At 43.1% G+C, this 144,179-nt stretch overlaps 1 protein-coding gene and 1 long non-coding RNA gene across 5 annotated transcripts; both read right to left on the reverse strand.

Annotated features, from left to right (window-relative positions):
• Nucleotides 1–2,686: 2,686 nt before the first annotated feature.
• On the reverse strand, nucleotides 2,687–93,923 carry LOC139175813 (SUN domain-containing protein 3-like). 4 transcript variants are annotated; one of them, XM_070767110.1, is made up of 13 exons: nucleotides 93,753–93,923; nucleotides 87,779–87,838; nucleotides 75,219–75,316; nucleotides 73,039–73,129; nucleotides 54,751–54,806; nucleotides 52,325–52,407; nucleotides 40,375–40,403; nucleotides 39,594–39,765; nucleotides 29,208–29,292; nucleotides 15,517–15,632; nucleotides 13,920–14,087; nucleotides 5,905–5,997; nucleotides 2,687–3,559 (listed from the first exon to the last, which is right to left on the reverse strand). In XM_070767110.1, exons 2-13 carry the CDS (start codon nucleotides 87,820–87,822, stop codon nucleotides 3,443–3,445), a joined length of 1,152 nt encoding a protein of 383 aa, XP_070623211.1. In that variant the 5' UTR covers nucleotides 87,823–87,838; nucleotides 93,753–93,923; the 3' UTR covers nucleotides 2,687–3,442. The 4 variants fall into 4 exon arrangements, with proteins under 4 accessions (XP_070623211.1, XP_070623212.1, XP_070623210.1 ...); XM_070767111.1 differs by having other exon boundaries at nucleotides 54,751–54,803; nucleotides 93,712–93,923; XM_070767109.1 differs by having other exon boundaries at nucleotides 93,712–93,923.
• Nucleotides 93,924–118,118: 24,195 nt separating this feature from the next.
• Nucleotides 118,119–119,104, reverse strand: LOC139154618 (uncharacterized). The gene is made up of 3 exons (XR_011556945.1): nucleotides 118,928–119,104; nucleotides 118,473–118,544; nucleotides 118,119–118,186 (listed from the first exon to the last, which is right to left on the reverse strand). It is a non-coding gene; the product is annotated as an uncharacterized lncRNA (long non-coding RNA).
• Nucleotides 119,105–144,179: the final 25,075 nt, after the last annotated feature.

The raw sequence follows: 144,179 nt of genomic DNA on the forward strand, positions 1-144,179 counted from the left end.
AGACCTGGTGGCCCTGTCGGTGTCTCCCCCGTGGAGGATTCCGGAACCCGAGGTAGTGTTGATTCAGGGGTCAGTTTGCCATCCGAACCCTCAGTGGTTCAAACTGACCGCCTGGCGCTTGAAAGGGCGGGTCTGAAAAATCAATTTTTACCAGACAACGTTATAGTTACCATACAGGCAGCTCGCCGCCCTTCAACGGCGAGATTGTACCAGGCCACATGGGTGACCTTTTGTGGGTTTTGTTCAAGCCACAACCTTGATCCGGGGGAGGCTTCAGTAGTTTCTATCTTGCAATTCCTACAGTCCGGGGTTGAAAAAGGGTTAGCCCCAAATACTTTGAAAAGACATTTAGCCGCTTTAGCAACCATCATCCGTTTGCCTCACGCTCGTTCTCTGACACAACATCCTTGGATCAGGGATTTCATTAAAGGCGCAGTTAACACCCATGCGCCTCCGGTACACAGATTTCAGACATGGGACCTTTCCCTGGTACTCAAGGCGCTTACAGCACCGCCTTTCGAGCCGATGAGGACCATTCCTATAAGATTTCTCTCCTTAAAAACAGCCTTTTTAGTGGCAATTACCTCGGCACGCCGAGTGTCGGAGCTGTCGGCCCTGTCTACGCGTGCGGATTTGTGTATATTCCACCCGGATAGGGTTGTATTAAGATTAGACCCATCATTTATTCCCAAGGTTAACTCTGGGTTCCATAGGTCACAAGAATTAGTGTTGCCAGACTTTTGCACACATGGACAGCACCCTCTGGAGTTGAGGTGGCACAAGGTAGATGTTAGGAGGGCTTTGAAGATCTACATCAGACGGACTGGACATTTCAGGAAATCTGAAAGGTTGTTTGTGTCCTTTGGTCAGCGATCGATGGGTCTTCCAGTTTCTTCCAGATCCATCAGTCGCTGGCTTAGGGATTGTATTGGGGAAGCCTACAAAGCTCGGTCTCAATTACCACCGACCGGGGTGACAGCACATTCCACTCGAAGCGCGGCCACTTCGGCTGCTTGGAGGACTCAGGCATCCATTGAGGACATTTGCAAGGCGGCTACGTGGGCGTCTCCTACTACCTTCATACGCCATTACAAACTGGACTCTGTAGCTTCGGCGGAAGCGTCCTTTGGGAGACGGGTTTTGCAGCAAGTGTGTTCAACTCCTGCGACCGTAGCTCAGCCTTTTCCCTCCCATGGGCAGTAATCTTTGGTATATCCCATGTTGGACTCTCCTTCCAGATGCAGTGGAGAAGAACCGTTGTACATACCTGAACGGTCTTCTCGATGCACTGGAAGGAGAGTCCAAACCCACCCGGCATGGTTGTTTCGCCAGGTCGCCGGAGTCTTGGGGGTTACATGTTGAATAGTTATGAGGTTTTATGGTTATTGTTCAATAAACAGGTTATCCTTAAACTGGCTTCGTTTTTAAAACTGAGGTATTGGGGGCTGCTAAGGGGCGGTGACTACCATATTTAAATATTTAAATTAACTCAGTCTCTACCAATAAGATTGGTAAATTACCCATGTTGGACTCTCCTTCCAGTGCATCGAGAAGACCGTTCAGGTATGTACAACGGTTCTTTCCACGTTCCCAACGGGTGTTGGGAGCAGATCTTGCCTTCCTCCCACTGCACCTCCTCCCGGCCCGGCTCTTCCTCCTCCTCCCCACGTTACCAAGTCACGCTGTCCCCAAGCTTTTTACACACCAGAGCTTTTCAAGTCATATTTCGCCTTTGGGTGGCTCCCGTGTGGGGAGCCAACCCCCTTCCTCCCGCAAGCTAAAGTTCAGGTTGGGGCATTGGAGGGATCGTGAGAGGTGGAAAAAAATCCTCTGGGCAAGTTGCGCCGGGAGAGAGCGTGTGTGCTGGGCAGGGATCCTCCAAAGTTACCAAAGCCTTGAACGGCAGATCTAGAGGAGGCTAGTGAGGGGAACCCTCCTGGACGCAGTGGCTCCTAGACGGCCTCGGTGCAGCTCTTGGAGAGGGTGGGACAGGCGCTGTTGGCGGAGGGAGGGAGGGCAATCGGCAGGGCGGGCGGGTGGGCTCTCTGGTCCATCCAGGGGGTGAAAGTTTCACTTTTCTCCACATCCAGCTTTGGCTCTTTGCGGGCTTCTGGCAGGAGGGGGCTGTGGCCGATGGATGGCTGAGTCTCCCATGGACACATTTTGACAGCGGGATGGGGGAAATCCCCTCGCCCGATGCTTCCTCGTCTCACTTCCAAGCGGAGGAAGCGAACGGCAAGAGGGGAAAGTGGCAGCCAGATGGGGCGGCTGCGGAGAGCTCCTCTGACACGCGGTTCTCTCTCCCCTCCAACACCTTTGACGTCACGGAGACCTCCTTCCTGGAGTCCATGTTTTGGCTGGCCAGGAAGGATGTCTCTGTGACGTCAAAGCTCCGCCCCTGGAATTCCCTATTGGGATTCCCCACCTCAGTTGGAGCCTCCCGACGTGCTGAGAGAGCCGCAGATCACAAAAATTGATCGGCGGCGGCGGGTTCGTAAGGCGAAAAAAGTTCGTAAGAAGAGGCAAAAATTTTCTGAACCCCGGGTTCGTATCTCGGGTTGTTCATAAGACGAGGGGTTCGTATCATGAGGTACCACTGTATTAGCTTCCTAGAATGCATTTCTTCATTTTGTTTAGAATGAGAAGCTTGGAAAAATTACAATAATTTGTAACAAGAAAGGTTGTAAAATAAGACAACATTTAATGAACATCTTGCTAGCATTAGAAAATATAAGATCAAGGACTACCTATATTTCATAACAGAAACAGAAATACTATTACAAAACACTGCACATAATATGCTAAACAGTGTATGCTATACTATAATGTACTAAAATAATAGATTAGCTTCCTAGAATGCATTTCTTCATTTTGTTTCGAATGAGAAGCTTGGAAAAATTACAATAATTTGTAACAAGAAAGGTTGTAAAATAAGATAACATTTAACGAACATCTTGCTAGCAATAGAAAATATAAGATCAAGGACTACCTAAATTTCATAACAGAAACAGAAATACTATTACAAAACACTGTACATAATATGCTAAACAGTGTATGCTATACTATAATGTACTAAAATAATAGATTAGCTTCCTAGAATGCATTTCTTCATTTTGTTTCGAATGAGAAGCTTGGAAAAATTACAATAATTTGTAACAAGAAAGGTTGTAAAATAAGACAACATTTAACGAACATCTTGCTAGCAATAGAAAATATAAGATCAAGGACTACCTAAATTTCATAACAGAAACAGAAATACTATTACAAAACACTGTACATAATATGCTAAACAGTGTGTGCTATACTATAATGTACTAAAATAATAGATTAGCTTCCTAGAATGCATTTCTTCATTTTGTTTAGGATGAGAAGCTTGGAAAAATTATAATAATTTGTCACTGGGCTGCTATCACTTCATCCTTTATTAGCATGCTACAGAATTCTAAGTTGCACTTGGATTTCCATGCACTCTAAGCCGATATATGCACGTATACTTAGGATGGCCCCAGCTGCTTATCACTTTCAGCTTTATATATTTTATCAATTCAGGAGACTCATTCTGAAAAAGAGAGAGATTTTTTAAATTGTTTAATTATTGTGATTAAAAGTAATTACAAGTAATATATTTTTCTTTAAATATGTCTACTGTACGCTGAACCACTAACTTAAAAATAGGATATGTGTACATTAATGATTGTCCTGCATTCACAACTTGCCTCAAGCACTCCCCTCCTCATTCTCCTTCCATATATTTGGAAGAAATACGAGTCATGACTTTATTTTAAAAGATTCTTGTTTTAATGTAGCTGATTTAATAAACTATAAAAAATCACCAGAATAAGCAAAATGCACACAGCACATAAAAGCTAAGATTCTTTCTTTTATTTATTTTACAGATTCTAATTTTAAATTAACAGTTCATGCTCTGAATTAAAACAATATTTATTTATTTGAATTATTTCTATATCATTGTAATCTATATACATTCCTATGTATATAGCCCTCAACATAAAACTGATCGCTTTGCAATCATTCAAAATTAAGGTATTTATGACCCAGTCCTGGAGTTCCAACAGCTGACATCCCATGATCATCTGACAGCATTTTGGGAACTGAGAAATTGGCCTGCATTTATAGCTGTTGCAGCTTCCTGCTATCATTTTACATTTTTACAAAAAACTGGCATTTACATCTGGTTTCTGGCAAAAACTGTAGCTAACAATGGGTTCACCTAACCATGGTGTTTAATAAACATGGTATTTGCTTAACGGCTGCTGCAAAAAAGGTTGTAAAATTGAGTCTTTTCTGTGATAAAATAAGACATTAGACCAAAACAATAATAATAAATCCAGAGAATGTGCACTCGTCCCCTGCATTGTCTTTCAGTTTAGAAAATCTTTGTTTAGATTAATTTTCAAAAGAATGTGAGTGTGGCTACTGTTCTGACTTTAAGATACAGCTGTTCTGTAATCCAGGGACTACAACAAAACGTGTCTGCAAATCCTTGCCCCTAATCTCTCCAAATGCAGGTTTTTTAAAAACAAATGGGGGATACTAATGATGACATGCACTAAATGAGTTGATTCCATGAGAAGGATGATCTTGAAGCTAAGAACCAAGTCATAAATCATTTGCCAATAAATAAAAATCTGCCAAAGTAAAGTTCTAATAATTCCTTCTGTCCAGGCAGAAGAGGAAAATGCAAAAAACTGGCATTTTCACATAGATATCTTACTGTTCATTCGTTTAGCACTAGATTGGAATTTAATGTCAAAAGGAATTAACCCGAGATCCTATCCTTTTCCTTTTTGTCTTACGGAAAATCATGATGATTATATACTTACTGTATTTTTCGGAGTATAAGACACACCTTAGTTTTTGAGGAGGAAAATAATGGAAAAAAAATCTGCCTACCAGATATTCATCTGGCTAGCATCCTTAGTCTGGTCGGCTTCAGCACATTATTTTATCCCCTGGTTAGAGCTTTTAAAAAAAAACTTATTCAGAGAGAGTAACAATGAAAGTGCTTGCAAGCCGGTAAGAGCTGGGAATATTGTAAGCACCTGATTAGGGCTGGAAAGAAACATTCAGAGCAGGTATAGCAGGGGTAAGCAAAATTGGCTTTTCTATGACTTGTGCACTTCAACTCCCAGAATTGATGTTAGCTCAGGAATTCTGGGAGTTGAAGTTCCACATGTCATAGAAGAGCCAACTTTGCCTACCCCAGAATGGAATGGTGTGGAATGGAATGGAATAGAATAGCATAGAATAGAATAGAATTCTTTATTGGTCAAGTGTAATTGCACACAAGAGGAATTTGTCTTTGATGCATATGCTCTCAGTGTACATAAAAGAAAAGATACATTTGTCAAGAATCATGAGGTACAACACAATGATTGTCATAGGGGTCAAATAATGAAGAAACAATCAATATTAATAAAAATCTTAAGGATACAAGCAACAAGAAGTAGAGCAATTTAAAAAAGTCTTTGCAGACAGGGCTTAGAAAACATTCTTCACAGAGAGTAACATTGAAAGAGCTTGCAAACTGGTAAGAGATGGAAACATTGTTAGCACCTGGTTAGGACTGGAAAGAAATATGGAGCAAGTAGAGCAATGAAAAAAGCCTGCAAAGACCTAGGGCTTGGAAAATATTCTTCGCAGAGAGTAACAATGGAAGAGCCTGCAAGAGCTGGGGAGCACCTAATTAGGGCTGAAAAAAAGCTTTGAGAATAAGAGTATAAGACTCACTCACATTTTCAGCCTCTTTTAGGGAAGAATAGGGTGCGTCTTATACTCTGAAAAATATGCTACGTTAACTATATGGATTCCTATAACTGTTCCCTTTGTCAACAGCAATGTTTATTAAAATTATGTGGAAGTTTTCCAGCATCTTTTACATACTTTCAGTTGGAATGTTTGAATTAAGAATCCTTCCACATCATATGTAAACTGACCCAAGAAAGTTCCTTGTTTCTCTTCTTCTGCTTTTAGTCCCTTTGGAAAGAAAGGATTAATTACCAACAATTCATTTATTCATTTATTTAATTTAACTTCTATGCCGCCCAATCCCAAAGAACTCAAACAATCATGACATCATACAGCATTCCATAATAGAAGACAAAGATTTTATGTATTTTGGAATCAAATCTTAAATAAGTCTTTTCACTTGTTGTGAGCCGCCCCGAGTTTTCGGAGAGGGGCGGCATACAAATCCAAATAATAAATAAATAAATAAATAAATAATAAGTAGGTAATCAAATTATGGACAAGTATTTTTAAGTTACTAATATGAGACAGTTCATTGTTTACTGGCTATTAATGGCCCACTGATATCTTAATTAAAAAAACAATTATTTACCTGTACATTTATCATCAACAATACTCAGAAATGTGAATATGTACATTTATCATCAACAATACTCAGAAATATGAAGCAAAAATTTATTATTTTTAGTTTACATATTTCAACAACATACATCGTTCTTTCATCCTGAAAAATGCCAGTATAGGCTGAGCAATTATATGGTGCCTTTGAAAGACCAATTTGGTCTGAAATGCACTGGAGTACAGTTTATGTATTTATGTTTCTATACATACAGAGACATATGCACACTTACAAAGTGTTTCTTCAGTGACCAATGGACTATTTCATTATATTTTGTGCCATTCACCCATGAATATAAGATCCAAGCCAAGAATCTAGGAAGACACCCAAATTGAATAGAATAGAATTTTATTGGCCAAGTGTGATTGGACACACAATGAATTTGTCTTGGTGCATATGCTCTCAGCGTACATAAAAGAAAAAGATACATTTGTCAAGAATCATGTGGTACAACACTTAATGATTCCCCCCCCCCCCCAGAACCAAGGATGGACAGTTGGTGTGGTCCTTCGGGGGCAGTACCCACAGCTACTCTGTCTTGTCAGGATTAAGTTTGAGCCTGTTAACTCCTATCCAGACTCTCACAGCTTCCAGGCACCGGCACATCACATCCACTGCTTCATTGAACTGTCATAGAGATGTATAGCTGGGTATCATCAGCATATTGCTAGTACCTCATCCCATGCCAACAAATGATCTCACCCAGTGGTTTTATGTAGATGTTAAATAGGACAGGAGAAAGAACTGAATCCTGCGGTATCCCGCAAAGGAGGAGCCTGGGGGTCAACCTCTGTCCTCCCACCAACACTGACTCCGACCGACCGGGGAGATACCGTGTTTCCCCGAAAGTAAGGCAGTGTCTTACTTTCTTTTTATCCCCAAAAGCCCCCATATGTCTTACTTTCGGGGTATGTGTTATATTGTCCTGGGCACCGGGGCCGGCTCGTCTTCGGGCTGCTCCTGATCGGCAACCCGGACCCGTCGCCTTCTTCCAAGCTCTCCAGCGTCGCCGAGGACAAGTCCAGCTTCAAGCCTTACGGAGGGAGCTCGGGCGGTGGCAAGAAGACGGGATTCCGGGTGCTGAGCGCCACCCGCCCGCCGTTCACGCCAAGGACAGGCAGCCCCAGTTCCAGCGCCTCGGCCTGCTCGCCCGGCCTCTTGCCCGGCGGGGAGAGCAAAGGCGGCGGCGGGAGTAGCGGAGGCGAGGCGGAGGAGAAAGAAGCGGCGGATAGCTGACGACGCTCCGGCTAACGAGCCCGGGTAGCTCATGCTGGCCGCCGGCGGTAGCGGGAAAATGGTCTGGCCCGGCTTGTAAGGGGAGACGTGCGCCACCAAGCCGGCAGAGCCCCGCCTTGGAGCCCTCGTGGCTTTGGCTCAGGTCAGCGGAGAGGCCGCTGGAAGAAGCCAAGCGGGACGCGCCGTCGGATGTGCCCTTGCCGCTTGGCTTCTTCCAGCGGCCTCTCCACCGAGCTGAGCCAAAGCCACGAGGGCTCCAAGGCGGGGCTCTGCCGGCTTGGTGGCGCCCGTCTCCCCTTACAAGCCGGGCCAGACCGTTTTCCCGTGGCCGCCGCCGGCCAGCATGAGCTACCCGGGCTCGTTAGCCGGAGCGTACGCCGGCTACCCCCCGCAGTTCCTGCCGCCGGGCGTGGCGCTCGACCTCAGCAAAGCCGGCGGCGGGAGCGGCGGGGTCCAGCCCTCTAGCCGGTGCCTCGCCAGCTATCCGCCGCTTCTTTCTTCTCCGCCTCGCCTCCGCTACTCCCGCTGCCGCCTTTGCTCTCCCCGCCGGGCAAGAGGCCGGGCGAGCAGGCCGAGGCGCTGGAACTGGGGCTGCCTGTCCTTGGCGTGAACGGCGGGCGGGTGGCGGTCAGCACCCGGAATCCCGTCTTCTCGCCACCGCCCGAGCTCCCTCCGTAAGGCTTGAAGCTGGACTTGTCCTCGGCGCCGATGCTTCCACTTGTGCCGCAGCCAGAGCCGCGCCGCTTCGGCCAGGGCCGCCTCCTCGCCCGCCAGGTGGCCCAAGCTCTGGGCGCAGCGCGCCACCGCCAGCTGGCACCAGGCTGCGAAAGGGAGACTCTCCTGGGCGCGCAGCTCCCTCGCTTTTAGTACCGTGTTTCCCCGAAAGTAAGACATATGTCTTACTTTCGGGGTATGGCTTATATTAGCCAACCCCCATGAAACCCCCCATATGTCTTACAATCGGGGGGGTCTTACTATCGGGGAAACACGGTAGGAGGAGAATCACTGTAAAATAGTGCCTCCCACTCCCAACTCCCCTAGTTGCCACAGAAGAATACCATGGTCAATGGTATTGAAAGCTTCTGAGCGGTCAGGAAGCATGAAGACAGAGAAATTACTTCTATTCCAGGCTCACCAGATATCATCCATCAGCATGACCAAATATAAGGATGAAGGAACACAAGCTTTTAAAGGATTATACTTCAGCAAGAGGGAATCTATGTATATTTCATAATACCTGTTGTGAGCGCTCCTTGTACACCTCTGGTAATGGCAGATTCTGAGGAGGATGAGCCAGGCCCCTCTGGATACTCTGGGCCAGCTTATGCAGAGAGTGAGAGTGAGGGAGAAATAGACCTGGATGAACCCGAGGAATTACCAGGGCTGGCAGATATCTCAATGGGGGATTGGTCCCAGTCAGAGGATGAAGAAGATATTAGAGTGGATGAACCACTCTTAAATGCTAGATTCAGGAGGTTACAAAGCAGACAGCAAAACTATATGGCAAAAGGAAGTAATTGGTAGCTTTAACTCTATGGAGTTTGCTGGCCACTCTCAGCAGATATACAAGATAAGGATTTTGGAAAATTCTGTGCAGAAATTCTGAGTGTCAACATTGCTGTCATGGATACTGTGTTAGATCTGGAGCTCTAGAGAAAGCCCCCTTAAAAACCTGATCCCTGCTTTGCAAAAGTTCTTTGCTAGAAGCTGCATGCCTGTCAAAATGTGGTGAGCTGATTTTTATTACTCTATTAAACATAATCTTTCTTATCTTGCTGGAATGTCGGAGGCTCTGAAACTGGCATCTTTCTCTGCAGCTTATATGATAACTTTGCAGCAAGGGACAATATTCCCAGAACTTTTAAGACTGAATTCTGCTCCTATTGTTGCTTTTTCAAATAAAGAGTGTAATTCAAACCTTAAATGGTGGGTTTGAGCTGTTTGTGTTAATCTAAAAAGTCCGGGATAGAACAGTCCCTGAGGATTGGACAAGAAGCAATGGATGGAAACTCATTAGAGGGAGATTCAACCTGGAATCTTCCAGCCCTATGCTTGTGTCTATGGTTGTGAAGAAAATTACTGCAAAATGTGCTTTTGTATTTGCTGGTTTAGTCTGTGAATCATAATGTGGGTTTGCCACTGCCATTTGTAAAATATGAGCTATAGTTTAGTATCTTGTATGAATCCAATAATCACAAGCAAACAACCTCTGTAATTATAACAAAATATTCAGAAATTTTTCAGCTAATCACAGTACAGTAATCCCCAGGTTATGATAGGTAACTTATTAACCATTCAAAGTTACAACCTCTCCTCAGTATTTATAACCCACTCCCAAAGTTTTATTTATTAGATTTGTATGCCGCCCCTGTCCATAGACTCAGGGCGTTACAAGTTACAAATGTTTCAACACCATGCTGTCATTCACACTTATGAACAATGGCAGAGATGCTGCAGCATTCACCCTGCCTATCCCCCATCTCAAGCCATGGTCTTCATAGGCATTCTGGCTGTGGAGATTCACTTACCTTGCAAATATCTCCTCTCTGCCATGGTTTCTTTGTCTGCTTCATTGTTTCAGGTCTTGGGTGCATTTGCAGAGAACAGAGGCATAAAGTACTGTGAGATCATGTAAGATCAGTAGCGTGAAATCTCATGCTACTGATCGTGTGAAATCTCACACTAGTTTAGGCTGTTGTTCTCTGCAAATTGAGGCTGGACAAGATATGCAGCAAAAGGCTTTGCAAATGGAGGGAACAGGGAAGGCTTCGGTCCTTCAAGCCTTCCCTCTGTTTTCCATTTCCTTGCCAAAGCCTGCAGGATGACTGCATCCTTTGTAAGCTTCAGCAATCCTCTGAAAAAAGCATTTGCCAGTAGAGTGGAGCTGGAGAAAGAAAGGCTGGAAAAGAAACAACTTGCTAGATCTTTACAAGGTAAGTGACCCGGCATGGAGGCGGGAAGCAATTGTGGGGAGCAATGTTCCCTCTAATTTTTTTTCGGTGTGGGCAGAAAAGTGTAGTGTCTAAGCGGCAGTCCCTTTGGGACTGGGCGGCATAGAAGTATAGATAGATAGATAGATAGATAGATAGATAGATAGATAGATAGATAGATAGATAGATAGATAGATAGATAAATAAATAAATAAATAATTTCCCTTTTTTAATTAAAAGAAATTAATAAAACAAAACCAAAATCTATTATTATTACTATCTTCTCCTCTTTTTCCATCCCTGTCTCCTCCCCCTTTGTGTGTGTGTGTCTCTCTGTGTGTGTGTCTGTGTGTATGTGTGAACTCTTGAATATTTCCAATAACAGGTGAGCTATTGGAAATGGTTCAAGAGTTCACACACACACACATACAAGGATGGGGTTTTTTTCTATGTTATTATTTGTGTGCTTTTTACCATATGCTTTAAATCAAGAGTCATTTCTCTCTCTTTCTCTCTCCCCCTCTTGCTCTCTCTCTCTTTTTCTCACTTTCTCTCTTCCTCTCTTTCTCTCTTTCCCCCTCTTTCTCTCTCTCTCTGTTGTTTTCTTTCTCTCTCTATTGCTTTCTTTCTCTCACTCTTTCTATTTCTCTTGCTTTCTTTCTCTTCTCTCTCTTGCTAACTCTCTCTCCCCCCTTTCTCTCTCTCTCTCTTTCTCACTTACTTTCTCTCTCCCCCCATCTCTCTCTGTCAGCGAGGGGGCTGCGAGAGCGCTTTCTCCGAGCGCTTCGGGAATGCCTACCCTGCCTCTACTGCAGCCCCCTTGCTGAAAGCTCTGGACAAAAGTTCTCCCAGCGAGGGGGCTGTGAGAGGGGTGGGGCGGGCATTCCTGAAGCGTGCAGAGAAAACCCTCTCACAGCCCCTTTGTTGGGAGCACTTTTGCCGAGCCAGCCCCATTGCAGCTGCCCCTCTGTTCCAGCCCCGCCCTCCCAAAGAGTGGGGCTGCCCCATCCTGGCCAATTGCATCCCTCTTGCCAGGAGCGCGGATGAGGACGAGGAGAAGAAGCTGCATGTCTTGTCCAAGGCAGGAGGCGGAGGAGGAGCAGAGGGGGCGGATCGGGCAACAGGGCCGAGAGGCCAGGAGCGCGAGGGGGCCAGAGGCACCATGGAGAGGCAGGGGCAGCCGTGGCTCCCTTCTACTGGCCACGCCTCCCCCCCTGGCAGTGGGATGGGGAGTGCGCGCCTGAGGAAAAGGGTCTGCAGGGGATATTTTGGAGCATGTGAGTGCTCACACGCACAGCTTACGGGGAACGGTGGTGGGGAGCATGAGGTATTTCAGTGGGTCGGGGAATCCTTGGGTGGTTTTAAGCAGTTGGCCTGTTTCATTACTATCCACCCCCCATGGCCTCCCCTACCATGAAATAAATGTGCAGTTAATGACCCGCGTATTCGATTATCGAATGCATGGATGAAAGTAGGAAGTGACCATGGCCAACTTACGCGATTCACACCTACAAATCCTCAGGTTATGAATATAATTGACATAGTATTACTAATGTAATACTAATTACATTAGTAATTCGAGGACTACCTTTTTGGTGAAATCAGGATGGTTAATTTGAAAAATAGCATATTTAGCCCTAAAATCATGTTTGTTGGTTTGTTCATAGTCTAATGACATAATAAAGTGTAAAATAAAATAAGTGTGCCATATTCCCAATTGTATATCAAATGGTATATCAAATATATTGGGATACATTTAAAAACATACAGTGGAACCCCGACATACGAGTTGCTCTACTTACGAGCTACTCGAGATAAGAGCTGGGAGGGGAGAGACATTTTTGTTCGTCTCCCGAGCTCAAATCCGGGATACGAGCTGAGAAGAACTGGGCTGGTTTGCTTTCCTTCCTTCCCGCGCTGATGCAGAGCAAAGCGTCACGCCCCCCTGACGCTTTTGGCGGCTTCCGAAGCGACGCTGGGCTCTTTTGCCACCAAAAGCGTCAGGGGGGCGTGACGCTTTGCTCTGCATCAGCGCGGGAAGGAAGGAAAGCAAACCAGCCCGGCTCTTCTCAGCTCGTATCCCGGCACTTGGTGAGTGGAGAGGCGGTCGCCTCCCCTGCCGCCCCACTCTGCGGGTCCTTGGCTTCTGCTGGGGGTGGGGGGGATCTGAACGCTTTCCCGAAACGGACGGAGAAAGCCCTCTCTCGCAGCGAAAGCGCTCCCAGCCAGGGGGCTGCGAGAGAGGGCTTCCTCCGTCCCTTTTGGGAAAGCGCGCCGCGCCCCTCTCACAGCTCGGAACTGACAGGGCGCTGCTCTCTCTCTCTCTCTCCCGTGAGGTGGGAAAAAAAAAAGCAAAAAACCCCTTCTTGGGGGCTGCGAGAGGGGCGCGGCGCGCTTTCCCGAAAGGGACGGAGAAAGCCCTCTCTCGCAGCGAAAGCGCTCCCAGCCAGGGGGCTGCGAGAGAGGGCTTTCTCCATCCCTTTCGGGAAAGCGCGCCGCGCCCCTCTCACAGCTCGGAACTGACAGGGCGCTGCTCTCTCTCTCTCTCTCCCGTGAGGCGGGGGGGGGGGGAAAGCAAAAAACCCCTTCTTTTAAAACAGGCGCGCCGCTTCTCCGCTGACTCCTGGCGAACTTCCCCGCTTTAGGAGTCAGCGGAGAAGCGGCGCGCCTGTTTTAAAAGATCGCAGCCGGTCTGGGGGGGCTTTCCAGCAACCCCCGAACCCGGGTTGGGGGCTCGGGGGTTGCTGGAAAGCCCCCCCAGGCCGGCTGCGATCTTTTAAAACAGGTGCGCCGCTTCTCCGCTGACTCCTGGCGAACTTCCCCGCTTTAGGAGTCAGCGGAGAAGCGGCGCGCCTGTTTTAAAAGATCGCAGCCGGTCTGGGGGGGCTTTCCAGCAACCCCCGAACCCGGGTTGGGGGCTCGGGGGTTGCTGGAAAGCCCCCCTAGGCTGGCTGCGATCTTTTAAAACAGGCGCGCCGCTTCTCCGCTGACTCCTGGCGAACTTCCAGCTCCTCCTCCTCCTCGCCGGGAAGCACCGGGCACCTCTCAGCCGACGTCTTTTCCCCTCAGCCCTCGGGCTTGCACGCATTAATCGCTTTTCCATTGTTTCCTATGGGAAACAATGTTTCAACATACGAGCTTTTCGACGTACGAGCCTCCTTCCGGAACCAATTAATTTCGTATGTCGGGGTTCCACTGTATTTGGATGTAAAATAAAATTTAATGAAATGATCGAATACAATCATCTTATTAGTTGATACCAATCTGATCTATATAGCAGTCCTAAACTATAACAATCATAAGAATTCAAGTTGCAAGTTACTTTTTACTTAAATTTAGTAAATAAATTAGAACATGATGCTTACATAAATAGCAAACTCTTTAGGAGCACTAGAGATCTCATCCGTGGGGGAGATTTTCTTGGATATGTGTTGGATTGTAACAGCTGTTGGAATAATTTCCTTAGCTAGTCTTATAAGAGTTTCACCTTGATTTCCAGGAAAAGACCAGCAGTTTCCAGGGTGGTAACTGGGCTTAAAGAAAATACAGAGAAAATTCTGAATAATTTAAGCATTCTACTGTCTAAATGCTATAACTCAATTAAAAATAATAATAATTAATAATAATTTATTAGATTTGTATGTCACCCCTCTCCGAGGATTTAATTGTTCAGTTTGGTTTCTATAGTTTGAGATTCTGTTTCATTAATGATATTTATTCTGTGTGATATAATATATTTTTTGAATGTTACTTGGAACATTTTGAAAAACTTCTACTAAAGAAAGAAACTAACAAATGTTCAGGCAAATCAGAAACTTCCAAGAATCCAATCAAGACTCAGCTGTTCAAACTACTGTAATCAACTAGAATGCATACCACATGCTATAAAAATAAAGTAGCCGAGCATAAACGAAGAATCAAGAATTTGCACTACAAAGATGGCAATCAAGATGGGACACAAAGAACCAATCAGAAAGCAGCATGACTAAAAGCTAATCTGAAATCAAGACAAGTGGCTATAATAATAAACACGACCTTACAGACAAACCTCACTCCATAAAAGATCTTGGAATATTCATCTCAAATGATTTAAGTGCCAAAGCCCACTGTAGCAACATCGCCAAAAAAGCTTGAAGGGTTGTTAATTTAATCCTATGTAACTTTTGCTCTTGTAACTTCACACTACTAGAGCATACAAAACTTTTGCCAGACCCATCCTTGAATACAGCTCATCTGTCTGGAACCCACACCACATTTTGGACATAAACATTCTAGAAAATGTCCAGAGATACTTTACTGGAAGAGCCCTCTACTCCTCCACTCGCAACAGAATACCCTACGCAACTAGACTTACAATCCTAGGTTTAGAAAGCTTAGAACTATGTCACCTTAAATATGACCTAAGCATAGCCCATAAAATCATCTGCTACAACATCCTTCCTGTGAACAACTACTTCAGCTTCAATCACAACACACAAGCACACAACAGATACAAACTTAAAGTAAACCGTTCTAAACTCGACTGCAGGAAATATGACTTTAATAACCAGGTAGTTGATGCATGGAACTCACTACCAGACTCTGTAGTATCATCACTTAAACCCCAGTCTATCCTTAGACTATCCACTGTTGACCTCTCCCGATTCCTAAGAGGTCAGCAGGGGGCGTGCATAAGTGCACCAGTGTGCCTTCTGTCCCCTGTCCAAATGTTTCCCTCTTACTAGTATCATGTATACAAATATATATTGTTATATCTTTGTAAACCACTAATACATACTTAACAAAACAAATAAATTTAAAAAATAAAATAAAGACTTGACCCCAAGCAATTAACTTTGGTTTGCATAATGTATCACTTTGCCTCTGAAGATTCTAGCCACAATTGCTAGAAAAATCTCAAGGAATCTATTCTCCATCTTACAGCCCAATACTGCTCCCCAAATACTTTATATTTATTTATACCTGAAGAATTATATCTGGCGATTTCACAAAAGGGAATATAATGAATGACTTCCAGGAATAGGTCCAGCCAAGATAGTGGTAGCTTCTAGTGGTTCTGGACTGAACAATACTGGCACCTAAAACAATGTATTACAATTAAATATCTCATCATTTATTTATTTTAAAGAATATTATATAAACAAATTCAGGCATACAAGACTAATGCCATTTAAGAGCAAATAGAATCCAGAAAATATAATATCTATTACAGTTTATGTACAACAAACAATTAGCAAACACCATATTTTTCAGTGTATAAGACACACCTTTTTACCTCAAAAAAGTGTGTCAAAAACTGGGTGCATCTTATACACCAAACGTTTCATGGGCATTGGGCGATGGTGGCAATGGCGACAATGGGTGGAATTAGAGAGCTGATTCTGCCTGAGAAAGAGCTGCCACCACCAATCCTTCTTGTAGTAGTCAGCAGCGTAGTCCGTGACGGCAGTGGCGTTACAGCTTCTCACGTGGCTTGATGGCAGCGGCGGTGGCTAGCTTCCACTGCAGTCACCAAAACATGGGAAAGCTGCTGCAGCCACGGCACCAAAAGAAAGCCACTGCCACCGCTGCTGGCAACTTCTGCATCCTGCAGCCTCCGATGGCGCCAGCTGCTGTATCACCCCCAGCTACTGCTCCCGCATCTCAAGCCATTGCCTGGCCCATTTGCCGGGACTCCTATGAACTGCAAGAAGTGATAGGTCAGTTGGTACATAATGGAATGATTTCTACCTCTTTGGGGGAAGGAAAGAAAGATGGCTGAAGATGGCTGACTCAGTGGAGTGGGGGGAGAGAGAGGAGCAAATGCTTAATCAGCTGGCTTTGGGGCTTGCCAGCATTTTTCTCCTGTTACCAAAGCCTGGCAGCTGCAGCTGCAAACTTGATTTCCTCCTCGCCTTGCCCCTTCCTCTGTTGCAAACGTTCCATCTGTTTGGGAGGGGAGCGTTCTAGAATGCTTGGGGCTGGCTCTCTGCCCGGATGGGAGTGCGAGGCAGCAGTGTCTGGGTGGCATCCGAGCTTCTCTCCCCCCCTCCCAATATTACACAACAAAATTGTGCCTTCCTGCTTTTGCAAGTAGATGTACCAGTGTTTCGGGTGTTTTTTAAAAAAAAACATTGTGCCGTGAGCACCACACACATCCATACGTTCTTTTCCATTGTATGTTTTGACAGTAAACATTGCAATGAATTAAAAATTGAAAAGCAAACCAGAAGAGATTACTTAAAGGAGAGAAAAAGAGAGACAAGGCGGTTGGGGAGTGGGATTGAATCTAAAACAGTTGATCCTTGGAATTTCGTGAAATGCCGAGCTCCTTTTAAATATCTGTATTTTTTCTTGGAAGTTTCCGTGTTGTTTGGAGGTTGGGGACAGGAAGTTGAAGCTCCTTTTTTCCATAAATAGATGAGATGCAAGAAGCGATGCAGGGTGAAGAAAAGAGTTGGGGGTGAAATAGTAGCAAAGATGTATACAACCATCATGCAATGGAGGAGGGAAGGGAAAGGAAGTCATTTTATTTTTATTTTTATTTATTTATTTATTTAGATTAGATTAGATTTATTGGATTTATATGCCGCCCCTCTCCATAAACTCAGGGCGGCTTACAACAATGGTAAAAAAAACATAGTAACAAATCTAATATTTCACAATCTAAATTACAGTTTTAAGTTAAAAAATCCAAAAGAGCCCCAATATATTAAAAAGAAGCACACAATCGAATCATACACAAAAACTACATGGGCAAGGGGGAGATGTTTCAATTCCCCGATGCCTGACGACAGAAGTGGGTTTTAAGGAGTTTCCAAAAGGCAAGGAGGGTGGGGGCAATCCTAATCTCTGGGGGGAGCTGGTTGCAGAGGGTCAGAGCCACCACAGAGAAGGCTCTTCCCCTGGGTCCCGCCAGACGACATTGTTTAGTCGACGGGACCCGGAGAAGGCCAAATCTGTGGGACCTAACCGGTCGCTGGGATTCGTGCGGCAGAAGGCGATCCCGGAGATATTCTGGCCCGATGCTATGAAGGGCTTTATAGGTCATAACCAACACTTTGAATTGTGACCGGAAATTGATCGGCAACCAATGCAGACTGCGGAGTTTTGGAGTAACATGGGCATATTTAGAGAAGCCCATGATTGCTCTTGCAGCTGCATTCTGCACGATCTGAAGTTTCCGAACATTCTTCAAAGGTAGCCCCATGTAGAGAGCATTACAGTAGTCGAGCCTCGAGGTGATGAGGGCATGAGTGACTGTGAGCAGTGACTCCCGATCCAGATAGGGCCACAACTGGTGCACCAGGCAAACCTGGGTAAGTGCCCCCCCTCATCACAGCTGAAAGATGTTTCTCTAATGTGAGCTTTGGATCGAGGAGGATGCCCCAGTTGTGGACCCTCTCTGAGGGGGGTCAATACTTCCCTCCCCCCCAGGGTAATGGAAGGACAGATGGAGTTGTCCTTGGGAGGCAAAACCCACAGCCACTCCATCTTATCCGGGTTGCCATCTGTAAAACATCTTAATTTGGTTTTCTTTATAAGAAATTGATTTTGTTATTTTCCAATTATGTATCCATACCTTTTCCCATGTTTCCAAATTTATTTCTTTTCCAAAATTTTTGCACCAACTAATCATATTATCTTTCAATATCCAGCCTATTGTTTTGTAATTTATTAAATATTTATATAGCTTCCCAATTAATTTCCCTTGATTTTGAATCAATAATTTCCCAAATATATTGTTATCTTTTTTAAAGATAAAAGTTCTAACGTCCTTTTGATATCTAGAATTAATCTGTACATACTGACACCAATCTATATCAACACCTATCTCTTGCAGTTCTTGTTTAGTTCTTAATTTTAATTGATTATCCCATAAATTTCCATATTTCCATATCTTACCATCTTTTAAAAGATTTGGGTGTGAAATGGCTTCAATTGGTGAAATCCACTCTGGCATTACTAAGAAATGATTTTTCCTTATTTCATTCCAAGCATCTATTAATGCTTTTCTAATAATATTACTTTTAAAATATGAGTGGGTTTTAAAATTTTCATACCATATAAAGGCATGCCAGCCTAACATTAAATCATGGCCTTCTAGATTAAGTAATCTTCGAGTTTCAAGAGTTAACCATTCTTTTATCCATGTTAGAGCGGTGGCTTGATAATATAACTTCCAATTGGGGAGGCCAAGGCCTCCTCTTTCTTTACGGTCTTCTAATGAATTTTGTTTTATTCTTGGTTTCTTACCTTGCCATATGAATTTTTTTGTGATTCTATTTAATTATTTAAAAAAAATTGGCCCAGGATTGATTGGAATAACTTGGAAAATAAATAATACTTTAGGGAGGATATTCATTTTAATTGTGGAGATTCTTCCAATTAGGGATAACTGGAAATTATTCCATATTTCCAAATCCTTTTTAATCTGTCCTAACAATTTTATATAATTATCATTTTTTAAAGATATAGCTTTGGAGGTAATCAATATGCCCAGGTATTTCACCTTTTTTGTAACTTTCATGTTTGTTAAATTTTCAAGATATTTTGTCTGTAGCTCTGTCATATTTTTTGTTAGTATCTGTGTCTTTTCCTAGTTAATTTTCAGACCTGCAACTTTCCCGTATTCTTCTATAAAATCTATTAACTTTAGAATTGATGCTAAAGAATCCTCTATTATAAAGACTACATCATCCGCGAAGGCTTGGACTTTATATATTTCTTTTTTAATCTTTTATTTCTTTTTCTGCTCTTATTTTTATTAATAACACTTCTAGTGTTAAAATAAATAATAATGGTGATATTGGACATCCTTGCCTCACTCCTCTTTGTATTTCTAATTTTCATGTTTGTTCATTGTTTTTTATAATTCTAGCTGATTGGTTAGAATATATAGCGTCGATTATGTTTTAAAAATTGGTTCCTACATTCATCTTATTTAATTGTATTTTCATAAAGTTCCAGTCTACCTTATCAAATTCTTTTTTAGCATCTAAAAATATAAGTGAAATTTGTTTTTCAGGATGTTGTTCATAATATTCTAAGGTATTTATTATTGTTCTTAAGTTATTTTTAATTTTTCTACCTGGTAAAAACCCGTTCTGGTCTTCATGTATTATTCCATTTATAATGTTTTAAAACCTAGTAGCAAATATTGATATAAACATTTTATAATCTACATTTAATAATGATATTGGTCTGTAATTTTCATTTTTTTCCCTTCTCAGTTCCCACTTTGTGTATTAATTAAAGTTTCTGTCCATGTTTTTGGTATTTTACCATCTGCTATTATTTGATTAAATATTTCTCACATGTTTTTTAAAAGTATTTCAATGTCTAACTTATAAAATTCTGTTGGTATCGCATCTGGACCAGTAGCTTTATTATTTTTCTGATTTTTAATAGATTGTTGTAATTCTATTTCTGTAATAGGTTTGTTTAGTTTTTGTTGTTGAACTTCCATTAATGCCGGTAAATCTATAGCACTTAAATAATCAAAAATTAAATCTTCTTTTATTTCTTCTTTTCCATAGTTTCCTGTAAAATTCTAATGCTATTTCCTTTTTATTCATCTGTTCTATGTCTTATTACACCTTTACTATCTATTAATTTTTTAATAATTTTGTTTTCTCTCTCTTTCCTAAGGTTATGTGCCAACCATCTTCCTGGTTTATTTGCATGTTCAAAGTATTCTTGTTTTGCTCTTTTTATTTGTTCCACCATTGATTCTTGTTCTATCAACCTTACTTTGTGTTTTAGTACATCTCTCTGATTTTTAACTTTATCATCATGTTCATCTTTTTGCATTTCTACTTCTAGTTTTTCAATTCATCTTCTAACTCTTAATACTGCAACTTCTTCTCTTTATTCTTTTTCGCCATATAAGAGATTGTTAGCCCACGTATATATGCCTTTGTTGTATACCAAATATTTTGTCGGGTAGTGTCATTATTTTTATTTATTTTAAAAAAAGGCCTCCAATTATTTCTCTATCCATTCTTTGTATTCAGGATTAGGTAATATGTTTCTATTCATTGACCAGTTATTTACTTTTCTCTTACCTTTCCAATATATAACTAACGGATTATGGTCTGCCCAACTATTAGTTTCAATCTCGATATCTCTAATCTTTTCCATTGTGTGTGCTGGTGCCCAGGCCATATCAATCCTAGACCAAGTTTTATGAGGGTTAGAGTAAAAAGTATATTGTTTATTTTGTGGGTGGCATTCACGCCACATATCTTTTAATAATAATTCTGTTCTCATTTTCCAAAATGTTGTAGGTAAAATTACCTTTTTTCCCTTTCCTTTCCCCCCCCCCTGTGTAATCCATTTGACTATCTGAAATTGCATTAAAATCACCGATTATTATCATATTTTCTATTGATAGTTCAATTATTTTGTCATGCAATTCTTTATAAAATTGTTTTTGGTTGTCATTTGGTGCATAAATTGAAATAATTACGAGAGGTTTCATTTCTAGATCTAATTGTACCATTAAAATTCTGTCTTCACTATCAATGTATATTTGTTTTGATTCAATTATTTCATCAATATACATTGCTACTCCTCTTTTCTTTTGATTTGCCAAACTAGTATAAAGTTTCCCCAATTTTGAATTATTAAGAAGGCTTCTCTTTGATTTTTTAATATGAACTTCTTGTAAAATATTTATTTGTGCTTTTTGTTTTCTGAGTTTAGCCAATACAGTGGAACCCCGACATACGAGTTGCTCTACTTACGAGCTACTTGAGATAAGAGCTGGGAGGGGAGACACATTTTTGTTCGTCTCCCGAGCTCAAATCCGGGATACGAGCTGAGAAGAGCCAGGCTGGTTTGCTTTCCTTCCTTCCCGCGCTGATGCAGAGCAAAGCGTCACGCCCCCGACGCTTTCGGAGGCTTCCGAAGCGACGCTGGGCTCTTTTGCCGCTAAAAGCGTCAGGGGGACGTGACGCTTTGCTCTGCATCAGCGCGGGAAGGAAGGAAAGCAAACCAGCCCGGCTCTTCTCAGCTCGTATCCCGGCAGTTGGTGAGTGGAGAGGCGGTCGCCTCCCCTGCCGCCCCACTCTGCAGGCCCTTGGCATCTGCTGGGGGTGGGGGGATCTGAATGCTTTCCCAAAACGGACGGAGAAAGCCCTCTCTCGCAGCGAAAGCGCTCCCAGCCAGGGGGCTGCGAGAGAGGGCTTTCTCCGTCCCTTTCGGGAAAGCGCGCCGCGCCCCTCTCACAGCTCGGAACTGACAGGGCGCTGCTCTCTCTCTCTCTCTCCCGTGAGGCGGGAAAAAAAAAGCAAAAAACCCCTTCTTGGGGGCTGCGAGAGGGGCGCGGCGCGCTTTCCCGAAAGGGACGGAGAAAGCCCTCTCTCGCAGCCCCCTGGCTGGGAGCGCTTTCGCTACGAGAGAGGGCTTTCTCCGTCCCTTTCGGGAAAGTGCGCCGCGCCCCTCTCACAGCTCGGAACTGACAGGGCGCTGCTCTCTCTCTCTCTCTCCCGTGAGGCGGGGGGGAAAAAAGCAAAAAACCCCTTCTTGGGGGCTGCAAGAGGGGCGCGGCGCGCTTTCCCGAAAGGGATGGAGAAAGCCCTCTCTCGCAGCCCCCTGGCTGGGAGCGCTTTCGCTGCGAGAGAGGGCTTTCTCCGTCCCTTTCGGGAAAGCGCGCCGCGCCCCTATCACAGCCCCCAAGAAGGTTTTTTTTGCTTATTTCCCCCCGCCTCACGGGAGAGAGAGAGAGAGAGCAGCGCCCTGTCAGTTCCCAGCTGTGAGAGGGGTGCGGCGCGCTTTCCCGAAAGGGAGGGAGAAAGCCCTCTCTTGCAGCGAAAGCGCTCCGAGCCAGGGGGCTGCGAGAGAGGGCTTTCTCCGTCCCTTTCGGGAAAGCGCGCCGCGCCCCTCTCACAGCTCGGAACTGACAGGGCGCTGCTCTCTCTCTCTCTCTCCCGTGAGGCGGGGGGAAAAAAAAAAGCAAAAAACCCCTTCTTTTAAAACAGGCGCGCCGCTTCTCCGCTGACTCCTAAAGCGGGGAAGTTTGCCAGGAGTCAGCGGAGAAGCGGCGCGCCTGTTTTAAAAGATCGCAGCCGACCTGGGGGGGCTTTCCAGCAACCCCCGAGCCCCCAACCCGGGTTCGGGGGTTGCTGGAAAGCCCCCCCAGACCGGCTGCGATCTTTTAAAACAGGCGCGCCGCTTCTCCGCTGACTCCTGGCGAACTTCCCCGCTTTAGGAGTCAGCGGACAAGCGGCGCGCCTGTTTAAAAAGATCGCAGCCGGTCTGGGGGGGCTTTCCAGCAACCCCCGAACCCGGGTTGGGGGCTCGGGGGTTGCTGGAAAGCCCCCCCAGGCTGGCTGCGATCTTTTAAAACAGGCGCGCCGCTTCTCCGCTGACTCCTGGCGAACTTCCAGCTCCTCCTCCTCCTCGCCGGGAAGCATCGGGCACCCCTCAGCCGACGTCTTTTCCCCTCAGCCCTCGGGCTTGCACGCATTAATCGCTTTTCCATTGTTTCCTATGGGAAACAATGTTTCGACATACGAGCTTTTCGACGTACGAGCTTCCTTCCGGAACCAATTAATTTCGTAAGTCGGGGTTCTACTGTATTTGATTTCTTTTCCTGAGGTTGTTCAAACCATTAAGGTTGACTGAAAAAATTTTCAAGTCATGTGACATTTCTATTTGTAGTACGTTTTTATTTCTTTCAGTTCATGTAATCTACTATCTAACACCAATTCTTGTTGAGCTTGTGGTTGTTTCTTTTTAACATCTTGCTTTTCTCCCCTTTCTTTACTGATGGCCCCCCATTCTTCTTCTTTATCCTTAAGTTCTATCTGTAATTGGTCAATCTTATTCAGTCCACTTTGCGCGAAAAAAGCTCTTGCTTTGTCCACACTCTCTATCTTGATTTTCATTGCTTGCCAAGTCAGGGTAAGCCCTTCTGGTACTAAACATCGAAAAAGTATATTCTTTTTGATTAAGACACTTGTAAGAAAATAATACTCTCTTCTGCTTTCTCTTACCCTCTTTGGAACTTGTTTCAGAATTGTAATATCTTTCCCTTTGTGTTTCCAAGTCTGGTTTCTTGCCTGTTTTAAAATGTCATCTTTGATTACTCTTCTTGCAAACTTGATGTGGACTTCTCTTGGTAAGTTGTGTCGCCTTGCATAGCCCGTTTGGACTCTATAAATTTCATCTAACTCTCTTATAAGTTCTTGTGGGTCCACTTGTAGAATTTCTCCTATTAACTCTGCCATCTTTGCGGATAAATCTTCATCCTTTTCTTCCTCAATGTTTTGAAATCTCAAGCCATGTGATGTGGATTGAAGTTCAAGGTTAGTTATTGCTTTGTCAAAGCCTCTACAGGCCGCATAGTTATGTTCTTCATATTCCTCCACCTTTTGTCCTATATCATGGACTTTTCCTTCTGTTGCTTTTATTCTTTTTTCGTTTTCTTGTAAATTCTGTTGTATTACTTTCATATTTCCATCCATCTCGTTCATGCTCCCTTTAACTTCACTGATTTCAGTTTTAAGTTCACTGATCTCCTTCTTGAGCTCAGTTTTCAAGGTACCCATTTCATTTTTCATCTCTTGTTTCATTTCTTCATAATATTTTTTCACTTCTTTATTTGTATCTAGTTGAATTTTTGTTTGTGTTTGCGTTTTCTGCATAAAATCTTGAATACCTGCTAAAGTATCTTGAATAGACTGAAGGTTTGATTCTGCCGGTGGCTTTTCTTTCTCTTTTTCTTTTTCCTTGTCTAGCATTGTTGTTATTGTTCTTTGTTGTAAAGGGGATGATGTTGGAAATACCTTTGGGGTGGGAGTTGGGGTTGGAGTTGGAGTGGATGTTTGTTTTCGAGTTGTTGTTGTTGTAACAGAAGTCACAATTTGAGCCCTATAAGAACCTTTCATATCTCAGAAGTTTACAATTTATTATACAATATTTTAAAAGAACTTCTTTTGCTTTATATTTAAAGTAATAATTATAGACAATTTAGAAAAAAAGAAAAAAATTAAGAATTTAACAATAGAACAATCCTTTAAAATATCAATTTAAATAAACGTATGAAAAATGTAAGATAAGAGAGAGAAAGAAAGAATAAACAAAAAGTATGCTATATATTTTGGAGGATAGAAAAAGGTTAAGATTAATAAAAATAAAAAATAATAAAAGAAGAGGAATAATAATAGAGAGGAAAAATACTCACTTAACTATAAAATAAACACTAAGCTATATTGTTAAATTGGGGGGATAAACCAAGTGAAGAAAGGGGAAAACAAAACTCTAACACATTTTAAATATCAAATTTGACTAAAAAAATTAAAGAGAAAACAACCCAAGTAGTATAAAAAAGAAAAATATAAGAGAGGAAAGGAGATTTAAGAATTTAAAATTATGTAATTTTCTATGTTAAAATTATGAAGTAAAGAAAAAATACTAATATTAAAAATAAGAATAAAAATTAAAAGGCGTATCAATAACTTTAAAAATATTTATATTATACAAAAAGAGGTAAAAATATAAAATGTTTTCTATATGGAAAAAATAAAAAGAAGAAAAAAGCAGGTTTTAAATTTTTTCCAGGATGTTCTGTCTTGGTTCTCAATCTTTTATTAGGCAAAAAAGGAAGAAATTAGGTCCAAAAATAAGTCCAAAGTCCACAGTCCACAAAAGGATGCCAAAAAAAAGTACAAAGTAGTTATGTTGCTAATATAAAAATTGAATAATATAAAATCGGAAAAAATTAAGGTGAAAAGAGTTCTAATCCATCTTTTTTAACTTGATCCTTACGCTCTTGTCATCAGTAAAAATAGTCCTTCAATAAATACCTCCAAATTAATACAAATCTTGTTCTTCTTTATTCTCTTAATTATACAGTGATCCCCCGGTCGTTGCGAGGGTTCCGTTCCAGGAGCCCCCGCAATGAGCGGGTTTTCGCGAAGTAGCGATGCGGAAGTAAAAACACCGTCTGCGCATGTGCAGACGGTGTTTTTACTCCCACAGCGCTAGCGAGGAGCTGAAGATTGGGGGCGGGGCGGCTGTTTGCCGCCAGCATGGAGGGCTTCCTAGCAGCCCCCCAAACCCGGGTTGGGGGTCCGGGGGGCGCTTGCTATCGGCGGTTTTGAGCTGAGTCCGGAAGCGAATTCGCTTCCGGACTCAGCTCAAAACCGCCGATAGCAAGCGGCAAGGAACGGCTTGTCTCGGCGCTTTCGAGCTGTCAGCTCGAAAGCGCCGAGACAAGCCGTTCCTTGCCGCTTGCTATCGGCGGTTTTGAGCTGAAAACCGGCGGTTTTGAGCTCAAAACCGGCGATACCAAGCGGCAAGGAACGGCTTGTCTCGGCGCTTTCGAGCTGTCAGCTCGAAAGCGCCGAGACAAGCCGTTCCTTGCCGCTTGCTATCGGCGGTTTTGAGCTGAAAACCGGCGGTTTTGAGCTCAAAACCGGCGATACCAAGCGGCAAGGAACGGCTTGTCTCGGCGCTTTCGAGCTGACAGCTCGAAAGCGCCGAGACAAGCCGTTCCTTGCCGCTTGCTATCGGCGGTTTTGAGCTGAGTCCGGAAGCGAATTCGCTCCCGGACTCAGCTCAAAAGCGGCGAGAATGAACGGCGTGGGCGGGCGAAGGGCGGGCGGCAGCGAGGAGTTTGCGTGGGCGGTGGGGAAACTCCTCGCTGACGCCAGCAAGAGGGGGAAGACCCAGGGAAGCCGCTGCCATCTACGCATGCGTGCCCGGCACGCATGCGTAGATGGTATTTTTGACTTCCGGGTTGAAAAATAGCGAAGTACCCTGTTCGCAATGGTTGGGGACGCAATAAACGGGGGATCACTGTAAATGTCTAATGTAGTCCAATTTCAAAAGAAGTAAAAAGATTCAAAAATTTAATCCAGCAAGATAAAATTCATTGAAAGGGAATTTAGGTCATTTGTCACGATTTCTTCTAAATTAATCCAATTAAAAGTTCATTCCAGTTATTTATGTAATATAGATAGTATATTAGAGTAATCAATCCAAATATTTGAAAATTTTAAAATCCAAACTCAATATATAATAACTAAGATGTAAAAACGTCCCTTTTTTTTTCTTTCCAAGACAAGCAGTCTAACAAAGGAAAGTAGATCCGGCTATTCTTATTTTTGCGGAAGGATTTCACTCCGAGTTACAAACTTTATTTAACTTCGCCTTTTACTTTCAAGATCTTCACTTTTCAAGTATTGGGTACCAAAAAATTACCTTGTAAGTGTTTTTCTTTTCTTCTTTCTGTAGATCTGCTTTTTGTAGACTTCTTTAGTATTTTCTTGGCTTCCTCCATAGACTGATCGCTATGGCCGCGTCTCTGCAGCCGCTGGGCGCGCGGTTCTCCATGTTACAGCTGCAGGGCTTTCCCTACCCTTCGGGGCAGTGGCGATCTGCCCCTAGGGACCCGGGAGACCCCCTGTTCTATGTCGAGCCCTCTGGGCTCAGACAAAGTGCAAAAATGCACCCTGTAGCAGGGAAAAGGAAAAGCGAAGACGGAGCGATGTCTTCGCCCACCCGGCGCGATCGAGTGTCACCCGGAAGTCTCTCCCTTGGGCTTTCTATTCACTCCACCTTCCTTTCCCTTCCTCTTCCCCTCACCCTTCTACTTTTTAAAAATTTCTCTCTTTCTTCTTTCTCCATCCTCTCCCCACCCTTTATCTCCTACCTTTCTCTTTACTCTCCTCCTTTCTTTACCCTTCCCTGTCTTCTCCACTTTCTAGAAGAGAAGAACAGAAGATCCTAACTTTTTTCTCCTCACCCTCCTTCCCTCCCACCCTCCTTCCCTCTCTCTTTTGCTGCTGTAATTACACCAAAATGCCAAAACGTGTAAAACTAATCACTGACATCTCCCACTCTTGCTTTTTCTTCTTTCCTATTAACACCTACTTTCTCCAGCTTCAGAGAGTCTCACCTGATACACAGATCTCTCTCCCGCTCCCCAAAAAGAGACAATCAACCACCACATTGCTATTTTTAGGTGACTTGTGGAATGATCTCCTAGCTGGTGCATGGCTCTGAGGTTGCTCCTTTTTTCCATAGCTTTTCATTGCTGGCCTCTTATCTACCCTTTGGAGTTTGATATTAGGGTGTATCGTTTTTTTAGACGGATTTTGGTGTGTCCGAAAATACATCCCAGTTGCCATTCTGAGCTTGTGGTTTTAATTATGCCCAATCATTCTTCTGCTAGGTTCACATAGAGATACTATGAGAGTTTTATGATAGAGAAGCAATGCTAGTCTAAGTGCTGCATTTGTTTCTTGCTTCTCTTCTGTTTTCTAAGAGAAAACAGCACAGTTGGGGAGGGGAATGAAGTGGATGCTCTATTGGCCTTTAGTTGGTTTTCCTTGTTCTCTTATGGATAAGAGGACTAAAGGGGAGGAGAGAAAAACCCTAATGGCAATCTAGGAATTTTATTATTTTCCAAGCTGATCCCTGAGTTAGGGGTGCAAGGGTCTTCAAACCTGGCAAGTTAAAGGCTTGTGGACTTCAACTTCCATTTCTGAACTAGCATGACTGGTGGAGGAATTCTGGGAGTTGAAGTCCACTAGTCTTAAAGCTGTCAAGTTTGAAGACCCCAGAGTTGGGGTTCGGAGTGCAAGGGTCTTTAAATCTGGCAAATCTTAGACTTTCAGACTTCAGCTCCCATTTCTGAGCTAGCATGACTGGAGGAGGAATTCTGGGAGTTGAAGTCAACAAATCTGTCAAGTTTGAAGTTTGTAAAAAGTGTACATGGTTTTAAAAAGTAACATAGTTGTAAAAAGTATTCTGCTTCACTCGAATTTTATTAAACAATATAATACTATACCATTTGGTTCAGAATACTTTTTTCCTTTTTTTCCTCCTCTAAAATCTAGATGTGTCTTATACACCAAAACTACGGGAGTATTAGGGATGAGATATTCCCTCCCCCCCCCCTTTCTCCCCATACAGGATGTCTATAATTGAACTCAATCTACTATCATAAGTTAAGAATAACACAAAATCTACCCTGAGGAATATGCTATTTGCAATGCATATTTCTATTTATCCAGATGATTAAAACTCACATTAAGGTGGTTTTAGTAGTATTGTTGCTTAGTTTATCATTGTAGAGATATGTCTATACAACTAGCCACCATATATTTTAAGTGCAATGAGATGACATAAAATTATTAGCTGCATCTAAAATACATCTACCTTGGAATTAATTCTGAATGAAATGCTATTGCTGCCTAAAATACAAAAAAACAAATATTTAATGGGCTACAGTTCCCTTTTGTCTATCATGTTTGAATCTCCAGGATATTCCTAGAACTCATTCTTTTAGGAGTAAATCTAAAAAGAGTGTGGCTGTGACTATTTTCTAATAAGCATTTAGTAAGAAAGCTGGAAATTTTGCTACCAATTTGCAACTTATATGCGTTTGCACAATTTCATAGTGAGCATCTTAGAACTTGCATATTAAAATGTGTGCAAAAATGCTATTGAATATTTTTCAGATACTGTAGTTGATACTGATACAAAAACTGCATTATTAAAAGGAGTAGTACAATGATTACATGAAATACTTTGATGTTTCTTTTAATTTAATAACTGAAATACACATTATAGTGTATAATAAATAAAGCTGTACTATATATTAATAGTAGAGATTTCCAATCTAGTTATGTAGCTTAGAGAATAATTGTTGCAAATACCTGTAGATTGGAGTGCAAAATCTGTCATCTGAACAACATCTTCATCCAACCTTTGTTCTAATTTTTTAAGAATTTTTTCAATATTCTGTAATGGATAAAAATAAAATTCATCCATTACTGCATCTATAACTTTGGTAAAATTAGAAAAGAAGCCAGACATGATTTTAAAAAACAAACCCAAACATTAAATGCATTCGTATATTGTGTATTGTTCTGTTGTGAGCTGCTCTGAGTCCTCAGAGAGGGGCGGCATACAAATCTAATATATCATTATTATTATTATTATTATTATTATTATTATTATTATTATTATTATTATTACTTATTATTATTATGTCAGTACAACACAGCAAACGAGATCTCTATGCTGGATTTCGTATTTCATCACCAGTCGGGCGCTTCCCAAGCACCTAGGACTGCGTGATGTAGCGACGAATTATGTTTGCCGATCCCAGTAAAGCAGCCTTTTGCAATTGACAGGTGGAGATTTTGTCAATTCCGATGGTTTTCAAATGTCCACTGAGATCCTTTGGTACTGCGCCCAGCGTGCCAAGTACCACTGGGACCACTTTCACTGACTTATGCCAGAGTCGTTGCAGCTCGATTTTTAGATCTTCGTATTTCACTAATTTCTCTAGCTGCTTCTCCTCAATTCTGCTGTCTCCTGGGATTGCGATGTCAATGATCTATACTTTCTTTTTCTCCACGATCACAATGCCTGGTGTGTTGTGCTTCAGAATTCAGTCAGTCTGAAGTCAGAAGTCCCACAGTAGTTTTGCTTGCTCATTTTCTACCACTTTTTCGGGCTTATGATCCCACCAGTTCTTTGCCATTGGTAAATGGTAGTTCCAGCACACGTTCCAGTGGATCATCTGTGCCACAGCATCATGTCTATGCTTGTAGTCAGTCTGTGCGATCTTTTTGCAGCAGCTGAGTATGTGATCGATTGTTTCATCTGTTTCTTTGCAGAGTCTGCACTTTGGATCGTCAGTTGATTTTTCAATTCTGGCTTTGACAGCATTTGTTCTAATAGCCTGTTCTTGTGCTGCCAGTATAAATTAGTCCTTCTGTCTCCTTTTTGAGTGTTCCACTTGTAAGCCATGACCAGGTCTTTTCTTTATCCACTTTGCCTTCAATCTTCTCCAAGAACTATCCATGCAATGCTTTGTTCTGCCAACTGTCCATACAACATTGAGTTACAGTTTTTCTGTACTGGTCCTTAGTTTGCTTCACCTTGAGAAGCTTCCTATTGTTGACCTCCATCAACGCTGACTCTTTGCTCCCCTTCACGTAGTCAGCTAATGCATGCTTCTCTTCTTCTACTATCTGCTTCACTTGCAAAAGTCCTCTGCCGCCTATTTTCTTTGGTAAATACAGCCTGTAAACGTCACTGCGGGGGTGTAGTGCATGATGGATTGTCATTAATTTTCTGGTTTTCCTGTCCAGGTTGTCCAGCTCTGTTTGAGTCCAGTTCACTATGCCAGCTGTGTATCTAATGAGAGGTATGGCCTATGTATTTATAGCCTTGATAGTGTTGCCACCATTCAGTTTGCTCTTCAAAATTTTTCTTGTCCTCTGGATGTACTCTTTGCTGATCACAGTTTTCACATGGCCATGCTTGATATTATCCAGTTGTAAGATGCCCAAGTATCTGTAGGCTTCTGGCTGGTGGCACTTGATGGTTCGACCATTTGGCATTTCAATGCCATCATTTTCAGTGATTTTCCCCTTTTTCAGTGCTACTGTGGCACATTTATCCAGGCCAGACTCCATGCTGATGTCATTGCTGAAGATTTGCACAGTGTTGGTTAGTGACTGTATCTCAGTTTCTGATTTTCCGTACAACTTCAGGTCATCCATATACAGCAGGTGTGAAATTTTTGGTGAATTCCTAGCAGTTTGGTAGCCTAGGTTTGTTTTCTATAGGATGAGTGACAGCGGGATTATCGCAATGAGGAATAGCAATGGGGACAAAGAGTCCCCCTGGAAGATGCCCCTTCTGATGTTGATCAGTCCATAGCTTTCATTCCCAACAAAAAGCTCAGTCTTCCAATATTTCATCGCCTTTTCTGTGAATTTCCTGATGTTTTCATTGACTCCAATGACTTCCAGGCATTTTATGATCCAGCTGTGTGGCAATGAGTCAAAGGCTTTCTTGTAGTCAGTCCAGATCATGTATAGGTTTGTTTTCCTGTTCTTACAGTTCTCCGAAATCATTTTATCAATTAGGAGCTGGTCTTTCGTACCTCTACTTCAGCGTTTCCCAACCGGTGAGACATGGCCAGGTGTGCCGCGAGAAGCTCCAGCTGGGCGGGGCGCTGCCGGCGCCCCTGCCTGAGTGTCGTCCTGTGGATGGTCTTGGGCTTCACAGTCGCTTCCTGGTTCCCTCTCCTCCCACCGCCTGTGTCTCCCGCCGTCGCCTCCACCAAGCCGTCGCCCGTTGCCGTGGGTTCCTTGAGTGGGAGCTGCCGCTTCCCTCCGTCCAGCTCAGCCACGCTGCCGTAGAAAGCACAGAGGTTATTGCCACCGCTTCTGCCTCCACTCAGGGAGCCACCATGGTCACCGCGCCTTTTCCTCTCGCTCAGCTCAACCACGATGGCTCCCTGAGTGGAGGCAGAGGTGGCGGCAATAACCTCTGCACTTTCTACGGCAGCGTGGCTGGGCTGCCTGGAAGGAAGCGGCAGCTCCGAGGAATGAGGCGCTGGCGGTAGACACAGGCGGAGGGAGGAGAGGGAACCAGGAAGCAACCGTAAAGCTCAAGACCAGCCACAGGACGACCTTCAGCCAGGGGCGCCGGGACTGCGCGCAGCCATGGTGGGAGCAGCATGAGAAAGAGAGGATTCCATCCCACGAGGAGACGCCCACCGAGCTGCAGGTCCCGCTGCCGTCACCTTCTTTCCCTCCGCCTTTTTCTCCTCATGCAGCCTGAGCCCGCCTTTGCGAGTCTGCCCTGGCTTTCGCTTCGCCCCATGATTTCCCCGCAATTTCATCCAGGCCACCTCTTGCCTCCTTTTGAACTGCGGGGAAATCTGCGGGCGAAGCAAAAGCCAGGGCGGGAGAGAAGCGCGGGGGTGGGGAAGGAGGAGAGCCCCTCAGCGCTTCCACTCCGCCAAGCTGCCTGCTTGTCCTCGTGCCTCGTTGCTACCTCCTGCCTTTTTCCAGGGGCCTTTGGAAGTCACCCAGGGAAGGGGGGGGATTGGGGGTGGCTGCAGCGGCTTCTCATCCTCCTCATCCGGCTGCTAACGCCCGCCCGGCCCCTCTTGCAGTCCCTTCACCGAGCGCTTTTGTCCCAGGCTGTCAGCGAAAGGGCTACAGGACAGGCGGGGCAGGCGTTCTTCTCACAGCTGAGGCAGGATTTGGAATGTCGGGGGTGTGTGCGTGCGGGCTCCGCATCCCCCTGCCACCCGGAACATTTAAAATAAGAAAAACCTTCGCCGGCCTCCGCAGAGAAGAAAGGAAGAGAGAGAGAGCAAGAGAGACATAGCAAGAGAGGCAGAGAGAGAGAGAGACAGAGAAAGAGAGAGAAAGAAAGAGAGCTAGCAAGAGAGACACAGAAAGAGAGACAGAGAGAGAGAAAGAGATAGCAAGAGATAGCAAGAGAGAGAAAGAGAGAGATAGCAAGAGAGGCAGAGAGAGCAAGGGAGAGAGAAAGACATATAGGGAGGGAAGGAGGGAGAAAGAGAGCAAAAAAGAGAGGAAGAAAGAAAGAGGGATGGAGAGAGAGAAAGAAGGAAAGGAAGGAAGAGAGAGAAAGAGTGAGGGAGAAATAGAGCAAAATGGAGGAAGATTTTTTTTTTGTCAAAACTTTTCTTTAGCCACCCCCCCACCCCCCCGTTCAGTGTTCCCCAGGATTTTGAAAATATGAATAATGTGCCGCGGCTCAAAAAAGGTTGGGAAACACTGCTCTACTTTATCTTTTATTGCCCTTTTGCTCCACTGGCATGATGTCATTTTCTTCTAGGTAGTGCTGAATTCTGTCAGCTATGATACCTGTCAGCAGTTTGAGCATGGTTGGCAAACATGTTATTGGCCTGTAGTTTCCTGGTATGGCTCCTTTCATTGCGTCTTTCTGTATTAAATATGTCCTGCCAGTTGTAAGCCATTCACTAATATTTCCTGTCTGCAGCATTTTGTTGAACAATTCAGCCATTTTTGCAGGCAGGCTGGTCAGGTATTTCAGCCAAAAACCATGCACCTCATCAGTGCCAGGGGATGTCCAGTTCTTTACCCTCTTCACTCTTTCTGCAATCATTTCAGGTGTTATCTCCAGCTGCTGCATATTGCTCCCTGAGAATTCCTTTTCAAACTCCTTTATCCACCCAGCAGTCCTGTTATAGTCCTTTTCGACCTCCCAGAGATCTTTCCAGAACTTTGTTGTTATTTTCATCTCTGGCTTTTTAATTTTCTTATCTGTTTGCTGATGCAGGTTCTGGTAGAACTGCCTCGGGTTGTATTGAAATGTTTGATTCTGCCTGTACTGGGTGATCCTAGATTCATATCGCTCAATTTTCCTGGCTGTGGCTGTTATCTGCTGCTTTACAATTTCCAGACCTTCCTCGATCTTTCTTGTACTAAGCCAGTACTTTTTTGTCAAATAGTCTTTGAACTTCTGATTGTTAAGTTTCTGCTCCTTAATGTTCTTCAAGTTACTTGCATCTGATCTCAAGCTTTTGATTTTCAATTCTAGTTGGATTTTCCATTTTGGTTTTCCAGTTGGTTTCTGTTGCAGTAACCCTAGTTCTTCAGTTACTATCACAGCTGTACTGTAGGCAAGCTGATTCAATTCTTCAATTGAAGTTACATTGACAGTTGCAAGTGCAGTGTTAATGTCTTCCGCCAGTGGGACAAGTCATTTTTTGCTTATGTTTTTTAAGGGTGGCAGTCTCTTTCGCTCTGCATTGGACCCCGCATGAGCAAGTATTTGGTCTTTAAGTTCTTGCTGCCTTTGAGTTATAGTGTCAAGTGTCTCATCTGCAGCTTCTTGCTGTCTTTCCAAATTTTCATCAGGTTCCAGTTGTGCAGTGACTCCAGATCTTATTGGAGCTTCTGCTGGTGCCAGATCAGATTTTGGTGTTTCTATTTTGCAAATTTTCTGTATTTCTTCTAATTCGACTTCACTGAACATTTGGTTGCTGATTATGAGTCGTCGCTGATCGGCCAGTTGAAGTTCCGTTATTTTTGAGTCTGCATATTCTTGTTTCCATAATTGGTACATCCGTCTTTGATATCCGCGTTTTCCAGGCTCCGAGTTGTAATAACAGTTCATGATTGTGCGATTCTCTGACATTGAGAATTTCTGTCGCTTTTTGATTTGTAAGCTTTGTTTGTTTTGTTCCTATAGCTCATTTGTCGATGGCTGCCCAGGTTCCACAGCAGCCACCACAGTCCTTTTTATCCTGGGCGACGACCGAGCCAGTATGGACTTCTTTTTGTTTTGTCTCTCCATTAGTTTAAATGGGTTAGGTACGTTTAGTCTGGCTCCTCTGCTTTGACCACTCCAGCAAGGTTAGACCTACCAGTAGTTTACACTACCAACGGCCCAGCTCTCAGCTTCATTGAAGCATACAAGCCCCACTACCACGACAAGGCATATCCATCAGTGGGGATTATATTATTATTATTATTATTATTATTATTATTATTATTATTATTATTATTATTATTTTTTAACCGATCTTGGTGGAAGGCTGAGTCAGTCTTGATCCTGGTGAGATTCAACATGCCAAACTGATAGCAGCTAGTGATCAGCAGTAGTTGTCTGCAGTATTGCACTCTAATTTAACTATTGTGCCAATGCAGCTCATATGATACATACATCATTTATGACATGGATTGTTATTCCACAATTGGCACAGGTAATAAACAATGACACACAAATACAAAATAGAAAAATCCATGCATCGTGCCTTCAGTCTGTTTGATTTCATTGTGCTGTTGCAATTTACGTAGGCTCAAACTGGAAGATTTACCGTATTTTTCGGTGTATAAGATGCACCTTTTTACTTCAAAAAAGTGTGTCAAAAACTGGGTGCATCTTATACACCAAATGTTGCTGAGGGCGCCTGGCATCCCTTGGTGGGAGGCTGGCAACTCAGCCCTAGGGATGCCCCAGAAGGCGGGAGATTGGAGTGGGGGCTGATGGAGCTGAGCCCCCTCTGGCAGGACGATCAGTGCCGCACTGTGGCTCTCCTCTGCGGCTGGATGCACCGAGGGAAATCCTCCTCAAGAGAGGCTCCTGGAGGTTCTGTTCTGCACCCGGCAGCAAGGGTGGCAGGAACAAGAGGAGCGTGATGAGCAGCAGCACCCGGAACCTCGTGTCCACGCTGCTGATGCCGCCGACACAATTGTGTCACCACCGGAACTGGCTAACTCAGGGGCATGGCCCCTCGTTCCTGCCACCCAGAGGGAGCCACTCATGAGGAGGATTCCCCTTGGCACATCCAGCTGCAGAGGTCCGCAGTGTGGCGCTGATCACCCCGCGGCAGGGGGCTTGGCTTCATCAGCCCCCACTCCAATCGCCCACCTTTGGGGGCATCCCCAGGGCCGAGCTGCCAGCCTCCCATCAAGGGCTGCTGGGTGGCCTCGCAACTTTCCTAAACTGTGGAGAACCGGGCAAGGCGTCCCCTCAGCACATCTTGGGGGGCAGAGCCCGGCCAGAGACAGATTGCAGCATAGAGCCCAGGAGAAGAGACGATCCTGTTTGGCTGGTGAAAAACCCAGGAATGGTGCTGTTCTGCGTGAAACTGGAGAAGAAGCTCAGAAGAAGTAGGTTAGGCTGCTGGCTTGTCCCCAGAGAGACAGATACAGAGGGAAAGATAGGGAGGAAAGTGAAAGGGGGAGGGAATGTGAGAGAAAAGGAGAAAGAGAAAAATGAGAAACAGATGGAGGAAAAGGAAGAACAAACAAAATGAGAGAGAAATGAGGGAATGAATGAGAATGAGAGAGGGAGATGAGGGAAAAGAATGAGAGAGAGAAGGGGAGAGAAAGAAAAAGGGAGAGGAAGAGGAGAGAAAAACAGAAATAAAAGTGAGATAAATGAGAGCAAAAAGAGATAGAGAGACACAAATGATAGCAAAAAGGGGGAGAGATAGGGAGAGGTACATAGAAATGAGAGAGACCTGGAGGGAGAAAATGAGAGACAGGAAAAAGGGAGAGAAGTGGAGAGAAAGAAAAAAAAAGTGAAAGAGAGAGGGAGGGAAAGAGATGAAGGAAGGAAGGAGGAAAGAAGGAAGGGAGACGTTTCCCATAAAATACACCGGGAACCACAAACCCACCCCCCTCGTGGCTGGAGAGGTTACTATTACACTGCACACCAAGACAACTAGACACAAGAACAGTTTTTCCCCAAACTCCATCACTCTACTAAACAAACAATTCCCTCAACACTGTCAAAGTCTGCACTTCTATTTCTATTAGTTTTTTCTCATCATTCCTATCACCCATTTCCTTCCACCTAGGGCTGTATGACTGTAACTTGTTGCTTGTATCCTAAGATTTTTATTAATATTGTTTCATCATTGCTTATTTGACTTATGACAATCATTAAGTGTTGAACCACATGATTCTTGACAAATGTATCTTTTTCTTTTATGTACACTGAGAGCATATGCACTAAAACAAATTCCTTGTGTGTCCAATCACACTTGGCCAATAAAGAATTCTATTCTATTCTATTCTACTATTACTATTTAATACTACATAATTTGGTTCAGAATACTTTTTCCTTGTTTTCCTCCTCTAAAATCTAGGTGCGTCTTATACACTAAAAATACGGTAGTAAAAGAACCTGAACAATATTAATGGTGTTTATTTTTTTCATTATTTGTAAAGAACTGGTAATACACATAGCTATAACATAGTTTATATATATAAGATGGGTACTGATCAGAGGGAACAGTAAGATAGGGATGGTAGGCATGGCCATGCGCTTATGCGCATCCCTTATTGACCTCTTAGGAATTGGGTGAGGTCAACAGTGGACAGTTTAAGGATAAAATCTGGGGGGTTAGTTGATGAAACCCCAGAGTCAGGTAGTGAGTTCCAGGTATTAACCACTCTGTTGTAAAAGTCGTATTTTCTACAATCAAGTTTGGAACTGTTCACTTTGATTTTGTATCTGTCGTGTGCTCGTGTATTGTTGTGGTTGAAGCTGAAAAAGTCATTTACAGGAAGGGCATTATAGCAGATAATTTTATGAGCCGAAGGCGACATGGTTCTAAGCTTTCTAAGGCCAGGATTTTAAGTCTAGTTGCGTAAAGTATACTATTGTGGGTAGAGGAGTGGAGGGCTCTTCTCATAAAGTATCTCTGGACACTTTCTAATATATTTATGTCCAATATGCAATGTGGGTTCCAGACAGATGAGCTGTATTCAAGAGTTGGTCTGGCAAATGTTTTGTATGCTCTGGTTAGTAGTGGGATATTATGACAGTTGACAGTTGTAATACAACTGTCAGACGACGGTTTTTAACATCAAGCTGGGTTTAACAAGGGATTTGTCCCTTGTTTGTACCCCTGCCCCAGGGAGTTCCTTCTTCCAGAGATCTGCTTTTGGTATGTCTGAACTATTGCATTAGCTGCTAGCTACCTTCAGAGCAAGCGGTGGAGAGGAGCTGAGAGGGGAGGACAGGAGAATTAGCTATGCTCCTGGTCTGAGTCTTAGGGCTAGGTGACAGTGATAGCGTTGGGCATTTGGTTCCTAAAGTTAGCAGTTGGGGACGGCATTTTTTAAAACAATGTTTGACTTCTTTGAACTGGGGAGCCCCTACACCAAGATGACACTGCCGAGCCGCCCGGTGAGAGCAGTCAGCAGAGACAGCCTTAGAGGCCACAATAACATGACAGACCGAGAAGATCTTGAACTGAGCCGATGCAGCTGAGCTGTCGGGTGAAAGCTGCCAGAGAAAGCAAACGCCCTGAAATTCTGCCTCCATCTTCTAAGGTTGCATTACTATTACTATTAGTCTTCTCATTCCAGTTATGACTATACTGTAAGTTGTTGCTTGTATCCTTATGATTTATATTGATGGTTTCTTTATTGCTGATTTGACCCCTATGCCAATCATTAAGAGTTGTACTTCATGATTCTTGACAAATGTATTTCTTTTTTTGACGAATGTATCTTTTTTTAATGTACACTGAGAGCGTATGCACCAAAGACAAATTACTTGTGTGTCCAATCACACTTGGCTAACAAAAGAATTCTATTTCAGCTTCAGGATGTTCAGCCTAATACAATGTTTTTCAATCAAGTTTCCGCCAGAAATCTGGCAAAACCAAAGGGTTCCCCTGAAGAAAAAGTTGAAAAACACTGGCCTAGACCCTAGAGCATTGAGATTCTCTTCCTATTGAGACTCTCTCTGATATCTCTCTGATTCTATGCTGGCTTGTCTACATGACTATTCCATGGTAAGGACTACTGTGTATAGTAAGAACTAAGAAAATGAAGAATAGATATGACCTGATACCCCGGAAATTGCAGAGTAAGAAAGAAGTCAGAATGGAAATGAAAAAGATTCTGTATTTTGGTAAAAAGAGGGGGAAGGAGAAAATATATGGGTTTAACATGATAAGAAAATCAATAAAATTTATTAAAAAAAAAAAAAAACATGATAAGAAATAAAAGATTGGCAAAGAAGATATTTTGAGAGAGATGACAGGTTATTAAATAGAATAGAATAGAATAGAACAGAACAGAATTCTTTATTGTCCAAGTGTGATTAGACACACAAGGAATTGGTCTTGGTGCATATGCTCTCAGTGTACATAAAAGAAAAAGATATATTTGTCAAGAATCATGAGGTATAACACTTAATGATTGTCATAGGGGTCAAATAAGCAATGATGAAACAATCAATATTAATAAAAACCTTAGGATACAAGCAACAAGTTACAGTCAGACAGTCCTAAGTGGGAGGAAAAGGATGATAGGAATGATGAGAAAAAATAGTAGAAATAGAAGTGCAGTTTTAGTAAAAAGTTTGACAGTGTTGAGGGAATTATTTGTTTAGTAGAGTGATGGTGTTCGGGGGGAAAACTGTTCTAGAATTATACAGAAATACTTAGATCATTGGATTATTGAAACTTGGGAAAGATAATGTTAATGAAGTGATAAATATTTGAATAATAATTGATTATGACTTGGAATGAAATATTATAATATTATGATGATTATTAATTGAAGATTTAAAATAATGGTTTGGTTAATATTTATATTGTTATAATATTGTTATAATAATAGAGTTTAGTTTTTTCTTTCATTATTTTGCTTTTCTTTCTCTTTTTTCCTTTTCTTTTTTCTTTCCCTTCCTTTTCTGATTGGTAAATTTGATTTTATTAGTTTGGCACAATATGATTTCTATCAATAAAATCTTATGAGATCTCTTACCCATCTTGTAATGCCTTTGCTTATATATTGTTCTAGTATTTGATCAACCGTGTTGTAGGCAATATAATTCATAGTCAGTTTTTGTTCTTGAAGTTCTATTTGCAGCTTTTGCTTCTGCTCCTTCAGAAATTGGATTTGAAGTGCCTTTGATTTTAAAATGTAATTAGCTTTCCTAGGAAAAATAATAAAGGGAAATGATGCATAGGACTGTTCTTCATATCCTTCACTGAGTTTATAATTTCACTTCCAAAACTATGAAATGTAGTAATAACAATTCTCAAAATTTAGAAAATACATTTTATCTATATATTACATTGATATGATTGCATTATGAAAAGAATGACTAATCTTGGTCCTTACCTTAACATAATATTAATTTAACACTGTTCATTAAATAACTTTTACAGAGGAACAAACATGTTGTACTTTATTTCCTGCTTTTTAAAATCTAACTATAGTTCAAGAAAAACCCAGCTGTTATACAGTTAAACAGGCAGGTTACAGCAGACAACTTCAGTCAGTGGAAACAAGCCTGAGCAAACACTGAAGCCATCCATTAAGTAGTACCACAATGGCACTGTTATGAAGAATAAGGCAGAAAGGGGGGAAATTATTTAATCAGAGCAGTGATTTAACCATTATTACAATGATTTTCTAATAATCACCGCATTAGTAGAGGCTAATATGAATAATTGTCATTCTTGGTTTGTGTGTTATTCCACAAGCAGAAGTAGAGATACTTGCAAACTATCAGCAGAAAATAATTTTGATGTTTTCTTACTTTAAGGATCTCAGGTCTTTGGTTCCACTCTATACATCAAGGGGGAAAAAAACAAATCCAAATTAAAATATGCATATTGTTTATTTTAAACTGCAGATAGGAAATTTAATTGAGATAAGGACCGTTGAAACTTACCTGAACGGTCTTCTCGATGCACTGCAAGGAGAGTCCAGGATGGGTAATTCTCAATCTGATTGGTCGGGACTGAGTTTAATTTAAATATTAGGGAGGCACCGCCCCCCTTAGCCCTCCAGTCTAAAAGAAACGAAGGAGCAGTAAAACTAACAAACTTTATTAAAATATGCAAGATAACCAGAATATCATAAAGAACAAACACAACCTTCCAATAGTAACCCCGGTCCCGAATTCGGGCGGGTCTGGACTCTCCTTGCAGTGCATCGAGAAGACCGTTCAGGTAAGTTTCAACGGTCCTTCTCCAATGCACTTGCAAGGAGAGTCCAGGATGGGATATACCCAAGATATTAACCAAGGGAGGGAGAAGGTCGGACCGGGGGCTCTGAAAACGAACACACCCGCTGCAATACCCTCCTCCCAAAGGCAGCTTCCGCAGAAGCAAAGGAGTCAATCCGATAGTGTCTGACAAATGAGGACGGAGCCGCCCAAGTGGCCGCCCTACAAATGTCCTCTAGTGAAGCCTGAGTCCTCCAGGCCGCTGTAGTGGCCGTACTGCGTGTAGAATGTCCAGTAATTCCCTGTGGTACAGGGGATCCCTTAGTCCGGTAAGCCTCCTTGATGCATTCACACAACCAGCGGCTTACTGTCCTAGAAGAGACCCTGGTGCCCAGCGTCCTAGTAGCAAAGGACACAAATAAGGCCTCTGATACCCTGAAGTCCTGAGTCCTGCAGATATAAATTTTTAAAGCTCGTCTCACATCGAGCTTATGCCACCGCAGCTCCGAAGGGTGAGTCCCATGGGCACAGAAGTCCGGTAGCACTATCTCCTGTGCCCTGTGGAATGTAGAGTTGATCTTTGGCAGAAAGGCTGGGTCCAGTCTTAAGACCACTCTATCTGGGTGAAACCTACAGAGGTCCTCTCTGATGGAGAAAGCTGCAATCTCAGAGACCCTCCTAGCAGAAGTGATCGCCACCAAAAAGGCAGTCTTGAGAGTTAGCATTCTAAGAGGTATATGGCGGAACGGTTCGAATGGAGGACCAGTTAAAGCGTGTAGCACCAAGGACAAATCCCAGGAAGGGAACCGATGTATCGGAGGTGGCCTGATGTTGGCAGCCCCTTTCAGGAAGTCCCTGATCCAAGGATGTCTGGTGAGGGGGCGGTAACTGTCTCCACCTATAATAGTTGATAATGCGGCCACATGACGTCGCAAAGTGTTTGGTGCGAGTCCTCTTTCTAGACCAGACTGAAGAAAGCTCAAGACCAAAGGAGGGGAAGCCTTTTGTGGATCCACCTCCCTCTCCACACAGAACCTGGAAAAGGAGGCCCAAGTTGCCTGGTAAATCCTTCTTGTCGAAGGTCTGCGAGCCGCCTGAATTGTGTCAATAACTGTATCTGGCAAATGTTGGCGTCTTAGATGTTGCCGCTCAACCTCCACACGGTCAGTTGCCACCACTGAGGCTCTGGATGGGAGATCGAGCCCTGGGATAGAGAGATCTTGTGATCCGGAATCCTCCAGGGGGGTGACACTGACAGTTGCATCAAATCCGCAAACCAATTGCGGCGCGGCCAGTAAGGCGCCAGCAGCAGCACCTCCACTTGTTGCTCCAGAATCTTCCGCATTACCCTGGGAATGATGGAAATCGGTGGAAATGCGTACAGAAGTCCTGGTGGCCACTGTAGTCGAAGAGCGTCTACCCCTTCCGCACCCGGTGCCGGGAAGCGGGAGAAGAAGCGCGGGAGCTGAGTGTTGCTTCGAGTAGAAAACAGGTCCAAGATTGGCCTCCCAAACCTGTGAACAATGTCCAGAAAAACTGTGGGGTCCAGCTGCCACTCCCCTGGATCCAAGGTCTCCCTGCTCAGCCAGTCCGCGCACACATTCTCCACCCCTGAAATGTGCTCCGCTGACAGGGAAGCTAGATTGGCCTCCGCCCACCTGAGCAGGGACTCCGACTCCTTCATCAGTCGTCGAGACCGAGTCCCCCCCTGTCTGTTGATGTGAGACCGGGTGGAGACGTTGTCGGTCCGAACTAGGACATGCTGCCCCCTTACCAGGTCTGCGAAACTCAGGAGAGCCAGGGAAACCGCCTTCAACTCCAGGAAGTTGATGTTGACCTCAACTTGGGCCAAATTCGAGGAAAGATGGGCTCCCCAGCCAGTCAGACTGGCGTCTGTTGTCACCGTAAGAAGGTATCATTCCAGAAAGAGGGAACCCTTTGTTAGAGCTGGGGATACCCACCACCGTAAGGACCGTCGAACCCCTGAGTCGAGATGCACCTGTAAGTGGGAATGGCTGATCTTCCTTCTCTGGAATGGCAAAAGGAACCACTGGAGAGGACGTAGGTGGTACCTGGCCCATGGAATGATGTCGATACATGACACCAGTGTACCGAGAAGCTTGGACAGGAAGGAGAGTTTTGGGCATTGCTGTGACGCCAAGCCCCGAACGAGCTCCCTGATGGTAGACTGCCTCTCCTGGGACAGGAAGACAAGGCCCCTCCTGGAATCTATACTGGTTCCCAGGTGAGCCAGCCGAGTCGTGGGGTTCAAGTGGCTTTTGTCGAAGTTGACCGAAAAGCCATGATCCTGAAGCGTCTGGATTGTTAGATGTAAGTCCTGAAGCGCAAGGTCTCTTGTCCTGGACAGAATCACGATGTCATCCAGATAGGCCATCAGGCGCACCGATTGCTGCCTGAGACCAGCCGTTAGGACATCTAGCAGCTTCGTGAATGATCTTGGGGCCGATGAAAGCCCGAAAGGCATGGCCCTGTACTGAAAATGGGCCCCATCTAGGCTGAAGCGCAGATATTGTTGGTGAGGCGGAAAAATGGGGACATGGAGGTAGGCCTCTTTTAGGTCTATGGATGTCATGTAGTCCCCTTGCCTGATGGCAGCCAGAATGGAATGCAGAGAGTGCATTCTGAACCTCCTGTACTTTACATAGAGGTTCAGCCTCCGAAGGTTCAGTATGAGACGTGCCCCTCCTGACGACTTGGGGACCAAGAAAATTGCTGAGTAGAACCCCATACCCTGTTGAGGTAGAGGGACCTCCTCGATGGCTCCTATCCCCAGCAGGTGAGACACCTCCTGGTAGAGGAGCCTCCTCTTGGGAATGTCCAAGGGGGCACGACAAGGCAGATAGCGACAAGGTGGAGGGCGAAGAAACTCGATCTGCAGACCTTGTGAAACCGTGGCAGTCGCCCAGGGGTCCGATGAGGTGTTTGTCCAGACGTGTGAGAAATGGATTAGCCTGCCGCCCAAAGGAGTATCCATAGGGAAGTCATTTGATCTTTCTGAACCCCCTGCCGGAACCTCTAAAGGGGCGACGGCCCTGGAAGGATCCGCGATCAAATTGCGGGTTCCTGTCCGAACGAAAGGAACCCTGACCAAAGGATCCTGGAAAGTAGGACCTTGACCTTTGGTTGTTTGCCGAGGTGGAGTCATTCCGAAAGGGCTGCCTCCGTTGGTAGGGGGTAAAGCGCCTTCCTTGCTTTTTGCTGGAGCTGGGCATAACCTTTTTCTTGTCCCTGTCCTCCACCAATACATCGTCCAAGATCTCCCCGAAGAGCTTCTTGCCCTTGAACGGTGAAGAGGCAAGGGCCCATTTTGATTTTACGTCGGCCTGCCAATTCCGCAACCAGATGAGCCTGCGGGAGGCGACCGACGAGGCCATCGCTCTAGATGCGAACTTAGCGGCATTGACAGTTGCGTCCGCGGAAAATTCTGTGGCCGCCAACAGTTTGTTCAGGTCCTGGCGTAGCCTCGAATCTTGAGGATCGACTCTGGACTGGATCTCTTTTATCCAGAGGAGCGTGGCCCGATTAAAGAAAGAGGCCGCGGAAGCAGCCCTTACAGCCCAAGCTGACATCTGATGAGCCCTGCGAATGACATTGTCCGCCCTCTTGTCCTCAGCCCTTAATCCCTCCTGAGATTCCGAAGGAACAAGGGCATTCGAGACCAGGCTGGTTACCGGCTTGTCCACCACAGGTAGCTCCAAGAGATCCTCCATGGCCTGGTCAAAGGTGTAGAAGCGCTTGTCCAGATTCGATGGGCCCTGGGTTGTTGCAGGGCTCTCCCATGGGCGCTGTACTGTCTCCAGGAACAAGTGGGATGATGGCACATTAACAGTCTCCTGCTGTGGAAACACAAACAGGCCCCCTGCAGGCTGACCCAGTGCGGAAGGAGCCCCTTGACCTCCCTCTCCCGCCTGGTCAATGGTCATTTTGGCCTTGTTCAGCAAAATCCTGAAGAGGGAGGACTTGAACAGACCAGGCAACGCAGGCTGTTCAGGTGGCTGTTCATCTCCGGATAACTCATCCTCCGCCTCGCTGAACTCATCCCTGGAAAAGTCATCCTCATCCTTGGACTCCAGCATGGATTGAGTGGCTGGAGGTATCCAGGGGTCTTTGAACCTCGTTGGAGTAGGACCTGCTGGCATCTGCTGTTGCTGAGCCACACTAGCCTGCCCCTGAGTGTATGCACTGACAATTAAGTCCTGCAGGGCCTGGGGCATACTCTGCCAGGCATCCTGCGCAGTGCGTAAGCCAGCTGCCGTGGGGGTGAATGTGGCTGCTTGTGACTGACCATCGTGTGGATGGACAGGCTGTGGAGCAGCGAATGTGCAGGGCCACGAAGCTTGCCTTCCAAATGCGAGGGCCTCTGGCCTGGAAGAAATGGAGGATTGGAAAGGCCTCTCTGGTGACCAATCCCTTTCAGAGGCCGAGCCTACAACCCCTGGAGTGAAAATGGGGGAGACTGGCGGGGGATGGCACCGAGAGGCTGAGCTGTAGAAGCAGAAGATCTCTGGGAGGCCTCTAACTGTTTTTCAAGCGCTTTGATGCGCTTCTCAGCTTCTCTGAGAGAAGCCCCCTGGGAGGGTTTGGATTTGGGAGCCCTCTCCTTGGGGGTACTGGGCCTGTTGGCACTGGCCTCCTCCCCGGCCTGGACCACTTGATCAGCCATGGTTCCAAAAGCAACTCACAATTAGCAATCTGCGAAGAGTAAAGAGTCGTCTCTGCTCACACACCACCTACAAGAGACACAATGACAGGACAGAAAAGTGCCTGCGTGTCTCTGAGCAGAAATAGGCCTTCAGCAAGCTGAGCCAATGAGGGAAGCCCCTCACCGGCGCTCGGGAGGGGGCAGCCTGACAAGAGCAATAACGGCCTGCTGCTATGGCAACCGCTGATACATTTGGGCGCGAAGCCGATCCCTCGGCCGATATGCCTCCAAAATGGCCGCCGGGCCGTTGCCCCGGCAACCCTAGATACAATTGGGCACGTTAGGAGCAACCCGGCTCACTGCGGCCTCCCAACATGGCCGCTGGGCCGTTGCTATGGAAATGGGCGGGAAGCCAAGCTCTCCCGCCCTCCGACTGCCTCTCTCTCGGCGGCCCCCCACTGAGGCCTCGCCGACGCCGATCACTCCTCTCAGCTGACAGTCGGGTTCGCGGCGCTCAAACAAGATTGCGCGGAGCAGTGGGGGGGGGCGCTTGCAAAGCCCTTCACGGAGGCCCCTGTCCGAAGTGACAGGCGGCCTTGTGACCTATTCACCCCAGGAGGGGCGGACCCCCCCGAGGCGTCAGTCACCCCCTCGGCTACCGGGCGCTACCACGGAGGCAGACGGCCCGGGGGCTCTCTCTGTCTCCCACAGGCCCTTGTCACAATGTGGGGAGAATCACAGAGGAGCAGCAGCTGGCAGGGCCAACCCTCTGGAGGTTAAAACCCTGGCTGCCCGAGGAAATCCAGTCCCCCAGCTGCACCTGAAAGACAAAAGCAAAAGAGAAAAAAATTATTAGTAGTAATTTTTATTAATAAACCTTATTTTTAACAAAAAGAGAAAGGAGAAGAAACTCAAAGTCCCTTTTACTGCGACTGAGTTTTTAGACTGGAGGGCTAAGGGGGGCGGTGCCTCCCTAATATTTAAATTAAACTCAGTCCCGACCAATCAGATTGAGAATTACCCATCCTGGACTCTCCTTGCAAGTGCATTGGAGAAGCTTCTCATTTATTTATTTATTATTTATTTATTAGATTTGTATGCCGCCAGGAGGGACACGGATCCAGTAAACAGGTGGCAGAACTCACAGCTCCAATAGCCTTGTCCACTTCATCAGGTGTCACCAGATCAAACCTTTCCCAGACAGATGGACAAGTACGGGTCCCAGTCACCTTGACTGACTCATTGTCAGTCAACTCTGTTATTCAATTGGAGTCGAGGTCCGCTTGGATCCGAGGGATTTTATCAGCGAAAAATGTGTTAAAGTCCTCGGCACTACTCTGCAAGGGCTCCCCAACTCCCCCCTGGTTAAGAAGGGAGCAGGTCACCCTAAACAGAGCAGCGGGGCGGGATTCAGCAGATGCAATCAAGGCGGCATGATACGCGCATCTTGCCTCCTTGAGCGCCACTTTGTAAGTCTTAATATGAGCTCTTACAAGTGTTCGATCGGATTCGGACTTACTGTTCCGCCATCGCTTCTCCAGACGTCTCTTCTGGCATTTCAACTCCCAGAGCTCCTCGCTGAGCCATGGAGCTCTACGGGGTCTAGTGCCGTGGAGAGGTCGCAATGGCACAATCCAGTTGAGAGCCTCCGCTGCAGCCTTGTTCCAGGCCTCAGCAAGGGACTCTACCAAACTGTGGACGAGTGTATCTGGAATAACTCCAAGTGCCTTCTGAAAGCCCTCTGGGTCCATCAGGCATCTGGGGCGGAACCACCTAGTCGTTTCCGCCTCCCTGCGGGGAAGGATTGGAGTCAGGAAGTCAAGCCGCAGTATTGTCCAACCATGACAAAGGCAACGCTTCTAAGCCCCTTAGTCTCAGATCATTACTCAATTGCTCAGAGAGGAATACCATGTTGGGTGCATGCCCCCCCTCGTGAGTCGGACCCTGTACTACTTGAGTCAGGTCCATGGCTGTCATGGTGGCCATGAACTCCTGCGCTAGCCCAGAGGTTTCGCCAACTGACGGTAGGTTAAACTCCGCCAAGACAATAAGTCTGGGGAACCCCACCACCAGCCCAGCTACCTCCTCAAGCAGCACAGGCAGGGCTGTTGACACGCAGCTGGGAGGCAGGTCTGTGAACAACAAGCCCATCTGAACCCCTAAGTTCAGCTTCACCAGGAGGGACTCACAACCCGCAATCTCTGGAGCAATGAGTCTACATAGGCAAAGACTCTCCCTGGCTATAATATCCACTCCCCCCCCCTTCCCTGGGGTCGAGGCTGATGCCATACCTGAAACCCAGCTGGGCAAATTTCAGAGAGAGGAACTTCTCCCTCTGGGCCCAGCCAGGTTTCAGTCACACATGCCAAGTCGGCCTCCTCATCCAGGATGAAATCCCAGATGAGGAGAGCTTTATTTACCACCGACCTGGCATTGAGTAGCAGGTTCACAAGCCTGAAGGCGGGCATCTTACACGAGGTTCCCAAGCCTCTTTTGCGTGTCTTGATCTAAGTTCCCAAGCCTAAAGGAGGTGTCTTCATGGTTCCCAAGCCGTAGTAAAACATCACTGTTGGAGAGACAAGAATTTTTCATTGATAATTTTAGCTGGGTTTTTTTGGTAATTTATATTGTCATCCAAATGCTGTAGTTGCTGGTACTGGAAGAACTGCTAGAATATGCTGTTCAGGAATCCAACAGGAATCTCTTCTGCTAGGCCAATCTGTGCAAGAGAAAAGATTCAGTAAAGCAACTAGCAGCTCAGGCTAGTTTGCAACGACCTAAAAAAAGCCTAATTTTCACAACAAAAGGCTTGTTTGAATATTGTGAACAAAAAATAAATAAAATCAAGTTCGTTTTTGTTTCCAATGATGAAATTGGATCTTCATGATCTGCGCAAGAGAAACGATTCAGTAAAGCTTCTACAGTTGCTGGAACTCATGAAAATCACCAATTAATTCCAATTGACTTGAACCAAATTTCATTAAGTAGAGTGTCAAATGATTCTTCCTCATTTGTTGCCAAGCTTTGTAAGTCAGAGGATGTAGTGAGTGTACCTGGGATAAATGTGCTTGAACTTCAGCTTGGTCAGCAAGTTGCCTGTGTTTATGACAATGAATGATGGATTGGCAAAGTATGTGACACATCATTTGTAAAACATGATGCCTTGATCAGGTTTATGCATCCATGTGGGCATTCACAATCATTTCATTGGCCTAGCAGAAGAGATTCCTGTTGGATTCATGAACAGCATATTCTAGCAGTTCTTCCAGTACCAGCAACTGCAGCACTTGGATGACAGTATAAATTACCAAAAACCCCAGCTAAAATTATCAGTCAAAATTCTTGTCTCTGCAACACTGATTTTTTATTATGGCTTGGGAACCATTAAGACACCTCCTTTAGCTTGGGAACCTAGGCAAAGACACCCAAAAAAGAGGCATGGGAACCTCATGTAAGATGCCCACTTTCAGGCTTGGGAGCCTGTGCCAAGTGCCCCACCTGTGGCTGGACATGCCTGGCTATCGGGCGTGACATCTTGGCGATGAGCCCTCATAGACCAATGCATGTTTAAAGCACTAATTGACTTATACAGCCATTAGAAACATCAATGGGCCTTTTTCCTCTATCATGAACAACAAATCCCCCACTTTTTTGGACCCTTATTTGAAATCTGGCCTCACCCTTCCATTTCCTAACAAACATTTCTGTTTTTTAATATTTTTGAACACAGTCTCATAACATCTTGTGTTCTTTTAAAGAAATGCTGCTTATTGAAAAAAGAATCACTTTTACTGCAGTTTTATCAAGGGTGCAGTGCAGAAATCACACGCTGCCCGCAAACAGTGGAGGAGATTTTTTCATTCCTTATATGAAGAGACACCAAAATGAAAATAATATATTCTTACAGAAGAGAGTCTGCTCTTTCTAATGGTGCTAAATTGAAGAGTACTGAAGATGTCCCACAGGATCAAACAAGGCATCAAATATAGCCAAAATTTGGCAAAACCCCGTTAAGTACCAACTTTGAACGCTTATATTTTTTCAACAACTTGAAGGAAAGTGCTGCAAATTGGAAGTCCTCATTGCATCTGTAAACTGTAAACTTGCAAATTTTGAGCCCGAACCATGTAAAACGTAAGAGGACTAGGTACATGGGGTTTGGCCAGTTTATAAAGCCTTACAAGGTGTGCAGGTTCTCCAAATATCTCCAACATACTACTGAAACTGCCGCGTTTACAGCTTCTGGAAGTTGGCCCAAAATGTCATTCTTGCAGACTCAGCATTTTGCAACCCTTTATTTGAGGTCTCTTAGTACTCCCAATTTTTAGTATTTTGAACTAAAACTTTGCACAGCACAGTTTTATATAATAAAGAAACTATGTGCCAAATTTCATCAAAATCTGAGATGGTAAGGTGGGGACCACTGGTCCACATGACACAGAATGACCTCACTGCCTTTTTGTGGGATATGTCATGGCATTCCAGTTCATCATATAGCTAAATATTTCCTAGAAGCAGTCCTTTCAAGTATTTATGAGTTGATCTTTCTAATAACCAGAATCAGCTAATTCCAAAGGTCCTTTTGTCAAGAGGCAATTGGACTTTTTTCTTTGGAGATGTTTCGCTTCTCATCCAAGAAGCTTCTACAGCTTGGATGAGAAACAAAACATCTTCAAAGAAAAACCAAAAAGTCTAGTTGCCTCTTGAAAAAGCGTTTGGGATAACCATGATCTGGATGACTGAGAATCTTCATAGACATTCAGGATCAGCTAAGCTTTTTTTTTCTGATACTCAAAATTTTAATCAAGTGTTTGGACATTTTTACAACCCAAAATTATGGTTCACGCCAATGTAAACCGGATACAACCTTCTCAGTCCCAACACATTAAATGTTTTGGAAGTTGTTGTCAAGAAATTCCCAAATGTTATAGTTGATCTAGAAATAAATAATATTTTAAATAGGGTTGATATGACTACTTGTTCTTAATACTCATCTGATTCAAAAAAAGTCTGATAAAAATTTTCCTGGCATTAACTTCATAATCTTTAAATAGATACAGAATTAGAAAAGTAATGCACTCTAATGCCTCTAAGTCAGGAATGGCCAACTTTGGAATGGTGGCTATGCTGGTTGAGCAATGACACAAAGTGCGGGCACATATGATACAAGCAATTTTCTCCTTCCTTCCTAAAATGTGGGTAAGATTCTCCCTGGTTTATCTTCATCAAGTTTATCTTAATAGTTGTTATGTTTGCCTTCTGAAAGATAATGGGAAATGATAGTGATTTTTAGCATTTGTAGTTCCCAGAGTTGCAACATGATTGGTAGGTCTCTGAGGGCTAGAAAAAAAAATCAGCCGCTGAAGCCCACCGCATGAGATCCAGTCTGATCCAGCCTGATGAAGCTAGCAGTCTAGAAGTAGAAAAATCTGACTTCTAGCCCAGCCTTAGATATGAAGGCCAATTGGGTGATCCTAGACTAGTCACTCTATCTTAGCTCCAGGAACACAGCAATATCAAACCACTTTTAGCAACTGCTGCCTAAGAATCTGAAAAATCTTCTTCAGGTAGCTGCTAGGAGTCAAACTTACTCAAAAGAAAATATACATTGGAATAATTGCAATTAATTATTGTTATAGATAAATATAATGCATACAATACTATAGGGCAGCGTTTTTCCACCAGTGTGCCATGAGACATGGTCAGGTGTGCCATGAAGAAGGAAGCTCAGGTTCCGGTCTCACAACTTTTTGCTGAAGATGTGAACAGCAAAAAGTTGCAAGACTGGAAGCTGAGTTTCCTTCTTCGCGTCTTCCAAGTTTTCCGACAGCTCCAGCACCCCGCCCGGCTGGAGTTTCCCTGGTGGCGACGGCAGGTGGGCTTTGGGGCCCGGCGGGAGGGCACCGGCAGCAGGAGTGGGAGGGCACTGGCAGCAGCGGCACCAGGCAGTAGCCACGGGGTGGCGGCAGGGCAGTCGGCTGCGAGTGGGAGCTCCAGGGCAGAGACAATGATGGCGGCGGCTGGATGTATAGCTGGACACCGTATATGCTGGCCTTGAAGGGCTGGCACTGTCCTGCTGGCTGGGCCAGGAGAGAGGTGCCAGCTCTGCGCCCATGCCCAGTGCAGCGCCAGCATGTACGGCATCCACAAACATGTCCAGCCACTGCCATTGGTGCCTCCGCCCTGGAGCTCCCGCTCGCAGCCGACCGCTCTGCCGCCGCCTCGCAGCTACTGCCCAATGCCGCTGTGGCCGGCATGGTGTACAAGAGAGAAAGAGATAGGTAGCAAGAGAGAGAGAAAAGAGAGAAAGAGAGAGAAAGAGAAAGAGAGGAAGAGAAAAAGAGAGGGCGAGAGAGAAAGAAAGCGAGAGAGAAAGAAAGAGAGAGAAAGAAAGCAAGAGAGAGAGAGAGAAAAGGAGAGGAAGGGAGAGAGAGAGAAATGAGAGAAAAAGGGAGAAAAAAAGAGAAACGAGAAAATTATTGAGGCAGAGAATGAGAGGAAAGAGAGAGAAACAAAAGAGATAGAGAAGTGATTTTTGATTTTAAACATATGATAAAAAGCACCCAAAGAATAAGAGAGGAATAAACCCCAGCCCTCACCTGTTTTTGGAAAGAATAAGAGAGAGAAAAACCCTAGCCCTCACCTGTTTTTGGAAATAGTTCAAGAGTGTGTACACATGGGGGGTGGGGGGGTGGAGAGGGATGGAAAAAGAGAGAAGAGTGTCTTAGAGTGTCATTTTGGTTGGTGGTGTGCCCCAGGATTTTGTAAATGTAAAAAATGTGCCACGGCTCAAAAAAGGTTGAAAATCACTGCTGTAGAGTACACGTTTTGGATCTGCTGGTAACAAAGATTGCTGAATAAATAATAGGTAATCACCTGGGTGAAATCACAAATAGAGTAGTCTTTCCTCTCATCTCCAGACAGCCAGTTTCCATCAAGCAATCCCAGGTAAGTAGCACCTGTTAAAAATGTTTTTTAATCTTTCTATTTAAAAAAAGTTGATTTCAACTTTCTTTTGCAGCAAATTAATTTTGGTATCACATATACTATTTCAGCTGAAATCTAAAATGGGTAAATTATCTAATTCTTCGTATTGTTTGATCAATATTTTAAACTTTTTAAAACTTCCAGCTCTATTATGATTGATTGATAATTACAAGAACTTGCAAACAAATATGGAACTTTGTTATATGTTGACTGCAGGCGGAATTCTTTATACAGAAATAATGGAAAGATACAACAATTCCAACAAGGAGAATGGATACAAAAACTCATTGAGTTAGCAGAAATGGCTAACCACTTTAATTAAAGAAAAAATATATCCAGTAATCAAGGTAATTTTTCTTTAAAAAATTCTGATTTTGGGATTTACTAATCAAATAAATTTGTTACTTTAGAAATGAATACCGTATATACTCAAGTATAAGCTGAGTTTTTCAGCCCCAAAAATGGGCTGAAAAAACCCAACCTCGGCTTATACTCGAGTCACCACAAGAGGGCGCCGAATCACCACAACAGGGCGCCCCACCAGCAAGCTAAATGGGGAGGACGGGGATGGCATGAACTCTCTCCAGGCTTTAGAAGCCTCCAGCCAGAGAGAGAAGCAGATTTGTTAAAGAGATCCACTTGGTACGGCAGTAGGGGAAGGAGGAGAAGGAGGAGGAGGGCAGCTCTTTCCTTTGCTCCTACTCCTCCCCCACGGCTGTGGACTATTCTGGCTCTCCTCCGCCTCATTTCTCTGTTGCCGTCCCAAGTGGATCTCTTTAGCAAATCTGCTTCCCTGCACAACACATGGGGCAATAAAGGGAGACAGAGGAGAGAGCCAGTAAGCTAAAGGGGGTGGGGGGGCGGGACCGGGACGGCATGAACTCTCTCCAGGCTTTAGAAGCCTCCAGCCGGAGAGAGAAGCAGATTTGTTAGAGTGATCCACTTGGTACGGCAGCAGGGGAAGGAGGAGGAGGAGGGCAGCTCTTTCCTTTCCTCCTACTCCTCCCCCGCGGCTGTGGGCTATTCTGGCTCTCCTCCGCCTCATTTCCCTGTTGCCGTCCCAAGTGGATCTCTTTAGCAAATCTGCTTCCCTGCACAACACATGGGGCAATAAAGGGAGACGAGGAGGAGGGAGGATCAGGGGTGGGAGATCAAGCCAACGAGGCAGCCAGCAAGCTAAAGAGGGGGGGGGGGAAACAGCATGAACTCTCTCCAGGCTTCTAAAAACTCAAGTTTAAAGAGCCCTAGGTTAGGGTTAGAAATGGAAGAGTCTTCAAACCTGGAAAAATTAGGGCTTGTGGACTTCAACTCCTACTCCTGAAGTAGCATGGCTGGTGCAGGAATTCTGGGAGTTGAAGTCCACTAGTCTTAAAACTGTCAAGTTTAAAGAGCCTTGGGTTAGGGTTAGAAATGCAAGTCTTCAAACCTGGAAAGATTAGGGCTTGTGGACTTCAACTCCTACTCCTGAAGTAGCATGGCTGGTGCAGGAATTCTGGGAGTTGAAGTCCACTAGTCTTAAAACTGTCAAGTTTAAAGAGCCCTGGGTTAGGGTTAGAAATGCAAGTCTTCAAACCTGGAAAGATTAGGGCTTGTGGACTTCAACTCCTACTCCTGAGGTAGCATGGCTGGTGCAGCAATTCTGGGAGTTGAAGTCCACTAGTCTTAAAACTGTCAAGTTTAAAGAGCCCTGGGTTAGGGTTAGAAATAGGTTTTAGCTTGGTTGCTGATTGAGCTACTTTTTTTACTTTTTAATTTATTGTTATTACCAGATTGCTTTCGTTTACCCTCTTTTAAATTTACAGAGCTAATTTTGGTTTTCTTTAAAATAAATATTCTAAAACATTTAATCTACTGATGTCTCAATTAATGTAATTTTATTGGTTTCCATTTTTATAAGTTACCAGTAGCCACTGCATTTTCTAACCTCGGCTTATACTCCGGTCAATAAGTTTTCCCAGGTTTTTGTGGCAAAACTGGTGCCTCGGCTTATACTCGGGTCGGCTTATACTCGAGTATATACGGTAGTATATATTACGTACATAAAAAGAAAAGGTTGAGCCTATATTTAATTATTTTTATTCTACTGCCCAGAATAATGTAGAAAGTTAAGGCTTTTCTTGCTTTTCTTTTCTTTTTCTCAACCAACATTTCTTTTTTCACCTCATTTCTCTCCCCCATTTACCTATCTTTTGTTGTCATATATATTTTATATTGTGATAATGCTATGACATTAGAATAAATTTATAACATGATATAATTAATATACTGTAGTATGGTATAAATCTAAACATAAGATAACATAATTATAAGCTTACCAAAAAGCAACAGGAATAGGGTAATCCAAATAACTATTTTCTGAGTATAGCTCCTGCTAAAAACAACAGAAAACAACAAGAAAAATACAGAATTAATCTCTGATCTAATCTAATATTTGGTCCCATGTCCTTAAAATCCCATTCTGATATTCTATCTTAATCTTCTGTTTACTAATTGGTTCTGTAGGATAGATTTCCCAGAATAGAAAGATTCAAGAGACTATTACAGGTAGTCCTCAACCTATCACCGCAACTGATTCCAAAATTTTCATTACTAAATAAAACATTTGGGAACTAAATCTTGCCCAATTTTACAATATTTGTTGTGATAGTTGATAAATAAATCATTATAGTTGCAAGTTAGGAACACAGTGATTCAGTGAATCTTATTTCCCCTTTGTCAGAAGCTCACAAAAGGTGATTATATGACCATAGAACACTGCAAACGATATAAATGTGAGTCGGTTGTCAAGCATCTAGATTTTGTTTATATGACCAGGATATGCCACAATGGTTGTATGAAAATTGGTCATAAGTATTCTGACTAGGCTTCACCAAAGTCCAACACAGACTCCTTGTCCCGAAAATAACTCCTTTTTATTTGGCTAATATGAATTCATAGCATCACATCCAGCAAAGTCCCGGCAAATAGTCTTTTAAGGGTGAATTGCAAACACAGACCTTATCAGTCCTAATTACTAACATCACTAGCATACAAAGATTCTGAAATTAGTATGATCAATAATTTAAAGAACAGAAGACTACAAATAGGCAAACTTAGATCAGCCAATGTGCAAGGGAAGAAACCATGTTAAGCTTGTTTATATCTTATTTGTTAACCAAACTAATTTATGAATGGAAATAATAGATTTAAAAGATATATTTGCTCCCAACTAATACATTATGTTCACAGAAGGCTTCATTTTAACAGAAGGCTACAATTGTTTACATGTTTCTTTGGCTATAAATGCCAACTACCAGTGGAATATACTAAATATCTTGCTAAATATCGGTTTAGTCATTAAAGTATCATACATTTGCTGATTCCTCCAGTTCAAAGTTTGGAAATGTAAAATAGCACATTACTTAGTGTTCAATTTTATAAGGGCTCTGTTTTAAAAGAACTGTCTGAAACAGCTTATCTACAATTTTGTTCAGGAAACTATCTTTACTGCCCAAAAGCAATATCAGTAAATCTGACTAAGCCCAACATTTATTACAAAAGCGAATATTGCAGTATACCATTTTGTGACAGTTTCCATCATTTTCCAACCATAGTTGATGGGGGGGGGGGAGTTTATTACTGTTTTCATCCTGGAAGTGAAATCTGTGGCATCTCACTATGATACTATGCAATATTCCAAGTATAAGGCTACACTTGTTGAGAGACTCTAGAAAAAGTGCAGAGGGGAGCAGCAAAGAGGACCAGGGGACTGGAGGCTAAAACATATAAAGAATGGTTGCAGGAACTGGGTATGTCCAGTTTAATGAAAAGTAGGACTAGGGGTGGCATGATAGCAGCGTTCCAATATCTCAGAGGTTGCCACAAAAAAGAGGTAATCAAGTTATTCTCCAGAGCACCTGAGGGTAGGACAAGAAGCAATGGGTGGAAACTAATCAAGGAGAGAAGCAACTTAGAACTAAGGAGAAAATTTCTGACAGTTAGAACAATGAATGAATCCATGGAACAGCCTGCCCCCACAAGTTATGAATGCTCCAACACTGGAAGAAGATGTTGGATAATATCTTTTAAGTAGATGTTGGGCACCCATTTATCTGAAATAGTGTAGGGTTTCCTGCCTAAACAGGGGGTTGGACTAGAAGACCGCCAAGGTCCCTTGCAACTTTGTTATTATTATCATACAAGGCAGTTAGAAAATGTTTCACATTTTAAAATATCTGTACAAGCTATAAGATACATCTCTTCAGAGGAACATCTTCCCATCTTGTAGACAGTACTTCCAGAAACTGAGAACTGTAAACAACTTCTGCATCTAGTATCCACGTGCTCCAGTTCAGGAAACTCACTCAAACTGTACTTTATAGTTCCAACACAGATCGGTTTGACTGTTAATAAATTATCTACTTTCAGTCTCTAGGACTTTTAGCTGACTTGCACCTTAAGGAGGCTGTTTTGATTTTTTTTGTTTTTGTTTTTTGCAAAACCAAAATCAACATCATTTAGCAGCAATTAAAAGCGCCTTCAGAGACTTTAAAAAGTACAATATCCAATTAGAAAAGACCATACTTTTAAACATTTGTACAGAAATAAGTTGCTGAATTTTTAAAAAACTGAAAATATGACATCTGTACAATACATTTTTTGGATTGGATTGGATTCTTTATTGGCCAAATGTGATTGGACACACAAGGAATCTGTCTTGGTGCATATGCTCTCAGTGTATAGATTTGTCAGTAATCATGAGGTAAAACACAATGATTGTCACAGGGGTGAAATGAGCAATGAAGGAACAATCAATATTAATAAAAATCTTAGGGTACAAGCAACATGTTACTAAGTGGGAAGAAATGGGTGATAAGAATGATGAGAAAAAACTAGTAGAAATAGAAATGCAGACTTAGTAAAATTTTTGACAGTGTTGAGGGAATTATTTGTTTAGTAGAGTGATTCTCCAATAATTGGAGTAGTCCACAGTCAGTGGGTTGACCTCCGTCCGTCAACCAATCAGGACTGAGCCCGTGTTATAAAAGCAAATTCTGTCAGTCTTCCCGCATTTTTCCTCAGTCCTCAGCAGGACGTGTGTGGTCAACTCACTGACTGTTTGTTACTCCATCTGTTCTTTCCATTCTCTTCCATTTCAACTCTCCAGGTAAATCCTTTTATTTAAAAAAAAAAATCCTCCCTGAGCTCTCCTCCTCCCCTTCAAGCCACTGCCTCGGGAAAGCATTCTGAAGACGGGGGAAGGCTTTTCCTTCCAGCTCCGTCTGGCCCAGACCCTTCTGTCGCTTTCTAACGCTTCTTTGGGAACGATTATCTGGAGCCTTGAGTAGCTGGGCATAGGAGGTGATCGTGCGATCCTTGCAGCCAAATCCTTCCTGGGGGCATTCTGAGCCGGCAAACGGATTCGCTGAGGCGGGCATCGGCTCGGAAAGAAATTTTGGCAAAATTTTATTTGGCTGCGATCGCCGGCTCTCTGTATTTAAATGATTCTTATCAGCGTCTATCAGCTGATTGGCTCCGGCGGCAGCGCTACGTGCTGTTCCGTCAAGTGTTAATTTAAGAGCGTGGAGGACACTGAGATGGGGTTTTTGAAGCAGCTAAGCCGAAATTGCTAATTTTCCTTTGATTCAGGGGAGCGAGTGATTGAGAATAAAAAGAATAAAAAAACCCGGCACTTTATTCTGTTGCCATCCTGAAGTGACAATTGCAGTGTCACTCACTGAGGCCTACCTAACTGAAGCAACCTAGGCCTCTCATCTTTGGCGGCCATTTTAACTGCGATCTGCCATTTTGTCTGGGCCTATCCCTATTCAATCTCGTGATGGCAACCCCTGCCTCAGTAGAGCAGGATTCTGGGGTCTCCTTATCAACTACTGAATGGGATTCTCTTTCTCCCGGCCCCAGCAATGCGGGGTTTTCCTTTGCGCACTCAAAAAAGAGAGCCTTTAAGGCTAAGGAGACCAGGCCTAAAATAACTAAGACCTCAAAGAAATCCGAGATCAGGATGCACAAGGCCATAACAAAACTTTGTGATAAAGCATCCAAGGCAGATGTGCGCACTGAGGTTGCAGCTCCTCTGCCTGACCAGGCAGATTCAGTTTTAATGGAATCCCGCAATTTGGCTCTGGCAGATTCTGATAATTGGGGGGCCTCAGGTCACCCTTAAATGTGCCCTCTACCTATCCTTTCTCTCCCCTCTGCACCCTTTCCCCTTTCTCAGGCTTACTCAAACCCTGCTGCAGTCCCCACCATGGCTTATCAGAATTTTCCGGTTACTCAGAGGTTACAGGATCCTGCCAATATACAGGCTATTATTTCGGCAGCAGTCTCCCAGAGCATGTCTCAATGCATGCAGATGATGAGGAGGACCCAAGCCATTATCCCTGGTACAGTCCAACCAGTTCCTTCTGGAGCCTTTTTGAGCCCGCTTCAGGCCCAGGTTACTCAGACCCTACCTCATACGAGTTATGCACCAGAGTTTCGTAGCGCAGTAGAGGAGGAGGATAGGGGGCTGGATTTGGAGCTATCCGATGATGAGGGTATTCCTCCTGAACCCCCTGCTATTGCAGGTCTCTTCCACCCATCCTTTTTCCGCTCCTTGTTATTCAAGGCTAGGAACGCGGCAAAATTGGCTACAGCAACCCCTTCGGTCCCCTCTGGATGAGACATTAACCCCCCCTTTTCCCTAAACACTCCTGAGGCTCAAGTAATCCCTTGTCCACCCCTATTCGTAGAGGCAGTTCAACAACAGTGGCTCTTCCCTTCAGCAGGACCCATGCCCTCTGCTAATGACAGAAAGTTCTTCAATGTTGGCCCAGAACTGGCCCCTTCCCTGGAGCCGCCCAAGGTGGACGCTCCAATTACTGCCCTCTTATCCCCCACCAATCTCCTGGTGAGGCAGAAGAATTGATGAAGCTGGAGGACAAAAGAGTCGAACAGACTATCATTAAAAATCATCAAACTGGTGCCTGGGCAGTGAAGGCTGAAGAAAGGCCAAAGGGAAGCGCCCAGTATTGGTAATGAACGCTCCCATAACAAAATCTAAGGAATTGGTGAAATTCGGGGTGGATAGAGATATAGGCCTCCGTAAGGTCAATAGAAGATAGAAGGTCACCCTTCCTTATGCATGCCAAGATGGACTGAAGTGAGTGCATCTTGAATCGCCAGTACCGAATATGGCGGTTCAATCTTTTAAGATCCAGAATGGCTCTCCATCCCCCCGAAGACTTAGGAACCAGAAAAAAGGATGGAATAAAAACCTGATCCAGCCTGAATGGCCTTAATCTCAAGAAGATGGTTAATGGCCTCCTTCATGAGGCACTTCTTGGCCAAATTGTTAGACACGGGATCAGGTTTTGCAATGGTTCCTTCTCCCTTTCCAAAAACAAGGTCGAGGTTCGTCTCTATTAAAAATTCTTCTCCCCCAAAAGGTCCGAAACTCTCTACTATGGCGGTCTCCAGAGACCTTGAGCCAGGTTTCCTGCTTCATCGAACCAACCCCTCTGATGTTGACCACGGATGCCAGCCTCTCGGGATGGGGGGCCCACATTCATTCCTCTGTGGCACAGGGTCTCTGGTCGGAACAGGAGTCCTCTCTACCCATCAACATCCTGGAGTTGCGGGCAGTTTAGCTGGCCCTCCAAGAACTCAGCCGGCTGACGGTGGGGAAGCATATTCTGGTCCTCACCGACAACACCACAGCCAAAGCGCATACCAACAGGCAGGGGGGTACCAGGTCCCCTGCGCTTATGGAGGAACCAAGACTCTTTGTTCTTGGGCCGAAAACCACTATCAAGGCGGACTACATTGCAGGGGAGGACAACACCATGGCGGACTGGCTCAGCTGCTCCACGATAGGTCAGACGGAGTGGCAGCTGCATCCCAGCATCTTCAGGAAGATTTGTTCCCGGTTGGGGCGGCCTCAAGTGGACCTTTTCGCCACCAGCACGAACACTCAGCTGCCCTGGTTCTTCACCAGGTTACACTGTTGGGGGACAGAAGGCATGGATGCTCTCCGTTCTCCGTGGCCGGAGGGTCTTCCCTACGCCTTTCCACCTTTTGCTCTGATTCCCAGAGGGATACGCAAGCTGTTGCAGGAGGGAGCGTAGCTGGTCCTGTTGGCTCCTTACTGGACCCGCAGACCTTGGTTTGCAGACCTTGTGACCTTGCCTGTATCCCCTCCTTGGTGTCTTCTAGTGCTAATCAATACATTGAAGCAGGGGCCAGTATGCCACCCAGACCCCCACTGGATGAAACTGACCACCTGGCACTTGAGCGGCTCACATTAGTCAATCGCCAATTGCCCACTGGAGCAATGGACCTGATCATCAACAGCAGACAGGCATCTACTCAGTGGATTTTTGGCTCTACCTGGCGCACCTTCTGCAGGTGGTGCAAAGGATAAAGCTGCTCGCCAACAGACTTAACAGACTTAACAGTCGGTCAATTGTTGGGTTTTCTGAGTGATGGTTTTGCCAAGAGGTTGGCTCCAAACATGCTCAAATGCCAGGTATTGGCCTTATCTTCTATTTGGCCTGCACGGACTCTTCTCCTTTGTCGCAGCCCCCGCTGATTAAAAGTCTTCTGAGGGATGCTTCCATACACAGCCCTCCAGTCACTCATCGTTTCCCCACATGGAACCTGACCAAGGCACTGGACTCTCTGACAAAACCTCCATATGAGCCACTCCAGGACTCTTCCACTCATCACCTTACCCAGAAGATTGCCTTTGTTGTGGCCATCACCTCGGCCAGAAGAATTTCCGAATTGGCTGCCCTATCCATGCGCAAAGATTTCTGCCTGACAAGGTTGTCTTACGCCTTGATTCCTCCTTTCTCCCTAAAATAAACTCATTGTTTCACAGATCCCAGGAACTCTCCCTTCCCTCCTTCTGCTCCAGGCCTGTTCACCCTCTGGAATGAAAATGGCACACCTTAGACATTAGGTGCGCCTTACGCATCTATTTAAGGCACATAGCAGAATGGAGAAAGTCCAAGGCCCTTTTCATCTCGTACCTCCCAGTCTCTATGGGGAGAAAGGTCAACTCCAACACTATAGGTAGATGGATAAGGGCGGTCATAGCTAAGACCTACGACCTGTCTGCAGATCCTCACCCTTGGGTTATTACTGCCCACTCTACCAGGAGCGCAGCTTTCTCAGCCGCCTGGTCTAAACAGGCTTCTCTAGAAGAGGTCTGTAGAGCAGCTACCTGGTCTGCTCCTACCACTTTCATCAGGCATTACAAGATAGATTTGCCTCTTCTGATGCAGCCTTCGGTAGAAGGGTCCTTCAGCAAGTGATTCCTGCGTCTACTCCAGATACCTAGTTTTATTCCCTCCCGAAGGACTCAGGCTTTGGCAGGTCCCGCTGACTGTGGACTACTCCAATGATTGGAGAATCAACCGTTGAACTTACCTTTATCTGAACGGTGATTCTCAAATCGATTGAGTAGTCCACAGTCAGGCCCTCCCTTGTAATCTTCCTAGGAAGGTTCAACAATTTCTGTCTTCTGGCCTTACCTTCTTGCCTAAAGCAAATCTATATCTATTCTCGTGTCCTACTCTACATGTCTCGACTATATGTTATTTCTGTCAGTCTTATATATTTGTTGACCACACTGAGCCCAAGCTTCGAACTTTGAAAAAAAGCGGGAAAACTGACAGAATTTGAGCTTTTATAACACGGGCTCAGTCCTGATTGGTTGACAGATGGAGGTCAACCCACTGACTGTGGACTTCTCAATTGATTGAGAATCACCGTTCAGATAAAGGTAAGTTCAACGGTTGATTTACAATAAAAATTTTACAGTAAAATTTATTTACAATAAATGTAGAATGGAATTTGTCATTATCCTGCATAGAAATATTAAACATGACCAATTTGCTTTTGGTTATATCCATGGCCTTGTAAATCCTCCACAAAAAGCTCGCATAGCAGATAATCAGATAATCACAACTCTGCTAATTGCCAGTTAAATAGTTGAGCTATTTCAAACTAGATTTTGCTCTCTTCCTTCCTCCCTCTCTTTCTCTCTCTTTCTCTCTCCCTTTCTCTCTTCCTCCCTCCCTTTCTCTTTCTCTCGCTCCCTTTTTTTCTCTTTCTTTCTTTCTTTCTTTCTCTCTTCCTTCCTTCCTTCCTCCATCTTTCTTGCTTCCCCCTCCTTCCCTCCCTCTCCCTCTCTTTCTCTCTCTTCCTCCCTCCCTTTCTCTTTCTCTTGCTCCCTTTTTTCTCTCTCTCTATCTCTCTCTCTATCTCTCTCCCCCTCCCTTCCTCCATCTTTCTTGCTCCCCCCTCCTTCCCTCCCTCTCCCTCTCTTTCTCTCTCTTCCTCCCTCCCTTTCTTTCTCTCCCTCCCTCTTTCTTTCTTTCTCTCTCTTACGAGCCCCAGCACTTTCGCTGCTCCAGCTCCTGCTGAGCAGCACCTAAAGCAAACTAAAGCGTGGGAGTGCTGAGAACTGACATCATGCTTTGGATGCTCAGAGATTTCCCGCACCCTTAAAGCCCCGTCTGACAATGGGCGGGTCTCCCGTGGATGGCTGGTAGGTGGTGGTGGAAGGCTGATGACCTTCCTGCCTTCCTCCCTTTCTCGAATCCTGCCGGACATGGCTCTGGGCTGGGATCATATGACCGGCAGGTCCCCGCAGTCCCATACCTGTCTGCCTGCCTTCCTCATTCCCTCCTACAGCCGAGTCTCCTTACCTCTCTCTGTCTCGGCTTCCTTCCAGGGGGATTGCGGGGATGGTAGGCGGGGGGTCACTGAGCCTTTTCCTTCCTAGGCCACGTGGAAGCTGCGGCTCAAGAAGATGTGGCACCCCCGCCAACTAGCCAAGGACCTGGCTCCTGTGCAGTGCTGGAAAATGCTGCATGGCAGACTGTTGCTGTGTATGTGGCTGTGCATTTTAGAGGGAACAGTGGTGGGTTCTAAATTTTATTACTTCTGGTTCTGTGGGTGTGGCTTGCTTAGTGGGCATGGCTTAGTGGGGTGGTTTGGTGGGGTCATGTACCTGAGTGGGCATAGCCAACCTGATATCATTCATGGCAAAGCTTGCTGGGCCATCCCCTGTCCCTGTTACTCCTGCAACGGTGGTGGCTTCAGGAGATGCTTGCCTGACAGGGAAGATGGTGGTGGCCCAGCAACCCTTGCAGCCATGTGGCTGCAAGGCTTGTTGACCCCCACCTAACCCACTAGGCTACTGTCTCCTGATGCTGCTGGGATAGCAACCAGGCCATTCCCCCATCCCTGCCATGGCTGCAATTTAATTAATTGAATTGAATTAATTAAATTCAGCTGCAATGTTGTCAACTTCAGGAGACACTAGCCAGTGGGAATCGGCTATCACGAATGCTCACCTTTGTGTAGGCAGGTAGTGGCAGTTGTGTACAAGCAGATGGTGAAGGTGAGGCAGAGTAAGTTTCGGGCAGATCGAGTATCAAGCAGGTGAGGTGGGTTAGCAAGAGGTGACAGGGGGGACCATTTAGGAGGAGTGGCCAGCCAGCCATCCCTATCAGTTCAGTGACCCAGGCCAAATTACCATTAACAATTCACCTGAACTGGTGTGAATGGGGAGCAATTCACCACTTGTAATTAGGCTTATTGGGCTTTCTTTGTAGTGGACAACTATGTAACTATACTGATACTTTAAATGGCCCAATTGACTAAACAAATATTACAAATCTCAGGGTTTCCGTTATGGTTTTTTGGTTATAGCTATCATCTTCCTATTTCACTTTTTACATTCTGATCTATTATTTAAAAACAACATTAAAAAGTAAATTATTGTGCTCAAAGCAAAGCTGAATCTCCACAATCCCTTTCCCTTAGATTCCACACAGATGTTTACAGGTTGTCTTTTTTTTTAATGAGTCGCAGTGACCCAATGCTTTTTTGTATATGTGTACTTCTTTACTTTCTTGCACATGGAGTAATGGTCTGAGACTAAGGGGCTTAGAAGTGTTGCCTTTGTCATGGTCAGACCATTTTCTGCTGCGGCTTGACTTCCTGGCTCCAATCCTTCCCCGCAGGGAGGCAGAACCAATTAGGTTGTTCTGCCCCAGACGCCTGATGGATCCAGGAGGTTTTCAGAAGGCGCTTGGGGTTATTCCAGATACACTCGTCCACAGTTCGGCAGAGTCTCTGGCTGAGGCCTGTAACAAGGCTGCAGCGGAGGCTCTTGACCGAATTGCGCCGTTGCGACCTCTCTGCAGCACTAGTCCCCGTAGAGCTCCATGGTTCAATGAGGAGCTCCGGGAGTTGAAACGCCAGAAGAGATATCTAGAGAAGCGATGGAGGAAGAGTAAGTCCGAATCCGATCGAACACTTGTAAGAGCTTACATTAAGACTTACAAAGTGGCGCTCAAGGCGGCAAGATGCGCGTATCATGCCACCTTGATTGCATCAGTGGAATCCCACCCAGCCGCTCTGTTTAGGGTGACCTGCTCCCTTCCTAACCAAGGGGAAGTTGGGGAGCCCTTGCAGAGTAGTGCCGAGGATTTTTACACGTTTTTCGCTGATAAAATCGCTTGGATCCGAGCGGACCTCGACTCCAATTGGAAAACAGAGTCGACTGACAACGAGTCAGTCAAGGTGACTGGGGCCCGTACTTGTCCATCTGTCTGGGAAGAGTTTGATCTGGTGACACCTGATGAAGTGGACAAGGCCATTGGAGCTGTGAGTTTTGCCACCTACTTATTGGATCCGTGTCCCTCCTGGCTGGTTTCGGCCAGCAGGGAGGTGACACGGAACTGGGTCCAGGAGATTGTCAACGCTTCTTTGGGGAGGGGGTCCTTTCCAGATCCCTACAAGGAGGCACTTGTGCACCCCCTTCTCAAGACACCTTCCCTGGGCCCAGCCATTCTCAATAACTATCTCCCAGTCTCTAACCTTCCCTTTATGGGGAAGGTTGTTGAGAAGGTGGTGGCGCTCCAACTCCAGCGGTCCTTGGAAGAAGCCGATTATCTAGGTCCCCAGCAGTCAGGATTCAGGCCCGGCTACAGCACGGAAACTGGTTTGGTTGCATTGATGGATGATCTCTGGCAGGCCCGGGACAGGGGTTTATCCTCTGTCCTGGTGCTTCTTGACCTCTCAGCGGCTTTCGATACCATCGACCATGGTATCCTTCTGCGCCGGCTGGAGGGGTTGGGAGTGGGAGGCACTGTTCCCTCTCCGGCCAATCGCAGTCGGTGTTAGTGGGGGATCAGAGGTTGACCTCTAGGTCGCTCCCTTGTGGGGTACTTCAGGAGTCGGTCCTCTCCCCCCTACTATTTAGTATCTACATGAAATCTCTGGGTGAGATCATTCAAGGGCATGGGGTGAGGTATGATCAATATGCAGATGATACCCAGCTTTACATCTCCACCCCTTGTCCAGTCAGTGAAGCAGTGGAAGTGATGTGCCGGTGTCTGGAGGCTGTTGGGGTCTGGATGGGTGTCAACAGACTCAAACTCAACCCTGATAAGACGGAGTGGCTATGGGTTTTGCCTCCCAAGGACAATTCCATCTGTCCATCCATTATCCTGGGGGGGGGGATCATTAACCCCCTCAGAGAGGGTCCCAACTTGGGCGTCCTCCTCGATCCACAGCTCACATTAGAGAAACATCTTTCAGCTGTGGCGAGGGGGGCGTTTGCCCAGGTCCGCCTGGTGCACCAGTTGCGGCCCTATTTGGACCGGGACTCAATGCTCAGTCATTCATGCCCTCATCACCTCGAGGCTTGACTACTGTAACGCTCTCTACATGGGGCTACCTTTGAAAAGTGTTCGGAAACTCCAGATCGTGCAGAATGCAGCTGCGAAAGCTATCATGGGCTTCCCTAAATATGCCCATGTCACACCAACACTCCGCAGTCTGCATTGGTTGCCGATCGGTTTCCGGTCACAATTCAAAGTGTTGGTTATGACCTATAAAGCCCTTCATGGCATCGGGCCAGAATATCTCCAGGACCGTCTTCTGCCGCACGAATCCCAGCGACCGGTTAGGTCCCACAGAGTTGGCCTTCTCCGGGTCCCGTCAACTAAACCAGTGTTTCCCAACCAGTGTGCCGCGGCACACTAGTGTGCCGCGGGACATGGTCAGGTGTGCCGCGAGCCCGGCCTGGCTGGAGCTTCCCTGGCAGTGACAAGAAGTGAGCTTTTGGGGCCCGGTGGGAGGGCGCCGGCCACTGTTGCTTCTAAGCTGCGTGGGCGTGCGCCCGCGTAGTCATTAGGACCACCCCCCGGCAGACATTTTTGAAGTGGCGCAAAGCCACGCAGTCCTGAATCCCTCCCTTCTCAGGCCAGCAAAGTCGGCTGCCCGGGAAAGCACCGCGTTTGAAAAGCGGGCGTTTAAAAAGCGCGCCACTTTCCCAGGCAGCCGGTTTGCTGGCCGGAGAAGCGAGCGATCCGGGACTGCGTGGCTTTGCGCCTTGAGGACAACGGTGCCATGGTGGCCTCCAAGTGCCGCCTTTGTTCCTGCAGGTAGAAGTCGGGCGGGGTACCGAGAGGCGGAGGCAGTGCGTGGCCGGGCGCTGAGTGCCATAGACACCTGGGAGGGCGAAGGGTTGGATGTGGCTGCTGCCTTTTAGGCAGAGGCGAAGGCAACGGCGGAGTTTGCGCTGGGGCCATGCGGGGCCGCTGATCCAGGGGGCCGCGGACCGGCAAGCCGCCCTCCACTCTCTCTCCGCTCTCTCTTTCTCTCTATGTTGCCGGCGTGGTGCACGAGAGAGAAAAAGAGAGAGAGAAAAAGGAGGGTTAGAGAGAAAGCAAGAGAGAAAGAGAGAGAAGGAAAGCAAGAGAGAAATCAAGAGAGAGAGAGAAAGCAAGGGAGAGAGAGAGAGAAAGCAAGGGGGAGAGAGAGTGTGTGTGAGAGAAAGCAAGAGAGAGAGAGAAAGCAAGAAATAGGGAGAGAGGAAGAGAGGAAGAGAGAGAGAAAGAGAGAAAGCAAGAGAGAGAGAGAAAGAAAGCAAGAGAGAAAGAGGAAGAGAGAAGGAAAGCGAGAGAGAGAAAGAGAGAGAGAAAGCAAGGGAGAGAGAAAGAAAGAATAAAAGAGATAGCAAGAGAGACAGAAAGAGAGAGAGAAAGAATGCAAGAGAGAGAAAGCAAGAAAGAGGGAGGGAAGGAGGGCGAGAGAAAGAGCAAAAAAGAAAGGAAGGAAGAAAGAAAGAGGGATGGAGAATGGAGAGGGAAAGAAAGAGGGGGGAGAAATAGGGCGAAAGGGAGGAAGAGAGGGGTTTTTTGTCCAAATATTTTTAGCCCCCCCCCCCCCGCTCACCCCCTCCCTGCTCAATGTTCCCCAGGATTTTGTAAGTGTGAATAATGTGCCGCGGCTCAAAAAAGGTTGGGAAACACTGAACTAAACAATGTCGTCTGGCGGGACCCAGGGGAAGAGCCGTCTCTGTGGCGGCCCCGACCCTCTGGAACCAACTCCCTCCAGATATTAGAGTTACCTCGACCTTCCTTGCCTTTTGTAAGCTCCTTAAAACCCACCTTTGTCGTCAGGCATGGGGGAATTGAGATATTGCCTTCCCCCTAGGCTTACAAAATGTATGCATGGTATGTTTGTATGTATGATTGGTTTCTTAAATTAGGGTTTTTAAACTACTTTTAATATTAGATTTGTTTATATTGTTTTTTACTGTTGTTAGAAGCCCCGAGTCTATGGAGAGGGGCGGCATACAAATCTAATAAATAAATAAATAAATAAATATGTATTTCAGGAAGATCTGAAGAATATCAATTTTAAATGGAAGGATGGGGAGACTGTACCTTCTGATTTAAAACTATAAAGTTGTAGCCCAATTTAAAACTATACAGTTGTGGCCCAATGTCCTCAGTACAGAAAATAATAATAGAAGTAACAATAACAAAAACAGCAGCAGCAGCAACAACCCTGATGGGTGCCACCTTGCCGTGGTGGTGGGCTTAAATGCTCCAATGATGCTGAGAGCTGTGTTGACTGTGTTGTGTGTGCTCTCTATCAGCTGTTGGAATGCTCAGATTCAGAGGGGTAAGGTGAAATAGAACCTGTCAATTTACCTGATTTAGGAGATGAAGAGAATTTTAGCGAGGAAGAAGTTGAAATGGGAAAAGAACTTTCGAGTGAAAGCTTGCAGACAAATGTGTCTTCAGACAGTTCCACCTGTCCGGATTTGAGATGGTTAGATCCAAAATTCAGAAGGTGGAAGAAAAGGTCAGAAGAAATTACTGGGAAGATATTTTAAGATGCAGTTTAGAGCGTTTTTAATTAATTACATCACGTCTGGAGTTAGATAGAAACAATAGCTGCTTGCGTCAATCTGACATCCAGCCAACATGGACGCTGCCAGAAAAGCGGAGGAATGTGTAGTTTTTATTGTGTGAGTTATTGCATTTTTATTGCCTTTCTAATCAGACGAAATCGGCCAGATAATTAAAGCATGCCTCCTAGCAGCCAGTGAAGCAATTATAGATATATGGTCTAGTTATCACGGGGAAAACCAAAAGTAATTCTGCTGTGTCACAGAAGTGTATTGTACTGAATGAAGTAGAAGAAATAAATAGAAGTGTTACTGAAGTGTCCGAAGCAAATTATTCAACTATCATCTTACTAGCCTGAATCAGAACAACCACCAGAAGGTCCAACCAAGTCAGAGTGGTCTCAGATGAGAAATGGAACTAAGACTACCTAATCCATTAGCATTATGGAGAAAGCAACAAAAACGAGCACCTAACCCATTAGCATTAGAGCACCTAAGAGCACCTAACCTGTTAGCATTATGGAGAAACAAACAAAAACGAAGTCTATACTAGCTCGGTCATCACCCAGTATAAAAAGGGCCACGGTGGATGTTGCTGATTCTGGGCATTCAGTGGAAAGTGAGCCATGGAATAAAAATCAAATGAACAATTACAGAAGCGGCAAAAATACACCATATCAGAGAATAATAATAATAATAATAACAACAACAACAACAATAATAATAACAACAATAATAATACTAAATACTAACAACAACAAAACAATAACAAGCTCCTGCTTTAACAGTCATTTTCTTTAAATATCCATGATTCACAAATTGTTCAGTGTAGTGCCAGCTGGGCCTGAAATGGCATAAGATTTGGCATGCTTGAAAGCAGAAGGATAATGGTTTTAATTTATATTAGAGCAGTGATGGCGAACCTTTTTTCCTTAGTGTGCCAAAAAGGGGGTGGGTTGGGGTACTAGCATGCCTGACTTGCCCACACCATTGCCTCCCCCACGCGTGCACACACCACTGCGCGCTGGCCCCACACGCATACGCATACCCCTGCGCACGCGCACAGGTGTTTCTGAAGCCTGGTAGGTGAAAGAAATTGCTCAACAAGCCGAGAGTTTGGAAAAACGCACTTCTGGTATGCCGTTGTGCTGGGTTTTTTGCACTTGGGAGTGACAGAAACTACTGAGAGCAGGAGTTGGAGTAAATAAAACTTTCCAAAATGAAAGCTTTCTTTTCAATTTGCTCACGCACGCACGTCTGAAGATCGGATCTGTCTTGTGGCAAGGGGGACAAGTGGCTTCTGCCTGTGCCTTGCCACTCACGCACGCGTGAGATCAATTGAGAAGCTGTCAAGAGCAGGAGTTGGGGGAAAAGAAAGTTTTCCAGAGTGAAAACTTTTCTCTCAATTTGCTCTCATGTGCCAATTTCCCCCTTTCCAGGAGGGTGTCAGGAGCGTCTGGGATCTCCCTAACCTAGTCAAAGCTGAGGGGCAGGGCGGAGATTCCATCTGAGAGCAACCCAAGGCAGTTGATGGTGTGGGGGTTGCATCTTTTCGGCATACTTCTTCTCCCCCCACCCCCAATTCTCTTCCTCACTTCCCACACCCTGGCACAAGCTCCTCTGCCTAGTTAAGCGCATCTTGAATCCCAGCCTCGGGGCACCTTTCCACGGTTGGCAAAGCTCCTGCTCTCCAGCAAAAGGCAGCCTCACCACCCCCTCCTCTTTCTTTGCCCGCTGTAGGTTAAGAACAAAGCCCACAGTGGAAGCTGCTTGTTTGTCTGTTTGGGATTCTTTGATATGTGTGTGTGTGTGCGTGTGTAATTGTCTCTAGCTGAAGGAGCTGAAGTGGGGAATCAAAGCTCGGAGAAGCTGGGGGGAAATGCAACCCCCTCCCAAACTTTTTGCTGGGTTAAAGTAGACTCTCGGGATGGCCTCAGATGGAATCTCCGCCCTGTCCCTCAGCTTTGACGAGGCTAGGGAGATCCCAGACGCTCCTGCCACCCACCTGGAAAGGGAGAAATTGGTGGGGTCGGGGAGAGCCACCGAGCCAGGAAAAAAAAGGGCTGCGGAGTGGCAGGGAGAGAACAGCTGTTTAGTGGCCAGAGCCTTCTCCCAGCTCCAGGAGCGGGGCTTGCATGGCAGTTGTTTATTTCCAAATCACCCTCTGTCGGAGAAATGCAGCTTTCAAAAGCCTAGGTTTGATGTCGCCCCAAGAGAAACTGCTCTTAGAAGCCCCCGAGCAGAGAAAAACAGGCATGGTTTCATCTATGCTGGGTGGAAATTCCTCCAGCACCAGAAGCTGGATGGGGATCCCGTTTTTTCTCTCAAATAGCCCTTTCCTTTTGTTCAAGTTATCCCTCCGAGAGATTTCCAGGACAGGGCAGGGGGGGGGGGGGAAATCTTGTTTTGCAAAAGGGGGGGGGGAGAGAATGTGGGGCGCCAGCAATCCCTTTGAAATAACAATAAAACGGTAATGGTAAAAAAACGATGCCAGTTAAAAAAAGCAGCTAGTCAACACCACGTAAGCTACTGAGTTTTCTTCCTTGCCCGAAATGCCAAATAAAAATATCCTTTGTGGGAAACATGGCGGTGGGGTGGAGAACTCCAACAAGCAGACACATCAATATCCCAAATGACCCTCGCGATTTGCAGGCGCTTATTCTACCTCCCTTGCCACAGCCGCTGCCATCCTCCACGTACTCCTCCCCCAAACGGCACCCTCCCGGAAACAGCAGCTCAGGCACAGCTTGGAAGGCAAAGGGCTCCAATCCCCCAATTCGCAAAGCCTCCCAACTTTGTGTGCGTGTGTGTGTGAGAGAGAGGTGCCTACACACACACACACAGAGCGAGAGAGACATGCACACATGCACGGCAGCCTCCCGAATCTTTTACATGGGGGAAGCCCCCCGAAGGAGTGTTTGTTCGGCCTTTGACAGAGAAAGGGAGGAACAGAGCCAGGTGCTGTGAGAGGCAGGAGGGGAGTCAGTGAATTTCTTTAAAAAAACGGACTACAGCCACTTCCCTCCTGTCCTCCGAAACGGGTTAGGCAGAATGGGAGGATACCATGGGATGGTGGTGGCAGGGACACGCCTACATCTCCAATTCCTGCACCTGCTTGTCCAGCACCCTGACTTTCCCATTGGCACGCGCAGCCAGCAAACCACGTAGCAGCTTCTGCAGGTCTGGCAGCTGCTCCTCCGTTTTCTCGTCATTGCACATGCATGCCAGAAACCCAGAATTTTCATGGCTGCTGTCTGCTGTGCCAGGTAAAATGGCTCCGTGTGCCACCTGTGGCACGCATACCATAGGTTCGCCATCACGGTATTAGAGGAATGCTTTCTCTAAAATAAAAAAGCAAATTGCAATTCCATTTTTCTTTACTAACTGAGAAAAAATTGTGACAATTCACTTATAGTGATAATATGGTTTGGTCTTATTTGCTTAGAACAGTGATTTTCAACCTTTTTTGAGCCACGACACATTTTTTACATTTACAAAACCCTGGGGCACATTGAGGGGGGTGGGTGGCTAAAAAAAGTTTGGATAAAAATTTTTTCTCTCTTCCTCCCTTTCGCTCTATTTCTCTCTCCCTCCTTCTTTCTCTCCCTTCTTTTTTTCTCTCTCTCTCCATCCTTCTTTCCTTCTCTCTTCCTTCCTTCCTCTTTTTTGCTCTTTTTCTCCCTCCCTCCCTCTGTCTTTCTCTCTCCCACCTTCCCTCCCTCTCTTTCTCTCTCTCTTTCTTTCTATCTCTTGCTCTCTCCCTTGCTTTCTTTCTCTTGTTCTCTCTCTCTCTTTCTTTCTCTCTCATTTTCTTTCTCTCTCTTGCTTTCTCTGTCTTTCTTTCTTTCTCTCTCTCCTGTTTTCTTTTTGTCTCTTTCTTTCTCTCTCTCTCTCTTGCTTTCTTTCTCTCTCTCTCTCTTTCTTTCTCTCTCTCTCTTTCTTTCTCTCTCTCTCTCTTTCTCTCTCTCTTGCTTTCTTTCTCTCTCTCTCTCTCTTGCTTTCTTTCTCTCTCTGAGCTTCGCGGCACACCTGACCATGTCTCACGGCACACTAGTGTGCCGCGGCACACTGGTTGAAAAACACTGGCTTAGAAAATGATACTGTATGTTTTAAAGAAATTTTAAGAAAGTATTTTCTTCCAAGAATCAAATAGTATGGAATACAAATAAATATCCTTAAATTATATTCAGATATTTTCTACATAGCGTTTTTATTAATATTAAAAGAAAAATGCAAATTAGTTCTGAAAATACTACTGATGTGATTTTGGATTTCCAATAATAGAAGTGAAAACAGAACTTGAAAAATAGCATAAGATTGCTAACAAATGCAAATTAAAAAATTAGAATTACTGCATAATCATAATTTATTCTTCAAAAAGATTCTTGATCCAGTTTACCTTGATATAAAAGTGAAGAGTTTTTTCACTAAGCAGAATGGAGTTATTAGGCTTAGAACTATCAAATTATAGATGAGTCTGAGCATACTTCCTGGAAAAATACATAGAAGGATACAATGAAACAATACAATATATAATTAGAACGACCTCAAAATACATTGAAGTTTCATGTAGTTATTTTTTCTTTAATTTAATCAGATTTATTTAATGTGCAAAGTTTTTTGCTAGACCACAGTAACTGACAAGTTTCAAAGAGAAAATAATTTTACTTATTTGTTTAGAATAATTTTTTGATGCCCATCTTTTTTTAAAGAAAATATCCTTATTTAAATATATACACACAAACAAACATCTTAAACAGCTCAGGACAGCTTACAAACAATGTCAGTGATCCAATTAGCGTCCAGTTAGCAACCTCCCAATACAGAATAGAAAAGCAGTATGATCAAATTCTTATAAACCAAATAAATATAATTAAAAATAATCGTAATATAATAGTTAAGGCACCACATAATTAGCTCACAATATTAAAACACATATTTAGCTTGTCTAAGTTCTTTAGTTCTGGATGAGATTGTGCTATCCAGAGAGATCCGGTGTGCAAACTGCACTCAATCACTCAAGTCTCTATCATCTCACATGCAGACTATTGGAATTCAATTTATGTGGGCTACACTTGAAAGAATCTAGAAGATCCTTTGTTGTAGAACAAAGCTGCACTGTCTGCCAGTTTGCTTCCAGGTCCAATTCAATGTGTTGGTTATCATCTTTAAAACCTCCATAGTATGGGTCCAGCATATTTGAGAAATTGTCTCAAACAAATGAAATTACCTTCCCCACACGTTGGCAGAAAGAGCATGCTACACACCAGTTTCTACCGTTTTGGCTTGGTTTGGATGAACTGATAGCAGTGATGGTGGGAGGCTCTGCCCACCTCTCTGAACATCATCATAGACGTTCTGCATATATGCTCCTGTTCCCGAACTGGTAGCAAAAGTAAGTTAAACCCACCACTGCTACAGATCTTGTCAGCCAAGGAATTTCAGCTGAAGAGCCTTAACTGCCCTGGCTCTCATTCTTTGGAACATCTTGCCTCAAAATCAGATCTAATCCCACTGTTTTGATCTTCCAAAAGGCCTTGAAGACATAGTTATATACTAGCATGAGGTTCTAATGGGTAAAAGGCACTTTCCTCTCCTAACTCTATCCTTAGTTTTATTTTAATTGAATATTTCAATTAAAGACTTTTATTTATTGTTTGATTTTTTAAAATTCTGCATTGATTCAATGACTATGAACCACCTAGGGAAAGATGGATGGCATACTAATTTGATAGGTAGGTAGGAAGGTAAATAGATAGGTAGGTAGGTAGGGAAGTAGATAGATAGATAGATAGATAGATAGATAGATAGATAGATAGATAGATAGATAGATAGCAAATGTACATACATTCATACATTTAATATATATTAAACATAGCAGTGTTTTTTTATTAGATTGTTTGCAGAATTCAAAAAATAAGGCAATCTAGAAGCAGTCCAATCAATGATTCAACAGAATAATCTATTGAATAGAACTTGCTGTGTGAAAGACATGTGGCCTACCTCTTAACCACAAGCCACATGCTATCACTACTGGGAGTTAGTCGTATCTCTCATAAACATTAAAGGTGTCTTTATTCTGGCATGTACAGTATTGTACTTGTATAATACAAGAACGATAATAACATCATCCAAATGCCAGAAGAAAAATAAGCAACAAAAGACAATCAAAGGTTCTGCCATTCCCATTATCCCAATACTGTATATGCCAATGCTGTGACAAAGAAATATGCTTCCTGGTTCTTATTAAATGATATTACTTATGGATGAGACCTGGAGCATGTTAATTCAGTCCAGTTTTTTGGAAGGGCAAACTCAAGAGTACTATAATTTTTGATCTGTCTTACGGAATATTTCAAATTATAGTATAAATGCAGATGTTAATTAAATTGGCTTAGTAATTTTGTTGTTTTTATCTTTTCTATTGATATGCATAAATATTGACATTTTAATTCAACTTTTGTTTAGATTCACAAATCTTCCTGTAGTAGATTCACTAATTTCAAAAACTGAATTCTATTATTTTCAATGAATCCAGTCTTAAGAAAGAAAGACTGGATCCAAATGATAAATACTTACTTTTGGCTGGGCATGGAAATTGTGCATTATTTCGATTATGACTGAAAAGGGGATGGCTGTCCTTACAGCTGCAAGATACTTTTTGCCCTTGACGTAAGCTATGGAATGAAGAAAACTTTATATTGCAAAAGAATATAAAAGCATAATGTTTTTCAGATTAATCAGACTGAAAAAAATCTATTTAATTCAGCATTTGGGAGCCAACAACATACAATAACTCATAAAGCATCTAAGATTGCACAAAATTATGATCAGTTACTGCTTGTCTTTACCCTCTATCTGTCAAAAATACTTTTATAGATGGGAGCTGTAACAAAACCAGTATTACATCACTGAATGAATATACAGATACTGTACCTCCTGTTGAAAGTCTATATTGTTAGATGTTTAAGGTTAATTTCTACATATGGTTCAGTCTCATACCTGACTTCTATTGTAGGCTGAAATCAGAATACATATGATTAAATTGCCCAATTATCTTATTCTTCAGTTTAAATATTTTCCTCTAACAATTATCTTACCTTCTTAGCAATATATTGTTTAACTGAAAATTTTATTTCTTTTCTTTTTTGCAATATCTGATAAAAACTAAGGGCATTCCTGTACTATAAAGATTTAAGATTTAAAGAAATTAATCTCCCAAAGTGTACTTAAGAAATTCAGATTTCTCCATTTAAAGTAGATTAACTAAACTCATTGCAAAGTGTTTGAGATTATTACTAATGTTTCTCAAAAAAAACTAGATATCATGCAGAATCAATAGATATCTTAATAACTTTCAGTACCATAAGCAACAGTACATTTTTGGATTATCTAAAATATTGTAAAATAAGTTCTGATTCCTAACCAATTTCTCAAATAGGGATGGCATGCTTGCAGACTACATTCCAACATTGAGTATCTACCTCAGTTTTCAAAATCATTGTCACATCAACCCTTTCATGAAATTTCAGATTTTCATCTTCCTCAGTGGCTGTGGGTTTTGCCTCCCAGGGAAAATTCCATCTGTCCGTCCATCACCCTGGGGGGGAATCATTGACCCCCTCAGAGAGGGTCCGCAACTTGGGTGTCCTCCTCGATCCACAGCTCACATTAGAGAAACATCTTTCAGCTGTGGCGAGAGGGGCGTTTGCCCAGGTTCACCCGATGCACCAGTTGGTGTAACATGGGCATATTTGGGAAAGCCCATGATTGCTCTCGCAGCTGCATTCTGCACGATCTGAAGTTTCCGAACACTTTTCAAAGGTAGCCCCATGTTTTCAAGGTGTCATTGTTCTGGTATGCCATAGGAAGTATTTTGTAAAAAATTAATATAATTTTAATAGTACAGTGATCTCTCGATTAGCGCGGGGGTTACGTTCCAAGACCTCCCGCGCTAACCGATTTCCGCGTTATACTGGATGCGGAAGTAAAAACCACCATCTGCGCATGTGCGCCATTTTTTCATGGCCGCACATGCGCAGATGGTGGAGTTTGCGTGTGGGCGGCGGGGAAGACCAAGGGAAGGTTCCTTCAGCCGCCCAACAGCTGATCTGCTCCGCAGCGCGGAAGCAGCGAGGAGCCGAAGATGGGGTTTCCCCGTTGCCGCGCTGCGGAGCGGATCAGGTGTTGGGCGGCTGAAGGAACCTTCCCTTGGTCTTCCCGCCGCCCAGGCAAAGGGGAAACCCCAAGATCACTTGCCGCTTGCCGCTTGCCGTATTGCAGCTTGGAGCCTTGCTTCGCCTCCTTCGCTACAATACGGCAAGGGGCAAGCGATCTTGGGGTTTCCCCTTTGCCTGGACGGCGCTGGGGCCATGCGGAGCCGCTCATCTAGGGGGGCGTGGACCGGCAAGGTGCCCTCCGCTCTCTCTCTTTCTCTCCCTGTTACCGGTGTGGTATAAGAGAGAGAAAGAAAGAGAAAGGAGGGCGACTTGCCAGTCCACGCCCCCCTGGATGAGCGGACCCGCATGGCCCCAGCGCCGGACTCCGTTGCCGAATGCCGAAAAGGAAGGGACGAGGTGGGGGGGGGAGAACGGGAGGTTCAGCATTCCGTCAGTCGCAGCGCTGGCTGTCAACTTTTCTTTTTAGCACTGGGGAGGCAAGTCAGCTCCTGCCCAGTTTTAAAAAGAAAAGTTGACAGCCAGCGCTGCGGCTGACGGAATGCTGAGCCTCCCGTTCTCTCTCCGCCCCCTCGCCCCTTCGCCCCCCTGTGTTCCTAGGAGAAGTGCTGGTGAGGAGCAGAAGGTCTGTCTTGCCTCAATCCCCAGCACTTCTCCTAGGAACACAGGGAGGCGAAGGGGCGAGGGGGGGGGAGAGAAAACGGGAGGCTCAGGAAGGGAGCTCGGGAAGGAGCCCACGGTCAGTCGGCTGCGGGCGGGAGGAAGGCGATTGTTCCGCTGCCGCCAGCATGGCCTGGCTGGCAGCGGAAGATGTAACGGAGCCCACGGGGGATTCGCCTTCCTCCCACCCGCAGCCGAGACTGATCGTGGGCTCCTTCGCAACCTCGGAGAGCTTCCAGGGCATGAAAGCTCACGAAAACCAGGAAGCTCTCCGAGGTTGCGAAGGAGCCCACGATCAGTCGGCTGCGGGCGGGAGGAAAGCGAATGCCACGGGGCTGGGCTCGGCTCCCCCCTCGGCTCCCCCCCTTACCAGCCCCGCCGCGGAAGGCTCCATTCTGTTCCCTGCCGGCCCGATTGAGCGGCCGGCGGTCTCCATTCAGGGAACAGAATGGAGCCTTCCGCGGCGGGGCTGGTAAGGGGGGGAGCCGAGGGGGGAGCCGAGCCCAGCCCCGTGGCATTCGCTTTCCTCCCGCCCGCAGTTGACGTCCACCCCCTCCTCGGTGTCCCCGGCACCCAGCGTCCCCACGCCGCCTCCACCTCCCGGTAATGCGCCCGACCTCTGCCTCTCTCTTTCTCTCTCATATACCACGCCGGCAACAGGGAGAGAAAGAGAGAGAGAACTAGCGTGGACTTATTTTTTATTTTTTAATATTTTATTTTAATATTTTATTTTTTTAATTAATATTTTTTGAAAAACCGCGTTGCAGCGTTTCGCGCTAATCGAGACCGTGCTAATCGAGGGATCACTGTACAATGAATAATAACAAAATAATAATAATGGATAGGTGCATTGAATCTTAAAGATTAATACTGACCACTTCAAGGAAGCCTGATCTTTATGGAGATTCTGGAGGAATGTAACTTTGCATTAGGATGCAATATGCTAACATATAGAAATCTATTTTTCTGACACCATTCATCATGAAATGGTTATGCTTCCTTAATGTCTATCTACATACCATTATGGATTGAGTGATGAATAATGCATTGACACTAAATATAAACAAGACAGAGATATTACATGATTAGCTTTCAATCCTACAAATGTGATCTAGCCATAAATACAGCAGGGTGGCATGGTGACTTAGCAGTTAAGATATTGAGCATATTGGCCAGAAAGTCAAATTTCAGGTTCGAGACTTGAGTGGCACACAATGTGGTAGCTCTCATTCTTGTCCTAGCTCCAACTATAATGTGAATAAATGAATAGGTTAACAGTTTGGTGGGAAAGCAATGGTGCTCCATAACATCATGCTTGCCCCACAACCATGGAATTGTCTTCAAACAGCATTGGCTCAATGGCCTTGAAATGGCCCCTAAAACAGACTCAAGCTCAACCCGGATAAGACGGAGTGGCTGTGGGTTTTGCCTCCCAAGGACAATTCCATCTGTCCGTCCATTACCCTGGGGGGGGAATTATTGACCCCCTCAGAGAGGGTCCGCAACTTGGGCGTCCTCCTCGATCCACAGCTCACATTAGAACAACACCTTTCAGCTGTGGCGAGGGGGGCGTTTGCCCAGGTTTGCCTGGTGCACCAGTTGCGGCCCTATCTGGACCGGGACTCATTGCTCACAGTCACTCATGCCCTCATCACCTCGAGGTTTGACTACTGTAATGCTCTCTACATGGGGCTACCTTTGAAAAGTGTTCGGAAACTTCAGATCGTGCAAAATGCAGCTGCGAGAGCAGTCATGGGCCTACCTAGGTATGCCCATGTTTCACCATCACTCCGCAGTCTGCATTGGCTGCCGATCAATTTCCGGTCACAATTCAAAGTGTTGGTTATGACCTTTAAAGCCCTTCATGGCATCGGACCAGAATATCTCCGAGACCGCCTCCTGCCGCACGAATCCCAGCGACCGATTAGGTCCCACAGAGTGGGCCTTCTCCGGGTCCCGTCAACTAAACAATGTCGGTTGGCGGGCCCCAGGGGAAGAGCCTTCTCTGTGGCGGCACCGGCCCTCTGGAACCAACTCCCCCCGGAGATTAGAACTGCCCCTGCTCTTCCCGCCTTCCGTAAACTCCTTAAAACCCACCTTTGCCGTCAGGCATGGGGGAACTGAAACATCTCCCCCTGGGCACGTTTAATTTATGCATGGTATGTCTGTGTGTGTGTCTGTTAGCATACGGGGTTTTTAAATAGTTAAATATTTTAAATTTGTCTGATTGCTTATGATTTGTTTTTACATGTTGTGAGCCGCCCCGAGTCTTCGGAGAGGGGCGGCATACAAATCTAAGTAATAAATAAATAAAATAATAAATAAATTCAGCAATAACTAGCAGAGTAAAATCCGCAAGGATTCCTTAGGTATCATGTGGATTTAAAGTCCCCTAAATGTATCAGATAATCATGAAATCATTTCCCATTTATTGCATATCACAATGGCTGGTTTCACATATATTACGAAAACGTAAGTCAAAACCATACTATTTATTGTTTGTTAAGAAGTATTTCTGGATTCAATTCTCTTTTTATTGGATGTCAGAGATGAAGCTTCAGGTATAGGTAGTTTGAACACTAGCTTATTCAAAAGTATATTCATATGGCACCGATTGGTATCACTCTTTCAGAGGTTCAAATTTCATCCATATCTTAAGAGACCTTCCAAACTCTTTTGAACATTTTTTCATAAAAAAGTATTCCTACTATGAATGTCTTTATATAAGATGTTCCATTTAATTTATTTAAAACAACCAGCATCTATACACACCTGAATTATATTGATATGGATTCTTCAATGAGCCCATGTTTCAGCTAATCAAACAGAACAAAGCAGAAACTGCAATATTCAGCTCAAAATTTATTTAGAAAACTGAATACATAATAATGGAATTGGAAGATACCTTGAAGGTCTTCCAATCCAACCCTTACACAAGCAAGAGGCCTTATACAATTCTAGACAGATGGCTGTCCAATTTCTTGTTAAAAACCTCTAGTAATTGTTGTGAGTGCTCCTTGTCCACCTGAGGTCATGTCAGATTCTGAGGAGGATGAGCCAGGTCCTCTGGATACCCTGGGCCAGCGGGACTGTCAGATGAAGCTGAGAGCAAGCGTGAGGGAGAAAGTGACTTGAGTGAACCTGAGGAACCACTAGAGGGTGCTGATCTGACAATGGGAAAGTGGTCCCAGTTGGAGGATGAGGAAGATATGAGAGTGGAAAGTCAATGGATTGACCCTCGCTATAGAAGTTTATTGAGAATGTGACAGGAGTTACATAGTAAAAGGTATTGGCTTACAGCCTTAGCCTCTTTGCGGTGTGATGTCACTTCCAGGCAGTATAAAGGAAAAGAATTGTGGGATATGGAATGTGGGGCGTGGAGATTCAATGTTGTTTAATGGAAGAGATGTGAAACTGGATGTGTGCTTGAATGAAGCTTTAAAACCATGATTTCAGCCTCAATAACACTCATTCTCAGATGAATGCTTGTTGCCAGAAATCTGGTGAGCGTAAATCATATGCTTAAATGATAAATCCTACAGCTTGGAGCGGAAGGGTGTAGGAAGGGTGGGGGCGGCTGCAATACCGGCAGTTTCGGGGGGGCTCCTTTCCTCAGTGGTTCATCTTGTACCTTTAGGCAGCTGCACCAACTTTCTCCTTCTCGGCGGCGGCTTTCCATTGAGCAGCAGCAGTGCCAGGAACATCACATGAGGAAGGGAAGCCGCTAGAGCAGTGGCAACTGCTGAGATGGCTCCGGCAGCTTCCCTTCCTCACGTGACATTCCCGGCGATGCTGCTGCTCGATGGAAAGCCGCCGCCGGGAAGGAGAAAGTTGGTGCAGCTGCCTACAGGTACAAGACGAACCACTGAGGAAAGGAGCCCCCCTGAAACTGCTGGTATTGCAGCCGCCCCCACCCTTCCTACAGCCTGGAGTGCTTAGACTATAGAGCTCCTCAGATCTTTATCCCATAGGAAATAAAGGAAATAGGGACTAAGAACCAATTAAATCCATTTCCATTATTTCCTATGGGATAAATTAATTCGGTACTCGACCAAATCGGTTCTCGACCACACTTCTGGAACAAATTGTGGTCAAGAACTGAGGTACCACTGTACATAATTGGACAGAGGAATTGACTAAAATTCAAATTAACAAAAAACCCGAAACATTTTTATTAGGCATTATGGATCAGAAGATGAGAAAGAAACAATACTATCTAACGTAAAGGCCTCCCAGATGATTCTATGTTAGTTAAAAAAAATTTGGACTGTGTCGAAGCTGATATGATGACGCATAAAATAAATAATAAAGAAACTCTGAATATTATAAGACTTGGAACGACTTTTACAAATGGTTAGAAACGAAAAAAAATAAAAATGAAATATTTATATGGAATAGATCAGTGATTTTCAACCTTTTTTGAGCCGCGGCACATTTTTTACATTTACGAAACCCTGGGGCACATGGAGGGGGGGGGCTAAAAAGATTTTGGACAAAATATTCTCTCTCTCTCTCTTCCTCCCCTTCGCTCTATTTCTTTCTCCCTCCCTCTTTCTCTCCCTTCCTTCTTCTTTCTTTCTCTCTCTCCATCCCTCTTTCTTTCTCTTCCTTCCTTTCTCTCTTTTTTGCTCTTTCTCTCTCCCTCCCTACGTCCCTCTCTGTCTTTCTCTCTCTCTCCTTCCCTCCCTCTTTCTCTCTCTCTCTTGCTTTCTTTCTCACTTTCTCTCTCTCTCTTGCTTTCTTTCTCTTGTTCTCTTTCTCTCTCTCTTTCTCTCTCTTGCTTCCTTTCTCTCTCTCTCTTGCTTTCTCTCTCTCTTGCTTTCTTTCTCTCTGAGCTTCGCGGAACACCTGACCATGTCTCGCGGCACACTAGTGTGCCACGGCACACTGGTTGAAAAACACTGGAATAGATAATATATATGCAAAAAGGAATATAATTTTATAATTATTAAATTTTGTGAGATGAATTATAAATGATTTGATATTCTAGAAATGTATTACTACACCTATGATTGATTGTAAGCGATTGAAAGCACAACAAAATAATGAATTAAGTGAATAACCGAAATCAGTTTTTTCGTATTACCATCTGTATTAGCCATGGAATATATTTATTATAAGATGTGTTTGACGGATATGTACCAAATGATTAATTAATTGATACATTTTTGTTGTTTTGTTGTTTTTCTTTTTGTTTTGTGTATACACACACACACACACATACAGTATTGTATTTTCAATGGTTTTCTTGCATGTTTTGTTTTTAATGTACTGTAAATAATCAATAAAAAATATTTTTTTAAAAAAATGAAGGTATGCCTGTTCTGGGCATGGGTTTCTGGAGTGCACCCCAACTCAGAAATCACTTATTTTATAATAAAACCCCACTCTTTATTCAAAATCAAGCATACATGATGGAAACGTGGGTTTTAAAACAGCACAGAAGCAGTTATTTTCTCTGTAGAGCTAGCTGTAACCAGTGCTAGAAACTCATTCTTATCTGAATTCCTGAGATAAAGCCCATTCATTTACTTAAACATATGCATTTGATCACCAAACATATGCATCTGATCACCTAGCATAGTGTCCAACAAGGACTATCTTTTTGAAGCAGAAATCATGGTTTAAAAGCTTTGTTCAAGCATTCTTTTATAGCGAGGGTTGATCCAATTGCTTTCCACTCATGCTTTCCTCACTCTCTGACTGGGACCAATCCTACAATATCACATCATTCCACTTTAGTGGTTCTTCAGGCTCACTCTGCCTCACTCTTGCTCTCTGCTTCATCTGGCAATCCCCCTGGCTCAGGGTATCAGAGGGGCCTGGCTCATCCTCCTCAGAATCTGACATAACCGGAGGTGGAGAAGGGACAGCCCTCCTCGGCTGGGGTTGTCGTAAGGGATGGGGGTTGGAAGGATCTGAATTCATAATGAATTCAAAGAAAAAGTTAGATAACTTTGGGGAGGGCACAATGTTTTTGGCAGGAGATTTTAATATGCAATTAACAATGGGAGTGGCAAACAGAAGAGTATTGTATTTAAATAGACTTAACATAGTTGATCTTCATGTGGATCTACCAAATAGAGATACTTATTATTCTGCAAGAAATAACACATTCAGCTGCATTGATTATATATTAAATAGGTGGGGAAACCTGCGTGTTCCTCATGTATGCTTGATTTCGAATAAAGAGTGGGGTTTTATCATAAAACCTTAAGTGATTTTTGAGTTGGGGTTCACTCCAGAGGCCCGTGCCCGGAACAGATTGATTCTCCACCCACTCAATCCTCTGCGCAGGCTTCTTGGCATCATGGCACAAATGCAAGCCGATATCCTAGACCCATAACCAATGTTCTCTCTAATTTTTTTTCGGTGTGGGTGGAAATGTATAGTGTCTGAGCGGCAGTCCCTTCAGGACTGGGCGGCAAAGAAGTATACATAAATAAATAAATGGGGGAAAAATCCCTTCTTTTTTATTAAAAGAGATTAATAATAAAACAAAACCAAAATCTATTACTATTAAAACTAAAACAACCAGCAAAACCAAAAACACAACTATTAATAAATTCATGCTTTAAAATCTTAATTTCTTAAATATTTATCATAGTATTATAGTAATCTAGTACTGTAATGCTATGAAAATCTATCTGAACACCAATGCATCAATTAATATATTTCCATAAATTATACTTTTCTATAATTTCATTCAATATTTCCAAGCTCAATTAATTTTCAGGCAATTAGCATTTACTATTATTAACTTTCATCAATCTTCTACATTTCCAAGTATATTTTAAATTCATAATGCAAACTCATAAAATCATACAGTACGTATCATAAACCCCTTATTTATCAGATGTATCTTCCATTAATTTTACCTATGTAATTCTATACAGTTCTAAAATTCTAATCCAATTTTTAAAATTAATACATCCTAATATTAAACAACACCTAAATATATTTTTTATCAATATTCCATAGTGAATCCATATTTAATAATCAATCAACCCTCCTTAAATTTCTACTACTGTTCTCATTTCTGGGTCACTCTCCTGTCTCTCCCTTTTTCTCTCATTCCTTCCCTCTCTCACTTCTCTCTTTTTCCATTTCTGTGTCCTCCCCCCTTGTATGTGTGTGTGTGTGAACTCTTGAACCATTTCCAAAAACAGTGGTTGTTTGTTATTATTTGAGTGCTTTTTACCATATGCTTTAAATCAAGAGACGCCCCTCTCTCTGTTTTTCTCTTTCTTCTCAATCTCTGCCTCAATCATTTTCTCATTTCTTTTTTTCTCCCTTTTTTCTATCATTTCTCTCTCTATTCCTTCCTCTCTTCTCTCTCTCTATTTCTCTTTCTTTCTTTCTCTCTCTTTCTCTCTCCCCCTCTTGCTCTCTCTCTCTTTTTCTCATTTTTTCTCTCCCTCTCTCTTTCTTTCTATCTTACTGTCTGTTGCTCTCTCTCTCTCTCTCTTTCTCCCCCCCCTCTTCCCCTCTTCCCCTCTCTCTCATTTTCTCACTTTCTCTCTCTTCCTTTCTTCTCTGGAGGCCAGGGAAGGTTTTTCTTATTTTAAATGTTCCGGGCGGGCTTTCCGGAAGTGCTCCGGCTGTGAGAGGGTTTTCTCTGAGCGCTTCAGGAATGCCTGCCCCATCTCTCCTGCAGCCCCTTCACTGACAGCCTGGGACGAAAGCACTCCCAGCGAAGGGGCTGCGACTCGAGAGGGGCAGGGTGGGCATTCCCGGAGCGCTCGGAGAAAACCCTTTTGTAACCCCTTCGCTAGCGACCAGATGAAAGGAGGAGAAGCCACTGCCTCTGCAGCCAATGCTACGGGCAGAGCTGTGCCCCAAAGCGGGAGGAGGAGGAGGAGAAAGCCGGAGAGAGGGGTGGATCGGGTGGGCGGGGAGCAGCAGCGAAAGGCCACAGGCGCAAGGAGGCTGGAGGCACCGTGGGGAGGCGGGGGCGGCCACGGCTCCCTTTTATTCCACCTATGTCTACTGCCGGTGCCTCCCCGCACCCGTGGCAGGGGGATGGGGAGCGCGCGCAAATACACGCATGACATTTAAAGTAACCTTCGCTGGCCTCCACACTTTCGACGCTCGCTGCCTCCAACTCCAACTCCCGGCTCCTTGTGTGGTGTTGGAAAAGGGTGCGCAGGGGGTAATTTTTGGGTGTGCAGCCGCGCACCTTAGAAGAAACACTGCCCATGATGATGAACTTTTGGCATGTGTGCCACAGGTGGCATATGGAGCCAAGTCTCCGGGCATGCACGACAGCAGCCCTGGAACTTTCAGGCTCTTGACATGCAATTATTAAAATCCAGTAGCAGACATAGGAAGGGCTTTTTGCTGCTCCCTCCTTACTGGCTTAATAGTAATTGGACTGGGAGAGCTGGGAGAGCAAATGGGGGGGGGGCACAAGAGGGGTGCGGGGGACCACAAGGGAGGTGAGGGTAGAAACCCTAGTTGCCCTCCACCTCCGCCGCTTCAGTCCCTCCCATCCGCACATGCTGCCCGATGTTGCCTGACCCTGAAGCTAAAAGGCCAGCAGGGGCACCAGGCACTTTCTTCTCCCACTGCCAAGTGGGGGAGAGCCTTGGAAGAAAGGCGAGCAGGAGAGGTAGCTGGAGACTGAGACTGTATCACCTCCTTTCTGCACCAAGCGGGAGAAGGAAGAGGAGGGAAGAGTCCCCGGCAGGATGGTGCCTCTGCTGCTGTTGCTTCCATCCCCATGCAAAAGAATCAGGAGGCTGCCATGCATGTGTGTGGGAGATGGGGGTGGGAAGTTGTAGGCCCGCATGGAGGGCAACAGTGGAGGGGGGGGCAGAATTAATTGCTCAAATTTTCATGGAAACATCAGTCTCCTGATTCCACGCAAAGGACTCAAGAGGCTGCCATTCCATGAGTGTTTGCGTGGATGGCAGTAGTGGCTGTGGGAAGTGCAGAAACATTTGCTGAACTTTTCATGGAACTGGCAGCCTCCTGATTCCATGCAAATGAATCAGGAGACTGCTGGGCCCGTGTGTGTGTGTGTGTGTGTGTGTGTGTGTGTGGAGGGCTGTGGGGGGAGGCAGAAAGGTTTGCTCAACTTTTGAGGCGACTCCTCCGGGAGTGACTGTGATATATGTTGCAATTATATCTTAGCATATTTGAATCTTGGTTCACTGATTATGTTCTTGGATTATTTATTTTCTGAGCTTCATTAAACATATGCGTCTGCTCACCAAAGCTTTCCTTAGCACAGCGTCCAACAAGGATTGTCTTTTTGAAGCAGAAATCATGGTTTTAAAACTTTGTTCAAGCACCTCCCCAGTTTCATGTCTCTTCCATAAAACGACATTGATTCTACATGCCCCATTCCCCACAATCCTTTTCCTTTATACTGCCTGGAAGTGACATCACACCTCAAAGAGGCTAAGGCTGCAAGCTAATACCTTTTACTCTGTAACGTCTCTTGCCTTCAAAGCATTCTTCTATAGCAAGGGTTGATCCAATTGCTTTCCACTCTCAGGTTTTCCTCACTCTCTAGTGGGACCACTCCCTCACTGTCACATCAGCCCCCTCTAGTGATTCCTCAGGCTCACTCAAGTCACTTTCTGCTCTCTGCTTCATCTGCCCCCCCCTCCAAGGTATCCAGAGGGGCTTGGCTCATTCTCCTCAGAATCTGACATAACCTCAGGTAGACAAGGGACACTCACAACAATGCCCACCTGGCTTCCAAGCCACACTCACCTGAAGCTGGGGAAAGACAAAAACATAACTGTTTTTGCAAAAAATGAGCTGTTTTTGCAGAAACAGGGACATTTTTGCCTTCCTCAAGCCCCCAGGAGCACTCTGCAATCCTCCCAAACCCCCTGCACATTCTGTTTTTGCAAAAAAAAGAGGGTGAAAATGGGCAGTTTTTGCAAAAACAGGGGCATTTTTTTCCTTCCCCCAGTGACCAGGAAGTTTGTAGACTTCCCAAACCCTCTGTGTGCCATCTTTTTTTGGGAAAAAATGGGTGAATATGGATCAATTTTTGCAAAAAAAAGATATAGAATTGTAACATTTTTTGTAGTATACTGCACTGGAAAAAAAATCACGACTTTTCATTTCACTTCTTAATCTTTCTTGTTTTTTATGTTATCTTATAAATTTTAATAGAAATGCAATATAATTACCCTTCTGTCTTCTCAGAATCGTTATTTACTAAATGAACTTTCTCAATGTTTCTTTATGGAGTCATATAGCATATTTGGGACAGGAGAGACTATTTCATCACATCTATTTAACAGCACATCAGTTTTAAAATAAATTGGAAATAAAGCATACCTGCTTGCTTCATTAGAATCTCGCGGTTTTTTGTTTCTATCCATAGATCAATAGTTGATTCTGAAATTATATAAACTAGGCTTTAAAAGAAAATTCATTGAATTGCAACATTAATACATAATAAACTAAATACAGCATGTTTTTTATCCATAGCTAGGATTAAAAAAATCAATCATATCTATATTAAAATATGTCAAATATTAGTTGCCTATTTAAATTTTGCAACACCTTCTTTTTTACAGTAGAATATATAGGAGTATAGGTAATCTGCTTGGAAAATAATTTATTCTAATGTAGGATTCTTTCTGGATCTTATACTCAGATTTCAGTTAATGCGACTATGTATTACTGAGTATGACAAAGTCAATTGTTCTAATTTTATTCTTTTGCTTCCTCTCAAGTGACAGGAAGTCCCGTAGAACAACTTTATACATAGTTTGTTTCCTTGCAAAGTAAAAATAATGTAGGCTTAAGGGAAGTTGATGGTTACTGACAAACATACAAACTGTACATATGTGGAACAAATCACAAAATTTCTATGTCAGGGACCTTCATTAAAACACTTACACAAAATACGGATTTATAATATGTAATGTAACTAAGGTTAAGGTTAGCAATATATAAGAGAGCTGGGTCAATTTTAAAATAAATATTTTATAAAATTTAAATTTACTATTTACTATTGACCCAATTTAGTTTTTTAATTTCTAATTCTAATTCTCAACTCCTAGTGGCCATGTAGATATAGATATTCAACAGAAGATAATATTAGTAACTTATAGTTGAACTGTGCAGTCTTTGGTGCTCTCTGAGCTTGCAAATGTTTGAGACCAGTACTGATGGGGAGTGGTTTATTCTCATGTTAATTCTACTGGCTAGCCCATAGGTCTGCAAAAATAAAATGTTGGGATATAAGGATATTTTAGACAGAACTGGAAAATGCAATTATGAATGCACCAAAATGGACAGGCTAACAATAGATTTGCAAGGCCAGAAAGATTCAGAAAGGCGAACTTCCGCGTTTGGCTTCAGGACTCAGCTGGGAAGCGGCGTGGCTGTTTTAAAAGGTCACAGCCGGCTTGGGGGGCTTCCCAGCACCCCCCCGAACACCCAACCAGGGTTTTTCCGGCCGCCCACGCAAAGGGGAAACCCCGGCTCCTCGCTGATGCCTGCCACTCGCCCGCCCGCCAGCAAGAGGGGGAAGAAGGTTCCTTCGGCCGCCCAGCAGCTGATCTACTCGGTAGCGCAGCAGCAGCGAGGAGCTGAATCGGGGTTTCCCCTTTGCGTGGGCGGCGGCGAACGCAAACTCCACCATCTACGCATGCGCGGCCATAGAAAAAAAGAGCGCGCATGCGCAGATGGTGTTTTTACTTCCGCAACCCTACATCGCGAAAAATCGATTATCGCGAGGGGTCTTGGAACAGAACCCTCGCGATAATAGAGGGATCACTGTACTATGAAATCTGGGATAGATGGTATTGATGGATTGAGCATAGAAAAACAAAAATGAAAAGTTAGAGCTAAAATAAAAGTATAATATGTAAATAGAAATGTATAAGTATTGTAATCATTATAAAAAAAACATGAGATTAAGTATAATGTGACTGTTTATAAAATGTGAAGAAGCTCAAAGAAAACGCAACAATGCAGAATTATTCGATGTACCATTGTCTATTAAAAAAGAAAAGATGGTGTTCACGGATGAGCTCTCCTAGTCTTCTGCCTGCTTATCATACATATCAATAATAGCTGCTGCAGTTCTTACACTGTATATTATAGATCACTCCTATTTATTTCTTCTGGGTCTTCTGAGTCTTTTGATTTACTTAGGGTGCTTTAGAGAGGTATGGTTGGTTTAGAATCAGTGGTTCTCAACCTTTCAAACCCTTAATACAGTTCCTCGTGTTGTGGTGATCCCCAACCATAGGTCTAGCACCAATTCTCACAACATGTGCTATTCATAAAAAGATTTTGGAATAAAAGCACAGTGGAATTTCTTTGGCACAAGCCATGGCAAGTGTCCATGTGATGCCATAGGACGGTGGTGCAGATAGGTAGGTAGGTTGGTAGATCAACATATTCTATTTTTTCCCCATTTTGTTCTGTTTTTTTCTCTACTAATGCTATTTTTTGTTCATTCTTTTGTGTTGCCAGTTGGGCTGTTTCCAGCCTATTTTCTCATCTTAATATATCTGTTTTTAATTCCACGTGATTATTTGTAATAAGTTATTGCAGTTTCAACATCATTTCCTGCATCATGGTCAAAGTATTGTTCATGTTTTAAATCAACAACGTGCCCCCTTTTTCTTTTTCTAAGCTCAACATCTCATCAATTTGCCTCTGTGAGGTTGGAGAGGCTGTATTGGTTGGTGTCATAGAGATTGGTTTTTTGCCACCTCTGGATTGGTTACTAGCCATCTCTTTTAGAATTTGATTTTGTTTTTCTAGAATTTTTTAGAACCTGTTCCATACAAACATAAATAATACTTAGAGGGTGAGGTTTAAGTTAGATTTACAAGTCATAAGTTAAGTACCCAAAAGATGAAGGTGAGAAAAATTATAAAAATATCAGTGCAATAAATATATTCAAATATTATTACTAAAACAGAGAAAAAAGGTCCCAATATAATCAGTATGTTATCAGTATAATTATTATATTTTATATTCTTCTTTTTTAATATTAGATTTATTTCGCTATAATATTGTTTTTATTATTGATGTGAGCCGGAGAGGGGCGGCATACAAATCTAATAAATTATTATTATTATTAATAATAATAATAATATTTAAGATGCTTTATTAATTATATAAGTTCAATAAAAATAATTTCAAAATGAGTGTATATATTATAGTTAATAAGCTATATAAAACTAAGATATAATCTAGTTATAAACAATCAGATCTATGATAGTTATATCTTATGTATATACGTAAATATAGTTCTTATAAGAGTCTAATTTCAGTCCAAAACCACTTAATGAAGTAGATAAGTTAGTAAATTATAAAGTTATACAAGTTATATAGGTTATACAACTATATCTGACTATGAGATTATAGACTTCTACTAATCTATAGGTTTTTACAAAAAGTTTGTTCTTCTTTAATATCTTTTTTTTATTTAAGAGGGGGGAGAAAAGAGGTAGAGAGCATTTTTCAGTGTTCTACTTTCTGTATTACGGAAAGGATCTGTAGGTCCCATTTGCTTCCTTCTGTTGTGACCTGTTGAGGTTTCAGGCCTGCCCTACTAGTACTAGCTGAAACGGGCACATTTGATCCCTGATAGAGGGGGTATCCTTTGCACTGACTGAGAAATGCCTTTGCCAATCAGTACCTGGATTGTCCCTCCTTGTCCACGTCATCCTCCAAACGAACTACAGTATACCCTGAAAGATCTCAGGAATCCAAAGAAAAAGCAGCTTTGGGAGGGAGAAATCCCCTTACAGCTGCTATACCGCATGCGGCCGCCGGAATTCTAACGCATGTTTAAAGCACTAATTGACTTATACAGCCATTAAAAATATCAATGGGCCCATTTCCTCTATCATGCAACTATGCTGACAACCCCCCCCCCCACTTTTTTGGACCCTTATATGAAACCTGGCCTCAACCTTCCATTTCCTAAAAAATATTCCTGTTTTTTAGTTTTCTTGAACACAGTCTTATAACATGTGTTCTTTATTTTTTATTTTTTAAAAATGCTTCTTTTGTAAAAATAATCACTTTTACTGCACTTGTATCAAGAGTGCAGTGCAGAAATCATAGGCTGCCCGCAAACAGTTGAGGACATTTATCCAATCTTTATATGAAGAGATACCAAAATTAAAATAATATATTTTAAGGAAGAGAATCTGCTCTAATGGTGCTAAAGTGAAGAGGATTGAAGCTGTCCCACAGGATCAAACAGAGCATCAAAGATAGCCAAAACTTTGCAAAAATCTGTTAAATACCAAATTTGAAATCTTATATTTTTTCAACAACTTGAAGTGCTGCAAATTGGAAGTCTTCATTGCAGCTGCGTACCTAGTACACCTGCCAAAAATCAACTGGAAAGGCCAAATAGTTTTGAACCTACAACAGTCTGAAGATTGCTGTAAATTCATTTTTGAGAGGGTTTGGGTTTTTTGCAAGGTTTGAGCCTGAACCATGTAAAAAGTAAGAGGACTAGGTACATGGAGTTTTGCCAGTTTATAAAGCCTTGCAAGGTGTGCAGGTTCTACAAATATCTCCAACATACTACTGAATCTGCCGTGTTTACAGCTTTTGGAAGTTGACCCAAAATGTCATTTTTGCCAACTCAGCATTTTGCAACCCTTTGATGTCTCCTAGAACTCCCAATTTTTAGTCTGTGGCATAGTTTTATATCATAAAGAAACTATGTGCCAAATTTCATCAAAATCTGACATGGTAATGTGGGGACCACTGGTCCACCTGACATGGAATGACTCTACTTTGGATTGCATGTATGTGAGCGCTATGGATTACAGGCCCTGCATTGCAGCCTCTACCATTTTTTCAAATGTCGTTTGGCGGGTCCCAGGGGAAGAACCTTCTCTGTGGTGGCCCTGACTCTCTGGAACCAGTTCCCTCTGGAGATTAGAACTGCCCCCACCCTCCTTGCCTTTTGTAAACTCCCTAAAACCCACCTCTGCCGTCAGGCATGGGGGAATTGAGGCCAACACCAACACCCCTGGGCCTATACAATTTATGTATGGTATGTTTGTGTGTATGTCTATTTTAATAATGGGTTTTTTAAAAAGTTTTTAAAATTTATTAGATTTGTTATGAATTGTTTCATGGTTGGTCCAGTGCTTTGCAATTATTTTCTGTTAAGCCCAACCCCCTGGAAGAAATAAATATTTTGTGCCCTCCCAACTCTCTGAGATGGGCCCCAATTGAATTTTAGTTTTAATATTTATTAATTTACTTATTATAAGCTGCAAGAAAACTATTGGCTGGGGAAGGCTTCTCTATCTACTTACCCAGGAGTAAGTAACACTGAACTCAGTAGAGCCTCTTTTTGGTTAGGCAGGCATAAGCTACCATGGTTAAGGACCTGTTTTGACATGGGGCCAGATCAGCTTAATCAAGCCGATATTTTGGGGTCACCAGCCTAGCCCATAAGCACTGTCTCTGCCAGGCAGTCACAGCAAATAGTGTGGACAGAGGCTTTAGGATGCCATTGGAAGTTTTCACCCAGCTGCAGAGGATGTTCCTCCTTGTCCAGCAGCAGATTCACCACACTGTTCATGATTACCATGGCACATGCTGAGAACAAGAACTCATAGCAACCATTCCACCCCATTTGGTCACCTTCTCTTCTGGGCTCAGAACAGCATGTAATTGGGAAAACACTCCCTGTCTGTTTCCCAGGGTCACACGTACCCCCCTGACATTGCTCTGCGCACCCCCCCTCCAGGGAAGGCACGCCCTACTATTTGAGAAGAATTGGGTTAGTTCCTCATCCTCCATATGCTAAATATTATCAGTTCAATTTTAGCTATTGCTTTGTCACCCTGATATTTCATTATTATAGTTATGCATCATTTATTTTCACTTTTAATTATCTTTTAAAAACTACAATTGAACTGAAATCAGTACTTGCAAAGCTTGGAAATGAATGGACTTTCTAATTGCAAATAATATCTGGAAATCACATAGTACTAATGTGTACATTAACACATTGTTATTATTTTACACACACAAACGCAGGTTCTCGTTCCGCGAGCCTCTCTTGCAGCAAATGCAAGGTTGAGGGCCGTCCAATGCAGTTTTGACGACCCTGAGAAAAGGTTGCGAAAACGGCCAAGGAATCCACGAACTTTTATAAGCTGTACCATACTTCCCTCCAAAGGCTAAACACCTTTCAATGGCTATAAAAAGCCTGTAAAATGAGGGTTACCCTAAAGAGCCAAGAGAAGGATGACTCAACAGACCTTGAAGCGTCTGAGGGGAAGGAAGGGCAAACACACTTCACCTCGTGGGGCTGATAAGCTCCTACCGCAGCTTCTTTGGCCAAATTGCCAGCAATCACCGGCGGCAGCCTGCCTTCCGATTGGTTGAAAGGAGGCAATTAGAACCTCCTAATTTTTCACTCCGCGCACTCCAGGAACCGCAGAGTAACAGCCAGCGAGGAGTGGATGAGCGGCAACGGCCGGCGGAATGTTTTGAGTTGCTATGCCAGCAGGGATGGTTATTGCAGCTCGTGGAGAACCGCCGCCCCCTCCATGTCGCTTGCGTAAGTCGTCGTTTCGCTTCGAATTTCCAGGACGGCGGGAGAGCTTCTTCATATAAAGATTGGATAAATGTCCTCAACTGTTTGCGGGCAGCCTGTGATTTCTGCACTGCACTCTTGATACAAGTGCAGTAAAAGTGATTATTTTTACAAAAGCAGCATTTTTTTATAAAAAAGAACACATGTTATAAGACTGTTCAAGAAAACTAAAAAAGAGGAATATTTTTTAGGAAATGGAAGGTTGAGGCCAGGTTTCATATAAGGGTCCAAAAAAGTGGGGTGGGTGGGTTGGTTTGTCAGCATAGTTGTTAGTCTGTCCATTTTGGTGCATTCATATTTTTTTAAAAAATTATTGTACTCTGAGGGGATTTCTGAGTCTTTTCAAAATTGTGCAAAGGTAATTTTAGCTGCCATGGTAACACACAGTATTAAGTATTTGATACTTTTACTGTAATTTAAAAAAAATATTCCTAAGAGGAGGTGTTTGTATTTGGGTGATTTCCTGCATCCATTTGTGTATGTTAATCCAGAATCTTTTTGTTTCGGGGCACAACCACCACATGCGAAAGAAGAGCCTTGATTTTTTTTGCATTGCCAGCAAATTGGGTTTAAATTTGGATAAATCTTTGCCAATCGTGTTGGAGCCAAGTACCATCTGCAACACGTTTTTAAATAATTCTCTTTGTATAGTACCAGTTTAGATAATTTGATATTTCTACTCCATATCTATTCCCAATCTGCCAAGTGAATATTGTGTCCTATATTTTGCACCCATGCTATCATGGGTCCTTTATCGAAGTCTTTGTTTCTTTCATATTGTAACAGATAGATGTAAAATTTGGATGTGATTTTGTTTTCGGAGCCTGTCAGAAGTTTATCTAATATACTTAATTCAATTCCAATTCCGTTGTCTTTCATGCCCATCTTATAACGGGAATGTATTTGGGCATATGGCCACCAATCTATCTCTATATTTTGATTACTTAATTCTTCTCTATTTTTGCATTTTCCAGTTCTGTCTAAAATATCCTTATATCGCAACATTTTATTTCTATCAAATGTGTTCGGGTATCATTGCTTCCATTGTTGAGAGCCAATTTGGAACTTTAATGTAAGGTGCTTTTTTTTAATGTCCAACCAAGTTATAATCAGGGTCTCTCTAACCAAGTGCCTTCAAAAGTAGTTGGGAATTTTTTTTTTGTTCCACATAAAGGAGTGCCAGCCTGATTAATAAATCATGGCTTTCTAATGTCAAGACACGACTATTATCCAAATTAATCCAGTCCTTAATCCACGTTAATATTGCTGCTGTTTGATAAAGTTTCCAATTCAGAAATCCAAAACTACCTCTGTTTTTATTGTCTTGTAAATCTATTTTTTTATTCTTGGTTTTTTATTTTGCCAAATAAATCTTGTTATTATTTTGTCGAAATTTGTAAAGAATTTTCTATCTAATTTAATAGAACTACTTGAAACAGATATAATAATTTCAGGGGAATGTTCATTTTAGAACACATAGAACAGACTGAACTATAATTTTAACTGGGAAAATGAAAGCATTCTAGACAAAACCAACTCCAAATATGCTATAGAATTCCTAAAAACCTGCCACTGACAAATCAGCTAGCACAAAGAGATAAGCAATATCTACATATTATTTCAAAAAGCCAAAAAGAAAACAAAAATATGACCTCTTCCTTTGTAAGCAACACCCAGATAAAAGAGATTAACATTAAGTCTACAATTAAAAAGCAAACTATATCCCAATCAAGGACCTGCCAAACAAGCTAACATTTAATAAAAACCCAATCTAGGATCCAGCAAGACCACTCTCACACTGATAGGACTACCCAGGTGTTGGAAACCCACAGCTCCAGAGCTGGATGCTGCTTTTCATCCCTCTGTTGTGACTCTCTGTCTGGTGCACCTACCACTCACCCTCCCCTCTCAGTCACGCCTGGCCTGAGAAGGTAAGGGTGAGAGCAGGGGAGGGAGAAGCGGCTGGGGCTAATTCTCCAGCAACTCACTCTTGCTGGTGCTTCTTCCAGCCCTTCCACTCCGCACACCTTTGCTGCCCTTTGGCCAAGTCTAGATGCTTGCTTGAGGAAGGTGTCCCCACTCATGAGCGCATTCTTAACCTCACCATAACCGGCAAGGGGATAATGAGAAGAGAAGGAGGGAGAGGGTCACCTTCTGGGGAGCATCCTCCATGGCTCCCACTCACTCCTCAGGTAGCCCAGGTTTATGAAAAGTTGTCTAGAAGAAAGAAAAGAAGTAGCAAAGAGTCTCAAGGAGAGCTTACTGGGTTGGGCCAGCCTCAGATTTCAGTTTGAGAGGGAGAGAGAGAGAGGCAGAGACACAGAAAGAGACAGAGAGGGGGGAGATATGGAGAGAAATAGAGACAGAGAAAGAAAAACAGATAGGGAGAGAGACAGAGAAGGAGATAGAGACAGAGACAGGGAGAGAGAAGCAGAATGAGAGGGAGGAGATAAGAGAAAGAGACCGACATAGATATAGAGAGACAGGAGGAGGGAGAGAGAGAAACAGTGAGGAGAGGAGAGAAAATGGAGAGGGGGAAGGAGAAACGGGGGAGAGAGAGACATAGATACAGAGAGAGGGAGAGAAAGACATAGAAAGTGGGGAGACAGAAATACATAGAGAGAGAAAAGATGTCCAAAGGGTTCCCAGTATTTTTTGTTCTCTGCCCTAATGACTGGTTGAGTAGACGTGGCTAGGAGATCATATGATTGGGTGGGAGGGAGTGATGGCATATTGGCTACGCCCATTCAGGTTTTGTGTCTCTGGCTGTTTTCTGTGGGAAACAGATCCAAATGGCTCTTTGAGTGTTTAAGATTGCAGACCTATGGGCTAGCCAGTAGAATTAACATGAGAATAAACCACTCCCCATTAGCACTGGTCTCAAACATTTGCAAGCTCAGAGAGCACCAAAGACTGCACAGTTCAACTATAAGCTACAAATATTATCTTCTGTTGAATATCTATATCTACATGGCCACTAGGAGTTGAGAATTAGAATTAGAAATTAAAAAACTAAATTGGGTCAATAGTAACTTGGAAATTTAAATTTTATAAAATATTTATTTTAAAATTGACCCAGCTCTCTTATATATTGCTAACCTTGTTCCTTAGTTACATTACATATTATAAATACGTATTTTGTGTAAATGTTTTAATGAAGGTGCCTGCCATAGAAATTTTGTGATTTGTTCCACATATGTACAGTTTGAATGTTTGTCAGTAACCATCAACTTCCCTTAAGCCTACATTGTTTTTACTTTGCAAGGAAACAAACTATGTATAAAGTTGTTCTACGGGACTTCCTGTCACTTGAGAGGAAGCAAAAGAATAAAATTAGAACAATTGACTTTGTCATACTCAGTAATACATAGTCGCATTAACTGAAATCTGAGTACAAGATCCAGAAAGAATCCTACATTAGAATAAATTATTTTCCATGCAGATTACCTATTCACCTATATATTCTACTGTAAAAAAGAAGGTGTTGCAGAATTTAAATAGGCAACTAATATTTGACATATTTTAATATAATAGATATGATTGATTTTTTTAAATCCTAGCTATGGATAAAAAACATGCTGTATCTAGTTTATTATGTATTAATGCTGCAATTCATTTAATTTTCTTTTAAAGCCTAGTTTATATTATTTCAGAATCAACTATTGATCAAATCAAACTATGGATAGAAACAAAAAACCTTCACAAGATTCTAATGAAGCAAGCTGTAGCAATGTCAGCCTAAATACTGACCCACAAGTTTTAGAAAGGTATGCTTTATTTCTAATTTACTTTAAAACTGATGTGCTGTTAAATAGATGTGATGAAATAGTCTCTCCTGTCCCAAATATGCTATATGACTCCATAAAGAAACATTGAGAAAGTTCATTGAAGTTGCATTTTTTAATCACAATTTAGTAAATAACGATTCTGAGAAGAGAGAAGGGTAATTATATTGCATTTCTATTAAAATTTATAAGATAAAATAAAAAACAAGAAAGATTAAGAAGTGAAATGAAAAACAGAATAAAGTCGTGATTTTTTTTCAGTGCAATATACTACAAAAAATGTTACAGCAACAATTCTATATCTTTTGCTATTCATTCTCCTAGTGTGAGAATTAATGTACCCTATCTTTGTTGCATGTAAGGTTCTCACCACAATCAACTTATATAGTACCGTATTTTTTTAGACTGTAAGACACACCGACGTATAAGATGCACCAAGATTTCAAAGAGTAAGTAAGGAAAAAAGTTTTTGCCTTCCCCCAGTCCTCAGGAGCACTCTTCAGGCCTCCCAAGCCCTCTATGCACCCAATTTTTTGCAAAAATTGATCCATATTCACCCATTGTTTTGCAAAAAAAGATGGCACACAGAGGGTTTGGGAAGTCTACAAACTGTTCCTGCTCACTGGGGGAAGGAAAAAATGCCCCTGTTTTTGCAAAAGCCGCCCATTTTCACCCTCTTTTTTTTTTTTTTTTTTGCAAAAACAGAATGTGCAGGGGGTTTGGGAGGACTGCAGAGTGCTCCTGGGGGCTTGAGGAAGGCAAAAATGTCCCTGTTTCTGCAAAAACAGCTCATTTTTGCCAGGTTATTTTTTGCAAAAACAGTTATGTTTTTGCCTTTCCCCAGCCCTCAGGAGCACTCTGCAGGTTCCCTAAATTCCCTCTGCACCCCATTTGTTGTGGAAAATGGGACGTGTGGGGGGCCTGGGGAGGCCAGAAATGTCTGTATTTCCCCCCTTTTAGGGGGGAAAATGGTGTGTCTTATACCCTGAAAAATAAGGTAATGGCTTCTATTTTATATTTATTCTAACATGTTTCTGAAGATAAAAAATCTCACCTGGATATTTTTTTTCTTTTGATTCAGTCTACCAGAGATAGGTTGTATTTTTTTTTACACTGCTTCTGTGGGTATGGCTTATTTTGTGAGTGTGGCTTGCTATAGAAGAATGCTTTGAAGGCAAGAGACGTTACAGAGTAAAAGGTATTAGCTTGCAGCCTTTGCCTCTTTGAGGTGTGATGTCACTTCCAGGCAGTATAAAGGAAAAGGATTGTGGGGAATGGGGCATGTAGAATCAATGTTGTTCTATGGAAGAGACATGAAACTGGGTGGGGTGGGGTGTTTGAACAAAGTTTTAAAACCATGATTTCTGCTTCAAAAAGACAATCCTTGTTGGACGCTGTGCTAAGGAAAGCTTTGGTGAGCAGACACATATGTTTAATTAAGCTCAGAAAATAAATAATCCAAGAACATAATCAGTGAACCAAGATTCAAATATGCTAAGATATAATTGCAACATATATCACAGTCACTCCCGGAGGAGTCACCTCAAAAGTTGAGCAAACCTTTCTGCCTCCCCCCACAGCCCTCCACACACACACACACACACAGGGGCCCAGCAGTCGCCTGATTCATTTGCATGGAATCAGGAGGCTGCCAGTTCCATGAAAAGTTCAGCAAACGTTTCTGCACTTCCCACAACCTCTAGTGCCATCCACGCAAACACACACACACACACACATGGAATGGCAGCCTCCTGAATCATTTGCATGGAATCAGGAGACTGATGTTTCCATGAAAATTTGAGCCCCCTCCACTGTTGCCCTCCATGCGGGGAGAGAGAAAGAGAGAGAAAGCAAGAAAGAAAGAGAAATAGAGAGAGAGAGGAGAGGAAGGAATAGAGAGAGAAATGATAGAAAAAAGGGAGAAAAAAAGAAATGAGAAAATGACTGAGGCAGAGATTGAGAAGAAAGAGAAAAACAGAGAGGAGCGTCTCTTGATTTAAAGCATATGGTAAAAAGCACTCAAATAATAACAAACAATACCTGTTTTTGGAAATGGTTCAAGAGTTCGCACACACACACATACAAGGGGGGAGGACAAAGGAATGGAAAAAGAGAGGAGAAGTGAGAGAGGGAAGGAATGAGAGAAAAAGGGAGAGACAGGGGAGGGACCCAGAAATGAGAACAGTGGTAGAAATTTGAGGAGGGATGATTGATTATTAAATATGGATTGACTATGGAATATTGATAAAAAATATATTTAGGTGTTGTTTAATATTAGGATGTATTAATTTTAAAAATTGGATTAGAATTTTAGAACTGTATAGAATTACATAGGTAAAATTAATGGAAGATACATCTGATAAATAAGGGGTTAATGATATGTACTGTATGATTTTATGAGTTTGCATTATGAATTTAAAATATACTTGGAAATGTGGAAGATTGATGAAAGTTAATAATAGTAAATGCTAATTGCCTGAAAATTAATTGAGCTTGGAAATATTGAATGAAATTATAGAAAAGTATAATTTATGGAAATATATTAATTGATGCATTGGTGTTCAGATAGATTTTCATAGCATTACAGTACTAGATTACTATAATACTATGATAAATATTTAAGAAATTAAGATTTTAAAGCATGAATTTATTAATAGTTGTGTTTTTGGTTTTGCTGGTTGTTTTAGTTTTAATAGTAATAGATTTTGGTTTTGGTTTATTATTAATTTCTTTTAATAAAAAAGAAGGGATTTTTCCCCCCCCCCATTTATTTATTTATTTATGTATACTTCTTTGCCGCCCAGTCCTGAAGGGACTGCCGCTCAGACACTATACATTTCCACCCACAGCGGAAAAAAAATTAGAGGGATCATTGGTTATGGGTCTAGGATATCGGCTTGCATTTGTGCCATGATGCCAAGAAGCCTGCGCAGAGGATTGAGTGGGTGGAGAATCAATCTGTTCCGGGCACGGGCCTCTGGAGTGAACCCCAACTCAAAAATCACTTAAGGTTTTATGATAAAACCCCACTCTTTATTTGAAATCAAGCATACATGAGGAGTGAGCCTGAAGAACCACTAGAGGGGAATGATGTGATATTGTGGGAGTGGTCCCAGTCAGAGAGTGAGGAAAGCATGAGTGGAAAGCAATTGGATCAACCCTCGCTATAAAAGAATGCTTGAACAAAGCTTTTAAACCATGATTTCTGCTTCAAAATGATAGTCCTTGTTGGACAGTATGCTAGGTGATCAGATGCATATGTTTGGTGATCAAATGCATATGTTTAAGTAAATGAATGGGCTTTATCTCAGGAATTCAAATAAGAATGAATTTCTGGCACTGGTTACAGCTAGCTCTAAAGAGAAAATAACTGCTTCTGTGCTGTTTTAAATCCCACGTTTCCATCATGTATGCTTGATTTTGACTAAAGAGTGGGGTTTTATTATAAAATAAGTGATTTCTGAGTTGGGGTGCACTCCAGAAACCCATGCCCAGAACAGGCATGCCTTCATTTAAAAAAAAAATATTTTTATTGATTTATTTACATTAAAAACAAAACATACAAGAAACCCATTGAAAATACAATACTGTATATATATATCTATACAAAACAAAATGAATCAAACAACAAAACAACAAAAATGTATCAATTAATCATTTGGTACATATCCGTCAAACACATCTTATAATAAATATATTCCATGGCTAATACAGATGGTAATACGAAAAAACTGATTTTGGTTATTCACTTAATTCACTTAATTCACTATTTTGTTGTGCTTTCAACCGCTTGCAATCAATCATAGGTATAGTAATATATTTCTAGTATATCAAATCATTTATAATTTATCTCAAAAAAATTAATAACTATAAAAATGTATTCCTTTTTGCATATATATTATCTGTTCCATATCAATATTTCATTTGCATTTTTTTCCCGTTTCTAACCATTTGTAAAAGTCGTTCCAAGTCTAATAATATTCAGAGTTTTTTTATTATTTATTTTATGTGTCATCATATCAGCTTCGGGACAGTCCAAATTTTTTTAAACTAACATAGAATCATCTGGGAGGCCTTTACATTAGATAGTATTGTTTCTTTCCCATCTTATGATCCATAATGCCTAATAAAAATGTTTCTGTTTTTTTGTTAATTTGAGTTTTAGTCAATTCCTTTATCCAATTATGTACAGTGGTACCTCGGTTCTCGACCACAATTCGTTCCAGAAGTGTGGTCGAGAACCGATTTGGTCGAGTACCAAATTAATTTATCCCATAGGAAATAATGGAAATGGATTTAATTGGTTCTTAGCCCCTATTTCCTTTATTTCCTATGGGATAAAGATCGGAGGAGCTCTATAGTCTAAGCCAGTGTTTTTCAACCAGTGTGCCGCGAGACATGGTCAGGTGTGCCGCGAAGCTCAGCAAGAGAGAGAAAGAAAGAAAGAGAGAGAGGAGAGAGAAAGAAAGAGAGAGAAAGAAAGCAAGAGAGAGAGAGAGAAAGAGAGGGAGGGAAGAGAGAGAGAAAGAGAGCAAAAAAGAGAGGAAGGAAGGGAGAAAGAAAGAGGGATGGAGAGAGGAAGGAAGGAAGAGAGAGAAAGAGGGAAAGAAATAGAGAGAAAGGGAGGAAGAGAGAGAGAGAATTTTTTTGTCCAAACTTTTTTTAGCCCCCCCAATCCCCCCCCCGCTCAATGTGCCCCATGATTTTGTATATGTAAAAAATGTGCCGCAGCTGAAAAAAGGTTGAAAATCACTGATCTAAGCACTCCAAGCTGTAGGAACGGTGGGGGCGGCTGCAATACCAGCACCAACTTTCTCCTTCCCGGCGACGGCTTTCCATCGAGCAGCAGCATCGCCGGGAATGTCACGTGACGAAGTGAAGCTGCTGGAGCCATCTCAACAGTTGCCGCTGCTCTAGCAGCTTCCCTTCCTCATGTGACGTTCCTGCGCTGCTGCTGCTCGATGGAAAGCCGCCGCCGAGAAGGAGAAAGTTGGTGCAGCTGCCTAAAGGTACAAGACGAACCACTGAGGAAAGGAGCCCCCCCCGAAACTGCCGGTATTGCAGCTGCCCCCACCCTTCCTACACCCTTCCGCTCCAAGCTGTAGGAAGGGTGGGGGCAGCTGCAATACCGGCAGTTTCGGGGGGGCTCCTTTCCTCAGTGGTTCGTCTTGTACCTTTAGGCAGCTGCACCAACTTTCTCCGCGACGGCGGCTTTCCTTCAAGCAGCAGCAGCGCCGGGAACGTCACATGCGGAAGGGAAGCTGCTGACGTTCCCAGAGCTGCTGCTGCTCGGAGGAAAGCCGCCGTTGTCGTCGCGGAGAAAGTTGGTGCTGCTGCATACAGGTAACAAGATGAACCACTGAGGAAAGGAGCCCCCCGAAGCTGCTGGTATTGCAAACCCCCCACCCTTCCTACAGCTTGGAGTGCTTAGACTAGAGACTTGGAAGCTGTTAAGTGGGTGGCCAGGATGGGCCTGTCAGATTCCGACTCCCATTCCATCTCACCCCGTCCCCTCAGATCTTGTAGCATTTCGGATAATAAACAAAATTTTCTGTGGCTGTTCAGTATCCGAATTTTTGTTCAGATACCGAAGCAAATTTTTGCCGAAAATTTTGTTCGGTATCCAAAATGTACGAGAACCAAAGCGTTCAAGAACCGAGGTACCACTGTATTTTATTCCAGAATTTCCTAATTTGTGGACAGGTCCACCAAATGTGAAAATAGGTCCCTGCTTTCTCTTTACATCTCCAGAAATTTGGCTTCAGTAGGGGATATATTTGTGCCAGCCGTGCTGGGGGGAGATGCCACCAATAGTACATTTTATAAATATTTTCTTTGTAGGCGACCGATTTGGTTAGTTTATAATTCTTATTCCAAATTGTATCCCATTTGTCTGGATCGATGTCGTATTCAAAAAATTTTATGCCAACTTTGAATATTTTCTTTTAAATTATAGCTCTGCATTTTGTATTTTAACAAAAAGGTGTATACTCTAGTAATCATTTTTTTCTTGACCTAATATTCTCAAATCTAACTCTGATTTCTTTTTTAATATTCCTCTTTTCCTTTTATTTTCTTCATATTTTGTTTTTATTTGCATTAGTGGCCACCAATCAATTTTAATTCCTTTGTTATCTAATTGTGTATTTGTTTTTAATTCTCTTCTTTCATTTAATAAATTATAATAGGTAATTAATTTTTAGTATCAATTGTGTTAGGATGCATTATACCCTCCATTGGTGAAAACCACCGAGGAATTTGAAAGTAGTGCTGGTTTTTAATTTTTGTCCATATCTCATTTATGACATTTCTAATTTTATGTGTTTTAAAATAAGTAAATATTTTATCTTTTCCATCCATGAGAAATGCGTGTCAGCCTAGATGTAAATTGTGTCCTTCAAGCAGGAGAAGTCTTTTATCCTTCAGAGTTATCCATTCCTTGAGCCAAACTATTATTGCTGCTCGGTGATAGAGTTGAAAGTCAGGGAGTCCAAAACCCCCATGCCTCCTATTATCCTGTAGATAATTCTTGGCCTTTTCCTTGCCCATACAAAATTTGTTATAATTTTATTCAATTTTTCAAAATATTTTCTATTTAAATTAGTTGGGATTTTTTGAAAAGGTACAATAGTTGTGAAAGAATTACCATTTTGATTGCTGAAATTCTACCTATTATTGAGATAGGTAGTTTATTCCATTTATTAAGTTTCTCCTCTCTTTTTTCAAGTAGTTGTGTATAATTATCATCCTTAATTGTTGTGACTTTTGCAGTTATGTTTACACCTAAATACTTAATTTTTTTTTCTATCTGGATTCCAAGTTTCCCTTCCAATACATGGTTTTCATTATCCGTTAAATGTTTAGAAATCATTTTAGTCTTTCGCTTATTTATCTTTAGGCCTGCTACCTTACCATATTTATTAATCTCTTCCAAAAGTCTTCCTCCGGTTTCTAACGGTTCCTCCATATTGAATACCAAGTCATCTGCAAATGCGAAAACTTTGTATTCTTGGTTTTTAATTTTAAGACCTTTTATATTTTTATTAGCTCGTATTTGTATTAGAAGAATTTCAATCGCTAAAATAAATATTAAAGGACATAAGGGACATTCCTGTCCAACTCTATTGATATAAGCACACATAAATGAAAGTTTTTAAAAGGTTTTAAAAGACTTGGAGAAGGGAGGATTTTCTTTTGGGGAGCTATAAGTCAACAAGGTCCAGAAAAAAATGCCAAACTTGGCCTAATTAGCATTCCAATAGATAACAAAGTCCATTTATCATTTAAGCATCTGATTTACGCTCACCAGATTTCTGGCAATAAGCATTCATCTGAGAATGAGTGTTATTGAGGCTGAAATCATGGTTTTAAAGTTTCATTCAAGTACACATCCAGTTTCACATCTCTTCCATTAAACAACATTGAATCTCCACGCCCCACATTCCATATCCCACAATTCTTTTCCTTTATACTGCCTGGAAGTGACATCACACCTCAAAGAGGCTAAGGCTGTAAGCCAATACCTTTTACTATGTATCTCCTCTCACATTCTCAATAATCTTCTATAGTGAGGGTCAATCCATTGACTTTCCACTCTCATATCTTCCTCATCCTCCAACTGGGACCACTTTCCCGTTGTCAGATCAGCACCCTCTAGTGGTTCCTCAGGTTCACTCAAGTCCCTTTCTCCCTCACGCTTGTTCTCTGCTTCATCTGTCAGTCCCGCTGGCCCAGGGCATCCAGAGGACCTGGCTCATCCTCCTCAGAATCTGACATGACCTCAGGTGGACAAGGAGCACTCACAACAATTACTAGAGGTTTTTAACAAGAAATTGGACAGCCATCTGTCTAGAATTGTATAAGGCCTCTTGCTTGTGTAAGGGTTGGATTGGAAGACCTTCAAGGTATCTTCCAATTCTATTATTATGTATTCAGTTTTCTAAATAAATTTTGAGCTGAATATTGCAGTTTCTGCTTTGTTCTGTTTGATTAGCTGAAACATGGGCTCATTGAAGAATCCATATCAATATAATTCAGGTGTGTATAGATGCTGGTTGTTTTAAATAAATTAAATGGAACATCTTATATAAAGACATTCATAGTAGGAATACTTTTTTATGAAAAATGTTCAAAAGAGTTTGGAAGGTCTCTTAAGATATGGATGAAATTTGAACCTCTGTTAGAGTGATACCAATCGGTGCCATGTGAATATACTTTTGAATAAGCTAGTGTTCAAACTACCTATACCTGAAGCTTCATCTCTGACATCCAATAAAAAGAGAATTGAATCCAGAAATACTTCTTAACAAACAATAAATAGTATGGTTTTGACTTACGTTTTCGTAATATATGTGAAACCAGCCATTGTGATATGCAATAAATGGAAAATGATTTCATGATTATCTGATACATTTAGGAGACTTGAAATCCACATGATACCTAAGGAATCCTTGCGGATTTTACTCTGCTAGTTATTGCTGAATTTAGGGGCCATTTCAAGGCCATTGAGCCAATGCTGTTTGAAGACATTTCCATGGTTGTGGGGCAAGCATGATGTTATGGAGCACCATTGCTTTCCCACCAAACTGTTAACCTATTCATTTACTCACATTATAGTTGGAGCTAGGACAAGAATGAGAGCTACCACATTGTGTGCCACTCAAGTCTCGAACCTGAAATTTGAATTTCTAGCCAATATGCTCAATATCTTAACTGCTGAGTCACCATGTCACCCTACTGTATTTATGGCTAGATCACATTTGTAGGATTGAATGCTAATCATGTAATATCTCTGTTTTGTTTATATTTAGTGTCAATGCATAATTCATCACTCAATCCATTATGGCAGCGTTTCCCAACCGGTGTGCCGCGGCACACTGGTGTGCCGCGACACACCGTCAGGTGTGCCGCGGCGAGAGGCGGCAGAGGAGAGTGGGCGGATCGGGCGGGCAATGGGGCAGGGGGGAGAAGCCAGGGGCGCGTTTGGCCGGAGGCACCGACTTTTCCCTGCTGCCGTTTTCTCTTCATGGCGCAAAGCCACACAGTCCCGGACTCCCGGATTGCTCGCCCCAAGGCAGGAGGCGGCGGCGGAGGAGAGTGGGCAGGCAATGGGGCAGGGCGGAGAAGCCAGGGGCGCATTTGGCCGGAGGCACCGTGGGGAGGCAGGGGCAGGGAGGTGCGGCAGTAGGAGTAAAGGGAGCCGCGGCTTCCCCTGCCTCCCCACGGTGGCAATAGCAGCGGCTGAGGCTTTCACTTGAGGCATCGGGAGTGCTAATAGCGGCGGCGGCAGGAATAGCGGGGGGGGGCTCCTGCAAGTGGAAGCCTCAGCCCTGGAGCCCCCTCGCGCCCATGGCTTCTCGTCAATGCCTCTGCCTGCCCGATCCGCGGGAGTGCTAATAGCTGTGGCGGCGGCGGGAATAGCGGGGGGGGCTCCTGCCCGCCGCTGCTATTAGCACTCCAGCGGATCGGGCAGGCAGAGACATCGACGAGAAGCCATGGACGCGAGGGGGCTCCAGGGCTGAGGCTTCCACTTGTGGCTGTCCCCGCCCGCCCGATCCTTCCTTCTCTCCGGATTTTTTTGGGTGCGGCTTCTTCCACAGCGGTGGCTGCAGCGGCGCTGGCGATCCGGCCGCTAGCCGCTCCAAGCGCTGTGGGAACGCCCACCCCTCTCACAGTCCCGTCCCGGGCTGTCAGTAAAGGGGCTGCTTGCTCGGAACATTCAAACTAAGGGAAACCTTCGCTGGCCTCCACAGAGAAGAAAGGAAGAGAGAGAACGAGAGAGAGCAACAGAGAGAGAGAGAGAGTGAGAAAGAACAAGAGAGAGAAAGCATGAAAGAGAGAGAAAGAAAATAAGAGAGAACAAGAGAGAGAGACTAAGAGAGAGAGAAAGAAAAGAGAGAGAGAAAATAAGAAAATGAGAGAGAGCAACAGAGAGAGAGAAAGAACAAGAAAAAGCACGAGAGAAGAAAAGCAAGAGAGAAAAAGAGAGATAGCAAGAGATACTGAAAGAAAGCAAGAGAGAGAGAGAGAGAAAAAAAAGAAAGCAAGAGAGACAGGAAGAGGAAAGGAGAGAGAGAGAGAAATGAGAACAAAAAGGGGAGGAGAAATGAGAAAATGATTGAGGCAGAGAATGAGAGGAGAGAGAAACGAGAGAGAGAGAGAGGTGATTCTTGAAGCATATGGTAAAAAGCACCCAAATAATAGGAAAAAACCCCCAGCCCTCACCTGTTTTTGAAAAGAATAAAAGAGAATTAAACCCCAGCCCTCACCTGGTTTTGGAAATGGTTGGAGTGTGTATACATACACACACATAAGGGGGGGAGAGAGACAGGGATGGAAAAAGAGGAGAAGTGAAAGGGAGAAGGAATGAGGGAAAAAGGGAGGAAGAGAGAGAAATGAGAAACATGAGAGAGAAAAGGGGGAAAGACAGGAGAAGTACCCATAAATGAGACAGTGGTATAAATTTCAGGAGGGATGATTGATGATTGACTGTATTTATAAGGGGATGTTACATGGGATTATATATATGAGGGGGTTATTTATGTATGTATGTGTGTATGTATGTATGTATGTATGTATTTATTTATTTATTTATTTATTTATTTATTAGATTTGTGTCATTTTGGTTGGTGGTGTGCCCCAGGATTTTGTAAATGTAAAAAGTGTGCCGCGGCTCAAAAAAGGTTGAAAATCACTGCATTATGGTATGTAGATAGACATTAAGGAAGCATAACCATTTCATGATGAATGGTATCAGAAAAATAGATTTCTATATGTTAGCATATTGCATCCTAATGCAAACTTACATTCCTCCAGAATCTCCATAAAGATCAGGCTTCCTTGAAGTGGTCAGTATTAATCTTTAAGATTCAATGCACCTATCCATTATTATTATTTTGTTATTATTCATTGTACTATTAAAATTATATTATTTTTTTACAAAATACTTCCTATGGCATACCAGAACAATGACACCTTGAAAACATGGGGCTACCTTTGAAAAGTGTTCGGAAACTTCAGATCGTGCAGAATGCAGCTGTGAGAGCAATCATGGGCTTTCCCAAATATGCTCTGCCTCCCTGCCCCTCTGTCTTCTTGCCAGCACAGAGCATGTGATGTCATCACATGAACTGTGCCAGACACTACGGACAGCTGCAGGTCTGTGGCTGTCCGAAGTCCACTGTGGAGCAGGGAATACTCGCTCTCTGCTCCACAGTGGTATCTCTTCACCTATATGCGCTCCCTGAGGAATTGTGTATACCGTATTTTTCGGTGTAAGGTACAGTATATAAGATGCCCCTAGATTTTAGAGGAAGAAAATAAGGAAAAAAGTACGGTATACCGGTATTCTGAACCAAATGGTGTAGTATTACGGTACTGTATATTGTTTATGGTAATAAAATACCAGTGCAGCAGAATACCGTTCTTTTTACAATCATGTACAGTATACTGTACAATACTTTTAAAAACCATGTACACTTTTTACAAACTTCAAACTTCAAGACTTGTGGACTTCAACTCCCAGAATTCCTCTACCAGTCATGCTACTTCAGGAATGGTAGTTGAATTCCACAAGCCTTAATCTTGCCTGGTTTGAAAACCCTTGCCCTTTCCTTCCTGTTGCCCCACCCACTGGAGACCCTTGGTAAAATTGTAAAATTTGAGCAGGGACAATATTTATCTGCCTACACACTTCCTAGAAAGCCAAATGTATTTATCAAAAAAGTCTTGTTTCAGATTCTTCTGCTAACTTCCTAAATAGAAACAAAACATGAAAGATTAGAGGTCCCAACTACCCGTAATTTTACAAATAAAACACGGTAAGAGGTACCGTAAATGTATGGTAAATTCTTCAGTTCTGAATTTTAGAGATGCTTTGGGCTAGAGTTCCCATTATTCAGCCTTGGAGAGGGGAGTGATGGGGATTGCTTCTCTTGCAACAGACTGGCTAATGAGAACTGCAGTCCAAAGTACCTGTACATATAGGGTAACCATAATTTTATTTTTGTAATTACCAGTACCAGTATTTAATTTTGGGGTTTTTTTTAAAACGAGCACTTTAACAACATGGGGGAAGCTCTCTGCTGCAGGAAGGGATGAGCCCCTATCAACACCTCCACCCCGGAGATGGCTGATGGGACTTGTAATCCAAAGCATTCCCAAGTAACCTTCTGATTTCTCAATGCTAGATACCAGTAATGCAAAAATAATGGAGATAGACTTTGAAAAGTGAGCCTTTGCAGCAGGGGAGGCAAGTAGGGTACCCAGTTCCAATGGCTTTCCATGCACAAGAGGAGATTGTTGGCTGCTTGACCAATTGGATTTATAGTACAAAAGAGCAGGGGGAAAGATCCCCAGAGGAGAGGAAGAGGCTTGAGAAGTCAAGCACAATTCACAATTCAAATGGCAAAAGCCTCCAATCTCTCTCACCTGAGGTGGCCAACTGGCCATGAGGAGCTGCCGTCGCCATATCAAAAAATCTGGGAGCCAAGCGTGGGAACTGAGGGGAACTGTAAATGCGCTGGCCTGGCCAAGTAAAATGAGACTTTTAGCCCCCTCCTCCTGACCGTTTGGATGCAGGGGCTAATTGGGGCTAATTGGCTACTAGCCAATCACAAGATTTGTTACTCTTTTATGTACCGGTATTTAGTTTTAAACCTGGGGAAAAGGCAGAGGTGTGGTGGGCATGCCGAAAGTGCTCTCGGGTAAGAATCTGCGGGAGGGGAGGGGCTCCCAAAATGCTCTCCCAAATTGCCCCGCGCCTCCCGCAGCTGTTTTGCCGCACGCTTTGGGTGCATCTGCCGTTCCTACAGTGAAGAGAGGCGGCACCTTCCCGAAGCGCTCGGTTTAGCGGCTGAGTGAAGAGCTGGCCATTTGCTGCCTTCGCTGTAGGAGAGGCAGGCGCACCCGAAGCGATGTCCCTAAATGGTCTCTGGGAAGCGGCTTAGGGAAAGGCAGCCGTCTTGCTGCCTTTGACCACTTAGGGATATCGCTCTGGGAGAGGGGGCAACTGTTCCAGTTAAGAAGCAAGAATCCACACACACACCCCGGCTTTTTTCCTCTAGCGCGGCGTTCGAGTGGTTGGCTGGTTCCTTTGCTTGTGCGCTAGAGAGGAAAAAAGCCGGTGGGGGGGGGTGGATTCTTGCTTCTTAACTGGAACAGTTGCCCCCTCTCCCAGAGCGATATCCCTAAGCGGTTTCCAGGAAGCGGCTTAGGGAAAGGCAGCCGTCTTGGCTTTCCTTCAGCTCGAAAGAAGCGGCAACTGCCCCGCCTTCCCCCAGCCGGTTAACTTGCAGCGCTGGGTTAAGTGGCTGGGGGAAGGCGGTATTCTCGCCACCCCACCGGCTTTTTTTCTCTAGTGCGCAAGCAAAGGAGCAGCCAACCACTCGAACGCCGCATTAGAGAGAAAAAAAGCCGGTAGGGTGGCGAGAATACCGCCTTCCCCCAGTCACTTAACCCAGCACTTCAAGTTAACCGGCTGGGGGAAGGCGGGGCAGTTGCCGCTTCTTTCGAGCTGAAGGAAAGGCAATCCTTTCCCTAAGCCCCTTCCTGGAAACCGCTTAGGGATATTGCTCTGGGAGAGGGGGCAACTGTTCCAGTTAAGAAGCAAGAATCCACCCCCCACCCCCCGGCATTTTTCCTCTCTAGCGCACAAGCAAAGGAACCAGCCAACCACTCGAACGCCGCGCTAGAGAGGAAAAAAGCCGGGGGAGGGGTGGATTCTTGCTTCTTAACTGGAACAGTTGCCCCTTCTTTCGAGATTAGAAGGGCCCTACCTTAAGCAAGGTGCTCAGCCCGTGAGGAGTGAGCCAGGACCTTCCGGAGGTGATGGGTATTGAAGTACAGACAAAGCATGTTCGAATGAACAAGTTACTTTATTAGAAAAGTATAAAAATAATAAATGTCTGAGGAGACATAAGATGGCACATCTTATAGCTAGGAAAGATGAACCGAAAAGATGGACTCTAAATAGAGACCGCCCTTCTTCATTAAGAAGAGGGGATGTGAGCAAACAGATTACATCACATAGGAGGAGCTACCTTACTAGACAGAGTTAACTATCTAACTACTGGATGTTTCTCAATGTCTTTGGGGGCTGGGAATTTCCAGCGCGACACCCCTTCTTTGTCAGTCATCAGAGACATAAGGGACATCAGGACATCAAGACATCAATTCACTTGAGGCACATTTTGTTGGTGAGGTATTCATGTTGATCAGCTGGCAATGGCTTATTCAGCAAGTCAGCGATCTGCTCAGTAGTGGATACATACTGAATTTTCACGAATCCTTCTTTCACCTTCTCTCTGGTATTTTGATACCGGATGTGAATGTGCCGTGAGCGAGCTCCAACAAATTCAGCTTCAGCAATGAATGCAACTGAAATATTATCCTCCATAATAACAATTGGTGTCATAGGACTTTCCCAAATACTATCAATGAGAGGAAAAAGAGACATTAATGCATTACAGCAATCAGAAACACATGCATATTCAGATTCAGTTGAAGAGCAAGAAATAAACTTCTGCTGCCTAACTTTCCAAAAGAAAGGACAAACATTTAAAAACATGATATAACCAGAAGTACTTTTCCGTGTTTCTGTGTCACTTGCCCAGTCAGCATCTGCATAACAAATCACTTCAGGGTACTCAACATGATCCGGCTCGAGGTACAGCTTCTTGCCCTTCGTGAGCTTCATGTATTTGAGCAGCTTCTTTATGCAAGACCAGTGAAACGTGGTTGCTTTGCCAACGTATCTGGACAGTAGATTCACACTCAGTGAAATGTCAGGTCTCGTCCAGCTGCTGATGTACAATAGTGATCCAATCACTGACCGGTACAATGTTTTGTTCTCAAAATCAGGATACTCTTCTCGGGTTAACCTGTAAAAGTCAGTTTGCATAGGAGAACGACAAGTATGTGCATCAGACATGTTACAATTTTGCAAAAGCTGGTCAACCTTACTTTCTTGTGAAAGAGAGAACCCCTTCTCAGTTTTCTCAAACTGAACACCTAGATAATCATTGATATGCCCTAGGCTTTTTAAGGTGAAATGTTTCTCAAGGCCCTTAGCAAAAGTTTGACTAGTGCTTTCATTTAGACCCACATAAACAATATCATCAACATAAACAAGAACAATTTCATAAGTCTTACCTTGCCCTTTTGTGAACACGCATCCATCAGATTCGGACTTAATAAAGCCCATTGAATTTAGCTTTTGGGATAACAATTTGTACCAACAGAGGGCACTCTGCTTGAGGCCATATAAAGACTTGCTGAGAGACCAGACCTCACCTTCTCGGTTCTGGAATCCGGGAGCACCCTTGACGTAGATCTCTTCATTCAGATCAGCGTTCAAATAGGCAGTCTCTACATCGAACTGAAAAACCTCTAAGCCCAAAGCAACAGCAGTGATTAGGGCAATCTTGACACTTTCATTTCTGACTGTGGGTGAATATGTATCAGTGTAGTCATCTGGATAAACTTGAGAGAATCCTTGAGCTACAAGTCTAGCTTTGTACAGCTTTTCCTCATTAGGTTTTTGTTTGACTTTATACACCGAGCGTGTGCCAATGACTTTCTTCTTGTTAGGAGGCTCCACCTTTTGGAACACATTAAGTTTCTTTAAACAGTCCAGTTCACGTTCCATAGCCTCATGCCATTTTTCTTGTTCAAAGTCAGGCAAAAGTTTGATGTGGTGAAAATGATCAGGTGGAAGTGTAAGATTGTTACACATGAAAAGATAAGGAGATTCAGATACTTGCTGTGCAAATCTCTTTGGAGGAGTTCCTTTGGTAGTCCTCTTGGAACGTCTTGGAACGCTGGTCCATCCTTCATCATCATCTTCGCCTTCAAGTTCATCACCAGAGGTTTCCTCTGCGACTGTCGAAGGCTGTTCATCATCTGGAACATCAGGAATATCTGGCACAGCTCCCTGGTCATCAGGTATCGCCACACCTTCCTTAGGAAAATAAACTGAAGTATCATTACTATGTATACTGGACCAATTTGTTGTCTTCCTCAAATTTGGCTGAATTAGAAATGTAAACTCTATGATGAGAGTCAGCAAATTTGTGGTACTTGGAGACTTCATCAAAGCCGATGAATCTCATTCTTTCTGACACAGGACCTCCTTTTCTTCTCTGTTCAACTGGAATGTTAACAGTGGCATAACAACCAAAAATGTAGATATTTTGAATATCAGGTTTCTTGCCATGAAGCAAGTAATAAGGAGTGTCTTGTATGACGCTACTCCATGTTCTGTTAACAATGTAATTAGCATACCTTAATGCTTCGCCCCAGTATGAAAAGTCCACGTTTGCATCCTCAATGAGACAACGAAACATTGTCTGCAAAATCCCGTTCCTGCGTTCGCACACACCATTGTGTTGTGGTGTCCCGGGTGATGAGGTCTGCTGGCGGATTCCATTTCTGGCCATCCATCCTTGTGACATAAATTCGCCTCCACGATCACTTTGAATCCGCTTGATCCAGACGTCGTGTTGGGTGAGTATCTCTGCAGCAAAGCCTTTAAAAGCCTCAAACGCCTCTGATTTTTGTTTTAAAAGAAAAACATAGCCAAATCGTGAGTAACTGTCAACTACAGTTAAGAAATACTTACGTTTACCAACAGTAGGCCGAAATGGACCGACAACGTCGGTATGGACCAATTCAAAAATGCGTGTACACAGTCGGACAGCCACCTTGGGTACTGGAGAGTGCTTCGACTTGGCAGAGTTACAAATTTTACAATCTAAGTAAACTTTGCAAGCCCCATCAATTTTGAAACCATCAACATATTCAGACATCTTTGCTAAGACGGGGTAAAAAGCATGCCCCAAGCGACGATGCCATCTGTGAATGCACCTGGAATGAAAAGATTTATTTGTTAACACATGTTTAACATTTGTAATAGCATTTGGAACCTCAGGGGTTTCATTGGTTTTAGGAACCTTTGAACTAGCGGTGGCACCAGGGTTTCTCTCTGGACCTGTGCTAACGCCCTTTGGAACGTTTATACTTACACCACCTTTGCTGGCAGGTTTGGGTTGCAAATAAAAAACACCTTCGATGGGAATGGCAGTACCAAGAAGTTTGCCATCCTTGATAATGTTAGTATCAGTAAGTTCAAAGTTTATTACAACCTTCAATTCTTCTCTCAGGCAATATCCACTAAGGATGTTGTTCTTGGCAGTTGGAACGTAGAAAACATTTGAGATAAGGGAGTCCAGTTCTTTGACAAAGACTTTTCCTTTTCCTTCCACCTTGGAACGTAGATCACCAACTCCGAATACTTCCTTGACATCTATCTGGTGTAGCTCACTGAAGGATTCCTTCCGGTACGCGATGTGTGCCGCTGCTCCGCTGTCTAGGGTCCATAACTCACGAATGTCGTAGAGTGGACTCTTTTCAGGAACAATGCTGAGGTGGATGGTACCAACATAAGTAGGTTTCTCATCTTTTGAGTCTTTGGGAGTTGACTTTGCAGCTCCAGAACTCTTTCCTCTGGATCCTTTCTTGTGTGCGCCTTTAGGCTGGGTTGGATAAGGTGGATGATCAGTCTCGCCAGATTTCACACTTTGCACATCAGGAGACTTGCGAGTGTCATCCTTCTTAAAAGGTTTCTGGCGTGAGTACTTTGGAGTACTTGTTTTCTGCTGACCGCCCTTGGCCAAGTTAGATTTAAATGCTGCTGACATAGGTCTAAGGCCAGTGTTCAGCAACTCTGCTTCTTCAGTTAGCATGTTACAGAGTCTCTGAGTAGTCTTCTGGGCCAGTGGGAGTATACTGAACTTGTAAATAACTTCCTTCCATTCAGGACCAAGGGAAGTTATAATAGCCGCATTTACTTGATTGTCATCATAGCGGTATCCTCTTTCTTCTAAGTCTTTATGCATAGTTAAAAGCTTAGATAAGTGTGGTGCAAGTTCACCCCCAGTTGGAAGTTTAGTGTTATTAAACTTGGCTATCAGTATGTAGTTGCCTTCATCTGATATTGGCCTAAACATGCCGTCTATTGACTCTAGTATCTGAGCAGAAGTAATGTCACGTGTGTCATACCTTATTGACAATTGTGAGTCCATGCTCATAAGAATGAGTAGCTTGGCTTTTATGTCAGCTTCCCTTTCTTCTGCAGTCCAGCGCCTTACTGGGGGATTATGTGCAATCCCATCTATGTCATGAGCCAGTAGGTGCAAATTTATTCTGTGAAGCCACTTCCGATAGTTGTGTCCATTAGGTAACAGCACAAACTCACCTTTCAGAGCAGAAGAAGTGATGGTCTGCCTCGTTGGTGCAGTCATCTGAACTGCTTGGAGCGGTTGGGGTTGAACCCCAACCCCTCCTGGCAAACCTTGTGGCTGTCCCACCTGGGGAAGTTGCGCTTGCATCTGTGGAATAAAGACTGGAGGTCTCTGCGATGAAACAGAAGGACCTGGAATAAATGGAACTTGGTGTTTCTGCATTTGCGCTGCCATATCAGCTTGGGAAAATCCCTGTCTGGTTTCAGGTAATGCCTTTTCCTTTCGGGCATTCCATCCACTAGTGGCCGCTGTTGCGTAACTTGTAGCAGTGGGGGAAACCCCCCCTTTTCTATAGTCAGCAAATTCAAAATGCAAAAGCTCCGGCTTTTTTTCTTTGGGCTGATTAGCCCTCCCTTCCTCAATTGGAATGTCTTCTATGTTAGAGGCAGGCGGGAAGAAACGGGTCACCACGGGAGAATGGCTGATATACGCATGCTTATCTTCGGGTGAGTGGGAGGAATGGATTCCTTCTGTCTCTCCCTTTGGAGAATGAGCATACGTGGCACCTCTCAGGGACATAACCTCCATCTTTTCTGTAATAAGTTTAAGCTGGAGTTTCTTCAAAGATCTTAATTCAGTTCTGGCATCATCAGCCTTTTTTAAATAACTGAAATAGATTTCTTGCTGCTCTATATTTTTCATAGTAGGTAAGTTATCAAAGTGAAGACAGACTGATTCTAACGCGTGAATTTCTTTCTCATCCTTTTCAATGAGCTCCTCAATTTTCTGCAGGTTTAGGGATGTTCCCTTTATTTTAGCAGAAGTGAGAGAGCTGAAATCATCTTGATGCTTCATTTTGGCAGATGCCTTTACATGCATAACAGATGATTGAGATGGGAAGAGAGTTAACGTCTCGTCTTCTTCTTCATCACTAGGGTTAATTGAAAGACTGCCGGAGGGGCCCCCTTGGGCAGATTTACATTCATCCTCCCGAATCCCAACATCATCAATCATGTAAGAGAGACTTACAGTTTGCTGAATGCTGTCGTCAGCTGGAGCGGCTTCCTTCTCAGAATGCAAAGACATAGTAGGATTCCGTTTACTATCCGTTACACGAATAGTCTCCTTGAGCTCGGCAAGCTGCTGACTCGTGAGAGAATCTACGTAGGATTGCGTAAGAGGATTGCGCTTCTTCTTCGCTGGCATCTGGAGAAATTCCTAGTGAGCTTACGGGGTGTAAGCGGGGTCTATTCCTTCAACAATAACCGTCACTCTGTCTACCATGTCGGGATTAGAAGGGCCCTACCTTAAGCAAGGTGCTCAGCCCGTGAGGAGTGAGCCAGGACCTTCCGGAGGTGATGGGTATTGAAGTACAGACAAAGCATGTTCGAATGAACAAGTTACTTTATTAGAAAAGTATAAAAATAATAAATGTCTGAGGAGACATAAGATGGCACATCTTATAGCTAGGAAAGATGAACCGAAAAGATGGACTCTAAATAGAGACCGCCCTTCTTCATTAAGAAGAGGGGATGTGAGCAAACAGATTACATCACACAGGAGGAGCTACCTTACAAGACAGAGTTAACTATCTAACTACTGGATGTTTCTCAATGTCTTTGGGGGCTGGGAATTTCCAGCGCGACACCCTCTCCCAGAGCGATATCCCTAAGCGGTTTCCAGGAAGCGGCTTAGGGAAAGGCAGCCGTCTTGCCTTTCCTTCAGCTCGAAAGAAGTAGCAACTGCCCCGCTTTCCCCTAGCCGGTTAACTTGAAGCGCTGGGTTTTTTTCTCTCTAACGCGGCTTTTGAGTGGTTGGCTGGCTCCTTTGCTTGCGCACAAGAGGGGGAAAATGCCAGTGAGGCTAACCCACCCAAGCCAGCAATGCCAGCCAGACTCCCGCTTGCGCCCTCTTGTGGTGACTTGTCAGTCACCTGAGTATAAGTCGAGGTCGGGTTTTTCAGCCCATTTTTTGGGCTTAAAAACCTCGACTTATACTCGAGTATATACGGTAATTTTAAGGAAACGTTTAACTTCCAAACTTACCTGTTTAAAGCAGAATTCTGCCTTCCCACTATAGGAAGAACTATTACTTCTTTGAGGAAATAACAATGCTGGGAAAGATAAGAGCACATTCAAGTCATTTAATTATGCAAATTATAAGCCAAGAACTACTGGTCTGGTTGCATTTATTATATATTATTAATCATGTGAAGATTCCCACAATGGAGTGTTTCCTCCCTCCCTCTCTTTATTTTTCTTCCTCCCATCTGCACTATAATTAACCACCTGTATTCTATTGATTGAAATATAATTTTTGCTGTACAATGCTGATCTCGGCAAAGTATAACATTGCAATAAAAATGACTGTAAATTTGATAAAGAGATGGGGATATTCACCTTCTAATCCTCCTGCCTTGAGCACAGAAAAAAGCTTGGTGGTTTTGGGCAAGTGAATCAGTCTCTCTTGTCCTAGGAAGAAATGGGATATAGAGAAAATTGAAATTCAGCAAAATAGCTTCCTTTTTTCTCTTTCTCCTTCCCTGTCTTTCTCCCTCCCTCTTTCTCTCTCCCCCTCCCTTCCTCTCTCTCCCTTCCTTTATTCCTCTTTCTCCTTTCCTGTCTCTCTCTCTCCCTCTTTCTCTCCCTCCCTTCCTCTCTCTCTTTCTCTCCTTTCCTTTTTCTCTGGCTAGCGGCAGAGGCAAGCCTGGAGCCCGCCCCCCCCCCCCAACATTTTCAGGCAGGCTGCAAGCACTCCGGCAAGGGGATGGCTCGCCTCCCTCCCCCCCCGACATTTTCAGGCAGCACGGCGCAGCAGCTATAAGGGTAGGGCCCCCCCCGCCCGCCCTACTTACCTTAACCTCTGGTCCGGGGAGCTTCCAAACAAAAGCCTCTTCGGCTGCCGGCCGAGGTTTAAATAGGGGGCGTGCCCGAAAATTCCCGTGCTAAGGAGAGAAGCCATTTGATAGGCTTACCTCCCTCTGCGCTAGGATTCTGATTGGTGCGCAGGGGTCTATTTCCCCCTGCGCTATTGCTCATGCGCACAGCTTACAGGGAACGGTGCTTAGGATGGCCCCAGTTGCTTATCACTTTCAGCTTTATATATCTTATCAATTCAGAAGACTCATTCTGAAAAAGAGAGATTTTTTAAATTGTTTAATTATTGTGATTAAAAGTAATTACAAGTAATATATTTTTCTTGTAATATGTCTACTGTACGCTGAACCACTAACTTAAAAATAGGATATGTATACATTAGTGATTGTCCTACATTCACAACTTGCCTCAAGCACTCCCCTCCTCATTGTCCTTCCATATATTTGGAAGGAATACGAGTCATGATTTTATTTTAAAAGATTCTTGATTTAATGTAGCTGATTTAATAAACTATAAAAAATCACCAGAATAAGCAAAATGCACACAGCACATAAAAGCCAAGATTCTTTCTTTTATTTATTTTACAGATTCTAATTTTAAATTAACAGTTCATGCTCTGAATTAAAACAATATTTATTTATTTGAATTATTTCTATATCATTGTAATCTATATACATTCCTATGTATATAGCCCTCAACGTAAAACTGGTCGCTTTGCAATCATTCAAAATTAAGGTATTTATGACCCAGTCCTGGAGTTCCAACAGCTGACATCCCATGATCATGTGACAGCATTTTGGGAACTGAGAAATTGGCCTGCATTTATAGCTGTTGCAGCTTCCTGCTATCATTTTACATTTTTACAGAAAACTGGCATTTACATCTGGTTTCTGGCAAAAACTGTAGCTAACAATGGGTTCACCTAACATGGTATTTGCTTAACGGCTGCTGCAAAAAAGATTGTAAAATTGAGTCTTTCCTGTGATAAAATAAGACATTAGACCAAAACAATAATAATAAATTCATTGAATGTGCACTCGTCCCCTGCATTGTCTTTCAGTTTAGAAAATCTTTCTTTAGATTAATTTTCAAAAGAATGTGAATGTGGCTACTGTTCTGACTTTAAGATACAGCTGTTCTGTAATCCAGGGACTGCAACAAAATGTGTCTGCAAATCCTTGCCCCCAATCTCTCCAAATGCAGGTTTTCTAAAAAACAAATGGGGTATACTAATGATGACATGCACTAAATGAGTTGATTCCATGAGAAGGATGATCTTGAAGCTAAGAACCAAGTAATAAATCATTTGCCAATAAATAAAAATCTGCCAAAGTAAAGTTCTAATAATTCCTTCTGTCCAGGCAGAAGAGGAAAATGCAAAAAACTGGCATTTTCACGTAGATATCTTACTGTTCATTCGTTTAGCACTAGATTGGAATTTAATGTCAAAATCAATTAACCCGAGATCCTATCCTTTTCCTTTTTGTCTTATGGAAAATCATGATGATTATATACTTACTGTATGTTTCGGAGTATAAGACTCACCTTAGTTTTTGAGGAGGAAAATAATGGAAAAAAATCTGCCTACCAGATATTCATCTGGCTAGCATCCTTAGTCTGGTCGGCTTCAGCACATTATTTTATCCCCTGGTTAGAGCTTTTAAAAAAAAAACTTATTCAGAGAGAGTAACAATGAAAGTGCTTGCAAGCCGGTAAGAGCTGGGAATATTGTAAGCACCTGATTAGGGCTGGAAAGAAACATTCAGAGCAGGTATAGCAGGGGTAAGCAAAATTGGCTTTTCTATGACTTGTGCACTTCAACTCCCAGAATTGATGTTAGCTCAGGAATTCTGGGAGTTGAAGTTCCACATGTCATAGAAGAGCCAACTTTGCCTACCCCAGAATGGAATGGAACGGAATGGTATGGAATGGAATGGAATAGAATAGAATAGCATAGAATAGAATAGAATTCTTTATTGGCCAAGTGTAATTGCACACACAAGGAATTTGTCTTTGATGCATATGCTCTCAGTGTACATAAAAGAAAAGATACATTTGTCAAGAATCATGAGGTACAACACAATGATTGTCACAGGGGTCAAATAATGAAGAAACAATCAATATTAATTAAAATCCTAAGGATACAAGCAACAAGAAGTAGAGCAATTAAAAAATGTCTTTGCAGACAGGGCTTGGAAAACATTCTTCACAGAGAGTAACATTGAAAGAGCTTGCAAACTGGTAAGAGATGGAAACATTGTTAGCACCTGGTTAGGGCTGGAAAGAAATATGGAGCAAGTAGAGCAATGAAAAAAGCCTGCAAAGACCTAGGGCTTGGAAAATATTCTTCGCAGAGAGTAACAATGAAAGAGCCTGCGAGGTAAGAGCTGGGTGGCACCTAATTAGGGCTGAAAAAAAGTTTTGAGAATAAGAGTATAAGACTCACTCACATTTTCAGCCTCTTTTAGGGAAGAATAGGGTGCGTCTTATACTCTGAAAAATATGCTACGTTAACTATATGGATTCCTATAACTGTTCCCTTTGTCAACAGCAATGTTTATTAAAATTATGTGGAAATTTTCCAGCATCTTCTACATAATTTCAGTTGGAATGTTTGAATTAAGAATCCTTCCACATCATATGTAAACTGACCCAAGAAAGTTTCTTGTTTCTCTTCTTCTGCTTTTAGTCCCTTTGGAAAGAAAGGATTAATTACCAACAATTTATTTATTCATTTATTTAATTTAACTTCTATGCCGCCCAATCCCAAAGAACTCAAACAATCATGACATCATACAGCATTCCATAATAGAAGACAGACAAATATTTTATGTATTTTGGAATCAAATCTTACATAAGTAGGTAATCAAATTATGGACAAGCATTTTTAAGTTACTAATATGAGACAGTTCATAGTTTACTGGCTATTAATGGCCCACTGATATCTTAATTAAAAAAAACAATTATTTACCTGTACATTTACCATCAACAATACTCAGAAATATGAATATGTACATTTATCATCAACAATACTGAGAAATATGAAGCAAAAATTTATTATTTTTAGTTTACATATTTCAACAACATACATAGTTCTTTCATCCTGAAAAATGCCAGTATAGGCTGAGCAATTATATGGTGCCTTTGAAAGACCATTTGGTCTGAAATGCACTGGAGTACAGTTTATGTATTTATGTTTCTATACATACAGAGACATATGCACACTTACAAAGTGTTTCTTCAGTGACCAATGGACTATTTCATTATATTTTGTGCCATTCACCCATGAATATAAGATCCAAGCCAAGAATCTAGGAAGACACCCAAATTGAATAGAATAGAATTTTATTGGCCAAGTTTGATTGGACACACAATGAATTTGTCTTGGTGCATATGCTCTCAGCGTACATAAAAGAAAAAGATACATTTGTCAAGAATCATGTGGTACAACACTTAATGATTGTGAACCTGTTCTGAAGGGGGTAATTTTCCCCCCTCAGAACCAAGGATGGACAGTTGGTGTGGTCCTTCGGGGGCAGTACCCACAGCTACTCTGTCTTGTCAGGATTAAGTTTGAGCCTGTTAACTCCTATTCAGACTCTCACAGTTTCCAGGCACCGGCACATCACATCCACTGCTTTATTGAACTGGCATAGAGATGTATAGCTGGGTATCATCAGCATATTGCTAGTACCTCGCCCCATACCAACAAATGGTCTCACCCAGTGGTTTTATGTAAATGTTAAATAGGACAGGAGAAAGAACTGTATCCTGCGGTATCCCGCAGGAGAGGAGCCTAGGGGTCAACCTCTGTCCTCCCACCAACACTGACTGCGACCGACCGGGAAGATAGGAGGAGAATCACTGTAAAATAGTGCCTCCCACTCCCAACTCCCCTAGTTGCCACAGAAGAATACCATGGTCAATGGTATTGAAAGGTTCTGAGCGGTCAGGAAGCATGAAGATAGAGAAATTACTTCTATTCCAGGCTCACCAGATATCATCCATCAGCATGACCAAATATAAGGTTAAACAGGATGAAGGCACACAAGCTTTTAAAGGATTATACTTCAGCAAGAGGGAATCTATGGATATTCCATAGTACCTGTTGTGAGCGCTCCTTGTACACCTCTGGTAATGGCAGATTCTGAGGAGGATGAGCCAGGCCCCTCTGGATACTCTGGGCCAGCTTATGCAGAGAGTGAGAGTGAGGGAGAAATAGACCTGGATGAACCCGAGGATGGTCCCAGTCAGAGGATGAAGAAGATATTAGAGTGGATGAACCACTCTTAGATGCTAGATTCAGGAGGTTACAAAGCAGACAGCAAAACTATATGGCAAAAGGAAGTAATTGGTAGCTTTAACTCTAAGGAGTTTGCTGGCCGCTCCCAGCAGATATACAAGATAAGGATTTTGGAAAATTCTGTGCAGAAATTCTGAGTGTCAACATTGCTGTCATGGATACTGTGTTAGATCTGGTGCTCTAGAAAAAGCCCCCTTAAAAACCTGATCCCTGCTTTGCAAACGTTCTTTGCTAGAAGCTGCATGCCTGTCACAATGTGGTGAGCTGATTTTTAGTACTCTATTAATCATCATCTTTCTTATCTTGCTGGAATGTCGATGGCTCTGAAACTGGCATCTTTCTCTGCAGCTTATATGATAACTTTGCAGCAAGGGACAATATTCCCAGAACTTTTAAAAGACTGAATTCTCCTCCTAATGTTGCTTTTTCAAATAAAGAGTGTAATTCAAACCTTAAATGGTGGGTTTGAGCTGTTTGTGTTAATCTAAAAAGTCCGGGATAGTACAGTCCCTGAGGATTGGACAAGAAGCAATGGATGGAAACTCATTAGAGGGAGATTCAACCTGGAATCTTCCAGCCCTATGCTTGTGTCTATGATTATGAAGAAAATTACTACAAAATGTGCTTTTGTATTCACTGGTTGAGTCTATGTATCATAATGTGGGTTTGCCACTGCCATTTGTAAAAATTTGTGGTTTGATGTAAAAACTCATTGTGAGCAATCCTATAATGCAACCAAAGTATTGGATTTCAGAAAAACAAATTTTAATGCAATGGGAGAATATTTAGATAATGAATTAAAGGGGAGGGATAAAATGGCAGGAGCGAGCATCCAGTGGACTGTATTAAAAAAGGCCATCTTAAAAGCCACTGGACTGTATGTAAGACAAATAACTAAAGGTAAAAGGAAGAAGAAACCGCTATGGTTTAGCAATGATGTAAGGGCTATAGTCAATGAAAAAAAGGCTGCCTATAGGAGGTATAAAGAGTCTGGAAGTATAGCTGATAGGGAGGTATATAAAATGAGACAGAAGGAGGCGAAACAGATAATATATGCTGCTAAAGCCTCAAAAGAGGAAGAAATTGCCAAATCTGTAAAGAAGGGGGATAAAACCTTCTTCAGATATATTAATGATAAGAAGAAGAAAAACTGCGGCATCACGAAGCTTAGTACCGGGAATAATACATGCATTAATGGGAATAAGGAGATCGCTGACCATTTCAATAGCTACTTCTGTTCAGTTTTCTCAAAAGACACCTTACAAAATAATACTATAGAGGGATATAGCATTGCTTCCAGCTGTACGGATTCAGCTCCAGTGATCTTAGAAGCCGATGTCTTAGAAGAACTTGAACGATTAAAGATAAATAAGGCAATGGGTCCAGATGGCATCCACCCCAGAGTTCTTAAAGAACTCAGATCTGTCATTGCTACCCCCCTGACTGATTTGTTTAACCAATCCTTGTTAACAGGAGAAGTTCCTGAGGATTGGAGAATGGCCAGTGTTGTGCCTATTCACAAGAAGGGCAGTAGAGAAGAAGCTGGTAACTACAGGCCAGTTAGCTTGACATCAGTTGTAGTTAAAATGATGGAGACTCTACTCAAAAAGAGGATAAATCAGCACCTAAAAAACAATAACTTATTAGACCCAAATCAGCATGGCTTTACTGAAGGCAAATCATGTCAGACTAATCTCATTGATTTCTTTGACTATGTCACAAAGGTGTTGGATGAAGGTGGTGCCGTGGATATTGCCTACCTGGACTTCAGCAAAGCCTTTGATACGGTTCCACATAAAGAGCTGATAGATAAATTAGTGAAGATTGGACTTAATCCCTGGATAGTTCAATGGATTTGCAGCTGGCTGAAGCGTAGACATCAGAGAGTTATTGTTAATGGCGAGTATTCTGAGCAGAGTCAGGTTACAAGCGGTGTGCCACAAGGATCTGTTCTGGGTCCTATTCTTTTTAATATATTTGTGAGTGACATAGGGGAAGGTTTGGTAGGGAAGGTTTGCCTATTTGCCGATGACTCTAAAGTGTGCAATAGGGTTGATATTCCTGGAGGCGTCTGTAATATGGTAAATGATTTAGCTTTACTAGATAAATGGTCTAAGCAATGGAAACTGCAGTTTAATGTTTCCAAATGTAAAATAATGCACTTGGGGAAAAGGAATCCTCAATCTGAGTATTGTATTGGCAGTTCAGTGTTGGCAAATACTTCAAAAGAAAAGGATTTAGGGGTAGTGATTTCTGACAGTCTCAAAATGGGTGAACAGTGCAGTCAGGCGGTAGGGAAAGCAAGTAGGATGCTTGGCTGCATAGCTAGAGGTATAACAAGCAGGAAGAGGGAGATTATGATCCCACTATATAGAATGCTGGTGAGACCACATTTGGAATACTGTGTTCAGTTCTGGAGACCTCACCTACAAAAAGATATTGACAAAATTGAACGGGTCCAGAGACGGGCTACAAGAATGGTGGAAGGTCTTAAGCATAAAACGTATCAGGAAAGACTTAATGAACTCAATCTGTATAGTCTGGAGGACAGAAGGAAAAGGGGGGACATGATCGAAACATTTAAATATATTAAAGGGTTAAATAAGGTCCAGGAGGGAAGTGTTTTTAATAGGAAAGTGAACACAAGAACAAGGGGACACAATCTGAAGTTAGTTGGGGGAAAGATCAAAAGCAACATGAGAAAATATTATTTTACTGAAAGAGTAGTAGATCCTTGGAACAAACTTCCAGCAGAGGTGGTAGATAAATCCACAGTAACTGAATTTAAACATGCCTGGGATAAACATATATCCATCCTAAGATAAAATACAGAAAATAGTATAAGGGCAGACTAGATGGACCATGAGGTCTTTTTCTGCCGTCAGACTTCTATGTTTCTATGTTTCTATGAGCTATAGTTTAGTATCTTGTATGAATCCAATAATCACAAGTAAGCAACCTCTATAATTATAACAAAATATTCAGAAATTTTTCAGCTAATCACAGTACAGTAATACCCAAGTTATGATAGGTAACGTATTAACCATTCAAAGTTACAAGCCCTCCTCAGTATTTATAACCCACTCCCAAAGTTTTATTTATTAGATTTGTATGCTTCCCTTGTCCATAGACTCAGGGCGTTACAAGTTACAAATGTTTCAACACCATGCTGTCATTCACACTTATGAACAATGGCAGAAATGCTGAAGCATTCACCCTGCCTATCCCCCATCTCAAGCCATGGTCTTCATAGGCATTCTGGTTGTGGAGATTCACTTACCTTGTCTGCTTCATTGTTTCAGGTCTTGGGTGCATTTGCAGAGAACAGAGGCATAAAGTACTGTGCGATCATGTAAGATCAGTAGCGTGAAATCTCATGCTACTGATCGTGTGAAATCTCACACTAGTTTAGGCTGTTGTTCTCTGCAAATTGAGGCTGGACAAGATATGCAGCAAAAGGCTTTGCAAATGGAGGGAACAGGGAAGGCTTCGGTCCTTCAGGCCTTCCCTCTGTTTTCCATTTCCTTGCCAAAGCCTGCAGGATGACTGCATCCTTTGTAAGCTTCAGCAATCCTCTGCAAAAAGCATTTGCCAGTAGAGTGGAGCTGGAGAAAGAAAGGCTGGAAAAGAAACAACTTGCTAGATCTTTACAAGGTAAGTGACCCGGCATGGAGGCGGGAAGCAATTGTGGGGAGTTTTCGGAGAGGGGCGGCATATAAATCCAATAAAACTCCAAACTCCAAATGTTCCCTCTAATTTTTTTTCAGTGTGGGCAGAAAAGTATAGTGTCTAAGCGGCAGTCCCTTTGGGACTGGGCGGCATAGAAGTATAAATAAATAAATAAATAAATAAACAATTTCCCTTTTTTTAATTAAAAGAAATTAATAAAACAAAACCAAAATCTATTATTATTACTATCTTCTCCTCTTTTTCCATCCCTGTCTCCTCCCCCCTTGTGGGTGTGTGTGTCTCTGTGTGTGTGTGTCTGTGTGTGTGTGAACTCTTGAACCATTTCCAATAACAGGTGAGCTATTAGAAATGGTTCAAGAGTTCACACACAAACACATACAAGGCTGGGGGTTTTTTTCTATGTTATTATTTGGATGCTTTTTACCATATGCTTTAAATCAAGAGTTGTTTCTCTCTCTTTCTCTCTCCCCCTCTCTCTCTCTCTCTCTGTTTTTCTCACTTTATCTCACCCTCTCTTTCTCTTTCCCCCCCTCTTTCTCTCTCTCTCTTTTCTCTCTTGTTTTCTTTCTCTAGTGCTTTCTCTCTCTCTCACTCTTTCTATTTCTCTTGCTTTCTTTCTCTTCTCCCTCTTGCTAACTCTCCCCCCTTTCTCTCTCTCCCTCTCTCTTTCTCACTTACTTTCTCTCTCCCCCCCTCTCTCTCTGTCAGCGAGGGGGCTGCGAGAGCACTTTCTCCGAGCGCTTCGGGAAAGCTTGCCCTGCCTCTACTGCAGCCCCCTTGCTGAAAGTTCTGGACGAAAGTGCTCCCAGCGAGGGGGCTGTGAGAGGGGCGGGACGGGCATTCCTGAAGCGCGCGGAGAAAACCCTCTCACAGCCCCTTCGTTGGGAGCACTTTTGCCAAGCCAGCCCCATCGCAGCTGCCCCTCTGTTCCAGCCCCGCCCTCCCAAAGAGTGGGGCTGCCCCGTCCTGGCCAATTGCATCCCTCTTGCCAGGAGCACGGATGAGGACGAGGAGAAGAAGCTGCATGTTTTGCCCAAGGCAGGAGGCGGCGGAGGAGGAGAGGGAGCGGATTGGGCGGGTGGGGGGCAGGGTCGAGAGGCCAGGAGCGCGAGGGGGCCGGAGGCACCATGGAGAGGCAGGGGCAGCCGCGGTTCCCTTCTACTGACGCGCATCCCCCCCACCCCCCCGTGGGCTGGCAGAGGGATGGGGAGTGCGCACCCAAGGAAAAGGGTCCGCGGGGGATATTTTGGAGCGCGCACGTTCTCACGCGCACAGCTTACGGGGAACGGTGGTGGGGAGCATGAGGTATTTCAGTGGGTAGGGGAATCCTTGGGTGGTTTTAAGCAGTTGGCCTGTTTCATTACTATCCCCCCCCCATGGCCTCCCCTACCATGAAATAAATGTGCAGTTAATGATCCACGTATTCGATTATCAAATGCATGGATGAAAGCAGGAAGTGACCATGGCCAACTTACGCGATTCACACCTACAAATCCTCAGGTTATGAATATAATTGACATAGTATTACTAATGTAATACTAATTACATTAGTAATTCGAGGACTACCTTTTTGGTGAAATCAAGATGGTTAATTTGAAAAATAGCATATTTAGCCCTAAAATCATGTTTGTTGGTTTGTTCATAGTCTAATGACATAATAAAGTATAAAATAAAATAAGTGTTCCATATTCCCAATTGTATATCAAATGGTATATCAAATATATTGGGATACATTTAAAAGCATATTTGGATGTATAATAAAATTTAATGAAATGATCGAATACAATCATCTTATTAGTTGATACCAATCTGATCTATATAGCATTCCTAAACTATAACAATCATAAGAATTCAAGTTGCAAGTTACTTTTTACTTAAATTTAGTAAATAAATTAGAACATGATGCTTACATAAATAGCAAAATCTTTGGGAGCACTAGAGATCTCATTCGTGGGGGAGATTTTCTTAGATATATGTTGCATTGTAACAGCTGTTGGAATAATTTCCTTAGCTAGTCTGATAACAGTTTCACCTTGATTTCCAGGAAAAGACCAGCAGTTTCCAAGGTGGTAACTGGGCTTAAAGAAAATACAGAGAAAATTCTGAATAATTTAAGCATTCTACTGTATAAATGCTATAACTCAATTAAAAATAATAATAATTAATAATAATTTATTAGATTTGTATGTCACCCCTCTCCGAGAATTTAATTGTTCAGTTTGGTTTCTATAGTTTGAGATTCTGTTTCATTAATGATATTTATTCTGTGTGATATAATATATTTTTTGAATGTTACTTGGAACATTTTGAAAAGCTTCTACTAAAGAAAGAAACGTTAATAAATGTTCAGGCAAATTCAGGCATACAAGACTAATGCCATTTAAGAGCAAATAGAATCCAGAAAATATAATATTTATTACAGTTTATGTAGAACAAACAATTAGCAAACATACCATATTTTTGAGATGTAAGAAGCGATGCAGGGTGAAGAAAGAGTTGGGGGTGAGATAGTAGCAAAGATGTATATAACCATCATGCAATGGAGGAGGGAAGGGAAAGGAGGTCATTTTATTTTTATTTTTATTTATTTATTTATTTAGATTAAATTAGATTAGATTTATTGGATTTATATGCCGCCCCTCTCCGTAAACTCAGGGCGGCTCACAACAATGGTAAACAGAACATAGTAACAAATCTAATATTTCGCAATCTAAATTACAGTTTTAAGTTAAAAAATCCAAAAGAGCCCCAATATATTGAAAAGAAGCACACAATCGAATCATACACAAAAACTACATGGGCAAGGGGGAGATGTTTCAATTCCCCCATGCCTGACGACAGAGGTGGGTTTTAAGGAGTTTCCGAAAGGCAAGGAGGGTGGGGGCAATCCTAATCTCTGAGGGGAGCTGGTTGCAGAGGGTCGGAGCCACCACAGAGAAGGCTCTTCCCCTGGGTCCCGCCAGACGACATTGTTTAGTCGACGGGACCCGGAGAAGGCCAACTCTGTGGGACGTAACTGGTCGCTGGGATTCATGCGGCAGAAGGCGATCCCGGAGATATTCTGGCCCGATGCCATGAAGGACTTTATAGGTCATAACCAACACTTTGAATTGTGACCGGAAACTGATCGGCAACCAATGCAGACTGCGGAGTGTTGGAGTAACATGGGCATATTTAGAGAAGCCCATGATTGCTCTCGCAGCTGCATTCTGCACGATCTGAAGTTTCCGAATATTCTTCAAAGGTAGCCCCATGTAGAGCGCATTACAATAGTCGAGCCTCGAGGTGATGAGGGCATGAGCGACTGTGAGCAGTGACTCTCGATCCAGATAGGGCCACAACTGGTGCACCAGGCAAACCTGGGCAAATGCCCCCCTCGCCACAGCTAAAAGATCTTTCTCTAATGTGAGCTTTGGATTGAGGAGGATGCACCAGGTGTTGACCCTCTCTGAGGGGGTCAATACTTCCCCCCCCAGGGTAATGGAAGGACAGATGGAGTTGTCCTTGGGAGACAAAACCCACAGCCACTCCATCTTATCCGGGTTGAGTTTGAGACTTTTGACACCCATCCAGGCTGCAACAGCCTCCAGGCACCGGCATATCACTTCCACTGCTTCGCTGATTGGACATGGGATGGAGATGTACAGCTGGGTATCATCAGCGCACTGTTGATACCTCACCCCATGCTCTTGGATGATCTCCCCCAGCGGTTTCATGTAGATATTAAATAGGGGGGAGAGGACTGACCCCTGAGGCACCCTACAAGGGAGAGATCTCGAGGTCGACCTCTGACACCCCACTAACACTGACTGCGACCGGCCGGAGAGGTAGGAGAACCACTGAAGGACTGTGCCTCCCACTCCCAACCCCTCCAGCCGGCCCAGAAGGATACCATGGTCGATGGTATCGAAAGCCACTGAGAGGTCAAGGAGCACTAGGACAGAGAATAAACCCCTGTCGCAGGCCCGCCAGAGATCATCCATCAACGCGACCAAAGCAGTTCCCGTGCTGTAACTGGGCCTGAAACCCGACTGCTGAAGACCTAGAGAATCGGCTTCTTCCAAGGACCGCTGGAGCTGGAGCGCCACCACCTTCTCAACAACCTTCCCCATAAAGGGAAGGTTGGAGACTGGACGATAGTTATTAAGTATGGGTGGGTCCAGAGGAGGCTTCTTGAGGAGGGGGCGCACAAGTGCCTCCTTGTACGGAGCTGGAAAGAATCCCCTCCCCAAAGAAGCATTGATAATCTCCTGGACCCAGCTCCGCATCACCTCCCTGCTGGCCGAGACCAGCCAGGAGAGACAAGTATCCAGTAGGCAGGTGGCAGAACTCACAGCTCCAATGGCCTTGTCCACTTCATCAGGTGTCACCAGATCAAACTCTTCCCAGACAGGTGGACAAGTACGGGTCCCAGTCACCTCGACTGACTCATTGTCAGTTGACTCTGCTATTCAATCGGAGTCGAGGTGCGCCCGGATCCGAGCGATTTTATCAGCGGAAAATGTATTTAAGTCTCGGCACTACTCTGCATGGTCTCCTCAACTCCCCCCTGATTAAGAAGGGAGCGGTCACCCTAAACAGAACAGCTGGCTGAGATTCCACTAATGCAATCACGGCGGCATGACATGCGCATCTTGCTGCCTTGAGCGCCACTTTGTAAGTTTTAATAAATCTCTTACAAGTGTTTGATCGGATTCAGACTTACTCTTCCTCCATCGCTTCTCCAGACGTCTCATCTGGCGTTTCAACTCCCAGACCTCCTCGTTGAACCATGGAGCTCGACGGGTTCTAGTGCCGCAGAGAGGTCGCAACGGCGCAATCCGGTCAAGAGCCTCCGCTGCAGACTTGTTCCAGGCCTCAGCAAGAGACTCTGCCGAACTGTGGACGAGTGTATTTGGCATAACCCCAAGCGCCCTCTGAAAACCTTCAGGATCCATCAGGCGTCTGGGGCAGAACCTCCTAATGGGTTCTGCCTCCCTGCGGATTGGAGCCAGGAAGTTAAGACGGAGTAGAAAATGATCTGACCATGACAAAGGCTAAGCCCCTTTGTCTCAGATCATTACTCAGATCATTTATTTTGTCCAATACACAATACATATTGAAGAGAATAGACATGAAGTATTATATATTAAAAAAAGGATAGAAGAAAAGATATAAAAATAGAGAAGATATATGAAAGGAAGAAAAGATATACGATATATAAGATAAGGAGAGACAATTGGACAGGGGACGAAAGGCACACCAGTGCACTTATATACGCCCCTTACTGACCTCTTAGGAACCTGGAGAGGTCAATCGTGGATAGTCTAAGGGAGAAATGATTTTCACAAACTTTCTCCTACTCTCCCCTCTTCAAATAAAGGGAATATCTGGTCAAACAACAGAATAAAAAGATTCTGCCAGTTTGATGGGTTTTTTTTTTTTAAAGGACTTTATGGCTTGAGGGATTCATAGTAGTTTCCTTATTACGGGTGACCAGAACTCATGCTTTATCAATATGTGTGTGTGGGAGGGTGCAGCAAAGTCTTCCCTGGCTCCTTGCTTTCCTCGCTCCCTTGGGCTTTCTTTTTTCTTTTTAATATTTTTATTGGTTTTTCTTTAAGACAAACAATACAAACAACATTTGACATTTAAAGGAGCTGCCATTGCTCTGCTAATTATAGAAGTCTAACTAATACAAAAAAAAAGTCTAACTATAATCAGATCAATACAGAAAAGCAGTTCATAATATACTACTATATTATAACATCTAAATCTATGTTTCCATTTTGGTATTATAGTTTGCGTAATTGAAGTCAATTCTAATATCCATAAATTTTATCAATATACTACTAAAATATAACATTCAGTTTTATATTTTCATTTTAACAATATAATTAAATTAATTAAACTCAATTAATTAAACACGGAAAACTTATGCTTAAATTTTTTAAAAATACTGCAATACTATATAATTATACAATTTAAAATCTACTTCTTTGTATCTATTTTAACAATGTAATGAAATAATTAAAATCAGTTACTCAATCTAAAAACCTTATCCTTTAAATTTCTTAATATACTACTATCCTTAAAATTTCAATATATCATATATTTAATTTAATAAATTCAAATGTTTTAAAATTTATTCATATATTATTAAAACTCTTTTTGAACATTCCACCAATTATACACTTTCTCCCAGGTTTTATAGAACTGTTTCCATTTGATTTTTTAACCATCTCGTCATCATATCTAATTCTGCACATTCCATAATTTTTTTAAATACTTCTTCATCTTTTGGTATTTCCTTTTCTTTCCATTTTTGCGGAAATGTAATTCTTGCCGCTACTAAAATATGAATTATTAAATAATATATTTCTTTTTTATACAGTGATCCCCCGCTCGTTGCGAGGGTTCCGTTCCAGGACCCCCCGCAACGAGCGGGTTTTCGCGAAGTAGCGCTGCGGAAGTAAAAACACCATCTGCGCATGCGCAGATGGTGTTTTTACTCCCGCAGCGCTAGCGAGGAGCCGAAGATTGGGGGCGGCGCGGCTGTTTTAAAACGTCGCCCCCGGCATGGGGGGCTTCCTAGCAGCCCCCCAAACCCGGGTTGGGGGTCCGGGGGGTGCTGGCAAGCCCCCCATGCCGGCGGCGACGTTTTAAAACAGCGGCGCGGCTTTCCAATGAGTCCCGAAGACAAACGTCAAACTTCTGTGTTTGTCTTCGGGACTCATTGGAAAGCCGCGCCGCTGTTTTAAAACGTCGCCGCCGGCATGGGGGGCTTCCTAGCAGCCCCCCAAACCCGGGTTGGGGGTCCGGGGGGTGCTGGCAAGCCCCCCATGCCGGCGGCGACGTTTTAAAACAGCCGCGCCGCCCCCAATCTTCGGCTCCTCGCTAGCGGGCAGGCAGGCGGCGGACAAGCCGTTCGCTGGCACTCGCTCTCGCCGCTTTCCAGCTGAGTCCTGAAGCGAATTTGCTTCAGGACTCAGCTCGAAAGCGGCGAGAGCGATCGCCAGCGAACGCCTTGTCCGTGCTCGCTCTCGCCGCTTTCCAGCTGAGTCCTGAAGCGAATTCGCTTCAGGACTCAGCTCGAAAGCGGCGAGAGTGAGCGCCAGCGAACGGCTTGTCCGCGCTCGCTCTCGCCGCTTTCGAGCTGAGTCCTGAAGCGAATTCGCTTCAGGACTCAGCTCGAAAGCGGCGAGAGCGAGCGCCAGAGAACGGCTTGTCCGCCACCGCCGTTTTAAAACAGCCGCGCCGCCCCCAATCTTCGGCTCCTCGCTAGCGGGCAGGCAGGCGGTGGACAAGCCGTTCGCTGGCGCTCGCTCTCGCCGCTTTCCAGCTGAGTCCTGAAGCGAATTCGCTTCAGGACTCAGCTGGAAAGCGGCGAGAATGAACGGCGTGGGCGGGCGAAGGGCGGGCAGCAGCAAGGAGTTTGCGTGGGCGGTGGGGAAACTCCTTGCTGATGCCCGCTGCTCGCCCTCCCGCCAGCAAGAGGGGGAAGACCCAGGGAAGCCGCCCAGCAGCTGATCTGCCGGGCGCCATCTACGCATGCGTGCCCATAGAAAAAAGGGCACGCATGCGCAGATGGTGCTTTGACTTCCGGGTTGAAAAATCGCAAATTACCCTGCTCGCAATGGTCGGGGACGCAATAACCGGGGGATCACTGTATTTGATATCACAGATGCCTATTAGGAAGAATTCTGGAGTCTTTTTAATCTTCTTGTTGGTTATTTTCTTTAACAATTTTTCTACTTTATTCCAATAAATCTTAGCTTCAGGGCAGGTGCATCATGTATGAAAATATGTACCGATTTCTTTTACATTTCCAACAAATAGGAGAGGTATTAGGGAACATCGTTGAAATCCTATATGGTGGAAGATGCCATCTGTAAAACATCTTAATTTGGTTTTCTTTATAAGAAATTGATTTGTTATTTTCCAATTATGTATCCATACCTTTTCCCATGTTTCCAAATTTATTTCTTTTCCATATTATCTTTCAATATCCAGCCTATCATTTGGTAATTTATTAAATATTTATATAGCTTCCCAATTAATTTCCCTTGATTTTGACTCAATAATTTCCCAAATATATTGTTATCTTTTTTAAAGATAAAAGTTCTAACGTCCTTTTGATATCTAAAATTAATCTATACATACTGCCACCAATCTATATCAACACCTATCTCTTGCAGTTCTTGTTTAGTTCTTAATTTTAATTGATTATCCCATAAATCTCCATATTTCCATATCTTACCATCTTTTAAAAGATTTGGGTGTACCTTAGCAAATGCTTTTTTAGCATCTAAAAATATAAGTGACATTTGTTTTTCAAGATGTTGTTCAGAATATTATAAGGTATTTATTATTGTTCTTAAGTTATTTTTAATTTGTCTACCTGGTAAAAACCCGTTCTGGTCTTCATGTATTATTCCATTTATAATGTTTTAAAACCTAGTAGCAAATATTGATATAAAAATTTTATAATCTACATTTAATAATGATATCGGTCTGTAATTTTCAATTTTTTCCTTCTCAGTTCCCACTTTGTGTATTAATGTTATTAAAGTTTCTGTCCATGTTTTTGGTAGTTTTCCTGTAAAATTCTAATGCTATTTCCTTTTTTTTTCATCTGTTCTATGTCTTATTACACCTTTACTATCTATTAATTTTTTTATAATTTTGTTTTTTCTCTCTTTCCTAAGTTTATATGCCAACCATCTTCCTGGTTTATTTGCATGTTCAAAGTATTCTTGTTTTGCTGTTTTTATTTGTTCCACCATTGATTCTTGTTCTATCAACCTTATTTTGTGTTTTAGTATATCTCTCTGATTTTTAACTTTATCATCATGTTCATCTTTTTGCATTTCTAATTCTAGTTTTTCAATTCATCTTCTAACTCTTGATATTGCAACTTCTCTTTATTCTTTTTCGCCATATAAGAGATTGTTAGCCCATGTATATATGCCTTTGTTGTATGCCAAATGTTTTGTGGGGTAGTGTCATTATTTTTATTTATTTTTAAAAAGGCCTCCAATTCTTTCTCTATCCATTCTTTGTATTCAGGATTAGGTAATACAGTGGTACCTCGAGATACGAGTTTAATTCGTTCCGGACCTGGGCTCTTAAGTCGAGCAGCTCTTATCTCGAATGACTTTTCCCCATAGGAATTAATGTAAATAATTTTAATTGGTTCCAGCCCTCAAAAAACTCACAAAGTTAGTCTAAATTATGCAGAAAGACATGTTTTTAATGAAGAAATGTACATGTACATATAAATGAATAATGAAGTTTCTTTCACTTAACTTGTAAACTTTCTTAAACTTTTAAATTTACATATGTTCAACTTCTCTGCCACCCAATCCTGTAGGACAGAGGTCCCCAACCCTTTTTGCACCAGGGACCGGCTTTAAGCGATCAAGAGAGGAATGGGTGAATGAATGGACGGAGGGTGGGAAGGAAGGAAGGAAAGAGGGAAGGGACAGGAACAGAGGAAGAAAGCAAGGAAACTTATGAAAGGGGAGAGTAAGAGAGGAATGAGTGAAGGGAGGGAGGGAGGGAAGAAGGTGGGAAGGAGAAAGAAAAGAAGAAATAGAGGAAGGAAAGGTAAAAGAGAGAAAGAAAAAGAGCAAGAAAGAAAGAAAGAAAGAAAGGGGGAAGGGACAGGAACAGAGGAAGGAAGGAAGGAAACTTATGAAAGGGGAGAGTAAGAGAGGAATGAGTGAAGGGAGGGAGGGAGGGAAGAAGGTGGGAAGGAGAAAGAAAAGAAGAAATAGAGGAAGGGAAGGTAAAAGAGAGAAAGAAAAAGAGCAAGAAAGAAAGCTGCAAGCACCCCCCCGAGCCCCCCAGGCCGGCTGCAACCTTTTAAAACATGCGCGCCGCTTCGCAGCTGTCTCCTGAAGCCGAACGCGGAAGTTAGCGTTTGGCTTCAGGAGACAGCTCCTTGGCGCTTGTATCTCAAATTTGGGCTTGTAAGTAGAACAAAAATATCTCTCCCCTCCCAGCTCTTATCTCGAGTTGCTCTTAAGTAGAGCAGCTCTTATGTCGGGGTTCCACTGTATGTTTCTATTCATTCACCAGTTATTTACTTTTCTCTTACCTTTCCAATATATAACTAACGGATTATGGTCTGCCCAACTATTAGTTTCAATCTCGATATCTCTAATCTTTTCCATTGTGTGTGCTGGTGCCCAGGCCATATCAATCCTAGACCAAGTTTTATGAGGGTTAGAATAAAAAGTATATTGTTTATTTTGTGGGTGGCATTCATGCCATATATCTTATAATAATAATTCTGTTCTCATTTTCCAAAATGTTGTAGGTAAAATTACCTTTCTTTTCTTTTCTTTTTTCCCCCCTGTGTAATCCATTTGACTACCTGAAATTGCATTAAAATCGCCTATTATTATCATATTTTCTATTGATAGTTCAATTATTTTGTCATGCAATCCTTTATAAAATTGTTTTTGGTTGTCACTTGGTGCATAAATTGAAATAATTACGAGAGGTTTCATTTCTAGATCTAATTGTACCATTAAAATTCTGCCTTCACTATCACTGTACATTTGTTTTGATTAAATTATTTCCTCAATATACATTGCTACTCCTCTTTTCTTTTGATTTGCAAAACTAGTATAAAATTTCCCCAATTTTGAATTATTAAGAAGGCTTCTCTTTGATTTTTTAATATGAACTTCTTGTAAAATATTTATTTGTGCTTTTTGTTTTCTGAGTTTAGCCAATATTTGATTTCTTTTCCTGGGGTTGTTGAAACCATTAACATTGACTGAAAATTTTTTCAAGTCATCTGACATTTCTATTTGTAGTATTTTTTTATTTCTTTCAATTCACGTAACATACTATCTAACACCAATTCTTGTTGAGCTTGTGGTTGTTTCTTTTTAACATTTTGCATTTCTCCCCTGTCTTTCGTGGTGGCCCCCCATTCTTCTTCTTTATCCTTAAGTTCTATCTGTAATTGGTCAATCTTATTCAGTCCACTTTGCGCGAAAAAAGTTCTTGCTTTGTCCACACTCTCTATCTTGATTTTCATTGCTTGCCAAGTCAGGGTAAGCCCTTCTGGTACTAGCCATCGAAAAACTATATTCTTTTTGATTAAGACACTTGTAAGAAAATAATACTCTCTTCTGCTTTCTCCTACCCTCTTTGGAACTTGTTTCAGAATTGTAATATCTTTCCCTTTGTGTTTCCAAGTCTGGTTTCTTGCCTGTTTTAAAATGTCATCTTTGATTACTCTTCTTGCAAACTTGATGTGGACCTCTCTTGGTAAGTTGTGTCGCCTTGCATAGCTCGTTTGGACTCTATAAATTTCATCTAACCCTCTTATAAGTTCTTGTGGGTCCACTTGTAGAATTTCTCCTATTATCTCTGCCATCTTTGCGGATAAATCTTCATCCTTTTCTTCCTCAATGTTTTGAAATCTCAAGCCATGTGATGTGGATTGAAGTTCAAGGTTAGTTATTGCTTCGTCAAAGCCTCTACAGGCCGCATAGTTATGTTCTTCATATTCCTCCACCTTTTGTCCTATATCATGGACTTTTTCTTCTGTTGCTTTTATTCTTTTTTCGTTTTCTTGTAAATTCTGTTGTATTACTTTCATATTTCCATCCATCTCGTTCATGCTCCCTTTAACTTCACTGATTTCAGTTTTAAGTTCACTGATCTCCTTCTTGAGCTCAGTTTTCAAGGTACCCATTTCATTTTTCATCTCTTGTTTCATTTCTTCATAATATTTATTCACTTCTTTATTTGTATCTAGTTGAATTTTTGTTTGTGTTTGCGTTTTCTGCATAAAGTCTTGAATACCTGCTAAAGTATCTTGAATAGACTGAAGGTTTGATTCTGCCGGTGGCTTTTCTTTCTCTTTCTCTTTTTCCTTGTCTAGCATTGTTGTTATTGTTCTTTGTTGTAAAGGGGATGATGTTGGAGATACCTTTGGGGTGGGAGTTGGGGTTGGAGTTGGAGTGGATGTTTGTTTTCGAGTTTTTGTTGTTGTAACAGAAGTCACAATTGGAGCCCTGTAGGAACCTTTCATATCTCAGAAGTTTTCATTCTTTTAGGAGTAAATCTAAAAAGAGTGTGGCTGTGACTATTTTCTAATAAGCATTTAGTAAGAAAGCTGGAAATTTTGGTACCAATTTGCAACTTATGTGCGTTTGCACAATTTCATAGTGAGCATCTTAGAACTTGCATATTAAAATGTGTGCAAAAATGCTATTGAAGATTTTTCAGATACTGTAGTTGATACTGATACAAAAATTGCATTATTAAAAGGAGTAGTACAATGATTACATGAAATACTTTGATGTTTCTTTTAATTTAATAACTGAAATACACATTATAGTGTATAATAAATAAAGCTGTACTATATATTAATAGTAGAGATTTCCAATCTAGTTATGTAGCTTAGAGAATAATTGTTGCAAATACCTGTAGATTGGAGTGCAAAATCTGTCATCTGAACAACATCTTCATCCAACTTTTGTTCTAATTTTTAAAGAATTTTTTCAATATTCTGTAATGGATAAAAATAAAAATAAAATTCATCCATTACTGCATCTATAACTTTGGTAAAATTAGAAAAGAAGCCAGACATGATTTTAAAAAACAAACCCAAACATTAAATGCATTCGTATATTGTGTATTGTCCTGTTGTGAGCTGCTCTGAGTCCTCAAAGAGGGGCGGCATACAAATCTAATATATTATTACTATTATTATTATTATTATTATTATTATTATTATTATTATTATTTTGTCAGTACAACACAGCAAACGAGATCTCTATGCTGGATTTCACATTTCATCCCCAATCGGGCGCTTCCCAAGCACCTAGGACTGCTTGATGTAGCGACGAATTATGTTTGCCGATCCCAGTAAAGCAGCCTTTTGCAATTGACAGGTGGAGATTTTGTCAATTCCGATGGTTTTCAAATGTCCGCTGAGATCCTTTGGTACTGCGCCCAGCGTGCCAAGTACCACTGGGACCACTTTCACTGACTTATGCCAGAGTCGTTGCAGCTCGATTTTTAGATCTTCATATTTCACTAATTTCTCTAGCTGCTTCTCCTCAATTCTGCTGTCTCCTGGGATTGCGATGTCGATGATCCATACTTCCTTTTTCTCCACGATCACAATGCCTGGTGTGTTATGCTTCAGAATTCAGTCAGTCTGAAGTCAGAAGTCCCACAGTAGTTTTGCTTGCTCATTTTCGACCACTTTTTCAGACTTATGATCCCACCAGTTCTTTGCCACTGGTAAATGGTAGTTCCAGCACACGTTCCAGTGGATCATCTGTGCCACAGCATCATGTCTATGCTTGTAGTCAGTCTGTGCAATCTTTTTGCAGCAGCTGAGTATGTGATCGATTGTTTCATCTGTTTCTTTACAGAGTCTGCACTTTGGATCGTCTGTTGATTTTTCAATTCTGGCTTTGACAGCATTTGTTCTAATGGCCTGTTCTTATGCCGCCAGTATTAATTAGTCCTTCTGTCTCCTTTTTGAGTGTTCCACCTGTAAGCCACGACCAGGTCTTTTCTTTATCCACTGTGCCTTCAATCTTGTCCAAGAACTATCCATGCAATGCTTTGTTCTGCCAACTGTCCATACAACATTGAGTTATATTTTTTCTGTACTGGTCCTAAGTTTGCTTCACCTTGAGAAGCTTCCTATTGTTGACCTCCATCAACGCTGACTCTTTGCTCCCCTTCACGTAGTCAGCTAATGCATGCTTCTCTTCTTCTACTATCTGCTTCACTTGCAAAAGTCCTCTGTCGCCTATTTTCCTTGGTAAATACAGCCTGTCAACGTCACTGTGGGGGTGTAGTGCATGATGGATTGTCATTAATTTTCTGGTTTTCCTGTCCAGGTTGTCCAGCTCTGCTTGAGTCCAGTTCACTATGCCAACTGTGTATCTAATGAGAGGTATGGCCCATGTATTTATAGCCTTGATAGTGTTGCCACCATTCAGTTTGCTCTTCAAAATTTTTCTTGTCCTCTGGATGTACTCTTTGCTGATCACAGTTTTCACATGGCCATGCTTGATATTATCCAGTTGCAAGATGCCCAAGTATCTGTAGGCTTCTGGCTGGTGGCACTTGATGGTTCGACCATTTGGCATTTCAATGCCGTCATTTTCAGTGATTTTCCCCTTTTTCAGTGCTACTGTGGCACATTTATCCAGGCCAAACTCCATGCTGATGTCATTGCTGAAGATTCGCACAGTGTTGGCTAGTGACTGTATCTCAGTTTCTGATTTTCCGTACAACTTCAGGTCATCCATATACAGCAGGTGTGAAATTTTTGGTGAATTCCTAGAAGTTTGGTAGCCTAGGTTTATTTTCTGTAGGATGAGTGACAGCGGGATTATCGCGATGAGGAATAGCAATGGGGACAAAGAGTCTCCCTGGAAGATGCCCCTTCTGATGTTGATCAGTCCATAGCTTTCATTCCCAACAAAAAGCTCAGTCTTTCAATATTTCATCGCCTTTTCTGTGAATTTCCTGATGTTTTTATTGACTCCAATGACTTCCAAGCATATTATGATCCAGCTGTGTGGCAATGAGTCAAAGGCTTTCTTGTAGTCAATCCAGGTCGTGTATAGGTTTGTTTTCCTGTTCTTACAGTTCTCCGAAATCATTTTATCAATTAGGAGCTGGTCTTTTGTACCTCTACTTTGTCTTTTATTGCCCTTTTGCTCCACTGGCATGATGTCATTTTCTTCTAGGTAGTCCTGAATTCTGTCAGCTATGATACCTGTCAGCAGTTTGAGCATGGTTGGCAAACATGTTATTGGCCTGTAGTTTCCTGGTATGGCTCCTTTCGCTGCGTCTTTCTATATTAAATATGTCCTGCCAGTTGTAAGCCATTCACTAATATTTCCTGTCTGCAGCATTTTGTTGAACAATTCAGCCATTTTTGCAGGCAGGCTGGTCAGGTATTTCAGCCAAAAACCATGCACCTCATCAGTGCCAGGGGATGTCCAGTTCTTTACCCTCTTCACTCTTTCTGCAATCATTTCAGGTGTTATCTCCAGCTGCTGCATATTGCTCCCTGAGAATTCCTTTTCAAACTCCTTTATCCACCCAGCAGTCCTGTTATAGTCCTTTTCGACCTCCCAGAGATCTTTCCAGAATTTTGTTGTTATTTTCATCTCTGGCTTTTTAATTTTCTTATCTGTTTGCTGATACAGGTTCTGGTAGAACTGCCTCTGGTTGGATTGAAATGTTTGATTCTGCCTGTACTGGGTGATCCTAGCTTCATATCGCTCAATTTTCTTGGTTGTGGCTGTTATCTGCTGCTTTACAATTTCCAGACCTTCCTCGATCTTTCTTGTACTAAGCCAGTACTTTTTTGTCAAATAGTCTTTGATCTTCTGATTGTTAAGTTTCTGCTCCTTAATGTTCTTCAAGTTACTTGCATCTGATCTCAAGCTTTTGATTTTCAATTCTAGTGGGATTTTCCATTTTGGTTTTCCAGTTGGTTTTCCAATTGGTTTCTGTTGCAGTAACCCTAGTTCTGCCGTTACTATCACAGCTGTACTGTAGGCAAGCTGATTCAATTCTTCAATTGAAGTTACATTGACAGTTGCAAGTGCAGTGTTAATGTCTTCCACCAGTGGGACAAGTCGTTTTTTGCTTATGTTTTTTAAGGCTGGCATTCTCTTTCGCTCTGCATTGGACCCCGCATGAGCAAGTATTTGGTCTTTAAGTTCTTGCTGCCTTTGAGTTATAGTGTCAAGTGTCTCATCTGCAGCTTCTTGCTGTCTTTCCAAATTTTCATCAGGTTCCAGTTGTGCAGTGACTCCAGATCTTATTGGAGCTTATGCTGGTGCCAGATTTTGGTGTTTCTATTTTGCAAATTTTCTGTATTTCTTCTAATTCGACTTCACTGAACATTTGGTTCCTGATTATGAGTCGTCGCTGATCGGCCAGTCGAAGTTCCGTTATTTTTGAGTCTGCATATTCTTGTTTCCATAATTGGTACATCCGTCTTTGATATCTGCGTTTTCCAGGCTCCGAGTTGTAATAACATTTCATGATTGTGCGATTCTCTGACATTGAGAATTTCTGCCGCTTTTTGATTTGTAAGCTTTGTTTGTTTTGTTCCTGTAGCTCATTTGTCGATGGCTGCCCAGGTTCCACAGCAGCCACCGCGGTCCTTTTTATCCTGGGCGACGACCGAGCCAGTATGGACTTCTTTTTGTTTTGTCTCTCCATTAGTTTAAATGGGTTAGGTACGTTTAGTCTGGCTCCTCTGCTTTGACCACTCCAGCAAGGTTAGACCTACCAGTAGTTTACACTACCACCGGCACAGCTCTCAGCTTCATTGAAGCATACAAGCCCCACTACCACGACAAGTCGTACCCATCAGTGGGGATTTTATTATTATTATTATTATTATTATTATTATTATTATTATTATTAATTATTTTACCGATCTTGGTGGAAAGCTGAGTCAGTCTTGATCCTGGTGAGATTCAACATGCCAAACTGCTAGCAGCTAGTGATCAGCAGTAGTTGTCTGCAGTATTGCACTCTAATTTAACTATTGTGCCAATGCAGCTCATATGATACATACATCATTTATGACATGGATTGTTATTCCACAATTGGCACAGGTAATAAATAATGACACACAAATACAGAATAGAAAAATCCATGCATCATGCCTTCAGTCTGTTTGATTTCATTGTGCTGTTGCAATTTACGTAGGCTCAAACTGGAAGATTTACCATATTTTTCGGTGTATAAGATGCACCTTTTTACTTCAAAAAAGTGTGTCAAAAACTGGGTGCATCTTATACACCAAATGTTGCTGACGGCGCCTGGCATCCCTTGAGGCGAGGCTGGCAACTCAGCCCTAGGGATGCCCCAGAAGGCGGGAGATTGGAGTGGGGGCTGATGGAGCTGAGCCCCCTCCGGCAGGACGATCAGTGCCGCACTGTGGCCCTCCTCTGCGGCTGGATGCACCGAGAGAAATCCTCCTCAAGAGAGGCTCCTGGAGGTTCTGTTCTGCACCCGGCAGCAAGGGTGGCAGGAACAAGAGGAGTGTGATGAGCAGCAGCACCGGGAACCTCGTGTCCACGCTGCCGATACCAATGCCACCAGTGTCTCCACTGGAACTAGCTAACTCAGGGGCATGGCCCCTCGTTCCTGCCACCCAGAGGGAGCCACTCATGAAGAGGATTCCCCTTGGCACATCCAGCTGCAGAGGCCCACAGTGTGGCGCTGATCAT

Source organism: Erythrolamprus reginae, chromosome Z, assembly GCF_031021105.1.
Source record: "Erythrolamprus reginae isolate rEryReg1 chromosome Z, rEryReg1.hap1, whole genome shotgun sequence".
Lineage (NCBI taxonomy): Eukaryota > Metazoa > Chordata > Lepidosauria > Squamata > Dipsadidae > Erythrolamprus > Erythrolamprus reginae.

What these genes read in the sequence shown, in the direction of transcription:
- LOC139175813 (XM_070767110.1), bottom strand. Translation starts at nt 87,822, where the DNA reads ATGGATAGAAACAAAAAACCGCGAGATTCTAATGAAGCAAGCAG. An exon ending in AAAGACCTGAGATCCTTAAA is followed by an intron (nt 39,766 to 40,374) that starts GTAAGAAAACAT and finishes TATTTTTCCTAG; the next exon opens with GAAAGCTAATTACATTTTAA. An exon ending in CTAAAGAGTTTGCTATTTAT is followed by an intron (nt 5,998 to 13,919) that starts GTAAGCATCATG and finishes TTCTTTCCAAAG; the next exon opens with GGACTAAAAGCAGAAGAAGA.